Consider the following 144,179-nt stretch of genomic DNA (forward strand, 5'->3'; position numbering starts at 1 on the left):
GTTAATTCTTTTGCATAGTGCATTAGCATACTACAATAGTACCTGAGCATAAAGCAAAGTTGCATAGAAGTAGTAAAGGCACATAAAATGTTCTGGTTCATTAAATTCACTTCTATTAGTTCCAATGGGGTTTATTCCCACTACTTTATCATGGACAAAAGATGGGGTTCTTGCCCCATCTTAGATCTCCATTTTTTAACAAATTTATTAGTCCAAAAAAGTTCAGAATGTTGTTGTTAAAGGATATTTTACCCCTTCTAGAGAACCACTGTTGGTTCATTACCATCTATTTGAAGGATACTTACTTTCATGTACCAAAAAATTTTCATTGCAGAAAATATCTCTGTTTTCAATACGGTTCCAAAAGTTTCCAGTACAAGGTCCTTCCTTTTGAACTTTCCTCTGCCTCTCGGGTGTTCACCAAGGTGATGGCAGTAGTGGTTGGTCACCTCAGGGGGAAAGGTTGCACCATATTTCCCTATCTGGATGACTGGCTTATCATGCGCCAGTCCAGGGAGTCCATTTCCCATCACATTTCCTTAGTCCTGTTAACCCCCCCCCCAACTAGGGCTACAGGTCAACTTGGAGAAGTCTTCCCTGGTTCCACAACAAAGGGTAACATTCATAGGAGCAGTGTTGGACTCCACACTATCTTGGGTTCTTCCCACCAGAGAATGAATAACCTGGTTTCTAGCCACTCTACACAGGGTGCATTCTTGCAGGCACCAAAGCACAAGGCAAATCCAAAAACTGTTAGACTTCATGGCCTCTCTGACACTTATAGTACTGTTTACCAGGCTCTGGCTCCAGCCGTTACAAAATTGGTTTGTCAAGGTATTCTATCCACACTATTAGAACCTGTACAAGTGGTTCTCAGTTCTGAGGATTACATACAGATTCCTGACGTGGTGGAACAACAAACAGAACTTAATGGTAGGGAGCCTGTTTGGTTCCAAATCCATTCACCTTTCCATCTATACAGATGCCTCTCTGACGGGTTGGGGGGCTTATTCCAGAATCAAACAGATGAAGGGTCTTTGGTCTCAGCACGAGTCCAAGCTGCATAACCTTCTGGAACTAACGGCTATTTGGTTTGCTCTGAAAGTTTTCCTTCACCTTGTAGGGACAAGAATGTCCAGATATGCATGGACAACACAACTGCCATGCATTATCTGAGCAAGCAGGGGGGCACGGTCTCTCTCTCTCCCCCAAGAGTCCTCCCTAATTTGGGAATGGGCAATCCAACATCAGGTCTCCCTCTCAGCCATCCACACTGCTGGAGAGGACAGCAATCTGGCAGATACCTTGAGTTGGTCCAGGGACCAAACTTACGAATGGTCCATTCACATGGATTTCCTACAATCTATATTCCTACAGGGGTTTTCCCAGCATAGACCTCTTTGCTACTTCACTCAACAAGAGTTGTCCTCAATACTGCTCTTGAGAAGGGAAAGGAATGTCATCCCTGGGAGACACTTCTCAAATATCTTGGTCAGGCAATCTACTGTATGCCTTCCTTCCTCTCCCTCTCATGACCTTGACACTTAGCAAGATGATGAGGGAGAGGGTGTCAGCAATTGTAATCGCCCCTTATTGGCCAAGACAGGCTTGGTTCTCCATCCTGTCCAGAATGTCACAAGGCAGGACATATCAGTTCCCAATGTCACCAATGCTTCTCCAGGATGATGAGGTCCTTCACCACAATTTAGACACACTGAAGTTGACAGCTTAGCTTGTGTCCCCCTGGAGTAGAATTCTCTTCCCCAGTCAGAAACGTACTTTTGCAGGCTAGAAAGCCTTCTACCCAGAAGTCATATTCTGGCAAGTGGAAACATTTCTCTCTTTAGGCTAGCAAACATGGCTTGGTTCCTTCTTCAGCTTCCTTTTCATCTGTCCTAGACTATCTGGTCCTGTTAAAAAACCAAGGACTCTCTAATTCCTCTGTGAAGGTCCATCTGGTGGCCATTTCAGCCTATCATGAAGGGGTAAAGAATAAACTTTTTTCCCAACCTGAATGCAAATCCTTCCTTAAAGGGTTGGATAACATTTATCCTCCAGTAGCCAAACCCACTCCCCAGTGGAGCCTATCTTTGGTTTTGACAACCCTCATACATAGGCCTTTCGAGCCTCTAGCTACCTGCCCTCTCAAACTCCTGACAGCCAAAAAGGTCTTTTTAGTGGCCATAACATCAGCTAGAAGGGTGAGTGAATTACAAGCATTGAGGTACGATCCACCTTTCCTCAGGATGTTTGCAGACAAAGTGGTTCTCCGTCCAAGCTTCCAGTTTCTTCCCAAGGTAGTATCTACTTTTCACCTCAATCAAGACATTACATTGCCTGTGTTTTTTCTCTCACCCTCCACAGAGGCTGACAGACTGCTGCACACACTGGACGTCAAGCATGCACTATGTTTCTACCTGAATAGGACTATTGCCTTTAGAAAGGACCCTAACCTCTTTATCTCCTTCAGAGGACCTAAGAAGGGACAGAAGGTCACTGCTCAGACCATCTGGTTGGTATGCTCATCAAGGAGTGTTATAAATATTCCATAGATCCAGAGGAGTTAGCCGTTTTAGTCTGTAGTTGCAAAATAGTAAAGAGTCCAGTAGCACCTTTAAGACTAATTAACTTATTTGTAGCATATGCTTTTGAGAACCACAGCTCTCTTCGTCAGATGCATCTGATGAAGAGAGCTGTGGTTCTTGAAAGCTTATGCTACAAATAAGTTGGTTAGTCTTAAAGGTGCTACTGGACTCATAAATATTCCAAACAACCTTGCCCTCTGGATATCAGGGCACATCCTACAAGAGCCCAATCGACCTCGTTGGTATTTAACTTGAGCATTCCTCTGGTGGACTTATGCAAAGCAGTCACCTGGTCGATGCCATCCACCTTTATTTGGCATTATGCCATTGATGTAGACTTCAGAAGGGATGCTGCAGTCAGCAAAGCAGTTCTGAAGAGTCCTTTTCGATAAAGAACAACACGCCTACCTCCTGGATAAGTTAGCTCACTACTCTCCCATGTTGGACTGCACTGAAGACATGACAATGAAAACAGAGTTGCACCTACCTATAACTGTTGTTCATCGAGTGTTCTTCTTGTGGGCTCTGGTGTATCTTAGGAATGATCTTGAGTCTGATCAAGGAGTGAATGAAGATAGTTTATTCAGGAACAACAACTTTGACAGAAAGGAGAGAAACAGAATAGATACTAACTACCTCAGTAGGGACTTCCAGGAAGAAGCAGGAAGTAGCCTAAGAATACCAATCTGGAGACATGCAAGGAGGACAGAGGAGAGGGGGAAAGAAGGATCTCACTCTGCCGACTAACTGTCAGACCCACTGCCCCTTGCAGGTATTCTGTGTCTTCTGCCTTCTCTGTACACAGGACATTATATTTCCAACACTTCTGTGCAGGCACACATCCCTCTGTCTTTTCCCCGCTGTGTGCTCTTTAATATGCTATTTTTTCTTTCACTTGTGCTTAGTGAACCGAGGGAGGAATCCGCTCACCCCACCTTTTATAGCCATGCCCACTCAAAAATTGTGCGAAAAGGCCAGGTGAGCATCTTGCTCCTTTTGGAGTTTTGATACATCTGCGGCTGGCCTGTGCATGTGCAGTTCCCATGTGTGCCTGCACAGAAGAACACTCGATGAACAACACAGGTAGGTGCAACTCTGTTACAGGCTGAGAATGTGTAACTTACCCATGGCAGAATGTTGTTTTTGAACCTGATCTCCCAGATCCTAGTCTGAAACTTGTGGCAGATTACACTCAGGAGCCTGGTGTCATGTATGCCAGCATACTTGCCATTATTGAATTCTGCATTTTGTGCTGATCATTTCTGTTTTGCTAAAGTTGTATTCTGTTATAGCATCTGAGAGTGTGTAAACTGCTAACCTAAAATGCAGGAGAGCCAGTGGGGCCTCTCTGTTATCTGTTGAAAATATGTACTTTCACTTTTCCAGCAAGTGTCCTTGAAGGCGAGCTGCTAGCAGCAAATGTTGTATCTTTTCCCAGAGACTGGGATATTTTCACTTTGTACTTCATTTAGTTTAAACTAATCAGTTCCCATGTAACTTCTTTGGCGTTTTTCGCCAGAATGTCAACAGACCCCGAAGGGCAGGAAGTTTCCCTATAATTAGTAATGCCTTTGTTTGAATTGTCACTTCTGCCAATTGCCACTTTTGTGAACACCCTGAACTGAATGGATCTCTAATAAAGTTGCTTCAACTGGAACACCTGTGTGTTAACTGTGGAGAACTTAAAGGGACCTAACAACCAGGGACTGACACCTGGAGACAGCAATCTATGAAAAGACTTTATTCAGAGAAACAGAAGCATGTGCAAAGTAACAGGTCTATAAGATACACAGCTGCAGACCTTGCCTCTTAAGCCAGCATCTGGTTAGTAGAAAGATGCTAAAGTACTGAATGCATTCTCAGCACACAATATATACTTGTTGCACAAAAAGAAACTTGGAAAAACAACTTGAGCATGATGGAGATAACTTTTCTCAACTCTCTATCTCCTGTTCATGGATTACAAATACAAACTCCTTGTTCTGACCCCTGTTTATCTGACCAAAACTGTCCATTTTGCTTTAACACTGACATAACCTTCTGCACTTTAGGACTTCTGTGTCCTGTGTTTTGTAAGCTTTTCTTATCAAAATAGAACATGACTTGTAAGCTTTGTTGTCATCGTAAGGAGTCGTAACCAGCTATTTATAGATACAATTTAGCGAAGGACATTTTAGCAGAACAAAGAATATGATACAGAAATTTAAAGACAATATTATAAGGCTGGCCACATCAAACTCTATGTACTACACCACACTGGCTTTCATGAGGTGGCTGCTGTTGAACAGCAATAAGCAGCCAGGCCTGAGTTAGTCATGCAAGTTGTGGTATCAAGTGGCCCAGTGACTGCTGTTAGGTTTGGTTCTGATGAGTTCTCTCTCAGAGGCCAAAACAGCTGAAAAGAGCCCTGCTCCTTCTCCCTGCTTTTTATTGACAGAAAGGAGCACCAGAAGGCTGGCAATACTGTTGTGGTTGCCTAGCAATGGCTGCTGAGAGCATTTGTTTCTACAGGTGCTGCTTCTATTGTTTGGTGGGATTTAACCCTCCCCCCACCCAGATTTATTTTTAAATTTCAGATATTCCTGCAAACCTGGGCAATTTTCATGTTTGTGGAAAGATCTGTCTTGTCTGTTCATGGCTTCAGCCTCTGGATTTTAGTATCCACAGATTTGGCCATGTTAAGAATTAGATATTTTGATATTGAACCCACAGTTAGTATATCACATTACAGCTATCTGGTCTAAATCCTCATCTAAACCCATAGGTGTTAAAGTATTCAAAGTCTAAAAAGCTTCTTTGTTCCCCTTTGTCTTTGAAGTTCACTCCCAGATGCTCATACTTTCTCAATGACCCAGAATTGGAGATCATTCTCTGTTAAAAGTGAAGAAATGTTTGACCAACAGAGCCTGCATCTTTCTAGTCCTATCAGGACCAGTGCTACCATTTTGCCAACTACGCAGCCCCCTAGGGCAAAGACCTCTAAAGGGTGCAAAACTGACCAGAGGGGCTCAGCAACAGAACCAGCCGTGGCACAAGAAGAGCCCTCAATGGAAAGATAAGAAATGCAGCATGCCCACAACGTGCCCACAACGTCCAGCGTGCCCACAATTCTGGGTGGTGCCGGATGCTGAGGCTGAGGAGCCGGAATCAGATGAAAAGGCAACACCTGTGAGCTGGTTGGTTAACTGACCAATGGGATAAAACAACCTAGCTTGCCACTCCCTGCAACCTCCACTCCCATGCCTGAAAGCTCTTGACCCTCCCTTGCATCCTGCTCCCCACTGATGGAACTCTTGGCTAACAACCTCAGCTTGACTCCTGAACTTGCACCTGTTTGCCTTGCTTTGGACTACCTTGCCTGTGACCTGACCTGGACTGTTGGGCTTGCACTTGAATTGCCAACCAGCTAGTGAGCTACCTTACTTCCCAGTCACCCAGCCCAGGATGGGCGCTCTAGTCCCTGAGCGTGACAATGGCATACAAAAGAGTCCTAGACATCAATCCATGTTTCTTTTTCATGCACAGTCTTTAAACTTGATAGTCAATGATGCCACTAAGTACTATCTGGAAACAACAAGTTTCTTCAGTTTGGTTCAACATATCTATAATTATTTCTCTGCATCAACTCAGCATTGGCAAATTCTAACTAGCCATGTATCAGTCATAACTGTTAAGCTATTGAGTCAAATGGGAGAGTCAGATCAACGCTTTGAAACCATTGAGATATCATCATGGTAGTATATATAATAATAGAGATCTTTGATGACACAAGCCTAAATATTTATCTGGAAATACTTCTTGAATTGAAGCTAAGGTCCTTGCTGATGCAATTTGTAAGTTAAAGTTAGTGGTATCCCTTGTAGGGGTGTGTGCTTTGGGTTTCCAATTTGGGTAAAATACCCAAATCGGACCCATCTGTAAAGATTCAGGATTCCTGAATCAAATAATAATAATAATAACAACATTCGATTTATATACCGCCCTTCAGGACAACTTAATGCCCACTCAGAGCGGTTTACAAAGTGTTATTATTACCCCACAACAATCACCCTGTGAGGTGGGTGGGGCTGAGAGAGCTCCAGAGAACTGTGACTCGCCCAAGGTCACCCAGTGTCATGGGCTGGGCCAGCCCAAGCAGGGTGGTGTAGGTCCAAACCTCGGTACCAAGTCCAGAGGGAGTTTCAGGAGCCAAAAGCCAAGTCAAAGCAGTGGTCAGAGCACAAGCTAATGCCAGAAGTGAGTCCAGAGTCCAAGAGCAAGGTCAGGTACAGTCCAAGGTCAGTTACCAGTAGTGTCAGATCCAACAGTAGGCACGGGCAAGGTTCACGGAGCACGGAGTGGTTGCAGGCAGTAGACACGTTGCTTCCATGCCTGGCTGTTGCTCCTGACTGGCTTTTATAGCCAGGCATGGTTTTCAGCCAGCTGCTGGGGCTCCATCCTGAAGCTACTCATCATCACTCTCCAGCAGCTGGCGTCGGCTCAGGAGATGAGCACTGCGCCGTCTCTCCTGCAGCTCCAGTCTCTGGCGCTGTCTGCGGCGTTCTCTGGGTGTGGGTGAACCCGGGGGGGTGGAAGCCTCTGGCTGGGCTTCCCCTGTGGTGCTGGCAGTCCCTGACTGAGCTTCCCCTGTGGAAGTCCCTGGCTGCACTTCCCCTGTGGTGCTGGGGCTGGAGAGTACTGATGGCTCTGCTTCAGCTGCTGGCTGTAGGCTCCAATTAGCCAGCAGCTGTGGCTCCTGATTACCAGCCTCTGCTGAGTCAGGGCTGGCTGCATGGAGCTCCTCTTCTCCTGAGGAGTCCTGGCTGGCTACACGAAGCCCCTCTCCTCCTGAGGAGGAGTCCTCGCTCTCACTGAGCCCAGGCTGGGCCATGACACCCAGCTGGCTTCGTGGAGGAGTGGGGAATCAAACCTGGCTCTCCAGATTAGAGTCCCGTGCTCTTAACCACTATACCAAACTGGCTCTCGAGCATTCAAGTTGTCTTGGAAAGCTTCGGGGCCCAAGTTTAAAGGGCCCTTTTCTGCCTCTTGCAAGCAGCAGGGCCCTTTAAACATCCTACCCCAACCCCCAGCCCCAGCCCCCCACCCCAGCCCCCCACTTACCTTGGCCCTGCCACTTGCAAGGCAGCCAGCTGCCCAGCAGGCTGCTGCAGCTGCACTGGAGCGGCGCAGCAGCAGCAACTCCAACCTTCCCCGCCACCCTGCAGGATCATGCACCACCGTATCCAGCCTTCCCAGCCACCGTGCGGGGCCACATAGCGGTGCAGGAACTGGAAAAGGCCCTTCCTGCCCCTCAAATGGCCACCGCAGCAGCCATTTGAGGGGCAGGAAGGGCCAGAGGAGGCAGCGGCTCCTGTGTTCTCCACTGCCCTGTGGGCCCACGCGGTGGCAGAGAAGGCAGAAAAGGCCATGTCAGCCATTTGAGGGGCAGGAAGGGCTGGGGGTGGAGGCTCCAGTCTTCTCCACCACTTTGTGGGCCTGCGCTGTGACAGAGTAGTCAAAAAAGGCCCTTCCTGCCCCTCAAATGGCCACCATGGTGGCCATTTGAGGGGCAGGAAGGGCTGGAGGAGGCAGCTCCAGCCTTCTCCGCTGCACTGTAGGCCCACGCAGCAGTGGAGGAGGCCAGAAAAGCCCTTCCTGCCCCTCAAATGGCTGACATGGCAGCCATTTGAGGGGCAGGAAGGGCGGGAGGAGGTGACTCTGGCCTTTTTTGCTGCCCTTCGGGCCCGCACAACAGCAGAGGAACCTGTGGCCATTTGAGGGGCAGGAAGGGCCGGAGGAGGCAGCTCTGGCCTTCTTTGCCAACCTGCAGACCCACACTGCAGTGGAGGAGGCAGAAAAGGCCCTTCCTGCCCCCCAAATGGCCATCCGGTGGCCATTTAAGGGGCAGGAAAGGCTGGAGGAGATGGCTCCAGCCTTCTCCACTGCCCTGCGGGCCCACACAGCAGCAGAGGAGGCCCAAAAGGCCTTCCCCCGCCTTGTGTTGCTGTGCACCGCCGGATCTGGCCTTCTTAGCCACCCTGCGGGCTGCTGTGGGCCCAGAGGCAGCAGCACAGCAGCGGCGTCTCCAGCCCTGCCCGCAGCCCTGCAGGCCCAGAGGAGGAGGCGGTTCTGGCCTTCCCCGCCTGGCCAAGTAAGTGGGTTGGAGGGGATGGGGGGGCTAAGTGGGGGGGTGGATGGTGGTGCTGGGAGAAAGCTGAGCCCCTTGAATCACTTTGGAATGCGCCAAATCTTTACGGAGCATTTGGAAGCGATTCAAATACCCGAATCCGAAGTGGCTTGCTGCTTCAGGTTTGGGGTTTGTCTGAATGTTTTTCCTGCTTCGGGTAAACCTGAAGCGGGAAACCCAAATATTTTCAGGGTGCACCCCCCTAATCCCTTGTTACATGGTACAATGTTCTTTTTGAAAGGAATCTTACAAGGAAGCTACTACAAAGTAAGGAAGCTGATTTAATTTCAGCTGCAACCCAACTGCAAGTAACCAAGAATTGCCTTGTGGGCTGTAGGTGTGATGAGGATTTTCAATAAATTTTGATAGATACTACTGACATTTCAAAGGAGCTAGAAATACTTCCAAACTTTAAGACAGAACAAGTTTAAAAAAGGAGTAACAGTGGTTTGAGTATGAGGCCCAAGAAAAGGCACCACAAGATCCTAAGCCAAAATTCAAAGTAGGTTTCTATTATGCTGTTTTAGACATAGCCATACAACCTGTTGAAGAGAGATCCCAACAGCTACAACAATGTAATTCCCTATTTGGCTTCCAGTACAATATATACAGTATCGAATCAAATCAAATACCTTTATTGGCATAATAGGACATACATACGCACAGTCAGCAAGGAGACAAAAAAAATCCCTTGCCCCATCACTTAAACCATCCCTCTCCACTTCGATGCACAACAAAATAATTTAGCCACAGACTCCATGATCCCAGGGTTATGCGTGGATAGTAAAAGGCATCTCTTACTGTCATCCGATTGACCTTCATGATATTGAAGCAAAAGTTCTAGATAAACGGCACAAATATCACAATACAATAAGCAGTACAGGAGAACATATTCAGTACTTTCTATATCCCTCAAGCCACAGGCACAATACCTTGTCGAGTAAGGAATTTTCTTAAACCTCCCATGGAGTACCGCAGAAGGAAGGACATTAAAGCGCGCTAACATAAAATGCTCTCCTAAGGTGAGGGGAAGTCAAACCAGAAAAATACTCTGCCATTAGAGGAAATCCCCCATCTCATAGGGGAGCATCTACCAGAGGCGAGGCTCCTAAGTTCCTGCATCTCAATATCTACAAGTTTTTGTTGAATCAAAACAAATGCAGACCTCTCGGAAAGAAAAACTAATTCATCAAGGCAAAGCCCAATTACAGAGATTTTTCCCCCTATATCAGCTAACCATGCAGAAAACTGGGATTCAGTTAGCATGTATGCAATAAGATTATTGGGGCTGTTCCTGAAGTGCAAACGTAGCCAGAATTTAATTGTTAGAATCCAGGCTTTTGTCTCTAGGCATTTTTGGTTGGTCTCCAAACAAATAGCTGCATAGAGCACACATGATGGCAGCCCTAAAATTTTCCTTAGAAAATTAGATTGTATTAGTTCGACTTCTTTATTAAAGGCTGTGATCCATACTGGAATGCCATCGAGCAGTTTAGCACTGATTTTATGATTAAACAATTTAAGGGCTGCTGGGATATATTCATTTCCCTTAGTGTAGAAAAAGTGAATAATCGCTAATACGTTGTTGTTCACAGATTTTATCAGTTCTTTTTTGTGAGTTACCCAACTTGCTTTATGGTATATACAGTATCAACAAAAATTTACTGAAGATATACTTAAGGCTTGCAAGAATTTGGAAAAATCATTGATGCACAATGGAAACAAAGATATTGATGCTGAAGATCTGTGCTGTGAACTTACAGCAATAGCTCGAAGACTTCCAAAATCTATGCCACCACAAAGAATACTTGTCTTCATACTGCAACAAAAAATCCTGGATAGTTTGCCTAATGTTTCTGTTGCTCTAAGGATCCTTCTCACACTTCCAGTGTCAGTGGCAAGTGGTGAACACAGCTTCTCAAAGTTCAAACTTATTAAAACATACATATGCTTAACAATGCTGTAAAAGAGTCTAGTTGGTTTGGCAACTATATCAATTGAATATGTCCAAGAATCAGCACTTGACCTAAAGGAATCGGTGACAAAATTTGCAAAGGAAAAAGCATACAAAATTGAGATTTTGATGTGCCTGAAATAGAAACATTCATCGAATTATTCAAAATGATTTGTATGCTAAAACTGCTTTGTATTTGAGAAAAAAATCAAAGATTACTGTATTACTTATTTTTGTAATTTTTTTAAAAAAATTAGCAATTTCAAGTTTTGTGCTTTCATTTTTCCTACAATTCATCTGTTTTTGAAAATTTGTTAGTGGGAGGGGGGCGCTTGGGGAATAGTTAGCCTTGTCTAGGGTGTAAAAATGTCTGGCACCGGCCCTGGTCCTGATATAGCTTTTATGTAAACAGATCCTGGTATTCATTACTCTTGTAGTCATACTGATATATGATAGTTTAAAGGGACATTGAATAGCATAAGTTACTCCTTTAGTACTGCAGTTAACCAGAGTCCTGATAAGGTATCTTTTTGTGCTTGTAAAATTTTCAAATAACTGTGTCTTCAAACAGTTAGGAGCCTCTCCGCCAACTCTGACTTTATTCAGGAGAGATTGTCCTAACTTTGCTGTGAACCAGCATGGCCTTAAGATTTTTTTGAGATTTAAAAGGCAATTATAAATTCTGACTTGCATCTAGGAATGTTGGATAGGAAATACCACTGTTGATAAATAATCTCTCTTATCCTTGACTATTCTACTCATACCTGTTGTAATTCATTTTGGAGTGTGTAAGTCCATTTAAGACTAAGATCAGCTGTAATTTCAAAATGAGGTATTGTTGTCCCATGAAGCTTCAGAAATACAAATACAGAATATACGTGGTTGGTGGTCACTTTCCAGAAGTGACCTTACTTCAAAATATATATTATCACAGAGACAATATATATTAATATATAATTGATCAACTTGTGTCCTCCAGATAATAAGTGAATTCCTCATATTTACCTCCCTCTATATTATCATTTAATATTACAAAACTGAGAGTATTTGGTCTTGTTTTAGTCTTTGAACTCTATTTTAGTAATCTTTGTAGCACATAGTCATATATTTGTCTTGACTTTCCTCCCCTTCTTACCCTTTTTTCTTTTGTACTCCCTTTTGTTTAATAAAAATTAAATTAAAACAAATGCTCATAATAAAAAAGTGAAGAGTGAGGAGGGATTATATACATTTACAGCCAAAATTACCTGATAATAAAAAATAGGCCATTGCTAAGGATCTTCAGGGAGCGAGCAATGCTACAACACACTTCACTAATGTAGAAATCAAATAAGCCCCACCCCCACTAGGACATCATAGCATTGAACATGTAAGTGAGGAATCCATTTAATATCAAGTCTGATGTTAAAAAAGTCTCTTGGATAAAAATTATATCATAACATCTTTGTATCATAACATTTGGTGTAGTGGTTAAGAGCGCAGGACTCTAATCTGGAGAACCAGATTTGATGCCCCACTCCTCCACTTTAAGCCAGCTGGGTGACCTTGGGTCAGTCACAGCTTCTAGGAGCTCTCTCAGCCACACCCACCTCACAGGGTGATATTGTGAGGATAATAATAGCATACTTTGTAAACCGCTCTGATTGGGCATTAACTTGTCCTGAAGGGCGGTATATAAATCGAATGTTGTTGTTGTTATAAACTGTAGAAAAGTGGGGTTCTGAGTTTTATTTAACCATTCTGTCACATTCCATGGAATACATTTAGATAATGCTCACGGTTCCCTGGATGTCAGTTTAGTTTCCCTATATTGTCCAAGTTCCCATTAGAATCCACTAGAATGGATCCATTTTTAGATATGGGCACTGAGGCCTAATTAGAAGACTCACCTGTAGGACCTACTGGATAAGGCCACACTGTACCAAATTCAAATGACAAACTGGACAAATTCTTTCCTTACCATCTCTGATATGTAGTGCAGGTCAAAAGCCAGAGACAGATACTATCTCCTGCTATTAGCTCCCATTCAGAAGATATAATCCAGAACAGCTGGCAAACTCTTGGGCTAACAAAGAATGACATCCTTATTTTACTCTATGTACATTCTGATAAAGTACATGTAAATAGGGTTGCCAGCAACTGGGGGAGGGGGCTTTAATAAAGGTTTAATGGGATGTTGTTTACCAGATGATATTTACCTCTACCTACCCATGCCAAAACATTAAATCTCTATTAAAGGGGCAGGACATTTTGTTTGTGAGTTTATGCCACAACCTTATATTTTAGTAATAATATTGCATCAAAAGTCACCTTAGTAACAAACTACCAGTACTCCGGGGACCTCTTTTTTAAGCAGACTAATGGTTTGCTTTTGAAGTCTATTTCCAGGATTCTGCAACACCTGATTTCTGGAATTTTTTGCAATTCTGTTCCTGCAGCTCATTACTTAATTGGAAATTGTGTAGTGCAAGGGACACTGTGATCACCTATCGTTGGTGGCTTTGCAGAATGAGCTGACAGCCAAGTCAAACGCTTCCAGGTTGCTGTCTCTAAGAACCAAAGCCTTGATTGGTTTAAAAATGAAAAGGGTGCTCACTGCCTGAAGGGAATTCTGTGCACTGTGATTTAAAAGAGCGCTTGCTCCAGAAACAGGTGCCTTGGGTGAATACATTTCAACTTGGCTTGGCATTATATGCTTATTGTTGGCTTCCAGAAGCAAATTAGGCCCAGTATAACTCATCTTGTGTTTAGAATTGCATCTCCATGTTGTTAACAGACATTTAAAAAGTTGGAAAAATATTTCTAGGCCAGTTTGTTTTTTAAAATAAACTGTGCATCACATAACAAAGGGCCTTTCCTGAGAATTTCAGTCACAACAAAAGAAAATTGGACTTGGTTACTGCATTTGGGTTTTGTGAAAGGGATCGATGCTGTTTCTTGGATTGTATGGCTGGATTTTACTCATATGAGTTACAGTCTTGTCCTCTGCTAGGTTTTCAGTTTGTTTTTCACTTTATTTTTTAACTGTTTAAAATTGTATTTTACAGTTTTATATTTGATACTGGCATAAGTCATTTTGTGAATGCCTTGAAAAACAAGAAATACATGTTTCAATAAATAATAGTACTTACATTAAGGTAAAGGTAGTCCCCTGTGCAAGCACCACGTCATTACTGACCCATGGGAGGACATCGCATCACGACATTTTCTTGGCAGACTTTTTGTTACCAGGTGGTTTGCCATTGCCTTCCCCAGTCATCTACACTTTACCCCCAGGGAACTGGGTACTCATTTTACCGACCTCAGAAGGATGGAAGGGTGAGTCAACCTTGAGCCGGCTACCTGAGAGGCAGTTTGGTGTAGTGGTTAAGAGTGTGGGGGACTAATCTGGAGAACCAGGTTTGATTCCCTATTCCTCCACTTGAAGCCAGCTGGGTGACCTTGGGTTAGTCACAGCTTCTAGGAGCTCTTTCAGCCCCACCCACCTCACAGGGTGTTTCTTATGGGGATAATAATAACATACTTTGTAAACCATTCTGAGTGAGTGTTAAGTTGTCCTGAAAAGCAGTATATAAATCGAATGTTGTTATTATAATTATTGTTATATTACCTGAACCCAGCTTCTGCCAGGATCGAACTCAGGTCGTGAGCAGAGCTTGGGCTGCAGTACTGCAGCTTACCACTCTGCACCATGGGGCTCATCATTACTTTACTTACATTACTTTACATCTTTCTCTAAAATAGGTGCAGGGAGTAAGTTAAGTGCGTTGCATTTGTGGCACTGAATGTGCATGCCATCTGGCATCTGCATGTTTCAGTGTTCAAGGGGAAATTATATTTTTCATTGGATTTACATTTCTTGGCCATCTAAAATGTAGGTATGTGTGGTGGGACTGTTAGGGGGTCTAATGGATATTCAGGCTTGAAATATAGAATTATATATTGAATATGTGAACCAGATTTCATTCAGATATCTCAATGTTTAATGAAGCCATCATATTACAAATAATCAAACATAAAATGCCAATTAGGTAAGTTAAACCTAGAGACGTCTTTTGACTGGCCAGGAAGAAGTGACTTCTTGACAATCATGGTTTCTCAAACTTTAGAACACCATTTGCCCTCTAGAGTCACCAAATAGGATAATTTTAATTCAGTGTAGTTTTTTCTCTCTCTTAGTGTCTGTTACATTTTATTGTTCTGACTTCCAGTGCTGTTGCAGAAGGACATTAGCTAAAGATCACTATGAAAGACTCTCATGTCCTCTTCCTTGCTCTTTGGCCTTGCATAACCTCCCCCAATTCTCAATAGATGTTTTTACTGTAGGGAGCATCTGGCCATTGCTGGCACAACATATTTTCATTATATGAGAGGAAACAATCTAGGTGCTGGCTGTTACTCCTCAGCTGAGAGTGGGAACAAACTAGGGTCTGCAACCTATAGTTCTAAAGTCAAATATGGCTCAAAATGGGACCAAATATGGCTTTTGAAAAAGGATAATGGAATTTTTGTACTGGAGGGGTAGGTGGAATGCTGGACTAACTAGTTCAAGAAGGGAATGTCAGGCAAAAAAATTTATGGGACTAAAGGGCTTCTTCGAAATATTTTACACAAAGGGAAATGATAGAGTGGAACAGCCACTAATAATCCAAGTGAAGACCAACTGTAGGATTTATGTAAGTGTAAAACAACAGAGCAGGGTTCTGCCATGTATATTATACTGGGCTGTTGAGTGGGCATCAGTAAAAATCATACCCCCTCTTTGTCCCCACAAATTCTAGTTGGGGCCAAGCCTGTGATTCCAGATCCCATCCCTAACTGATTGCCAAGTACAAATAGCCTAAAGCTGAAGCTCAGTCATACAAACACAAGAAGTTGCCCTATACTAAGTCAGACTACTGGCATATCACAGTCAGTATTGTCTACTTGGACTAGCAGAGACTGTCTAAGGTTTCAGGCAGAGGTCTTTCACATCACCTGCTACTAGATCCTTTTAACTGGAGATGCCTGGGATTGGATCTGGGACCTTCTGCATGCCAAACAGAAACTCTACCAAATGGCCACAGCTCTTCCCAACTATGCTTGCAACTTCATCATATCCATCACTAGTTACCTGGGCATTGAAAATAATGTTTAATACTTGTAGAGAACTCTTCAGTCCATTTCCTATGTGTTTAAGCAAGGGTTGGCCCTAGAATGAGTAAAATGAGAGCACATACATTTGTCATTGTACTTCTTTTACTTCCCACATTTAGCATGGGTATATGAAGAACCCAGAATACATTCAGTCAACACTCATTAAAAATAAAGACCCAATGATGACTAAAAAGTTAAAATACATGCCCTGTGTGTTTAAACATAATATTCTGTCTTTTCTATCTGGAGTTTGTACTATGGCCCCAGAAGCTCCTGCCTCACTCCCACATGAAAACATTGATGCTGGACAAAGTATACACTAAATGTGTAATGTATACAAAAAATTGAATGGTGGTTGTTGAGGTTTTTTGCCCTTCAGAACCACAATCACCCTTCATCCTCCAATAAAAAGTCATGCTGCAAGTAAATATCCTGAAAGTTCAGCTCCCCTCCCCCTTCAAGCAGAATTCTAGGTGAACGGCACCGTTGAGGACCTGGCTGATCTCACTGGTGATTTATTTCTGATAGGAAGACTTCAGACTTGCACACGTGAAATACAAATATGTCCTGCCAATAAAACTACAGAACCTTTCTGTGCCTGATGAACACAGGGAAATTTTCATCAGCTCTTCCTTTCATATGCACAAGACGCGAGTCTTTCATAACAAAGGCCATTTCCACACGGCTTACCTGCTTGCATTATGTCCTGGCAGATTGCGCAAAAAACATGGAAGATCACGTTTTTTCGCGCAAGAGTTGCGCAACGTCACATGACGTCGCGCAAATCTCACGTGAAAAAAAGCGATCTTCTGCGTTTTTTGCGCAGTCTGCCGGGACATAACGCAAGCAGGTAAGCCGTGTGGAAACGGCCCATAATACAGTGTACATGAAGGTGTAGTTATTTCTTTAAATATACAGAAAACAATCCCTCCTGTTATTTCAACTGCCTATTTGGGGACATTTCTTGAACAATTGTTAAGGAACTTTATAGGTCAGGCAAAGAGTTTTATCTATTGGAGGCAACCCCTCCTCCTGGAAACAGATCCTCAGTATAAAAACCTTATTAAAGTGTCCTTTTAAGACCTCACAAAATCAGCCTGTAGGTTGTGGAATGGCTCTTGAATGTTTTCTGTAAGATATCTGACAGCTTTTCAATGTTGATTAAAGCAGCATGAGTTTTCACACACTATAAAACTTGCTCAGAGTCACTGTATAATTAACTAGCTTGATGTAAAATTTGTTATTTCTGACAAATAATTCAGACATTAAGAATTTGTAATGGCTCTCCATCTTTAAAGGCTCCCCTTCATTCTGGGCTTAGAGAAGACGGGTAAATTTGGGTTGCCTTTGTGATTTTGAGGAACATGGTCACCCTTAAGTTCACCCTCTGAACCTTCATGTTCAGAGTCCTTTAAAAGAACTCAGCAGACACCATGATGAGCTTTTTAAAAACCCCATTTAGTTATATATACACAAAAATAAAGGTGGGTCTGAAGAGCGGCACCTCTAATTGTATTAAGGATTCCTATACCCTGTACTTATGTACATATTCAGTTGAAACATATTCAGGTACAAACCTGCAACTATTTGTCATATTTGCTAATGACTGGCTTTACAAAATAGACCTACAACAATGTATCTTGTATAGGAAAGGCACACCATATCAACAGGCAATTCATAGGAGAAGAGTTTGGAAGCCCAAGCCCATATATATTTCCAATATTGAGGTGCATAAAGAGAGAGACATGAATTTTACAGTTATCACAGTTAAGAGGCATTCTCTGTGTTTGATTTTTTTTAAAAAAAGTAGGATGGCATTAGCTTTAATATTTAATAAAATATTTTAATTTAAGTTGAGCATTTGTTCTGATTCCATATCTATTGTAGTTTGTTCTCCCTGACTTATGGACCCGTTATTCAGGTAAGCCAGTCTGTCTAATATAGAGGTGGGTTCTATGATGAGGATGGGATAGACCAGTCAGTTGCTTATTCCAGGCACTAGAAGATGAAACTTCCAGAAAATGTTTATGAGTCCTTTGTAGAAGATATGGTGCTTAAAATCATCAGTGACTTGGATACTTAACAAATAGCTCTAACGCTAGCCCCCTGCTCTCCACTGCTTTTTTGTTTGTTTGCTATTTGTAGCATCTTTATATGTGGAAGAGCTAGTTTATTAATCTCTGGGTCAGGCTAACACAGCCAAGTCAGACACAGTCCACTCCATGTGGTCTGTCAGGTGTCTAACAAATCCCATGCATTTGCATCCAGAATAGGCAGCAAAACCAAGACATTTATGGAATCTCTTGTGGGACCCTATCAATAGCTGTGGTGCTGCATTTGCTTCATAGATCATATTGTACAGGCTTGGTTTAGGCTGCAAATTATTCATTTCAGAAGGCAAGGAACTTGGAAGGCTTGTGGAATATGCTTCAGACACAGTCAAATCAGTCAATAACAGCTACTCTTTGTGGAATGATGAAGAAGGGCTTTGAGGGAACTTCTGTTCCAGGTAACTGGCCTAAAGAGATGGTGGCTTGAATACATTAAAAAAGAGCCACCCTGATGCCTCATTGGACATATTGTGAAAAGCCCTCAATGCCCATTGATCTCCACACATTTACATTACTTTACAAGGTGAGCTTCTGATGTTTGGCTTTGGCATTTCATAGCTAGATGTGTAGACCCCAGTGACACAAGCTGCAACAACTGCAAAAGGGAACCCAAGCTGGGTCTATGCAATGAATATACAGTTTCTTCAGTGTACTTATGTACTGCATAAGTGTATGTATAGAACATATGACATGGGCATGCTTTTGTAGTATGAAAAACATTTTTAAAACGTTCTATTGGTTTTATACTATACAGGATGGAAAACCATAGTGGGGCATATAGTGCACTGTTAATTTTATTCTTAAAATATGTTCCCATCCAGAAAGAAATCTAATGGAATTCAAATTCTAAAGTAATGGTTTGCATCCAGGGGATTATTCATGGATTCATGTATTTTCAAAGATTAGCCCATGAAGCTGTCTCTGGTTGGCTCAAAGAATGTCCAAATAATGGGTGCAGATGATCTATTTTTGCATTTCTTCTTTAAATAAATATGCATCTGTGGAAATAATTTTAAAAAGCCAACTTGTGGATATGAAACCTTATAATAGAAATAGCCTAGACCTTGGATATTGTGTGGATAAAAATAAAGGGTCTGATCCCCATTGTAAGAAACAGTAATTAGGATACTGCTCTCTGGCCATACAGCTTTTCAAGCAAAACCAAAGGAAACTCTGACCAAAAAAGTTAGTTTCTGAGGCACAAGCAAAACATAAAAAGAATTGACCGAACAAATTGCATTTACATTAAAGGAACTTTGCCATATACAAAAGCCTGCTCAACAAGCAACATTCAACAAACTCAGTCAGATCCAAAGAGTGTCCACTGTGGAAGATAGAGAGTTCAGTTTCATTTGCATGGTTTTATTTTGGGGTTTCTTGCTTTCCTTTGCTTGCAATGAGGGAGCTTTTTGCTGCTTCCATGTAATAGTTCTCATTTGATCTGAAAAGGTCCAGTTTGTAGCAGTTATGCAATTGAGTTCAAATGTAGTTACATCTGGTCTAGCAAAGGGATTGTCACTTAATTCTATGCACCAGCTTGCTTCCTCTCAAACAGTGTACAATTCTCTTTTATGCAAGACTCCACATAACTCTTCAGCAGCTTTAGCAGCAAACAACTGGAACAACACAATACATTTCTCAGAATTGTTGGTAAAGAACTCAGATATTTTGCATATTCTTTTAATCGTTCACTGCTGGTCCAGCAAACCACACCCACCCCCTTCTGTAAGTACCTGTGCTGTAGCTGAGATCTTCAGTGCCCATGTGGTACCCCCTTCCCATTTCAGAAATACCCAGTGCATTGCTTTTCTTGTTTCACCCACTTTACTTCTAGATTAGAGGGCCATTTTTGTATTTTGAGTCTCTTCTTTTTTCTTTTTTACTTTTCATCCTCATCTCCCTCACTCATGCTGCTAATGGATGCTGAGGCAGCTTTTGGAGATGAAGGAGGTGATGCTTTCCTGAAGAGCCAGGGAGAAGGGGGAGATGGAGACCGTGATGGGGATCGTCCTCGCGTTGGACTGCTTGTAGGACTTTGCCTTGGAGACAAAGCTTGGAGCATGCGGCCACTTCTCTCTTGAAACATCTGCTTCTGGAAAATGAAACAAGTGAGCAAAACAGTCAACTTGGAAGAGCAGTGATTCAGAATGGATCTATATGTTGCAAAAGTCATCAGTGGAAATCGCAGATTGAGATACCAAGATACCATACTTAAACATGTGATGTTAGTTTCAGGTAAGGCTGCTGTGTCGGTCAGCTGCAGAACAGCAGGCTTTGAGCCCAGTGGCACTTTACAAATGAACAAAATTTTCAGCATATAAGCTTTAAAGAGTCAAAGTTATCTGCAGAAGGGAGCTTCAAATCTCGAAAACTTATATATGATGATGTGACTGCTGTTTATAAGAAATAGAAGAAAGCCATTTTTTTCAATCAACTTCAACTTTTACATTTGCGTTACTGATATCATAAGAACTAAACACTATTTAATCGGGGGGCCCAACTCTTTTGAGTTTGCAGGAAAATTTGGAATTCTGAAACAGTGTGGCGGGCGCAGCAACAAAATGGCTGCCACAAAATGGCTGCTGCAAGAGGTGGAGCCAGCCACATAGTGAATATCCTTGTGCTATGGAAGTAGGCTTTCCAGTTGCCCGTCAGTGGCAGGCAATCTCCTGGGGATGTGCCCCATTGTCTGCAGATTGCAAGCATTTGGCAGGAGGTGGCAAGCCCCCTGGAGATCACCTGCCACTAGGGTTCCCAGGTGTCTGCCTGTGGAGGGCAAACTCCCTGGGATTTGCCCCCTCATCTGCCAATCAACCAATGATCAGCAGGAGGGGGTGAGCTCCCAGAGCTTGCCCACCACGAGCAAGCACCTTAGGGACGTGCACCAAGTGCACACTCCCAATAGGTGAGGTAACGTCACTTCCAGAATTGACATTGTTGTGCTGGCCTTGGGAGTGTCCCCGCACTTCATTTGGGGCTGATTTGGGTCCAAAACATGCCAAATCATCTCTGTGTGGTCCACGGGAGCACTCATGTGGCCGGCACAGTGACATCACTTCCAGAAATGATGTCATCGCATCAGTTCCATGGCATGCACAGCCATGCCCAGCACAAGGTAAGTGCCAGGGACTGTACCCTCCTGGCGGGAGAATAAAGGGACCTGGCAACCCTACCTGCCACTAGCAGGCTATCTCTGAAAGCGCACACCACATGCACTTCCAGTGGGGTGCAACAATGTCACTTCCTGAAGTGACATCACACCAGCTGCAGGCATGCTCCCATGCTGCGCTGGGGCCAATTTTGGCACCAACTGGGCCAGAATTATCCCCACATGAAGCATGGGAGTACAACCATGGCTGGCATGATGACATTACTTCCTGGCAGTGACATCATCACACAAATGCTGGGAATGTGCACGCCAAGCATGTGTGTAAAAACAAATACACAGAAGGCACAAGGTAAGTGTCATGCCCCCCCCGAGGTTATAGGGACCTGGCAATCCTACGTGGAAGCAGCTTCTGCCAAAGCAATGTTTTTAAAAATCTGCATCGCCAATCAAATCTCCAATGGGCAATCAGAATCTATGCTTGGCAAAAGTCTCACCTAATCCAACCCACTTTCTAAAAACATTTGGCAGGCACCAGAAAAGGTGTTGGCAGGCACAATGCTGTCCAAAGGTACCATGTTGGGGATGGGTCAAGACTGGAATGACATGATCTCTACAGCCCACTCCAGTCTACATCCTGGTTGCAGAATTCTGCATCAAATGAATTTTCTGAACTCTTTTCAAGGGCAGCCCCATGTAGAGTGCATTGCAGAAATCTAATCTAGATGTAACTAGGAGCCAAGCTACAAGAGACGAATTAAACGAGGAGGAGCATGTGAAGGGAGTCACAATGTTAGCCGGGAAGCTGAGTTTTAAAAGAGTTCAGAAGGCTTTGTCAATTTCCCCTCTCTACAGAGCCAGAGAGATCCCTGCTCAGAGGGTTTGTTAACTTCCTCTTTGCCTCTGGAAGACTCTGTCAGTTTCACTCCCCCTTCTAAGAGGCAAAGAGGAAATTAACAAACCCTCTGAGTAGCATCTCCCTGCCTCTGTAGAGAGGGGAAATTGACAAAGCCTTCTGATCTCTTTTAAAACTCAGCTTCCCAGCTAACATTGTGACTCCCTTCACGCTCCTCCTCGTGTAATTCATCTCTTGTAGATGTATTGTCGAAGGCTTTCACAACCGGAGAACGATGGTTGTTGTGGGTTTTCCGGGCTGTATTGCCGTGGTCTTGGCATTGTAGTTCCTGACTTTTCGCCAGCAGCTGTGGCTGGCATCTTCAGAGGTGTAGCACCAAAAGACAGAGATCTCTCAGTGTCTGAGAGATCTCTGTCCTTTGGTGCTACACCTCTGAAGATGCCAGCCACAGCTGCTGGCGAAACGTCAGGAACTACAATGCCAAGACCACGGCAATACAGCCCGGAAAACCCACAACAACCATCTCTTGTAGCTTAGCTCTAGGACATGAACCACAGAGGTGAGTTTCCATTTGTAAATAGCAGCTTTAGGAGGGCCCAATTTGAATTAGGACTATAGGGCATGGGAAGGTTAGGTCTCCCACACACCCATGCAGTCTTCTTGACTTCAAAAGACACCCTGAAACTGTGATTTGCCCCATGAAGACAGTGCCTATATGTTTCCACAGTGTAGGAAATACAAGTTCTAGGAGGGTAATTTGTGAATACATAATGGAAGGGGTGTTATCCCTGCATGCCACAATCTCCATCCAAATTGGAGCTTTCCACCAATGAACACTGAGAAATTTTTAGCCTTGTTTTTAATGGGCAATGCAGCCCTTACCCCACCTGTTAGAAATTACATATGGGCTTCAAATCTATTAGTTCACAAATAGTTAATAGTATATTAATGGATACACATTTCTGACTTGAGAAGTGAACATTCCCTGTACATCTAATGTCAACATTGAAAGCAACTTTTGATATGAAAAATCAGTGTTAATAATTTTGACACTAATAGCAAGTTATCATAAAAAACTCACTTTTTGCAGTTATTGACATTTTTCTCCCAGAACACCTGAGCTTTACTATAATTAATTTTTTCTTCAAAACAATACCAGCTTTGATTTCACTTTTCACCAGATAATTTTATGTGGCTTGGCTCTGTAAAGGCCTTCATATAAAATTGTTTCCAGTTTCCTGCTCTGTTACTCTCAGGCTCAGAAGAAAGAAAAATTCTTCTCACTTTACACTTACATATGGCCAAATATGTAAAATTGAACTTGCCCATCATTATTACTTGTTTGAAATAGTGTTGCTTTAGCATACAATTTTTTTTGTAGTTTTGACCAGTTCCTTAAGATAAAGAGGCTCTGCTCTATTCCCCACTACCATAACAAAAACTTTTAAAAGGATGTAGCACCCTGGGGGCAGGGGGCGGGGAGAGCAGGGGAACAGCAGGATTTGAATCCAGTGGCACCTTAGAGACCAACAATAGAGTCTTGACAGCACCAGCCCAGTCAATTACTTTCTTACACAGGTTGTTTTATTTACTAATCCATGCACCTGAAAGTGTAGTTAACTTCACTCCCCTCAGAGTTACACTGCATTTCATGGAAGAAATGCTACGATGCTGTAATCAGCCTCTTCCCTTCCCCTTCTTTTCCTGCCTTGGATTGTCTTTTTAAATTCTGCTCCTATGCCCTCTTCCTCCAGCCAGTCTCCTCCCATTTCCCCTCCCTCCCTTTTTATCAACCCAGTTCTACAACTGGTCCTTGAGCTAGCTCAATCCTCCTCTGTTCCCTCCCCTTAGAGCCAAGCTACAAGTGACGCCTGACACAGGTTGGACACTTGTCAGCTTCCCTCAAGTTTTGACGGGAAATGTAGGCATCCTGGCTTTACAGCTTGGCTCTCCATTATAGCTGCAAGACCAGGATGCATACATTTCCCATCAAAACTTGAGGGAAGCTGACAAGTGTCCAACCTGTGTCAGGCGTCACTTGTAGCTTGGCTCTTAGTCAGCCCTGCTCTCCTTAGCCATATCCCGCCTTAAACCACCTGGGCCCAGACAGCCACTGTTCTCCCATCCAGGCTTATTCACTGCCTCAGTGCCTTCTGAGCATCCCTGTGGCTGACTCCCAAAGCTGCTGAGGTTACCTTGGCCACACCCTCCTGCTCCTGGTCACACCCTGCCCCACTCACATAAGCCTTGCTGCCGGGCCCAAGGGTTTGTCGTGCCCTGCCAGGCAAGTCATTGCTGGGTAGTCTGCCACAAGGAGATTAGACAAATTCATGGAGTACAGCATCATCAAAGGCTATTAGCCATTATGAATATATGAAAACACCATGTTCAGAAGCAGAAATCCTCTGAATACCAGTGCTAGGAGTCAAAAGCAGAGAGAGGTTTTGGACTCCATACCCTGCATTGTAAGCTTTCCATGGGCATCTGGTTGGCCACTGTATGAAATAGGATGCTAGACCAGATGGACTACTGCTCCAACCCAGCAGGACTCTTCTTTTGGATAAGGGATTGGAAGGAGACATGGCTCAGTGATATGCAGAATGCCATAGATTTCATCCCTGGTATTCATTTCAGTAACAAACATGTTTTATCCTGTCATCAGGGTAGATGGGACATGATGCCATTTGCCCTAGTATGACAGCTTATCTTTTACCATGTGTATTCTTTTCTAAGGCTACTTAGATGTTTTTATCCACTTTAGCTTCCTAACTGGAGTACCTTTTTTGGGAGCATCCATACTACGTTGTGTTATAGTCATGCTCCAATCACATTTTCCCCATCCTTGGTACGCTCTTACTGTATGAATAGTACGGTCGACATGCATTATCTACATGGGAAGATGAGCTATTATCTCTCTGTCAGCCCCTTGCAAATGCCATTTTCTCCACTGTACTACTGGAGAGATTTTAAATGCTTTTAAAAAATGGTGCAGCAGGGGGGAGAAATGGAGGAACAGTGGAGGAAGGTGAACAGAAAACTCCCATGTGGAAGGTCCCTTGCCAATGTGAAAGCCTCTGCGTGCAGTAAATGCAAAATGAGAAACCTCACTGTGTGGATACAGCCAGGTATAGGGCCTCCAGGGGGCTCAGTACTGGGAAAAGAGCACAGGGTTTAAACTTCACCCAATGCTAGTTCTTATCCAAAGTCCTGTTTAAGAAAGTTTAAAGAAATGGGAGATCTGAGTGTGGATTTCCAACATCTCATTTATTTGGACCCCAATATTCATAGTCATAATGCATGTAATATAAATCACCATGCAACTGTAATTATAATACTTCTAGTGCAAAGAAGTACTTGGTGTACCATGACTCTAGGCTCTGCTGCTGCCAACAGAGATGGAGTAAATTACAAGTATATCAAACATTTCATAGAATAGTGACGTTTTACCCAAGCTCCATCTGGTCCAAACAACTCTAAGAAGTTGCCAATAAATTCTCTGGATTTTTCTTCCCATTTCTGAATGAGATCATGACTTTTTTCTTCCACTCGATTCACAAATTCTTTAGATTTTTCTTCAACATTCTTCACTTTTTCCTTCATTTTATCTACCTGATTCTGAAAACGGTATTTCTTCTCCTGGTAAAATAGTAAAAACAAAAAAGTCACAAAACATGAAAAAGATCTTGATTGTGCTAAAATGATTACCTAGTCAGGAAGTAATCTGAATAGCACTAAAATTAGTTCTAAATATTCAGTATGCAATCTGAAAACACCACGGGACTGCTGACTACTGCCAAGAATAATATATAATATTTAAAAATTATATTTATTTATCCATGGTTTTCTCTATTGTTCTAAGGGAGAAGTAGAACTGTTTTATTAGATAGTGTTGCTTCATCTTATTACAACAAATAGATACGTGGTAGCAATCCTATTTTATGCATTATGCAGATTGAAGTAGGAAACTGAGAGGATAGAATACTAGACGGTGTCACCTCAAACTACAAAAACATGTAGCATATCAAGAAAAAAAGATTTAGTTTAGCTCTACTCCTGTAATATTGATTTACCACATACAAGGAAGGGTTGGGGTTTTATGTTTTTTTTGGGGGGTGGGGGTTGCATGAGTGAGAATTCAAAAATTTGAGAGTCCAAAGTGGTACAGCCCACAGTTCTTCTCAGTCTACCATCTCATTCTACAAAATGAGTAGAAAGTCTTGGTCTTTGGGGGAAAATGTCTGTCAACTGCCTTTTTTTGCCTTTAAGATAGCAATACAGTGAGCCATTTTTGTTTTGTTTGTTAACTTCTTGTGCAACCCCCGGCAGAAGGGTTTACTAAGTTCTCTCAATGGAAAATCAAACTGCTGCTTCCCTGATTGTTCAGTGGAAGAGCCAGGAGGGATGGCATATTGAAGGCAGGCTGGGTTGGCTGGCATATTGGCACGCCCCCCAACTTAGAGTGGCATCACTGGCATCAACCTGAGTCTGGGCCTTTTTCATTTGGGGTTCCCACTCTGTGGAATGGCTTCCTGAAGAGGTGAGGGCTGCTCCCTTGCTGGAAGTCTTTAGGAGACTTCCTTGTTTGCAAGGGCTTTTGATGGGCTTTGTGTAAAGAAACAGACCTGCTTGACCATTGTTTGTGTGAGTATGAGTAAGTGTTGCCAGTGTGAGAATGTCTCCACAGTGTTGCAGCATGGGCATTGTTATTGAGGCCTCCAAGGTGAATAGGGCTGGACATTCCAACTAATTAGACTTATCTAACCCAGCTATGCTTCTCAGAGGAAGATGCTCATGGCACTACAATGTGGACCTGGCATAGCTTTGGAATGTCAACACGTCATTCCTGCACACTGACTTGTTAATGAGATCTCCTTAGGTTGTAGGCAGTTGGGGAAAGTAACTTCTTGCCTGTGCCACCTTCAGCCCTTGGTCTGCCTCTGTTTTGGGGTTCTCTTTGAGGCCCTTACAGAATACAGCTTTGACTTCATCCCTTGGGCTTTGAAACTTCATGCTCATCAAGAATGCTGTTACCCTACAAGTTGCCAACATGGTTTAGAATGGCAAATGACTATACCAAGGCTGATTCCAGATGGCTCTCTGCATTCTGAAACGTCGCGCGTCGTCGCACGGAAAACGCGAAATATCGCGTTTTCTCGCGTGAGTTTTGCGTGACCTCGCACAAAACTCGCGCAAGAAAATGCGATATTTCGTGTTTTCCGCACGACGACACGCGACGTTTCGGAATGCAGAGGGCCGTCTAGAATCAGCCCAAGTATAGGGTTAAATTTTTATTGTCTTATCTATCGTTTTACCCCACCTGCCATAATATAAGCTTTTGATGCACATTATTAACAAACAAAATGTTCTTCATAACTGTGTGGTGTTTCTTCGATCCTTGGCTTCAATTTAAATCAATGCTCAGGCTACCTTTGTAATTTTTTTGTTCGATGCTCAGCCCATCTGACTTTCAGGTAACACTGGTAAAGTCAGAGGCTTGTTTTCCCCAGTCTCTGGACTACAGCCACTTGGGGAAAATGGTGGCAGGCAGTATTACCATTGCTCTGCTCAGGGGGTGTTCTGTTACGATTGAGACTTTAATTCCCGATTCTACTGACTCTCCTGGACTAGTGGGTTTTGTTGTCTTTACGCTATGAAAAGCAGGGCATCTTTTCAGTGGTGAGGAAGGGATTGGGAGTTACTTTATTCTGGTTTTAACTTGTAATATTTCAATCATTATTGTAAGTTGCCTTGAACCAAGAAAGGTAGGTAAACATATTTTAATAATTAATAAAATTTTGTGCTTGCTTTGTTCTCCTATCCATGTAAGATGGAGGGCATAGAATTGAAGAACAGGCCACTATTGTACAGACTGGGAGTCTCTCTACACAAGACTTCTGACACATGTTCCTCACATGCTAAGAAACACAATGTTTGCTGGGAAATGTAGTTTTAAAAGGCAGTGCCGGCAGAGATTGCTCTGGAGGGGATGGATTCTCTCACACTCTCCACCACCTCTGGCATGCCAGACTGTCTTCCCTTCTGGCGCCTTTGCCCTGCTGAGGCTCAGTTAATTCAAAGTTTTAAGCAGCGAGGGCAGCAGGGCAAAGGCTCTAGAAGGAGAGATATTCCGGCACACCAGAGACGGCAGAGGACTGTGAGAGAATCCGTCCCCTCTGGAGCAATCTCCACAGGCTCTGTCTTTTAAAACTATGCTTCCTGGCTAACATTGCATCTCCCAGCACTTGACGAACACATGCCAAGGTGTCTCGTGTAGAGAAACTCTGAGTGAAGGACAGCTCTTGGGAAGCATGAGTGAGAAGAGGGGGAAATGAAGATTTGGGGGGGGGTGGAAGGGATGCAGAACAAAATGAGAGTCTGGAAAGGATTAATGAACTGAAGAGGGAAATTTGGGTTGGAAATGCATTTGTCAGGATACATTAAGTACAGCTAAACATTCAGGGAGATTAGGTTAGGAAATTAATTTAGAAGGATTAACAAAAAGGGAAATTAATTGGGAAGCACAGTGATGCTTGGGGCACACATACCACCTCTGCATTGTGCGAAGTCTGTGGTCAGGGAAAATTAGTTGTTCCCTTTGACCCAGTACTCTAACAGTGCCAGGCCAAAGATTTGTTGGAAACATCCCACCAAGGCATGACAGCAACAATATTTTTTCCATTATTTGACACCAAGCATGTTCAGAAGGGTTTTCCCCCCCCAGGTTTGACTCTGTTAGAAAGCACACAGGTTTTTTGGACCTTGCATCCAGTATTTTCAAACAGGGCTTCTAGCAGGGGAGCTGAGCTTGGGAGTTCAGCAAGAGAAGCCGAGAAGCAGGAGAGAATCTCTCTAGTTTGAATTTCCTGAAAAAGGACATACACGTTCTACATCAGTAAGGGAAACAGTGTACTGCATTATCTTTCCTGCTACAGAAATCTGCACAGATGCAGGTAAACACCCTCTTTCAACCCTAAAACACCATTATAAAACCAAACCAGTTGAGAAGGTAGAAATCTGAGTGGGGGTTATCCACAGTATTTTGCAAGGACTCTCAGATGCATTGTTATTGTGAATGTGTGCCCAGTGTATGGTGCTTTTGGTTTGCAGGAAACACATTGTTCCTTTGAGACTAGGGTTGCTGATCTGGAGAAGCTGCGGGAGAGAGAGAGGTTTGTGGATGAGACCTTTGGAGACCCACTTGAGCAGTCCCACTCCTGTGCTGACAGCTGTTCTGCTATCAAAGAAATCGAGAGTTTCAAGGTTGGACAGCATCTGGCTGGAGAGGGACATGAATTTGGATTCCTTCCTTTGATGAGGGATCAATTTTGTCTGATATGGAGGATACCTCTGTGGGGTTGGGGGGAGGTGGGCTTTTGGTAGTGCATGTTAGGAATATAGAGAGCATGGGTATGTGACAGGCATTTTGACCACATGGTGACTTGTCTGCTTGGAGTGAAGGTTGTGGCCATCACATGCTGTCTAGATAGATTAATAGTGCTGGGGGAGGAGTCAACCACTGTGGTGCATGCTGGCACCAATGAAATTAGGAAATGTAGCTGTGTGGTCCAGGAGGAAAAATTTAGGTTATTAGGCAGAAAGTTAAAGGCCAGGACCTCAGAGGCAGCATTTTCACAATTGCTATTGGTTCCATAAGCAGGGCCAGCTAGATAGGCACAGATTAGGGGGTCTCAATGTGTAAATGAGAACGTGGTGGGGAGAAGACGGTTTTAGATTTGTTAGGCTCTGGGGAATTTTCTGGGACATGTCAAACCTGTACAAAAGAGACATGCTTTGCTTGAACAAAAAGGGAATGACACTGCTGATACTGAATATCAAAAAAGTGGTACAGCAGCTTTTAAACTAATCCTGGGAGAAAGCTAACAGGAACTGGGGAGCTTCATTTTGGAACAACTCAGACTAATAAGATGATAGTGAAAACACTCAGGGTAATATTGGTAGGAGCACAATAAAACTTTGGAGTGAAAGTTGAATGGCAAAGGAGGGCCATGCAGAGACAAACGGACCAAGGGAGGTGAAGGGTGTTGGAGAGGGAATGCTTTAAAGGTGTCTATATGCCAACACTAGACGCCTCTGAGCCAAGTTGAAGGAGCTGGAGTGCTAGGTGTTAAATGACAATTTAGATAGACTGGGTGTTTTAGAGATCTGGGGAATGGGAAAATCAATGGGGTACAGTCATCCCTTGGTACAATAAGCTCTACAGGCATGACAGAGAGGGATGTGTCGAGGGAAGTGTTGTGTCGTATATCAAAGAGAACCAAATAAGATAGAAAACATTAGGGGAATGAAATCCCCAACAGAAGCAATATGGGTGGAATTACTGGATCTGAAGGGTTACTGAGAAGTGAGGGTGTGCTATCACCCACCTGATCAATCCCTTGGGGCTGACCTCGATAATATTCCTAGACATCATAAATGCCTGTGCACTGGAACAGTTGGTTACAGAGCCAACCAGAGGGATAGTGACTTGGTTCTGAGCAGGGCTCAAGACCTGGTGAAAGATGTAGAAGCTGTTGCACCAGTTGGGAGCATTGACCACAATTCTATTAAGTTCAGCATTCTTTTCAATGGAAAGTTACCCCAAAGTCCAAAACAGTAACATTTTTTTCAAAACAGGGAACTTTACAAAATGAGAGAAATGGTTAAAAGGAAGCTGAAAGGGAAACACAAGACAGTCAAATCCCTAAAGGACATGTGAAAGCTACCACACTAACTGAACCCAGATACAATGTATTCCCCAGGTTAGGAATGGTGCTGCCAAGTCTAAGAGAATGCCTGCAGTAAGAACAGTTTGGGATGGAAGAAGCTAAAAAAGATATAGTAGCTGTGGCTTGGATGCTGTAGACATTGCAGGTAATAAACAATTGAGAGGGTGCCCCCGTAATGGGGCTCAGTGATATTGAGGACTCCTCAGGAGGCGAGGAGCCTCGTGTAGCCAGCCCTGACTCCTCAGGAGGAGAGAAGCTTTGTATAGCTAGCCTTGACTCAGCAGATGCTAGTGATCAGGAAGAACAGCTGCTGGCAGATCAGCATCCACAGCCAGCAGCTGAGGCAGAGGCACTGACACCCTCCAGCTCCAACACTGCAGGTGAAGCACAGCCAAGGACTTTCAAACCTCCAGCTTCATCCAGAGAGCACCACAGACAAAGGCAATGTATAGGACTACAGGAGAGATGGTGAAGCGCAGGTGTCCTGGGTCGATGCCAGCTGCTTGTGGATAGTAATGAGGAGTAACCACAGCATAGCTCCCAAGCAGCTGGCAGCAAGCCCAGCCTCACGATAAAATCCAGCCACAGAAGACCAGGAGGTGTGGAAGCAATGTGTTGGAGTTCTGCTCCTGCTGCAACTACTCCCTTGAACCTTGTCTTGCTCCTGTAGCTTTCAGATTGTGCCCTGTTTCTGCCTGTATCTTGTCCTGACCTTACCGGTAACTGACCTACGGACCTCCTGACTTGGACTTTGGACTCACCCCTGACTTTGGACTCGTGCTCTGACTTTGGACTGAACTTTGACTACTCTGCTTGGGCTGGCCCAGCCCACAACAGTTCCAATGTGGGCATTGTATGCTTTCTCCCAACCCTACACCCCACTTCTAAGCAGGTGGCATTTAGGAAAGAAAATATGCACTGTCTGTGTAACCCCCTCCCCCAATCTGTCCTGATATCTATTGCTTGGAAGTTGGAGTGTTCAGAGGAAAGGGTGGGGTGCCTACAGAGCAGAGGGCATTCTTCTGTTGATCTTTAGGGCCAAACTATATGTGATACTGTAGTTCTGTGATCTGAACCCCAGATGCATTATTCTGGTCCTAAAATTTAGGCCTCCAGTATGGATTGTGGTCATTGTGCTGGGGAAGGAGGAAGTTAACAGTTTCACCTACGGTTGCAAGGTCCCCTTACCCTTCCAGCAGGAGAGGGGACCTCGGGCTTGCTTTCATGTTGTTCTTGGAACACTCCTCATGCATGTGAGGTCCTGCACCAGTGCGATGACATCACTTCCAGGAAGTGACATCATTGTGCAAGGTGCGGAGCGCTCATGCTTCAGAGAGGGCTGATTTGGGCCCCAAATGGGCCCATTTGAGGCCCAATTCAGTCTGCCGTGAAGCGCAGGAGTGCTCTTGGGATGGCGCGATGACATCAGTGATGTTCTTGTGCCAGCCCCCAGGAGTATGCCTGGGAGGCCCTTTCTCCGCCTTTCTCCCCACCAGCCAAGGAAGTGATGGTGGGAGTGGAGGAATGGGATCCCTAGTTTCACCTGTGTTGTTTCCTCAATTTAAAATGCCCTCTGATAGGGAAAAATAGAGACACAATACATGAGAGCCAGTTTAGTGTAGTGGTTAAGAGAGGCAGGATTCTAATCTGGAGAACTGGGTTCGATTCCCCACTCCTCCGCTTGTAGCCAGCTGGGTAACCTTGAGTCAGTCACAGCTTCTCGGAGCTCTCTCAACCCCATCCACCTCACAGGGTGATTGTCGTGAAGATAATAATAATACACTTTGTAAACCACTCTGAATAGGCATTGTTGTCTTGAATGGTGGTATATAAATCAAATGTTATTATTATTATTATATATCAGTCTCTTTTCCTTATTGGGGCTTAAAACAACACAGGGCAAATATTTTCCATTGGGGAAACTGTGTGTTGAGGAATGGGTAAGAAAGGAGAACTAAATCTCCAGTGTCATGATTCTGATCGATAGCCACCCAACAGTTACTTTTCATGGCCAAATAAAACATTTGGAATTTAAACAATGGTGCTCCAGTGTCATACAGTTTGGCCCTCAGAGGCTAAAGGAAAAGGAATGCCTTCAGTTATTGTGTGTCCCAAAGCAGAAAGATGATTGGAAACCTACTGCAGAGAGGTTCAATATGAAGGCAATTGTTGGCTTAATAGAAACCAGGGAATGTTTACCGAACCTAAAAACTGTTCCACACACAATATTTTTCCTACATAGATGTATAGTGGTACATATTTGGATTTTTCCACATGCTGGGAAATTGCAGCAGCCATGGGTGGGTTACAAACAGGTATGTGCCTAGTAAAATAGTCACAAATGTGATCTTAATATATGATGGTGTTTCCCTCCTCTTTGTGTGTTCATACAAACAAAAATATCACCTTTGAAGCAGGTGAAATGTAGAAATGACACAAGATTGTGTGACACTGATTTCTTTTGAAGAGCTCTAAAATTAATAATGTCAAATAGAATGTGAAGCTTGTTCCCATCTGGTTCACTCCCTCAGTTCTTCTAATCCAGGCTAGGCTTTGAATCTAAAGAAGAGGGGACTGATGCACTTACATTTATAAAGCTAACATTCAGCTCCTTGGCAGTATATCCTCTCTGAAGGTTACGACGAGCATACACATCATAATCACGTACGATTCTGGTGATAATGTCTGAAGTTGAGATGCCTTCCGTTCTCTGAGTTGGTACAAACATTCCTGATTAAAACGGAGAGGGAAAAGTGAGCTCTGAGAAAGTCTCCAACTTTCATACACACTTCATTGTTCCAGAATGATCTGGTTCTTGTGGCTGATTTTTAATTCAAATCTTTTATTATTATGGCTCTCTCACAGTTCACAGGCCGTAGGACTCAGAATAAACTGCTCAGCACAGTTCAGGGCCTTATTTTACAAGCCAATGACAGAAAAGCATGATGTTTGTCTCTGTCAATTTAGGTAGCCTTGGTAACCACACATATGCCCATGTGCACACACGAGCATGCACACACACAGACTGTGTGAAGCAACTTTGAATAAATATATGGATTATTATGAACAATAACAACATTCGATTTATATACCGCCCTTCAGGACAACTTAATGCCCACTCAGAGTGGTTTACAAAGTATGTCATTATTATCCCCACAACAAAACATCCTGTGAGGTGGGTGGGGCTGAGAGAGCTCCAGAGAACCTTGACTAGCCCAAGGTCACCCAGCTGGATTCAAGTGGAGGAGTGGGGAATCAAACCCGACTCTCCGCAGGACTCTACTGCGGTCTTAACCACTATACCAAACTGAATGTATTAAGTTTTCTTAACTTTGAACAAGATATATTACTGATAAAATGAGGGGCTTACCTATGGTGAAGGAGCTTCAGCATATTACTAAATGATCAGTTATGTTCTTACTTTTTGTCTGAATAATACATATTGAAACCAGTTGGTAATTCAATACATAGTTATGACATATTCTGAAGCTATGGCCACATTCACTCTAAAGCAGTACCTTACATTTTTGGACTGTGTCTTCAAGTTCTACTTTCCACAGTATCATGAATTCTGTTTCCTTCAGGGCTGGAGTAAGTCATGCTAACACTCTAAATCTGAGGCCCTTACAGAATGACCAAAATTTGTATTGTTAACCAATTACATAGAAATTTAGTATTTTTTAATGTAGAGGCTGCTCATAATCTGAGGCTGTAACAATAGCTTACTTAGTTTATGTGTAAATTCAACTCTGAATTCTCCTTTTAAACTATGCAGTAAACACTGTGGGATTCCATTACACCTCTGAGAGACTGAAGAAAACTCCTGCAGTTTTTCGTACATTTAACAAAACTACTACCCAGTGACTCCTAGTGTTGCTATGATATTAGGATTGACAAATATAGGTAAGGGACGGAAAAGATGATGAACAGTTATACTGAATCATCAATCAAAATCTCGTCTTTGGACTTCCTGTTTGGGATCCATGGAGGTCTAATGCAGCTCCACTTGCGGAGCTGACCGGACTGCCGTTTTAACCGGCCGGCGGGGTGAAAATAGCCCGCGGCCGACTGCTCTCAGGCGGGGAGCAGGCAAAGAACGCTCAAGACCCTAGGGTGAGCTAGATCTCGGACGAGGGGGGGCTCTACACAACGAGTCTCCCCCCGATCCTTGAGGTCCCACCTTGCGACGGGTCGGCTATAATCTCTGCGGCAGTTTTGGGGCCAATTCGGCTGGCATAAGACCTACATACCCAAGCATCGATTGGGGGAAGAAGCTGAGAGGAGAACTTAAAATCGAAACAGCGATTACAACCCGAGAAAAGTGAAGAGAAGGTAAAGATCATTATCTTCTGAGACGGGACAGATTGATAAAAACAGAGAGGAAAAAAAGTAGATTTTTAAACTGCAACAGACTAGTGAAAAGGAGGGGAAGACTCGGCAGGAATTGAATTTAAAAAGAGACTAAGTTTAAAGAAGTTATTAAAGAAATGGGACTATTGTTTTGAATACCTGTGGCTTTGGAGCTGTGAGAAAAAGACACCATCGCGAGATCTGCTGTGGGAAGACGGGAGACAGGAAGTGCGTAATAACAATAGAGTGGCTGGAGAGAAGCGGCCCTTGCTGGAGGGCAGGAAGTAGGGAATCGCCATTTTTGAAAGGGGAAGGGTCGCGGCTTCAGCGGAAGAGGAAGTAGGCCATCTTGGATTACAAAATCATAGAGAAACCATAGAGAAAAGACGCCCGACATTTTGGACTCTTTAAAATTTAATTTCTATAAGAAGACCGGGACATTTAAAATAGAAAAACGTTAAATTTTACGCCACGGAGTTAAGGAAGAGAGCGGATTCGTGGGAGCGAGCTAAAGCAAGCCCCACGATGTCAAAAAAAGAGTGGCAATCGGCAATAGAAAACCTGGATAAAAACCTGGACAAAAAACTTTTAGATATGATTAAAGAACTTAAGGACACGAAATTGGAGCTGATAAAAGAGGTTAAAGAGGTTACACAGACAGTAAAATCGGAGCTGTCAGAAGTGAAAAAAGGTATGGAAACAATACGAAGTGAATTACAAGGAACGCAGCAGAGAGTTAAAACAGTAGAAGACGCGATGGAGAATTTAGCAGACACGCAACAAACAGAGATGAGATTGGTGAAGGGGAGAATGTCAGTTGCAGAAACTAAACATATGGAGAAGCAGCTACGTTTTCGTGGCTTGCCAGAAGTGGAAGGAAAGTCAGCGCAAGAACAGATGACTGAGGTGTTGGCTGAGTACCTGGGGAAGGAGGAGGAGGAAGTTGTGGCTATCCTAGATGTGGCATACCGTGTGAATTCGAGAATAGCAACCCAGAGGAAACTACCAAGAGATGTGATTGTGCAGTTTACAACACGAAATATGAAAGAGAGGATTGTGACAAAACAGTTTCAAGATCCATTGGAGATTGATGGCAAGACGATTATTATAATGAAGGAACTGCCCAGATCAGTGTTACTGGACCGGAAAAAATATAAAGTGCTAATTCAGATTTTGAAGCACATGAAAATCAGGTACAGATGGGAGTTACCGGAAGGAGTGTCCTTTGAGTTTGGAGGGGCCAAAAAACGCATCAGATCTGAGCGAGAGATGGAGCGATTTATTAAGGACAATGAAAAAGACTTACCAACAAGATCATGAGTATGGAGTGTAAAGTATTATCTTGGAATGTAAATGGACTAAACTCACCGAATAAGAGGAAAAATACTTTTCACTGGCTACTAAAACAAAAATGTGACATTGTTTGTTTGCAAGAGACCCATATCAGAAAGCAGGATGTAAAATATTTAAAATCTGGAAAATTGGGCAAAGAATATGTAGCGGCCTCCAACAAGAAAAAAAGAGGAGTGGTGTTGTACATAAAAGAGGAGCTACAGCCAAAATTTGTTATGAGAGATGTGGAAGCTAGATTTGTAGCAGTGGAATGTATTTGGAATTTAAAGAGAGTGTTGGTAGTCGGACTTTATGCACCTAACGGTGCAAAAGAAAGCTTCTTTGAGGATTTAAGGAAGCATTTAGACGATCTTGCATACGACCAGATAATTCTTGCTGGAGACTTCAATGGAGTGACAGACTTGGAACTAGACAAAAAGACTACAACAGCACAAAAGAAAAGAGGACTATTACCAAAGCTTTTTTTTGAGTTGATTCAACAAGAGACTCTTGAAGATGTATGGAGGAGAGAATATCCTAAAAGCAGACAATTTACTTTTTATTCTGCAAGGCATTCTACATTATCAAGAATTGATATGATCTGGGCCTCAAAAGACTTAGCATTATGGACTAAGGAGGTAGAAATAATGCCTATGGTAGGCTCAGATCACAACCCAATTATGTGGAAATTTGGAAAAAAGAGAAAAAGGAAAGCATGGAGAATAAATGAGGACTTGTTACAGGAAAGAGAGAATATGGAAATACTGAGAAGAGAGACAAAGTTTTTTATACAATACAACGTGAATAAAGAAGTACCAACCAATAAAGTTTGGGATGCTTACAAGGCGGTTGTAAGGGGCATACTAATGGACTTAAATGGTAGAGCAAGAAAGAAGAAAGAGGAGAAAAGACAAGAGATTGAGGAGAAAATAAAAGCCAAAGAAATACAGCTAAAAAAGAAACCAGGGAAAAAGAAGGTATACCAGGAAATTAAAATACTTCAAGAACAGCTAACAGCAATGAGCAATAAAGAAAATTTGCGAAGATAACAAAACGTATTTGGAGCAGGCTACCATTAGTAGAGCCTTTTATAAATTTTACGCTAAGCTGTATAATAAAAAAGAAGTAAACAAAGAATCAATAGCGTCATATTTGGAGAAAACCAAACTTCCAGAAATCTCGGAAGCTTGGAGAAATAAGTTGAATAGTGAAGTAACTGACGAGGAAATAAGTAAGGCAATACAATCTGCAAATCTAGGAAAGGCGCCAGGGCCAGATGGACTTACGGCTAAATTCTATAAGACAATGGCTAATGAACTGGCACCATTCCTAAAAGAGGTGATGAATGGGGTTTTAAGGGATCAAAGGATTCCAGAAACTTGGAGTGAAGCGAATATATCATTGATCCCAAAAGAGGGCCAAGACCTGACTAATGTGAAAAATTATAGACCTATATCGCTACTCAACAATGACTATAAAATTTTTGCGAAGATATTGGCGGAGAGATTGAAGGGGTGGCTCTCGGAAGTCATAGAGGAGGAACAAGCAGGCTTTTTGCCAGACAGACAAATAAGAGACAACTTAAGGACAGTGATCAATGCTATTGAATATTATGACAAGCGTTGTGACAAAGAGGTTGGTTTCTTCTTTGTTGACGCTGAAAAAGCGTTTGACAATTTAAACTGGGACTTTATGTTTGCCACTATGGAAAAGCTACAATTGGGAGAAAGATTCATCAGAGCAATTAAGGAAATTTATAGAGACCAGACTGCAGCAATTGTGGTGAATGATGAATTGACCAAGAAATTGACGATAAGTAAAGGAACAAGACAAGGTTGCCCGTTATCTCCATTGTTGTTCATTTTAGTATTGGAGATTCTGATGATACAAATACGTCAAGATGATGAAATTCGTGGAATAAAAATAAAGGACTATTCATATAAGGTCAGAGCATTTGCGGATGACATAATGTTAATTGTAGAGGACCCATTGGAGAACATGCCAAGAGTGATAGATAAGATCAAGGAGTTTGGAGACTTGGCAGGTTTCTTCATTAACAAAAAGAAGTCAAAGATATTATGCAAAAATATGACTAAGCAGAAACAACAATTGTTAATGGAAACAACGGATTGTGAAGTAACAAGCAAAGTGAAATATTTGGGAGTCGAATTAACTGCAAAGAACATAGATCTATTCAAAAACAATTATGAAAAACTATGGACTCAGATAGAGAGAGACTTGATTAAATGGAATAGATTGAATTTGTCATGGTTGGGCAGGATTGCAGCAGTTAAGATGAATGTGTTACCAAGAGTAATGTTTTTGCTACAGACAATACCAATCATCAGAGACTCCAAACAATTTGAAAAATGGCAGAGGAAAATATCAGATTTTGTTTGGGCAGGCAAGAAGCCTCGAGTGAAAGTGAAAGTTTTACAAGATGCAAAGGAAAGAGGCGGAATGCAACTGCCCAATCTGAGACTTTATCATGATGCAATCTGCCTAGTTTGGTTGAAAGAATGGATGACATTAAAGAACAAGAAACTATTAGCCCTAGAGGGATATAAAAAAATATTTGGATGGCATGCATATTTATGGCATGACAAAGTAAAGGTCAACTCGATGTTCCTGCATCACTTTGTTCGGAGAAGTCTATACATAATCTGGAAGAAGTACAGAATTTATCTACAAGAAGGAACCCCTTTGTGGGTGGTTCCATATGAGGTGATAGACCCGAGAGCTGTTGATAATGAACAACAATGTTTAACGTATAAAGAAATAACTAAAACTGAAGCATCCAAACTTAGAATAAAGACACAAGAGGAACTATCACCTAACTACGATTGGTTCCAGTATAGACAGATCAGAGACTTATATAATTCGGACTCTGTAAAGGGAGGTATACGAATAGAGAATTCGGAACTAGAGCAGACCCTTCTTAAAGAAGATAAGAAAAGAATATCCAAGGTATACCAAGTACTGTTGAAGTGGTATACCGAGGATGAGATAGTTAAAACACAAATGGTGAAATGGGCTATAAACTTTAATAAAGAAATAACAATGGAGGCATGGGAATACTTGTGGAAAACTACAATGAAGACAACGACATGTATTAATATCAAAGAGAACATTTATAAAATGATCTATCGTTGGTACATGACACCAAAGAAGATTGCGCTAGGGAATTTGAATACTTCTAATAAATGCTGGAAATGTAAGAAGCATGAGGGCTCCCTCTATCATATGTGGTGGTCGTGTGAGGTAGCCAGGCAGTACTGGGGGGAAATAATAAGAGAAATGAGTGAAATTTTACAATTTCAAATTAATAAGAACCCAGAACTCCTGCTACTGAACTTGGGAATGGAGGGAATTCCAGCCCAACACAGGACGTTGATATTTTATATGACAGCAGCAGCTAGACTTTTGTATGCGCAAAAATAGAAAGTACAAGAAGTGCCAACTATTGAAGATTGGACTTACAAATTGCTGTATATGGCTGAAATGGACAAGATGACAAGAAAATTGAGAGATCTGGACTCAGGGCAGTTCAACACAGACTGGGAGAAGCTGAAACAATACCTGGAGAAGAAATGGGAGGTGGGAGGAAAACTGTGGCAGTTTGAGAACTACTGAAGTATTGAAGTAGAGGGGGGAGACTTTACCGGGGGGAGAAGAGATAAATGTGAATTAATAAGCAGTCAGATTAATAGATTGACATATATATAGATATATATAGGTTAACAAACAGAACATAGAGAAAATAATTAATTATAAGGACTAAATATAAGGAGCGATTAACTAACAATATTTTCTTTTTTTTCTGACAAGTTTTGTACCAAACTGAATGTCTGAAGATATAGATGGGTCAAATTGATTGACTACGTGAGGAGAGATATATAGAACTATTATAAAAAGATAGAATGAGTAATATATATAGAGAATAAGTCAAATTGTTTGATATAAACGAACGTATGATCTATATGGTTTATGATATATAGAAATACCTGAAATTGAAAAATTGGGATAAATTGTTTATCTAAGATGGAAACAAAGGCTTACAGTTTGGGCATATAATGTTAAAAATAGTTAAGGATGTACTGCTTAGAATAATGGAGAATATATATTTGTTTTAGATAGAGGAAGCTAATAAAAGTAAGGGAAAGGGGACAAAGGGTTGGAAAGCTGTTGGAGGTCAACAAAAAGGGGGGGAAAGGGAGGGGGTTAGAGATGAAAAAATTGGGGAAAATTGAATGTAAATGTGGAAATAATGGATTCTAACCCAATAAAAATTTTTCAAAAAAAAAAAAATCTCGTCTTTGAAGGTGATTCAAAGGTGATTTGAAGGTGATTGCACACAGATTGTGTGCAACAAAGGCAATAGCAATCAAAAGGGCAAATGATATTTTGCTTCTTTTTAATCTTCAGTTCCCTAACAAGGCAAACTTCAGCTCAATAGCTTGAATGGTATTCTCTGCGAGGCCAGGGGGAGGAAGGTTTAATTACTTCCTTTTTCAACACAGTTAATTGTGTTGGTAACAGGTTAAGTTAAAGAGGTTTCTGCAGGAGGCTTAATTTGTTCTCTTGGGTTCAATTTTGAACCCAATAAAGACAACAGAAAGGCTTTCTTTCTCCCTAGGAGGAAATAGAGTTCACTACCTTACAATTCAGAGGACCATAGCATGTTGGGACTAAAATGCACAGAAGAGAAACTAACAAAGGCTTAGTATTAGTATGAAATCAAGGAGATAGTCATATGCTGTTATAGTGAAGACTGAAACATCAGAAGAAACAAATTTGGAGTTCAACCAAATAGAGCTTCAACCATTCTATGGGCCAAGCTACACATGACGAATGACACTTGAACGGCAAGTGGATTGAGTGGAGGGCAAGTGAACAGGGAGAAATACACTTGCTGTTCAAGTGTCATTCGTCATGTGTAGCTTGGCCCTATATCTCTTTCTTCCACTATGTGACATGGTGTCATCAAACTATGCATTTCCCGAAGCGGCAGTTGCCTCGTGAGATTGTTATTGAGTTTTCATCTAGGAGGGTCCGGGACAGTATCCTATATAATTCATACAATGCGGAGTTAGACTTTCTGGGAAATAAAGTCAAGATATTGAAGGACGTTCCATTTTTAGTTCGGAAGAGAAGATTTAAGTACAAGAAGTTGGCAGCTCTTTTGAGGGAACGGGACATAAAGTACAAATGGCTACTCCCGGAAGGAATCGGGTTTAGTTATAAAGATCAAGCTTACAAGATTAATTCGGAAGATCAGCTAAGGGATTTTGTGGATAAAAATCCAGAATTTGGGCCAGACACCAAGCAAAAAGAAGAGGATCCGAAGCCTGAAGGGAGGGGGGAGGCAACGAGCGCTACGGCTGTAGCTGCTCAGAGAGAATTGCGCCCGAGGCCCAGGGGAGGGAAAAAGATTTAATTTGAATTGTAATTTGTATTTTGTATGATCAACCACTCCATCACTACTTTATAAAGCTATTTTTTTATTATGGCAGTATGAAGGGAAAGCATTGAAGTGTAGTGTTTAGTGTTTGTAGGTTACCTTCCCCTTTTTTCCACCCCTCCTTTCCCTTCTCTTTTTTCTCCCTTCTTTCCCTTCCCTTGTGCTATTGTAGTCTTTTGTAGTTACTGTTATTGTAGTTTTGTATGTTAGACATTGAAAAATAAAAAAACTTTCAAAAAAAAACTATGCATTTCCCTGGGGTTGCTTGTAGGCTTGACCCCAATGAGTCCTCCCTCAAAGGCTCCAGAAAGGGCCCCGCCACACCTTTTACTGACAGAAACCAAGGCTTCAACTGATAATACTATTGCAGTTGCCTAGCAACAGCTACAGTGGAAAATTATTTCTTAAACCTACAAGCACAACTTCTATTATTCGGGGTGTGTGTGATAACCTCCCCTTGTATTTTTTTAAAAAAAGATCTTTCTGCAAAACTGGGTTTTGTTTTGTTTTCTGAAGGACATAGAAGGATCTGTTAAGTCAGTTCATGAAATTAATCTCCAGATTTTTAAGGATCCACAGATTCGGCCACACTGAGAGTTAGATATATTGATTTTTTAAAATGGTTTTAAAATGGTTCATGAAGTCAACATCATGAATAGGAGTCGTTTTTTCCCATAATCACATCTTCATGAAGAGAAGAGTATCACCTTTTATCTTTCTGTCATTCAACTTTAGTCACAGAAAGAAAAGTAACCAACCCTATACAGGATCATATCCTTAGATTTGAAGGTACAGTTTTTGCCTCATATTACTAGTTTAGATGATGAGCCTGAATGTAGGGCTTTTTTATTTTTTTCATGTTTGTACAGCATCTGGTTACTTTAGGCAAACATATATACACACAAGCATGCATGCAAACATATATTATGAACTGGATCCAAGGATTCCCTTCAGCTGAGTGAAAAAGGGAGCAGCTTAGCAGAAAAGAGCCCAGTCCAGTATACTGAAACTTTTTTGTACCACATGGATACATATTTTAAAACCAAATTCTTAAAGCTGAAAGTCCAGGAGCTAATAAATGAAAACCACATTATAAACAATCTGACCTAATAGCTCCACTATCTTAAGAAGTATTTTTATGTCAAAACTGTGTGTCACCTATTTGTTAAATAGTTTATGCAATGATATTGGCCTTAGGGTAGTAAATATAGACCCTAAGAGGGTTCCGATACTTTGAAGAGTTTCAGAGAAGGAAAAATTCTGCAAAATGTTATTTCTCCTGAGTCCTGACTCCTGACATAGCTGGATTTAGATGGGAATTGTTGAATCTTGTGATATTCACCTTCTTATGCAAACCTCATAGGAACCTTGTCGGGGACTGGGCTTTCTAATGCTACTTGGGCTACAGGTCCTGTCCTCCTCCTCCAATTCAGTAAGTATGTATGAAGAAGTAATAACAACTCAAGCAGTATGCTTAATTCTGAACACACAGAAGAAGGCCATTAAAATTACAAATTTAAAAATCTCCCAGGACCATAACATGGCTTCAAGAAGAAAAATTTTCTACCAACATTGGTATAAATCTGTAAACTGTTTGTTGCCAGAAAGTTTTTATCACCTCTACCAGCAGTGATGGCAATGTGCAAATACTTAGGTCAATCCTTAAGGAAAGGCTAAAAAGACAAAGTGAAAACAAAAATAGCCCTCACCTGCTTCCTTTATGTGTTTATACACATCATCCGACCCAGCAGAAGAATATGGAATATCATCATGAGCTACAAAATCAATCTGAAAGGCACAGAAGAAAGGAAATAAAGTTGGATCTTCTTGAATTCTTGGTTATTATTATTTTGAAGGCATAATTTGCTAAATTGCCAGTATCAATGCACTTAAAAGAATAACTATTCAAGTATTAAATAATGGTACTTTAAACTGTTGGGATCAAATTGCAACACATGAACTTTTGGTTAAATTCAAGACCTTTGGTTCACTTATTCTATTCTGAAACTGTGCATGTGGTACTAGAAAAATACCCAAAATTGGCTATGATCATTTTCACATATCCCAGGGATCTTGTGAAGATAATTGTGTGTTATCCAAAAGTACTTGCTTATAAATATAATGCAGCTGCTCAACTGGAGATAGTCCAAAAATGTTCAGTGTCCACCAACAGTAACATTTCTGTGTTAGTGAAGGGACAGCTAATTATGGTTGATCTCATAAGTTCAATGAAATAACAGAAAGTTTATCAAACAAGTGCAAGAAAAGGAATAACACTTTGTGTTTACCTGCCCATCCAACTTGATGTGTCACTCTTATATTGAAGAAAGCACAATTTTCTGCAGGTGTTTCAGATCACAGATATTACAGCTCAAGAGAGTGAACTTATTGTAAACACTCTCTTATGTTAAAGATAACCAGGAGGTGTGTATGTTTGCATGTATAGATTTGTGCAAAATACTGTTTTTCTTACCAAAAAAAAAGAAAGAAAGAAAAAGAAAAGAAAAGAAGGTACCTTATGCTTTTCCAGAAACTCAGGTGTAAGTGTCCATGGAGCATCTCTAATTACTTCATCTATGTAGCGGCAGTGTCTGAGGGCCTCATACCTCTCAGCTTCATTCATTACAGTGAATCCTTTAAACTTATGCGTTAGATCATCACTGCAAACTGACAAAAAATTAAAATTGCTCTATAAACTTGCAAATCTGTATGGTTAGAAATTTTTTCAAAGCTAGGCCATTTTCACACGACTTACCAGCCTCCGGAGCGTTGCACAAAACACGCGGAAGATAGCATCTTCTCACGTGAAATTGCGCCAGGAAGATGCGATGTCGCGGAAAACTCCTGGATGATAGCATCTTCCTGGCGCAATTCTGTGCAAGAAGACACTATCTTCCGCGTGTTTTGCGCAACGCTCTGGAGGCTGGTAAGTCATGTGGAAACGGCCCTAGTTGGTGAGTCATTAAATGTACTCTTTTCAAAGCAAATCACAAAGCCATTTGTGACTATAAAATTAAACTGAACTGTCCCCAAAATAGAAGTTGCTAACAAAATGTTGCCCTCATCTGGATAGCCCAGGCTATCCAGATCTTATCTGATCTTGGAAGCTAAACAGGGTCGACATTGGTTAGTAATAGGACGGGAGGCCTCCAAAAAGATCAGGGTCACGATTCAGAGGCAGGCAATAGCAAATTGCATCTGTTATTCTCTTGGCTTGAAAATCCCAACAGGGGTTGCCAAAAATCAGCTGTGACTTGAAGGCACTTTCCACCATCACTACCAAGATGTGACAGGAAACAGCTGGCTCATCTCTGAGGCTACAGTCATTTCCTCAAGGATGTTTTGCTCTTTTTTGGGTCTCAAGTGCAAGTTTGGATTTATTTAGAGCATCCACATAACATCATCTCTCAATCATTCTTCAACTGTTCACTTCCATGATCTCCCCTGCTTTGTACAAAAATCTGTTTTTAAAGACAGCCCTTCCAAAAAGATCATAGTCAAAATAGATTTGCTCCCTGTGAGGATGAGAAGGTTTGGCTTTTTGAACCTCCCTCCTCACTGGTGCCATTTCCACTTATGCCCTCCATTCCCTCCTGTTCCACTGGTGAGCTTTTTGCTGGCTCTTTGAAATATGGTGCGCTAGCTATACCACTACGGCACCATTAAACTATAGCAATATAGCGCCACTACTGATTTTTTTTAAGGTAGCAAAAAGCCTATGGAGCCAAGAGGCAGGTAAAATGGTGGGTGCAAAGGAGGGAAAACACATGGTATATCCCCATATGGATACTCATCAGAGAATTATTGCCATGTGGAAGCATATAGGCTAGTTTAAAGTAAAGGAAGCATTGTTAGTTCAAATGGCCTGGAAACACAATTTTAAAAAATCTGATTACAATTCAGCACCGACAAGAACGGCATCTGTCACACTGCAAACTAGACTTTCTTAAAACCCACTCAGAAATCTCATGCTGTATTTGATATTTATTTATTTGTGTTTCTTTAGTCATTTTCCTACTGTAAGTACCTAAAAAAAGCCTACTTAGGATATTCCCATTAATTATTTATGCAATATATTTATATTATCTTTCTCCCCAATGGGGACCTAAAGAGGCTTACAACATTTTTCTTTCCCTCCTCCATTTTATCCTCATGATAACAACCCTGTGAGGTAGGCTAGACAGAGAGAGTAAATGGCCCTAGATCACCCGGCAAGCTTCCATTGCAGAGTAGAAATTCAAACCCAGATCTTCCAGATCATAGTCCAATACGCTACCTCTGCACCATATTGGCTTAATAATTAACAAGCCCAAATACATAAATTCTACTATAATTACACCCTTGACTTCAATTGACTTAATAAGGTATAACTCTTCTTAGGTTTACACTGCATATCTCACAAAAACAATGCACAAAATAAACATTAAAATGCAAACATAGCTGAAAGTCATAAATGTAGACAGCAGCAATAGGCAATTCCAGGCTCACATTCAGCACAAAGAAGGACTATACTTGCTGGACCATCAGTCAGAGTTATTGCCAGTCAATTTTCTCAAGAACAAGTTCCACATATGGGTGGTACAACAAAAAAGTCCCTTAATATCAATAACTGATAGAGCAATAGCACAGAAGGCCTCCACAGTTCTCAGGTGTGGGGAGCAGTGAAGGCAATCCCTCAAGTATACTGGGCATTTAGGTTTTGAAAAGCAACTATCAACACTTAAATTGGAATTCAAATATTTTTGGAAGCCAATTAAGTTGACCTAAAATTAATATAATAAGATCTCTGAATCTCATGACCATGAACTACAGAGTCCTGAAATCTCTGGGCCATTTTAAAAGATAGCACTAAGTAGAACACACTGCAGTAGTCTTAACAATAAACAATTGTGGAAGCATAAAAGGAACAAAAAATGGATTTCTGGAGCTTGCCGTTATTTCAATTTGCTCTTTTAACTGTGGGATCTGTTATTGCTTTGAGTTTGCTTTTTCCTGGCTCCTTACTGACTCAGTTTATCTCTGCAACTTTCTGTGGAACAGGTAGCAATATCAGCCCAAAAGACTACCTATCTGTGATGGTTGAGAAATAACACACATTCCAAGGAAAATGGAATAATACCCGAGCTCAGAGGCTTGGATAAGATCGTCCTCACAGCTTCCCTGTGCTGCATTTCTATTTTGTGTGTGTGTGTGTGTGTGTGTGTGTGTCGTCAAGTCACCTCTGACCTATGGTGACCCTATGAATGAAAGACGTCCTATCATTAACAGATTTGCTCAGATCTTGCAAACTGGAGGATGTGGCTTCTTTTATTGAGTCAAGCCATCTTGTTTTTGGTCTTCCTCTTTTCCTACTGCCTTCAACTTTCTTTAACATTATTGACTTTTCCAGAGAGTCTTGTGTTCTCATGATGAGACCAAAGTATGATAGCCTCAGTTTTGTCATTTTAGCTTATAAGGAGAATTCAGCCTTGATGTGATTTATACATACACATAAACTGCCATATCAGACCACTGGTTTATCTCCTCAGACTAGTAGTGACTCTACACGTTCTCAAGCATCACCTACTCCTTGACTCTTTTAACTGGATGTGCCAGGGATTGAACCTGGGACCTTCTGAAAATGTTCTGCCACTGAGTGACAGTCCCCTCCCTATTCCAAATCTAAGATGAAAGGATCAGAAACTCAAGTCCCTGGTTAAACCTAGACTTAAATTTCTTTCTGGTCTATAAGTCTGAGGAAAAACTTCCACAAACCCTTTGCTAAAAATGATCTTATTTAAAGCAAAAAGAAAACTTCAGTGCAAATTGCATGGAAATAATGATCATCCAAACATTCAAATGTTGGCCTTACCTCCTACTAACAAGTAGCTATTAGGGAAGAGAGTTTTAGCTTGCATAAGAGCTCTAGCATGACCAGCATGGAAGAGATCAAATATCCCATCTGCATACACTCTGACAGGTCTGTCAACTGTGGAAGGAAGGAAACAATTCAGAGGTCACACCATCACTGTAACTTTACATCTCTGTCAGCTACATTAACATTGACTGTGTACATTCAAAATCATATTCAAAATCACAGTGAGTAAATTCAAGAGCTTCCCCCCCCTTCAAATCTGATACGTTCATCCATACTTTTTTTAAAAAAATCACTATAAATTAAGAGGAAGTAATGCAGAAATAATCTATCAACATGCATCAAGTTACATAACTCATGTATGCATCATTGGGGTAGGAGAGCTAAGCTGCAAAAACTGTAGAGCATTATTCCTAAAATGTGGATCATATGCAGATTTTTTTTAAAAACCTAACATGTTTATGATTGGATCCAACAATCCTTTGGTGCAAGGATCAGAAATCTTTGCCATGTTCTGTTCCATACCTTCTGGCCTTAGAAAAGTTGATACTCAGGATTCTAGGAGGACCCATGTGGACTAACAGTTACTGTATTCTGCACTGAGAAGAGGAAAGAGGCTCTTCTCCCTCTTGTGCAAGCACAGCTCTGGTCACACAAGAGGCAGGAGGGTGATTTCATCCCTTCCCCTTCCTCAATGCAGTGTGTGTGTGTGTTTAACCATGTGGCTATGTGGGTCCCATGGCCCTGGGAATCAGCTTCCTGCAGAGAGGGAAGTGTTTCCAGGATCTATGACTGCTAGATGATTCTGCTGACAAATCAGTGGATCCAACTCATACTTTCTTGAATATCAAATATTTTCTTGTTTGCTTGGGAATCTTCGATATCAACATCCTGCTTCCATACTGGCTCATCATTTCACCCCATGATATTATTTTGTTTAAATGTTAAGCATCTATATTTGCAGTCTCTCTCCCATGATACTAGAAATGTATGTGATGGGTGAATGCCTGAAATTTGCTGAATGTAAACTTTCACATGTTGACAATTCCACACAAATTCTGTGGCTGTTAGCTTTCACTTGTATATATCTAAACATTGGGGATATCTATCTATCTAAGTATCCATCCATCTATCAACATCCACACAATGAAATTAAAATAAACATTTAAACAACATCAGATAGCTTAGCTCAGTTCTGAAAGATCCCCTGAAACGAAAGAACGATGAAGATAGATAAACCTCTAGAAGAAGGACATTCTACAAGATACAGGCAACAATTCAAAAAACCCTGCTCCTAATGGATGCCAATCTTGCATTGGCAAAACGACTATACATTCAACAGAGCCTCATCAACAGATCTCAATAGTTTGGGGAAGGGGGTCATCTAAGAGAAAAAGATCTGTTATGCAATTCACATATGAAATGTGAATATTCACCAAATTTGGAACATTTTAGGTATTGTAATACATAACAAATAAAAACTACTGAAGGACTAGATATTTGGATACCTTTCACAAACAGGGAATTTGAATAAGTAGTTGTAGGGGAACAGGTAGACTTTTATCCATTGTACTTGCCAGTAATATATTCTGTCTCTCCTATAAAGCACTAACTGCATGGGCATATGTGAATGCATTCTGTTAAATGTATCTGTATCATAGATCAAGACTCACCTGGTGTTCCCAGGCGGGCCTGAGCAATGGTTAGCTTCTCATGAGGAGCTTTGCACTGACAGCTTGTTTCACCTGCAAATGGAGCAGGTGCAGACAAAGTCTAGAAAGAGGGTAAGAGCAGAATTGGGAAAGGGGGGTGGGGAGACCATTAGGTTTCAGTCAACAGGAGCTATGCAGAGTGAGACTTTTTTTTTGCTCCTTCCCCTTGCATAAAAGGACTCTGTATAGAAACAACAGTATGTCCGTTCGCTCTTAAAGAGAACAATGCATTTTAATATTGTTGTTAAAGCTTGGTTTTAGTACAGCTCTGATGCTTTGGAAGTGGATGTAGGCACATAAACAATCCATCTTGCACATTGATCTATAGTCTCTGTCTCTGGCTTTAAGCCTAGAGTATAAGAAGCTTCATTTCTGAGTTGCTGATTACATTTAATCTTTACCTTCTTTTTTTCCCTTGTGTACCAGTGACACAAGTGAGATTGAAAGATGATCTGATGACACTTTTCTTTGCATTTTGTCCCTAAACTGCAGCATACTTCTGAATATGCCTTTAAAAATAACTTAGAGGTCCAATATGTCATTGAGATAGTATATTTAGTTTTATTTCCATTCTAAAATTAAACCTTTTTTATTCTAGGAGAGATGAAACAATTTCTCTCTAGTTTTTTCTATAGATTGTTGATGCCTTGCCAACTCCAGTGAAAACTTTAGATAACTCTTCTGTCAAAGAAGTGACATTAATACTTCCCTGTATTCATATATAAAATCATATTTCTAAGGAGTTGTTAATAATATTTTGAGAAATTTTAATTTGCAATATAGAATCCTTTCTAGAACTCTTAAGTATTTGGAAGAACCTGGTCTTCTCCTCCTTCCATTTTGCTGTGTGATACTTAACCACAGAACAGAAGGCAATGATGCAAGGAAATGTTATACATATTCTATATCATATTCACTATCACAGCTTTCCTAAGTATTGAGAATTCTACTACAGATCCTTAGCCCTTCTTATCCCAAAGCTACAGTTTCTCAGGGGTCCCAAGGAAGACAAGAGTAGTAAGAATATAGCGTACAGTAAATGCATAATGAAAATGTACTAAAATCCATAGTTAGCAAACAAAATTTGTGTTTAGAATTTAACGACAATGCTGCAAATGTATCTGGGTGGCACAGTTCTCTACTAGCTCAGACATGTTCTACAGTGCAGATCTTAGGAACTGTCGACAGTTGGCTTACAGGGTACCAGAAGGTTCCATCTTGTCCCCCAATGCTATTCATTTTCTTCATAAAGACATTGGGAGAGATCATTTGGAGATTTAGGGCAAAGTGTCATACGTGTACACACAGCTCTCTCTCTCTCTCTCTCCTTACCAGCTAATTCCAGGAAATGTTTAACTAGTGTGTTGGAGGCAATAAAGGTCTGGATAAGGGTGAATAAATTAAAACTTGATCTGGACATTCTGGAAGAACTGTGTATTGGGAATAAGACAGATAAATGAACAGACACTTAATCTATTCTGGATGAGGCTACACTCCTCTTGGAATAGCAGATGTGTAGCTTGGGAGTATTCTTGGATACCTCATTGTCCGTGAAGGGACAGGTGGCTAAAGTTGTCAAAAGGGCCTATTTTAGGGTTGCCAGCTTACATGCCTGGTGGGAGGGAGAGGACCAGACAATCGTCTTCGTCTTCCTCTTTGCTCACGTGTTTCTAGGCCTGCGCAATGATGTCATTTCTGGTTTGGCCCATTTGGGGCCCAAATCGGCCCGCTGTAAAGCACAGGAGCTTGCCTGGGAGGTTGCGATGATGTCACTCCTTGGATGTCACTCCCTACCTTCCCCCGCACTGGCCAGGTGAGTGGTGGCGGGTGGCAGAGGGTGGGAGCAGCAATCCTGGCCTATTTCCAACTTAGGAAGGTACACCAGGCATAGAAAGCTGACTGATCACTGTCCCATGTAACTTAGTAACATCCACAATAGATTACCGTAATACTTTATGCCAATAAAGGTACTGATTGACTGACCTTAACACATTTTACATGTGGCTGCCCTGGAAAATGGTTTAGAAACTTTAGCTGGTACAAAATGCAGCATGTAGAGTTCTAACTGTAAATTAATGTATAAAAACAATGCTTTGCCAATCACAGTGGCTTTCAACTTGGTTTTGATCCCAATTCAAGATTCTGGTTTTAATCTTTAAAGAGTTCCAAAAGGACCACTTCCACTCATAACATTCTGAGTCTTGAGAGATCAATAAATGGAGCTTTTTGGAGGAACTTGTCGCGTGAAAAGTTCAGGCAGCAGGGAAGGGCCTTTTGCCCTTTTCAGCAGCCATTCCCAAACTATAGAATTCCCTCCCTCAGTAAGTGAGGTTGGCATCTCAACTTCAGTTCTTCTGGATGATATTATTTTTTTAAATTATCCTGGAAGGTCTTTGAGGATATTTTATGATTGATACTGCCCATTTAGTTCTTACTAAACTTGGTTTCTGTAGTTTTACTTCACAGATTGGTTTAACTGTATTGTGTACTACTTTTTATTGGTTTCGTACTTGTACTGCATCATTTATAGAATCTTGTTGCTTTGGTGGTTTATAGGGTTGCCAGGTCCAGGTTTGGAAATTCCTGGAAATTTGGGAGGGTGGAGCCTGGAAAGGGTGAGGTTTGGGGAGGGGAGGAGCCTCAGAATGGTATAATGCCATAGAGTCCACCCTCCAAAGCAGCCATTTTCTCCAGGGGAACTGATCTCTGCCACCTGGAGATCAGTTGTAATTCCGGAAGATCTCCAGCCACCACCTGGAGACTGGCAACCCTAGTGGTTTAAAGTATATTAAAAATGTATATTATTTAATGTACTTAATGTATTTCATGAATGTATTGCATGTGATTTTATTATTCTTTTATAAAACTAGTTTGTGTGCCTTTATCTTTACACAAAGGTAATAATAATCTAATACAATTTGCATTTGTTTCTTGCTAAGGACTACTAAGAATATAGATATGAGTCCATCATGAGTGAAGGTGATATAGACCCAAGGGAACAATACCAGCTGACTTTTCTGAATATATAGTTAGTCCCACAGAAAGTCATGGCATTTAGGTACATTTAACTGTTAACAATGATAAAAAGACAATGATAAAAGGTTTGGTACAGGGGAAATCTTTCTGTATGATAACCTAATCTACTACAGAAGCACATGCAAGTTACATATAAAATATGCTAGAAGTGCATTTAACGTGCACTGTACAATGTATGGCAAAATCAAACTTACAACTTAGGTTTGGTAAAAATTAGTCCTTTTCAAGTGACTGGCTGCATACCACAGTATTTCCTTCCTATTATACATGATCGTATAGTTTTGGTTCCTTGCTTTTTACTTTCTAATCACTGTCTTTTCCCTTCTGTCTTTGTGGTAATTGAGCGCTAAACTGCCTTTCTTTTCTATGCAAGGCCAACTTACACAACATCAGCACAATGTGGTTCATGCTGAGATAAAGAGGAAGGGAGACATGTTAAAACAATAATGGCTATGGTCTGAGGCCTACAATTGATAACCATGACCTAGCTAGGAAAATGCTGTTTCCTGGGAGATAACACAAAAAATAGGCCTGTATTGTGGTCTTTTCTTTTCTTCTACCTGCTGACAGAATAGTAAAAGCCTTTTGATTGTATATACTTGGAATTCTGAAAGGCCTTTCTGCTTTCTTCTTGGTGAAGAGTCTATCAGTATTTCTGCTGACCAAAGGCAATATCTTTAAATCTTGTACTCAGAAGTTACGTCTGCTGCCCAACAGTTGAAGTACTGTTTAGCAAGTGGAAATAAGGTATTGTATGTTTCTCAATATACAGCTACATTTTCCCTTGTAACCAATGCTACAAAGTATTCTCATTTTCTATCTACACACACTAGGATTTGAGGAATCAAAAGGAAACTATTATTTATTTTCAGTCAGCAAACCATTGGACATCATCTAGCAGAAATGTGAGATGAACCAAGGAAACGCAATTTGTATTATTTATCTATTTATACCAATGGCCTTCTTTGTCCCCAAGGCTTAGGCATATTCATTTATTTAGCTAATTAAAAATTTAAAACCGCAAGAGGCTCTCAAAGCAGCCTACAAAATCCTCATTTGAAGATTACTATCAGGAAGAGAAAACCCGACTATAAGAAATTTACAAGCTTTCCAAATAATATTTTGAAGAATGTGGGCATAATTATCAATCTTAACAAGAATGTTTTCATATTCACTGATTTGTGTAATAGAAACAATATAGTTTAACAAAATACATATTTTGGGTCAAAAGCTGGAAAAGTGAATGAAACAGGCTACTCTATAATTCTGGTTAAACTGAGCATTCATTCTGGAAATTGTTTAATGCATTTGTAGTTACATAATTCTTTGCAAAGCTGAGCACCTCTTTACAGAAGTTTCAGCATCCTACTGGTTCCATATGATTATCTGTTCTGTAAGATAGTTGAAATTTCAGAGATTCAAAGCTGATTATTCAAAACCTGAAATTGTAAGGATTTGTGCACTAACTTGATCAATAGATCTAATAAAGTAGCTCTAAATAATATACATCTATATGTTCATGGAATAAGCTAAAATGCTTTTATTTTCAATGGGAAATAAAAGCACAAAAAGTTATTATAGAAATTACCCTGAAAGTATTCATTAGGTAAAAACTCTGATCCACAGATTTTTTTCCTGTTTCTGTGTTAACACCATATTTAAACAATAGTATTTAACTTTTCCAAGCCTGATAACTACTGAGCATGTGACAGGAAATCACATAACGTCAAAGTCACATTGCTCAGGAGGATGACAGAAAAAGGAGGAGTTCTAGCCTCACCAATATCAAGGCTAGGACTGTGGGCAGCCGACAAAATAGAGATGGTACAGGAAACACAAGCTAAGCACTGGAAACCATAGAGAGAAACAAATCAAGATCCAGAGCCTCTGAGGTATCTTCCCAGTGCCGGATTTATGTATAGGCTAAGTAGGCTGAAGCCTAGGGCCTCTAAATCTAAGGGGGCTCCACAGCCCTGCCCCCCCCAGCGGGCAGTCTCCCCTCTCCCAAAATTGCAAGCCCAAGACTTCATGCGAGGGCAGGGGCCAACAACTTGGGCCCAGCAACTGTGAGACTCAGGGCCAGCCAGTGGGGCCCAATTTGAAACTTTGGGGCCCAACTTGAAATTTTTTTGTGGGGCCCAGTTCACAGCCAAAGTCTGCAGAATCTTAGAGATATAAATAAAATCCATCTATGGTTGTTGTGGGTTTTCCAGGCTGTATTGCCGTGGTCTTGGCATTGTAGTTCCTGACGTTTCGCCAGCAGCTGTGGCTGGCATCTTCAGAGGTGTAGCACCAAAAGACAGAGATCTCTCAGCGTCTCTCAGAGATCTCTCTCTGTCTTTTGGTGCTACATCTCTGAAGATGCCAGCCACAGCTGCTGGCGAAACGTCAGGAACTACAATGCCAAGACCACGGCAATACAGCCCGGAAAACCCACAACAACCATCGTTCTCCGGCCGTGAAAGCCTTCGACAAAATCCATCTAGATTGCCCTGGTGCAGGGGCCCCCTTAGGAGCGGCCCGCAGGGCCCAATTTGGCCAAATTGCTCCAATTGCCTTAAGGCCAGCCCTGATGAGACTGTGCAGGGGTTGGACTGACAAGCGCTGCCCCTTCTAGGTCCCTGGTGCCACTATTCAGAGTACAGACTCCAGGACTCCAGAGCCAGCAGCCCAGAGTCAACAACCAGCTGCACAGCCTTCCGCTCAAGGGTCAGGTCAGTAGTGGTACGTGCTGCGCTTTAATCAGTGGGAGAGTGCGAGTGGGGGGCCGGCTGGGGCAGATAGACCAGGCAAGCAAGCTCTCCCAAGTCCCTTCCATTCCTTCCCTCCTCCTTGGCTTGAACAGAGCAAGGCAAACACATGTGACTGGCACTGGCCTCACGCCTCCCAGGCAGGGAAGTCTATCTTTCACACTGTATGTGCCCGCAGCACGCACTTGCAATCCTTTTCTCAGAACTTCTTGGATATGAAAAGAAATATTGATGGTGTCAGTTGTCATGCCAATAAATCCAAACAATACTGCTTCATACATTAATAGTAGATAAATTGTTCTAAAGCCATTGCAGAATCTTATCAAAGTTTTACATATTTATTTTATATAACATTTTTTGGCAGTTGGCTCTTTTAAATGGCTAGTATTGATAGTTGGATGGGAGAGCCTGGTGTTTGCTGCTGCTGGAATTATTAGATGAGAAATTCTAGTTAATTATTAACCTATGTTTTTGCATCATTTTCAAGCCTTCTAAATGCATATGTCTTAGAGAAAATTATTTTGAATCCTTTTGGCAATTTTGGGAGTTTATAAACGTTTGGAAATGTTTAGAATGGAAAATGATGTTGTGCTATAGGGTTGGCTTGTTGGATGTGACGCAAGACTCCATCTTGTGTTTGCTTTAATTTAGGTTGTTTAGTTAAGTTAAAATGGCCGGCCACCCTGGGAAGTTTGGCAAAACTCCAGGGTAGGCCCACAAATCCCAGATGCCTCTATGGCCAAAAAGTGCGGGAAAGCCAGGGGGCGGAGTTAGAAGATATTACTGCTCCAGCCAGCCTGGGAGGGGGGAGTCATCCTGCAACCCTCAGAGAGGCCAGGAGGCTCTTGCTGCAGACTGCCCACAGGCAGAGAGAGGCCTTGGGGATCAGGGAAGGCAGCAGTGGGAAGGGATCCTCGGAGGGATCCAGAACTACCTGTAATACGCAGGAGGCCAGGCTGCAGGTTGGTAACTGAACCTCATCCCGAGGGAAAATAAGTATAGGGATCAGTTCAGGGACAGAGGAACTGCATTTTGTCTGATTTTATTTGTTCCAGGTGGTGTTTTCCTTTCTGTTTGATTTAAAGTGCCTTTTGTGTTTAAAATCCTGTTACTTGTAAATAGTCAATAAAATCTTTGTTCTTTGTTTAAAACCCCAGTCTGGTGCTCTGACCACAGAGTCTCTCCCGCTCTGCCCACTACCCATGCCTTAAGAAGGGTCCTGGGAGTGAAAAAGCCCAAAAATGTGCAGGTGCCAAACTGAATTCTGTAAACCTTCAGCAGCAACCATCTATACCTTGTGCCAATAGCCACTGATGGACCTCTGATCCATGTGTTTATCCAGTTGAAGATTAATTTTAATTTTTAGATTCTAATCTGAGCATGAGTAAAAGATTTGAAAGTGGTGCTAGCAAGTGCAAGAGACAGAGACTTGAAAATGCTATGGTAATGAAGTTAAGACCAATCACTGCTGTTGTGCATCAACCACTCATTGAAGCAACAAGAGCCAGCAGTGAAGCTATCCAGCCTGAGCCAACTACTAGCATGCAACCAGACAAAAACCTTCCTGAAAGAGAAACAGCTGGCTCAAACTGAAAATATAGAACAAATTCAAGAGTCACTTACTGGACAGGGAAAAGCTAAAGAGCCACAAGAAAATGTCAGATTTTGCAGTTCACACCTGGCCCATTTCCACACAGCTTACCTGTGCGCTTAACGTCCTGGCAGATCACACAAAAAACGCGGAAGATCGCGTTTCCTCGCGCGAGATTTGTGCGACGTCATGTGACATCGCACAAATCTCATGCAAGGAAACGCAATCTTCCGCGTTTTTTGTGCGATCTGCTGGGACGTTACACGCACAGGTAGGGAGAGTATTCTCCCTCAAAAGGTCAGATTTATTGCTTTGTTTGTAAACTCTTTCTGAACCTTGCATCTTCTTCCACAGCTTTAGCTACTGAAGGGTTTGATGACTGGCAAAACCCCTTTCTTATCAAAACTCATGAAAACTCAGAGAAGCATAGGAATGCCATGTTGGCCTACCTAACAAGGAAGTGAGGGAAAATGTTAACTTCCAAGCTAGAGGAACAAATAAAAGCAGAACAGCAGTACTGGTGGCATGTCATGGAGAGAATTATTGCTGTAATATGCACTCTTGTAGAACGAGGCTTACCATTCAGAGGAGACAATTAACACTTTGGATCTCCAAATAATGTTAATTATCTTGGTTTTTTATAACTAGTGGCAACATTTGATCCATTTTTACTTGCTCATATCAATTGGTATGGACATTCTGGATCAGGCAATCTCTATTTGTCAAAAACTATATGTGAGGAAATTATTCAACTCATGGCAAAAAAAGTTAAGGATGCAATTCTGGCTGATGTGAGACAGGCTGGATATTTCAGCTTTTCAGTAGATTCCACTCCTGACATTTCACATACTGGTCAGTTGTCTATAATTATCAGATATGTATAACCTGAAGATGGTTTGCCAACTGAGAGATTTTTAACTTTCCTTGAGCTAAAAGACCACTCAGGAGAAAGCATGGCTGATTTATTGTTCAACTATTTCACTACTGAGCTTGAAATTGACTTCAGAAAATGCCATGGGCAGTCTTATGACAACACTGCCAACATGGCTGGTAAGTACAATGGTATGCAGCAAAAAATCATTTAAAAAAAAACAATTTGCAAGATTTATTCCATGCACAGGTCACTCTTTAAATCTGGGTCGAATCCACATTCACCCATTACCCGCATGTTTATCGGATATCTTCCGTTTGCCTCCAATCCGTGATTTTTTTCTCTTCGTTCACATCCCTGCTTCCAATTCGCCTTTCTCGCGCGTCCCTCCGGTTACACGGCCGCTCGAAAACTGCTTTTTTGGGCGGGACCTTTTTTCCCCGCCCATTTTTTAAAAAAATTTTTGAGCTCACTTTTCCGTTATTTCGATCTTGTGTTATAAAGAAACATCATTGAAGATAATGATGCCTCTCTTTCCCCCACTGACAGCACTGATGGCTCTTCCGTTTCTTTTTTGGACATTTTGAAGCATGCGGGAAGCTTTCGTGGGCATTTCCTATGCAGGACAGTTCAGTGCTCGAATTTTACTGAAGTTTCACAAAGCCAAGCTTTGGGCGGGTTCAGGCCGGTCAGTCACTTTGGATGAAGAGGCTGGTTTGAAAGGTGGTTTGAAAGGTGCAGTTTGAAAGGCTGGTTTGAAAGGTGCGGGTTGCATGTCTGTGCGAGTGGAGCGTGCCGAGACGCCACCCAGCCGTCCGCTCCCCCTTCCCCCCTCTCCAAGACTGGAGCGGCAGCGCCTGCGGGGTCAAGCCGGCTTGGTGGCCAGAGGGCCGTTTACCCCAAGGGGGGAAGGCTGCGCCCCCTCCCCTCCCGCGGACCGCCGCGCTGATGGGCGACCTCGCAGGGGCAGGCGCCCCGCGAGCTGGGCCTCTGCGTGGCGAGCGCCTGAGCCGGAGTGCCCACAGTGGAGAGGGCGCCTCACAGCGCAGCGCATCCTCGCCCCCCGGCAGCGCAGCACTGGCTCACTGCAGAGAGAGGCTTGGAGGGACGCGGCTGTCTCCTCGGCCGGCATCCCCGGCCCGCCGCCGCCGCTTCTCTCGGCAGCAGTTTTTAAAATCCCTGTTCGTCTTCAGCCCCCCTCCGCGGATGTGCCAGCCCCCGGGCCAAGCCACCTTTGCTGTCCCGGCAGCCCCCGCAAGCCCTGCCGTTCGGCTCAGCCGGGGATGCCTCGGCCAGTCCCTTCTCCGCTCTGAGCTGGGAGCCTCCAGCTGCGCCCGGGCTTCGACTCGGTCTGCCGGGCACCTTTTTGACCCCGGCGGGAGAGGAGGCGAGCGATGAGCCCGCCGGCTTCCCAGCGCCTCCAGCCCCGCCGCTGGGGCGGCCCTCGGCAGCGACTGTTTTCTTTATTTTGAATGATTGATTCACTGTAATTTCGATATTACAGTAATATAAAATAAAAAAAATAAAAAACAGTTAAAAAGGAAGTTTTGCGAGTCCGTTCTGATGATGGATTCACCCCAAAATGATTTTTCAAACTACCAGATTTGATTCAGAAACAGCATAATCAATAAATCCAATGCTATGAAGTCAAAAACAGTCTTTTGCAGACTACGGAGCACTTGCAAGTTGAATCAGCCAATAGGAACTCTCGGAACGGCCGGAGAGACAGAAAGGGGGGGGGTGGTTTTTAAAAAAACCGCGTAAATTGCGCATTGGACTGTTCACGGCCACCGTGAAACTCCCGTTGAAAAACTGTGACCACATATTCTGGAGAAATGCGAATGAAATGCGTCTGTTTAATGAGGTAATGTGACTGGCACTCAAGATTGCGGGGAGAATGCGGGGAAAACGCGGGAAAAAAGAAGTAATGTGGATTTGGCCCTGGTGGGCCGTTCAGCTGTGGATTGCTGCCTTGATGCAGTGAACTGTTTTGGCATTATCAATGAAATTTATACCTTCTTTTCATCCTCCACAAAGAGATGGGCAGATCTAAAATCATTTTTGCCACCTCAGTCTAAAGTGCCTAAATATTTGTCATACACTAGGTGGGACACACACACAAAAGCCACAGAAGCTGTTTTGGAAAGTTACAGTGCTATCACTGATGCCCTCAGTCATTTGTACTCTGACGTTAATGGAAAGGGGGAGATCAGGCTTCAAGCTAACAATCTTTTGCAGAAAATGGAAGAACTGGAATTTGTGTTTATGCTGCATTTTTGGACCCGTGTGCTAGGTCATTTTCACAAGGTCAGCAAAGCCCTTCAGAAATCAGACCTGTTATTGAGTTCTTGTGCAAGTTTGCACAGTTCACTTCTGGATTTTTAAAGGAAAATTAGAGAAGATTTTGATGAGAAACAAGCAAAAGCCACCTTGCCAAATGTTAACTACAAAACAAGGAGACAAAGAGTAAGGGAATGGCAAAGAAATGACAGAAGTGCACCTGATGCCTTAGATGCACTTTCTTCAAGAGATATGTTTAGGATAAAATCCTTTATTCCTATATTAGATGCACTTGACGCCAATTTAAAGAGAAGAAGTACTGTGTACAGTGATGTTGCACAATGGTTTTCCATTCTTGCTAATCTGACAGCATCTAAGCAAGAAATTCAGCAAGGTGTTGAACTGTTGATGGAAGCATACCCAGAAGATATTGACCTGAAACTTATTGATGAACTTTTGCACTTTCACCTGTACATGAGACAAAGCCATAGGCTTACAGAAGAGCACTCTCTGTCTCATACAGACCTTTATCAAATTATATACAAGGAAAAAATTCAGATGGCCTTTCCTAATGTGGAAGCAATCTTGCGGCTATTTCTTAGCTTTATGGTCACTAACTGCTCCGGAGAGAGGAGTTTTTCAAGACTCAAAAGAATTAAAAATGAATTAAGGGCCACGATGTCTCAAGAGAGGTTGTCTGCACTGAGCATTCTGTACATTGAAAGTGACAAACTTAGACAAACAAATTTTGATGAAGTTTTGGATGATTTTGCTATGAGGAAGGCTAGGAAAAAATTTTTTAGTCTTACTGTAGTTGATGGTTGTAGTTTACTTCTTAATATGTATTTTAAAACTGTTTAATGACAACATAAAGTTGATTCTAAAAGTGCCACACTGTCAGGTAATCATGATCATATTATTTACATTTCCCAGGCAATATAATTTGTAAACTCAAGGTTTTTTTTTTAAGAATAACATTACAACTTCATTTTCCTAAAAATTAATGCTTATTCCACAAAAGGTTTACAAAGTTCAGTTATTGCAAAAGTTTTTCAGTGTTAATTTTAACATTTATGCATTTTTTTACAATCACTATGGTATTTAACAATAACATCTTATGTCCTTTAGAGGAGAAATTGTGAATTGCAGATTTTTAAATACCCGTCATCATCCTTGGCTTCACTCAATTTTGTTTATAACACTCTTCCATTTTCTTCTAGTCGTGAGGGTGGGGGATTGGGAGGGGCCTCACAAGTGGAGTAGCCTAGGGCCTCTCTTCATCTAAATCCGGCTCTGTATCTTCCCCACCACTGAATGAACTCACCTTGCCATTCTGCTGTTCCTCTCAGTGTGCCTGTAGAGAGGCAGGAGGCATGGCAACTTTATTCTCTTCACATGTACAGTAGCAACAGGTCTTTTCAAAAGGCAGGGGGAAAATAGTAGTTCTACAGGGGTTCATGGACCAGAAGGTAGGCCTCTGTGACCTACCTGTGAGTCCCAACTCATGAACTGAAGATGACTACATTAGAGTCAAGACTCAGAAATATATATATATGTATGTTTAGATTTCTTCTTAGTCAAAGACCTGGTAGAAAACTTATTCTGAATTTTCTTATTTTCTTGTTGGGTTCAAAGGAAAGGTTTATTGTTGTCCATAACAGCAAGTACTAGATTTTTATAAATCAGCTCTGCTCAAGCAAAATAATGTCAATCAATCCATTAAACATAACAGGATATTATTTAAGAAAAACGGTAATTCAAAAACCTGAAGGTTTCTTTGTTAGGAAGTAACACAGTTTAGCTAAAGCATGCATCACTTTAATTTTCAGGGAAAGGCAAAACCAAAGTTATTTCAGTGTGTATTCATTTTCAAATCTGTAGCACTCTAGATATTGCCATTGCTTTTTCAGTGTGGGTATCAATAACTGAAATTATCACTAGCAAGCAAGTAGTAAGTAGCAAGTATTGAGGAATACCATGTGGGTGCGTGTATTTCAATGTGATAGAAACTTCAATTCAAAAATTAAAATATGAGCAGTTACACTGAATCTCAGACCAAAGGAATATGACGGCCATAATGCAATACAGGGGCATGTCTTTTAGTAGGCATAACTATGACAATTCTGTATGGATTGTGAACAATAAGTTTAAAACCTATTTACGTATTTCAGAACTACTCCATCCTCCAAAGTATAACTCTCAGTAAGATTACCCTATTAAATAAAGGGATGATTGCACAGGAAAACACTAAGTAAATCAGCTGATTAAATTAGTGATCTGATTAGTGAATAAATCAGTTGAGGTAAACCTCAAGGTAAGCATTATGAGTGAATGGAAGCTATAATTTCAGTTTCGTTCTGACTTTCAATAATGGCTGTCAGACTGTGGCTAAATAAGGCACTCACTACAGGGTTCCCTTTAGAAGCAAACACAAGTCCATTGTTTGGCAAAGGAAACTTTACTGCAGAAAAGGTCCATTATAGTCCACTGTCCTGAATAGGAGACTCAGGATGGTACATGATCATTGTTACCAATGAAGAGCAAGCATAAGGTACAGAGTAACAATACCCATTTGGATCAGCCTCCCCCCACAGTTCTCAAAACAACATCTCTCAGTCCTGGGAAGCTGCTCTTCTTCAAGGCCAATGCTTGGTGGAACGGTGTTAGACAAAACAGTCTCCTCCGGTGGGAATGCTGCCTGGGAACTGGTGCACCTGGAAGAAAACACTCAAACACTAGAAGCATTAGAAAATGGAGTCAGTACAGTTTAGATATACACTGGACCTGACATTCTGCCCCCCTTAAAACAGATCCCCCCCTGGTTTATATGGGTAGCGAGTATGAAAAGCTTTGGTTAATCTAGGAGCATGAACATGTGCAGAGTTCACCCATTCATCGTAACCAGAATCAAAGTCCTTCCATCGAATGAGGTAAAAAAGCTGATTTCGTTTGAGTTTAGAGTCCAAGATTTGTTGTACCTCATAGTGTATTTGGTCGTCAATTAAAGTTGGAATGGGTGGAGCTTTGACGTGCCATTTGTTGTCGGTGGGAGCTCTCTTTAGAAGACTGACATGGAACGTATCATGCACATGGCGCAGGAAAAGGTCCTAGGAATTTCAGAGCGAGTTTGCGGCTTGTCTGAGCTAGTTTCAGATTTTTTGTGGAAATATACACATGATCTCCGGGTTGTAATTCCCATTCGGCCACACGATGGCGGTCTGCGTATTTTTTGTAATCCAGTTTGGCTTTTTCAAGGTGTTTCTTAATAAGAGTCCATTGCTGCGCCGCCTCCCCCCACCACGAAGATACATCTGGCAATTTAGAGGAATGGAGAGGGGGTGCGTCCAACGGGAAGGGATTGAAGTGAGTTCCGTAGACAATTTTGAAGGGGGCCTCCCCCGTTGAAGCGTGTACACTGTTGTTATATGAGAACTCGGCCAGAGGGAGAAGGTCCACCCAATTATCTTGTTGAAAATTGATGTAGCAACGAAGGAACTGTTCTAATATTTGGTTTGTTTTTTCGGATTGCCCGTCGGTTTGTGGGTGGTGGCTTGAACTGATGCCTTGTTCAATATTCAACATTTTCAAAAGCTCCCGCCAGAAGTTGGCAACGAACTGTCCGCCGCGATCCGAAATCACCTTGGACGGAAAAGAATGTAATTTTACGATGTGTTTTAGAAACAAATCCGCTAGTTTTCGAGCGGAGGGTATAGCAGTACAGGGGATAAAATGAGCTTGTTTGGAGAACAGATCTACCACAACTAAAATACAATTATGTCCTTTTGAGATAGGTAGATCAGTGATAAAGTCCATGGATATTACTTCCCAGGGTCTGTTTGGCGTTTCCAATGGTTGCAGGAGACCCGGAGGCTTCCCTTTCCTGGTTTTGGCGCTGAGGCAAATAGGGCAGGAACTAACGTATTGGGAAATGTCTTTGCGCATGCCCGGCCACCAGAATTGTCTTTGGATTAGGTGCAAAGTTTTCAGATATCCATAATGTCCAGCAGTGGGAGCATCATGACAGCGCTGCAAGACCTCCAGCCTGAGGCTGTCTGGGACATAAAACTTGCTCCCAGCTAGCCAATCCCCGTGTGGGGATTGGGTCAGTTTGTTTCGCGGAGCTCTATCCCCCTCCTTCTCCACTTCAGTTTTAAGTTTCGATTTCCACTCTTGGTTGGCCGGGAGGGGCTGCTTGGCACGACTGCGAGTAGTCACCACGCCCCCAAGTTGCGTAGGCGAGAAGACAGTGTCGACAGTCTCCTCCCGTTTGCTCTTATGTTGGGGCATGCGCGATAGGGCGTCCGCCAAAAAGTTAGTTTTGCCCGGGAGATAATTTAGAGTGAAGTTGAATTTGGAAAAGAATTCCGCCCATCGCAATTGCTTGGCATTCAGTCTGCGTGGGCTTCGGAGGGCTTCCAGATTTTTATGATCCGTCCAGACCTCGAAAGGGTATCGCGCCCCCTCCAGCCAATGTCTCCAGTTAGTAAGGGCTGCTTTTACTGCAAAGGCCTCCTTCTCCCACACATTCCAATTCCTTTCCGCCTCCGAAAATTTTCTAGACAAGAAAGCACAAGGCCGCAATCTCCCATCCTCCCCCTTCTGTAGTAAAACCCCCCCTATCGCCGTATCGCTGGCGTCGACCTGTACTATGAAAGGGGATTGTTCATTGGGGTGGGAGAGGATGGGTTCCGTTACAAATTGCTTTTTTAGACATTCGAAGGCCGTTTGGCAATCGGGGGTCCATTGCAGTTTGGAAGAGGGTTTTTTAGCTTGGTCCCCTTTATCTTTGGTTTTCAGCAAGTCTGTTAAGGGGAGCGTGATTTGGGCGAAATTTGCTATGAAGTCTCTATAGAAGTTGGCAAAACCCAGGAAGGATTGTAGTTCTTTACGGGTGGTGGGTGTCTGCCAGTCTTGGATCGCCTGTATTTTGGCTGGATCCATTTTCAGACCTTCTTGGGAGATACAATACCCGAGGTAAGTGAGTTCGGTTTTATGGAATTCACATTTGGACAATTTGATGGGCAGCTTATTCTTCATCAGGGTGGCTAAGACTTTTCGTACCGTTTGAATATGTTCTTCCTCGGTGTCCGAGTAAATTAACACATCATCAAGGTACACCACCACCCCTTTGTACAGAAATTCGTGTAGAACTTCGTTTATCATGGACATGAATACAGACGGGGCTCCCGTCAAACCAAAAGGCATAACTAAGTATTCATATTGTCCGAAGGGCGTATTGAAAGCGGTTTTCCACTCATCCCCTGCCTTGATACGAACGTGGAAGTAAGCATCTTTTAGATCTAATTTCGTAAAGATCTTACCTTGGGCCACAACGTTGAGAAGGTCTCGGATGAGCGGTATAGGATAGGCGTTGTTGGTGGACACTGCATTCAATCCTCGGAAATCTGTGCACAGTCGAAGTCCCCCATCCTTCTTTTTCACGAAGAGGACTGGAGCGGCGTGGGGGCTAGTGGCTGGGCGGATGAACCCTCGTTGGAGGTTGGTGTCAATGAATTTCCGGAGCTCTTCGCGTTCATGGAGACTCATGGGATAGAGCCGTCCTTTGGGCAGTGAGGCTCCGGGTAAAATTTCTACCGCACAGTCCGTTCGTCGGTGCGGGGGTAGAGTATCAGCTTCCTCCTCAGAGAAAGCATTTAGAAAAGGCCAGTACGGTTCGGGTATTTGGTTGACTTCTTCTTGGGTGAGAAGGGCCTTTTCTTTATGAGTTGGATCTTCGCCCCAGTTTTGATTCCAACGGTGATTTTTACAGTTGGTATGACTGAAGGTAATACATCCTTGTGCCCAGTCTATGTAGGGATTGTGATCACATAGCCATTTACTGCCTAGAATTAACGGGTACTTGGCAGTAGAGCTGATGACAAAGGACCTCTTCTCCCAATGTTGTCCCATGCCTGTGATCACTGGGAGGGTTTCAGTTGTTACAGGATTCATGTTGGTACCATCCATTTGCTCAAAGATTACTGGATTTTGTAGATCCCGAGTTGGTAGGACTAGTCCATTGACTAGAGCAGGGGCGATGATGTCTCTTGAGCAGCCCGAGTCAATAAGAGCTTGCACCCGAATGTGCATCTTCCTCTCTGGGTTGATTAGAGTCACTGGCATGAATAAGATGGACCCAGGCGGCCGGTTCCGTGCAGGGACGGGCTTAGGGCGGATCTGTCGTTTGGGTCCTTTTACGACAGATCCATTTCGTTTCCCGACTGGGGACTTTCTGGATTGACTTCTGCGGTTGGGGAAGCGGGATCGTATTCCATAACTTCTTCCGCTTCCAGCCCTCTCTCTGAGGCAGGCCTTTGGGAAGCGCCGCGGCCTCTATTCGCTCGTGGTGCTGGAGTCGGGCGTTGGAGCGTAGGAAACGGAGCAAGGGTTGGACGCCGTAATTGGAGCGGAGGTCTTTGCACAGGCCGGTAAGGGCATTGTGCTGCAAAGTGACCAGCCTGTCCGCATTGCAAACACAGCCCTTGTTGCCATCTAGCATCTCTCGCTCCACGGGTGGCGTAGCTAGCTCCCCGTGCTCCCCTCTGTAAGGTCAATGGTCTTCTTTGTCCCGTTTGTTGTTGTTGTTCAACCAAACGGACTTCCAAAATGCGATTCTCCACTTCGCAAACAAGTTGGATCCACCCTAACAGCGTGGGGGGATTGTCTTGCATGAGGGCTCTGTCCAAAAGTCTCGGGTTAAGGCCTTGTTTGAACAGAATAATCTTGGTGGACTCCTCACACCTAGGGCATTTGGCTGCTAATTGCCGGAATTTTGTGACATAGTCTCTTGCTGACATGCTGCCTTGTTTGATGGCTTGCAATTCTGTTCGGGCCCTGGTTTCTTCTAAGGGGTCTTCATATTGCGCTCGGATAGCATCCACTAACCCCTGGAGAGTATCGAGTTCTGGGGCCCCGACATTGTATAGTCCTACATACCAATCTGCTGCCTTGCCCTGTAAACGAGATCCAAGATGTTCGATTTGACTGGCCTCACTGCCGAAAAGGTGCCCCCATCGGTTGAAAAACTGTACCACTTGTACTAAGAAAAATCCCAGTTTGGAGGGATCCATATCGAAGGTGGCTTCCAGCTTCACCCAGCCCATCGGGAGTTCTTGTCTCGGAGCAGGCGCTGGGTAGAAGTCCATCGGCAGTCTTAGTTGCGCCTGAGGCGCGGGAGGAGGTAACTGGAGTCTCGGTCGGGGCAACGGTGCCGGCTGTACTGGCGGCGGTTGAACCGGCGGTGCCGGCTGGGGTTGGGCTGGCTGTGCGGGCCGAGGTTGGACCGGCGGTGCTGGCGGAGGTTGCCGTGGTTGAGCTGCCGGGGTTGGTCTCGGTTGGGCCGGAGGCTGCAGTGGCTGGCGCGCAGGTGGCGGCAGTCTTGGTCTGGCTGGTAACACGGGAGGCGTTGGCGGTAGCTGTTGAGGTGGAGGAGGCTGGTGTGGTTGAATGGAGATCGGCCGCTGAGGAGGGGGTTGGAGGTGTCGTAGTGGTGCAGGCCGTCCCGGTTGGTTCGGGGGTGGTAAGACGGGCTGGTCCTGGGGCTGCTGCAACGGTATGAGCTGCGGACGAGGTGAGAGGGGCCGCAGCGGCGAGAGTTGGACAGGTGGAAGGCCGCGCGGGCTTGCCCCTCCGGGCGTTGTTAATCTGGGAAGCAACGGCTGGCCTCGTGGCGCTGTTAGACCGTCTCCCGTAGGTTGCCCGACGGGGACAGTGTCTCGCGGTTGACGAGGGGCTCCCTCCTCGGATGGAGCAGCGTGTGCTCCCGCTTGGTCTGGCCGGACCGTTATAGGAGAAGTATGAGGGGGTATCACCGGTGTATCACTTGGCTTTTCTTCCCCTTCCGTAGGCCTCTCGACGGGAGTCTCGTCTGGCGGCACATCCCCTCCCTGGTTAGGAGGTTCGGTGGGGGTCTCTCCGGGTGGCTCAACCGGGTTATCCCTTCTCGGTGGAATTTCCTGCTGTGCGGGAAGTTCCTTGGGTTGTTCTCCCGATTCGCCAGGGTAGGTGCCCCCCTCGCCGGTAGGTGACGACCGCTGCTGAACTTCCTCCACCGGATAGGAGATGACACTTTGGAGGGTAGCTATCTGTATCGCCATCTCTTCAGGAGACAGTCTTTCTCCTGCTCCCATTGCCGAAATTAAATGGATGGCATGAGCCAAACTTTCTTCCATATCCATCAGTTTAGCTTCTAACTGTTGCATTCGACTTGGCCCCGGTTGCTCGCTTATGGAACCTTCATTCGTTGCACTCACCGGGGAAAAGGGGCCCCAAGGAGGAGGGTCCCCTTGGACGACTCGCGATCTCGCGGCTAGAATTCCCTTGGCCATACCCGTCACGGCCGAGATGCTGGTATCTACCGCATAGGTGCGACCTTGTATCTGCTCCCAACTTTGTTCAGGGACCTCCGTTGGCTCTTTCCACGGAGCAAGTTCAGAGTAATCCCAACTCAGGGCGCCGCGGCGAGACGTGTCCCCCTCCGTCTGCTCGAACGTCCTGTTCCAATATCGCCATGGTTGGCTGCTGTCTAGCTCAGGGACGGTTTCTAGGCTTCGGCGCCCGTCCATTGAAACTCGTGGATGGAGTCCACCTGCCCGACGCTCTCTGGTTTCTCGGGGTCTGGCTCCCCACTCCGACGGGGTGGGTACCGAAATCAAGGGGAGAGCGGTCGCTTTCGGCCTTGCCCCGAGGTCGACTTCGGTCTCGTCCCGAGTACTGAGTTCGATGAGAGGCGGGGTGGAAGTGGAGGCTCCGGTTCCGTTCCCGGCTGCTCCCAGCTCCTGGGAGTCTTGGGCTTGCACAGGTTGATTGTCGGGAGACGCATACGGATCAAACAAAGGATCCCTGTCCGGGACAACCTTGGATTCCGCTGGGCCCGACTCAGACATGATTGGTAACAAAATGTCAGACTGTGGCTAAATAAGGCACTCACTACAGGGTTCCCTTTAGAAGCAAACACAAGTCCATTGTTTGGCAAAGGAAACTTTACTGCAGAAAAGGTCCATTATAGTCCACTGTCCTGAATAGGAGACTCAGGATGGTACATGATCATTGTTACCAATGAAGAGCAAGCATAAGGTACAGAGTAACAATACCCATTTGGATCAGCCTCCCCCCACAGTTCTCAAAACAACATCTCTCAGTCCTGGGAAGCTGCTCTTCTTCAAGGCCAATGCTTGGTGGAACGGTGTTAGACAAAACAGTCTCCTCCGGTGGGAATGCTGCCTGGGAACTGGTGCACCTGGAAGAAAACACTCAAACACTAGAAGCATTAGAAAATGGAGTCAGTACAGTTTAGATATACACTGGACCTGACAATGGCAACCTCACAATTCAGAAAAATTTCCATACTGATCTATACATTCAGAGGATTCTGATGCACGTGAAGCTTTGTGAAAACAGAGGTGGCTCTCAAGTGCATGATTCAAAGTGGAGGGAAGAGGAAAAGGAGCAGGGGAAAGTCCCACAAGGCTCAAAGAACTACTTTTAAACACAGTAATTTACTTTAAAACAATAATTGTTGTTCTGTTTTAATGATTTTATCTTAAAGGTTTGTTGACCATATAATAAACTTTATTTTTGCGCTGAGACAAAACTCAAGTCTATTGAAGAGCCTTTGATACTATTTTCCATCTTGTTTTATACTTCATAATATACTTCTAAAGGGATGTGTGCATATTTAGTTTGTATATTTACAAATAAAAATAGCACTAGCCATTTGTGGTCAGACCTGTCTTGTCAGTCCATGGCTCCAGTCTCTGGAATTAAGTATCCACAGATTAAGCCATGTTGAGAATTGGATATATTGAGATCCTGAAGCTGGAGCTGTGGCTAATTATCCACAGATTTAGCCATAATGAGAATTAGATATATTGATGACAAGTGGAGGACATACAAGAACTTGTGAGAGGCGTCTCATTTTCTCCTCCCTGAGTATTTCCTCTTTCCCTTCCCATAGCCTCTTTCCTTTCCATTTCCTTATCTCTTTCCCAGCCTACCTTTATCTTCCTCCCATCTTCAGTTTTCTCTCTTTTCCTACCACTGGAAGTCTCTCCCATGAAAAAGTCTGGCCAAGTTGTGCAGGGGGCCTGCTGTACAGTTGTGTTGTAGGGCATTCTCCTGGAAGCACCCATAGCCTTACTTTTCCCTGCTTCTTTTTCTTCCCACTCATGAACCAACCTATCTTTTATCTGCTCCCCATCCTTAGCCATCATAATTGTTTATTTACTTCATCTTTGCTCTACATTTCTCTGCAATGGGGACCCCCAAGCAGCTTACATTATTCTCCTCTCCTACAATTTTATCCTCATAACAACCCTGTGAGGTAGGTTAGACTGAGTTGTGTGACTGGTCCAAAGCCACCCAATTAGTTTCCATGACAGAGTTGTGAGTTGAAATGGGATCCCCCAGATCCCAGTCTGGAAAACTTTACCACTACATCATATGGGCTTTCATGGCGTGACTGCTAATGAACAGTAGCAAGTAACTCAAAGAGACCAAAACTGGAATTTTCTTGTGGCACTTCACGATAACCAAACAACAGATGTTGAAGTCACTGATCCCAGTTGTTAGGATATTTCTCATTGTAGGTCTTCAGCATGTACTTCAAGGTACCATTGAACCTTTCATTTAGGCCATTTGCTTGTGAGTGGTAAGCTGTGGCAGTGAGGTGTTTGATTCCAAATGCCTGCAACAGTTCCTTCATCACTTGGGACCTGAACATGGTTCCCAAATCCATGACCATCTCCTGTGGAAAACCTAGCTTGAACACTGTCAGTAACGCTTCTGCTATGGTATTTGATTTGATGTCCCTTAAAGGTATTGCTTTTCAGAACTTCATAACATAGTCCAGTATGGTCAAAGTGTATTTATTCCCCTACTGGGTTGCTCTGGCTATTGGCCTGACAATGTCCACTCCAATCTTAGAGAACAGAGACATGTGATGTAGGAATCATTTCGTTTTGTCTTGTGCCCTGCCTGCTTGTTAACGTGCCTGACAAGACTTACAAAATGCCCTGATGTCTTTTCCCATATTGGGCCAATAGAATCTGGCTTGCAACCTATCTCTGGTCTCGTTGCTCCCTAGATGTCCTGCCATAGGAGTCTCATGGGCCAGCTGTAAAAGTTGCACCCCGTATTTTCTGAGAATCATTAGCTGTTTGAGCATCTCCCAGATAGCACATTTATGCCTCATAGACCCTCTATATAATCTCTGTTCTAGGATCTTGAATAGACAAGGACTCTCAATTGTCACTTCCTGAGAAGTTTCCGTCCTTTGTCAGAAATCTTACAGTTTCATCTTACCATTGCTACTTAAGGAATTCTGCAGCATGGATTCTCTGAAACAAGCTTCCTGTATCTATCAGTCTAAGCTCAGTTTGTAAATGTTCTACTAGGTGGCTGGTATCTGTAGCAATAGGTCCCCCTACCCTTCCCTCAGGTCCCCTTAACCTCCTGGCAGGAGGTGGGAAATCTGGCACTCACTTTTCTGGTGGTGTTTGTGCTCATGCAAAGTGCACACTCCTGGGATGCGTGGTGATGTCACTTTCAGGAAGTGATGTTATTGCGCAGGGCATTGCACTCTGCTGCGGGCTGATTTTGGTTCATTTGGGGCCTAAATTGGCCCATTAAGATGCTCAGGATCTCTCCAGGGCCCTCCTGGCAGCACTCCCGTGCTCCACAGCAGGGGGCAGAGGGTCGGAGCAGGGAATCCCCCACCCCAGTGGAGGACTGGTAACCCTGTGTAGCAAGTAGACATGGGCATGAATGAACCATGAAAAAACTGAACTGTGCGGTTCATGGTTTGTGGCGTTTTCACAAACTAGGAACCACGAGCTCCCACAAACTGCGGCAAGTTCATGAACCAGTTTGTGGGTTTTAAATGCCCCTTTCCAAACCCCCGGATCAGCTGCTTGTCGGGGAGATCAAACCCGGTTCTCCAGATTAGAGTCCTGCGCTCTTAACCACTACACTAAACTGGCTCTTTTATTATTTTTTATTATTTCAGTTTGTGTGTGTGGAGGGACAAACTAATTGTGAGTTTTATTTTCATATCATGATGCTGCCCAAATTATGATGCCCCCCTTTTAAACAACTTAAAAGGCACAAGAGGCATTTTTAAATTCAAAAATAATAAAAATATTTTATTTAACATAGAGGGGAAAGATCAGGTAAAATCAGGGGGTGAAAATTTCTGAGGTAACTCAATATAGATAACTCTGAGGTAAAATCAGTATATGCACAGATGTTAATTCTTATGTTTCAGACTAATGAGAGTTTCTTAAGCTCTTCACAGTTACTTAAATCTTTATGTTGAGAGGCTTTTGTTCCAGTGTTTCCCCATTACTATAGTACACTTACTTTAAGTATTCTCTTACTCTTTTGGTTTCAAGAAGGCTGGTGCTCTCATTGCAGTTACTAAACCCCTTCTTTTGAAGCACTAGTACTCGTCTTCAGTTTTTAACTGACTCTTAAGGTCTCCAAAGGCAGTTTTCTAACAACACCAGACCAGGGATCTCCTCACTCTTCTGAGCTAACTCCCTGTTTGACTGGGTAGGGAAATTCTCCTCTCACTAGAGGAGATCTATCTCCTTTCTTTGGCCCAACTCTTCACCTACTTCCCAAACTTCATTGCCAACTGTCCCGCAGTTCTCTTGTCTGTGTTAAACGGCTCTCAGTCAGGGCTGAAATCATACTCTCCACTCCCCAATGTCCAGTTCAGAAGTCTTTTTTGTTGTTGTTCAGCTCGTGCTACCCAATCAGATTCCTGGGAGTAGCCTTTCACTCAAAGCTCTCTGTTTCTGTGAAGAATTAACCTTAACAGTCCTTTAGCTGTTCTTACAGCACTTCTAAGTTTTTAACAACAACAACAATAACAACATTCAATTTATATACTGCCCTTCAGGACAACTTAACACCCTCTTAGAGCAGTTTACAAAGTCTGTTATATTATTATCCTCACAACAATCATCCTGTGAGGTGGGTGGGGCTGAGAGAGTCCTGAAAAGCTGTGACTGATCAAAGGCACCCAGTTGGCTTCAAGTGGAGGAGTAGGGAATCAAAGCCAGCTCTCCATATTACAGTCCTGCCACTCTTAACCATCCATCACAGTTTACATTTTATTTCATCTCATCTCATTGTAAATTACAAGTTGCCCAGTCTGGACAATGGAGAATCCTTCTGTTCTAAGAGGTGGTTCTGATAACCTTTGATTTTTCATCCCAGTAGGAAGCAGAAATGTGATTATAATGTGATATCACTACTTGCCATTTATAGGCCCATTTAGACTTGCATTTATTTCTTACCCCAGGCAATTCTCGTCTTCAGATTTATGGCAGCAAAAACAGTGCCAATACCTGGATATCTTCTGGATATTTAAAGACATCCTATGGACTCACTTTAATGCCAAAGTCAATGCTCAGAGAAGCCACATACATACACAAGTTCTGTAATCAATGTAGTGAATAAGCTATGTGATTTATGGGGTCCAAATCTGTGAATGTCATAACCCCCTCCGACCAGCCCTCTGACCAGGCAAGGTACTCAGATCTGGAGGGCTCAGAGGAAGAGCCTGAGGACCAGCAGAGCCAGGATGGGCCTGGTACTGCAGAGGCCCTGGCTGTCGAGGCACTACACTGCCAGAAACTGCAAGTGAATCCCTGGCTGTCCATGCCCCTGAAACCTTCCAACCAATACCTGCAAGACCAGCCCAGCCACTTGCCTCAGATACTTGCCCCACCACTGGAGCCCCGCCAGGCGGACATGAACCAGGATCCATGACCCCTCTAGGTTGGGGAAGGCCCAGGCAGATGTAGCACAGAGAAGGGGAAGCACACCATCTCCTTGCAGACTCAGGCCAGGACACTGATTGGGATACTTCCTTGCAGGACCATGGCCAGAACAAAGCAGAGCCTCAACACCTGCTGACAGACACAGCTGAGCCAGATCACCTCTCAGAGGTTTGGCAGAGCTTCAGTGTAGGATGAACTGGTTCAGGTTGCCCAAGCCTTGTGGGCCAGTTCCCTTGCAGACCAGCTAAACAGCCAACTCCTAAGGAGACCATCTAACCAGGTGCAGGACAGTGGATGTACATTAGATATGAATCATCAGAAGCAGGAGAGAAGGAAAACGTCAGGTAATGTGTAAATGTTTGTATCTTGCACTGCCTGGCCCTCAAGTCAGTCCTGCTTCTACTGTGAGCTGAATGTATGGCTCTGCATGACGGTAATGTTGGCAGGAGGTCTTAGGTTCAATCCCTAGTATCTCCAGTTAAAAAGCATCAGGTTGCAGGTGATATGAAAGATCTCAGCCTGAGACCCTGGAGAGCTGCTGCCCATCTAAGTAGACAATACTGACCCTGATGGATTGTCAGACTCATTATGACAGCTCCATGTGTGTAAACCAGGTTAATGAACATAATTAAAATTGGTGGTTTGCTTAGAGACTTCCTAGCCATCATAAGCAGAATAAGGTATTCAGGAATTGACAGGATACAATCATCTCACAGGATTGTAGATTTCATATTGCAAGTTGCTTTGCCAAAAGCATTTCCATGTGATATTTACACCCTACAACTGTACTATTTCCCTGACAAAGATTTAAGCTTCTACTTACTCTTATATACATTGTTGGCGCTACTAGTGCTGAAATAAAGAGTATTCACAAAATACTATCCACAAGTTCAACTGATTCCAAATATTATGATCCCTTAATGGAACACATGCCATGCTGAAGAGATTTTAGCTACCTTCACATATGATCCTAAGAATAATTGAGTCCCCCCCTCCATTTCCCCAAACTCACAGTATATATAGTTTGTCCGTTTTCAAGTCCTCCATTTATCTGTTTGCCCTCATAGAAGAGGAGTATTTTACCAAATAATAATTATGTGGTACTTTTTGTGATGGAATTTGGGAAATGAAAGCTGGTCTTGAGATTGTTCCTATATATCTCCAATCCGCTATTTTGCTCCTACTCTGTTGAATTAAATGTTAACATGGGGAACTATTTTCATGTGGGGTACTTTCAAACAAAATATGATGTAGCCCATTTGTGCAAAATCGCATCACTTCCTGTACTGGCCATTGATAATTTCTTCTGTACCACATGAATCATTGTTTCTTCCTGAATCCTGACCTGATTATCTTTTTACCACCAGCATATTTCAGGCAGACAGGACTGAGATGTTGCAGAGGAAAGATATACCGTTCCACCATAATCTCATTTTAGCAGCATTAGAATTCTGTAAATTTTGATTCTAAATTCTCTCTTGTCATCAAATTAGAATGCTTGTTAAAATCTAAAACAAGATTAATATGAATTCTTGTAATATTTATATACTTGTAAAAGTCATTAACAGTGGCATTCTTAGAAGAGTTATACCTTCTAAGTCCATTTAAATTAATAAGCATAGAAGAATGTAACTCTGATTAGGATAGCAGAGTAAATTTCCAGAGGAATATTATCAAATGATGTAATGTGAATAGAAAAATATTAGTACAGTTCTTCCTCTATTTTTACTTGTCAGATTGTGTGATTTTAATATATTTCAAAAGACTTGGTTGGACCTGAGCTTACAATAGGAGTGGCACATAACTAATAAGCACAATGCAGTGCAAAGATCTATTAGCATCTCCTATACCTCCTACATGGTCGCCTTTTAAAAATAAAAAGCTAACTCATTCTAGAGAGAAGCTAGACTACTGCCTACGTCACAGAGTGACAACCCGATAAACTGTCTGCCCTTTGGCTTTTGCTTTCTCAGGAATCACTTGCACTAGGACAAGGGAGAAACGAAAATGCTCTTTAGGAATAAAAAAAGAACAGCATTTCGGGATCAAGGCTATTGTGGCAAATGCATACAACCCCAGCAGGGTGCTTTTTGTTAGGAAGACCACACTAGCACTGGGGAGTGATCAAGATTTCTAGGGTGGGAGTAGATTCCTTTTTAATCTGCCCATCAAAGAATATCAGCCTTGCAGTCAAAATGTAACTGTGTATAAATTTACATGTCTCATAGAAACCAATGGGACTTACTTCCAACAAAATGTGCTTAATAGTGCACCCTTACTGTTAAAACTGTCCATCCCATACAAGAAAGCCAGAGGCCATTTCTTTACCCTACTCTTCCAAATCATGATCAACTAGGATGCTCATGTTTTGAAATGCAAACAATCAGGTGTGGTTCTCACAGTGGCTCAAATACAACTTTCAGAATATACTACTTAAGAGCATCAGCAAACTGAACTGTTATTATTTCTACATAAATAGTGAGAGCAAATCCTAACTAATGCAAAATGCATGTAAAGATTAGGGAAATTAAAATATTCATGGTGGGACCCAATCTAATTCAGAGAGCAGTCATGCAGTGACAAAGGCATTCATTATTATTTGTATATAGTAATTATTGAAGAAATGCAGGTTTTCTCTTAATGTAGCTCTCCCAATTCATATACCCCCAGTTGCTTAGAAATAACATACTATCTTTTAAACACGGTTTAACAGGAACCCTGAAAAAAATCAGGGAGTCATCACATTCCCCATTTTTTTCTTAAAGGCAGATTTAGATTTTGACAGAGAAATTCTTCTCTATCGTTTCATTTTTAAAGTCATCAGAAAGGCAGAGAGCAGGCAAGAAGCAACTGCAGTTGTAAATCTGAATCTAACAAAGGATAGAAGAAAGTGACATTTTTAAATAGCTTGACACTCTTTGTTGGAAAAGATCAGCCAGAAAATAAGGATGTGTGATCCTAAATTACATATCTTAATGCAGTAGGCACAATCAATGCTTTGCAATGCAAAATTTCCCAATATAGACAAGAATCAAATGACTAAAATGGATCAGGCTGTTGTTAAATTCCTAATAAGACCACAAATCATTGATTCCATCACATCGGCAGAGCCCTATGGTGACAAATAAATGTATCCTTTGTCTTTTTACTTACCAACCGAGGCTGAGGGCATGTGTGTTCTATCTCCTCCATGGTTTCTGATGGAAGATCATTAGAAAGGGATTTTGGGATACCTGTTTCTGACTCAGCATTAATAGCGAGCACTGGCATGGCCAGTGAATGCTTCTTGCAGAGATGCCCTCTCTTCTGTTCTCTCCTCAGTAAGATAATGTTTTCCTTTCTCATGTAATTCTCTCCCCCGCCTTCTCCCCCTTCTCTTCTTTTCCTTCCCTTGAGAAATTAAAGGTTTTTCTTTCAAGGAGAAGCCAAGAGGCAAGGCCTCAGTTTATCACTATAACAACCGGCTAGCAACAGAGCAGTTGTTACAGGATACAGTATTCTGATTTGCATGATGGCTTCTGGTTGGTTACTGTCATCATAGTACCACTTTAACTGTGCTGTGTGTTATATACTGAGAGGCGGGATGATATGAATGCCACCAGAACATACTTTTTTTCTTATCCGGTGCTGTATAGTTTTGTGCTCAGATGCATTAATACACAAAATAAATCTGCTTCCCAAAATCACAATTAAGATTTCTAAAAGTATTTAACATTGCATTGAATTTTCTGATCTCATAAAACACGTTCATACTCATTTCTTTGCAGCTGAAATTAACCCATTAACATTTTTCCTTGAAATACTGTATATATTAGCCTTTATTGCTTTTAATAAAAGATATATATATTCTGCCCATATGTATTTCACTTTTAGAAATAAATGCCTATACAAAAAAACTCTAGGGACTTTACACCTACCAACTTCTGATATGAGTCAGCACAATATGAGTTACCATAGATTACTGCCTCTTATCTATTGCAAGAACTGCTAATTTATTCCTCCTCTTGGCTGAACAACAGGAATAAATGGACAGTTCTCACATTGGGGGGAAGTGGAGTGGGCCCCATAAGGATTGGTACTGAGGTTCGTGCTATTTAATTTGTTCATAAATGATCTGGAGCTGGAGATAAGCAGTGAGCAGGGACAAGTTTGCAAACGACACACAATTATTCACAATGGTAAAAACCAAGGCTGACAGTGAAGAGCTTTAGCAGGATCTCCACAAACTGGATGAGTGGGCAACAATGTGGCAAATGAAGTTCATTGTAGGGATGTGTACAGTGATGCCCACTGGAACAAAAATCTCAACTTCAAGAATATGCTAATAGGGTCTGAATTTGCTGAGACTGAGAGGGAAAGAGACCTTGGGGTCATAGTGGATAGTTCAAGTGTCAACCCAGTATGCCTCAGCACTGAAGAAGGCAAATGCTATGATGGGGATTAAGAAAGAGATTGAAAATAAAATGGTCAATATTATAATGCCCCTGTATAGATCTATGGCATGGCCTCTTTAGACTACTGTGTGCAGTTCTGCAGTTCTGATCAGTGTATCTCAAAAAGGGCATGGAGAGCTAGAAAAAAGTGCAGAAGATGACAACCTAGATCATTCGGAGTTTGAAGCTCCATTCCTATGGGGAAAGGCCAGAGTCTGGGACTTTTCAGTTCAAAAAAGAGATAACTAAGGGTGGACATGATAGAGGTTTATAAAATTATGTGTGAGGTAGAGCAAGGAATTATAGAATTTTAAGGCTGACAAGAAATTGAAAGGCTGACAACGAAGAAATTGAAATTTTTAAAGATTATCTATTCCTCGGCTCAATCATTAACCAACAGGGAGATTGCAATCAAGAAATCAGAAGGAGTTTGAGACTTGGAAGGGCAGCCATGAAGGACTTAGAAAAGATCCTTAAGGATAATGATGTGTTGCTGGGGTCCAAGATCAAGACAATTCATACTATGGTTTTCCCCATTACCATATTTAGATGTGAAAGTTGGACCATGAAGAAAGCTGACCATTGATTCATTTGAAATATGTTGCTGGATGGATTTTTTACAGATACCATAGATGGCCAAATAGATAAGTGGGTTCTAGCTCGAATCAAGCCTGCATTCTCCCTTGAAGCTAAAATGATGAAACTGAGGCTATAGTACTTTGGTCACATCATGAGAAGACAAGACTCACTGTAGAAAACAATAATTCTAGAAAAAGATGAAGGCTGTAGGAAAAGAGGAGGATCCAACATGAGATGGATTGACTCAATAAAGGAAGTCATGGCCTTCAGTTTGTAAGATCTGAGCAAGGCTGTAATGATAGAATGTTTGTTAATTCATTGGGCTGCAATAAGTTTAAAACTAACTTGGGCTGCAATAAGTTTAAAACTAACAGAGAGTGCACAGAAAGAATGTTTTTTCCCTCCCAAACTTTGGGATATCCAATTAAGTTAATGAGCAGTAGATTCAGGAAGGGGGGCACGACAGAAGTTTATAAAATTTGTGCAGGGGAATGAGAATGATGCCCTGACTTGGATGGCCCAGGCTAGCCAATCTTATTGGATCTCAGGGTCAGCCCTAATTAGTATTTGGATGGGAGACCACCAAGGAAGACTAGGGCTATTACGCAGAGGAAGGCAATGATAAACCACCTCTGAACATCTCTTGTGTTGGAAACTCCATGGCTGCAACTTGATGATGATGATGATGAGAGATTTTTTCTCCCTACCTAAACTTGGGTGCATCCAATGAAGTTGATGGGCAATAGATTAAGGATAGACAAAAAACTTTTATTCAAGGAGTGATTAAAATGTTGAATTCTCTGCCAGAGGGTGTAGTGATGGATGGTGATCAGAATAGACAGCTTTAAAAGGAATTTAGACAGTCACAGAGGATAGGTTTATCACTGGTTACTTGCTGTGGTGACTAAAGGAAAACTCCCCATTCAAAGGGAGAAAATCTCTGAATACCAATGCCAGGGGGCAACATCAGGGAGAGGCCTTGGCCTCTTATGTCTTCTTGTTGGCCCTCCAGAGTAACTGGTTGGCCACTGGGTGAGACAAGATGCTGCACTAGATGAATCCCTGGTCTGATCCAGGGACTCTTATTATACTGGACTAGATGAATCCGTGGTCTGATCCAGGGACTCTTATTAAGTTCCTATCAATAATTTTCTCAGATTAATTCACACGTTCTCATATGGTAAAATCAACATGTGGAATTTTCCTTTGAATACCGACATGTTAAACTGGTCTCATTAATGCATCAGAATACATAACTTCCTTATTCAATGTTATTTTCAAAGGCTTTTAGATATTTGATGGGTTACAAAGTGGACACAAGTCAAACCCTTTCAAAATTCAGTTTAAAATATCAAAACAGTATTATCTGGTCTTTCAAATATGCATACATGTGTTGCATACACAATGGCTTTTGTATTCTGGTATTTAAAGGACAGCTTCTCTCATCAGTAACATTTATGTGATTAGGTAGGAACAAGCAGGGCCCCCCACAGTAACCTATGGCGGAGGGGAAAATCCTACTGTTCCTTCCCATTGGCTCATTCTCTGCACTGGCCCCATTTGGAAACTCCTGGTTTTCATACCCCAACTGGCTCCAGCTCCTTTCACACTCGCCAGCCACAGTTTCTCCCCCCCCGCAACTGCTTTCAGCTTTACTTGCCTTTTCTCCTTTACCCCAGCTCTGTTTCTTTCCCCTCCCCTCTCCCTGATTCCACTTTCCTGTCTCTCTGACTCCTGCTTCCCACCTTCCCAACTCACCTGGCTCTGACTATGGTTGCTACTGTAACACTGGGTGCAATTTTGGGCTGCTATGACAAGGAAAAACATTTTTTGGTGGTTAACGAACGCTATTGGGGGTGGGGTGAAAACACATCTTTTCCTGCAAACCTACAATTTCTCTTAAGTCTGTGTGGAGGCAAATCATTGGTTGTTAGATATAAGAATATTTTAGAACAGTGGCCCCCATTATTAGTGAGCCTATGAGCAGGGTTGAAATTTTGAGAAAATGACTGTCATGGAGGTGAGGGCCATACAACTCACGAGTCAGGACTCAAAACAATCTTCCTTTCCTTCTCATTCCTTATTCTCATTTGGGACTAAACAGGCCACTTTCCAGATAATGAGTCCTATTACCATCTTCTGTGTTTTGTAGATGACTGGCACCCAGTTTGTTTTGTTACACAAAATTGTCCCAAGCTAAATCTCCCAAATATCAACTCCTCTCCCCAGGTTAAGAAACAACAAAGCACACCAGACAGAAAAGGAGGTAGCTGAAGAATGTGGGACTAAGGGAGGCAGGCACCGTGTGATAACCATAATAATGCCCCATTCGCAAGCAGGGCACATTGGGGGTGGTGATCCCACAACAGCCAGAATGGAATTCAGGCTGTTTATAGGAATGAATGACTGTAGCTGTACCAGTGGTGTAAGTGGTCATACTTGCCCTCACGATATTAAGGCTTATGAATATGGCAATATCATAAGCCCCTCTGCTCATGTGTTTAAAACACAGACAAGCTACCTGGCTAGGCAGGAGATGGGAAAGTACTGGAATGTGAGAAGTGAAGTAAGACTAACTTAGCCCCACACCCTGCAGTTTGTGTATAACCATAGAATGGAAGTCTCCAGAGGTACTTGAATGAATCCATTCACACACCCTGCCAATTCTACCTTTTACCCACTCTCCTATTATAGCCTCGCCCATCCAGCCATCGTGGGTCATCAAATAGTCTTTTTACATCTATAGGTTCTCTCAGGAAGACCTAATCAAACCTTCCTTGTTCATTGTCCCACCTTGGAGACAGTTCACCAGCCTTATTGTCTCATCCTGGAGACAGTTTCCCCGTCCTTTCTCCCACCCTGGGTAGAACCATTAAGGCATTGTTTTAGGGCAGAGACTCTCAGTCCTGCCTCAGGGCATGTTACACAGTATATATAACTGTCCTGCCATGTGCTCAGTGTGTGTGTATTCTGGACCCTCCACACGCCCTCAGATGGCATGTCTGAGCCCTTCTTCCTTTTGCCACGAAGTACTGGTCAATGAAGCTGCTCTCCCTTGGATACTCTCAGTCTTCTGGACCTGGTAACTATAAAACCAACTCTGCAACTCTCTCCAACTTTCCTCCCTGTTTTTTGCTAGTTAGCTGTGTGCGTGTGCTGTGTGTTTTGTGTGCAATTGATCTGTAATATTTTAAATAAAAAAACCTTTTTGATTGAATATCTGCTGGCTTATTAAAAGCGTTCTCTAGAGGAATGGATGCTCGTAGACGTTGGCGCACAAGATCCCATAGTTACCGGCCTCTCGCCTGTCTTCCTTGCTTGCTAATTCCCCCACAAATTCTCTCACTCACAAGGAGACCAATTCCGGTAACAGTGGCTGGGAGTTTGCAGGTACTCACAGCTGGACCTTGTCCAGCATCCTGGAAAGCCTTTTGGTGGGTCCAGATCTCCAGATGCCTTGTGGTCAGCAAAGAGGCCTCAGGCAACTATTCTCACACTCCATCATCTGGGTTGTGCTTCTGCCTAGGCCTTCTGTCTTTCTGCTCTCAGGGTCCTGCTGGGTGGAGTGACAGTGGAGTCCTTGGAAACTGACCAGCCTTTTTCATGGGCCCCTCAGCAATCCCAGTTTCTGGTGGGTAGTTCCTGTACTTCCTGGGATTCTGGTCCAGTAGCCATAGCCGGCCACAAGGTCCCTGGAAGCTCTGAGGGTCAGAGGGCCCAACCACTTCAGGGTCTGTCATGGTTTTGTCTTCCATGGAATCTACCACTATGGTGTCTTCCTTTGATGAGGAATTGTCAGGCCTAATCCTGATAGCTTGGCAACCTGCAAACAGCATCTGGGAAATTACTTTCTGCTACTACATGTCCCTCCCTCAAGAGCTCTCTCTGACCCCTGGCTGGCTCCCAAAGCTGTCCTTGTGGTAGTGCACGCCACTGTGTGATGAAACTGATTAAACATTACAGTGCTGCACCTCAGAACTGTCAGACTGATGGTGTCACATAGCCATTACCTCCCATTAATATCAGTTATTTGTGCACCCCAAAAGGAGCCCTTGGCTTAAACAAACCGAGAGTCATGGGGCAGCATTCTCCAGAGATATCCTGGCTTTAAAATATCAGGAGTTAGCGATTAATACCATCCCATGAATATCTGGCCAACATGACACTAGATATGGGGGAAAATGCATCTCTTTTCCATCAAAAGATCTACTGATCAAAGGAAAGATATTCTCTACATGTGTTTTGGCTGTACATGTTTAGGGGATACTCTAATATGACACATCTTGCACAGGGAGTGATTGGAGCAACCATGGTGAGGAGACAGAAAAACAAGCCGGACTGGAAAACACACTGGTAGTCACAAGGGCATCCCCAGTTGCCATGTCAGGGATCACTGCATTAGAAGGTGGCCATTCCTTAGCTTTTATTCCTGAAACCACTAACTCAGTAACTTTGCAGGAGTTTTAAAATTCAGTCTTATGATTGTTTGTGCCACTTTCTCTATGTTTACAAGTGTCAATGAATCAAATACTGTGGGATTTAGTGTCATGAGCATAAAGCAGGACTGTGTCCAGATTGCAAAAAAGTGGGAGTAGTTCTTCAATACACAGTATAAAAGTAAGACAAAGGAAAATAGCAAGCATGCAACAGAAGTGAAATGCATGTCTGTTGGGTAAATACTTCACATGGAAAGTTTATACACAAACACACAATCTAATAAATGATTACCATATATATTAAAACATAATGAGACAGTGGGTTGTAAGAAATTTTTTTGCAGGATATGAATTGCTATTCTGCACAACAGAGGCCTCTCCTGAAGACTCCATCTTTGGACCTCACCAACCTGGTCAATTACTGCCCAGTTTCATACCTCCCATTTCTGGGTAAGGTGACTGAGTGGATGGTGGCAGAACAGCTGCAGGTTTTCCTGAAGGATTCCTCTGTCCTTGACCTATTACAGGCTGGTTTTCACCCAAGCTATGGGTTGGAGACAGTTCTGGTTGCCCTCACAGACAATCTTTGTAGACACCTGGATTGGGGCAGGTCAGTGCTGCTGGTGTTATTAGATCTTACAGCAGCGTTCAACCTGGTTGACTTACTGCCTCACTGATGCAGGGATACTACCTTGCAGTGGCTTGTCTCTTTTCTCCACTGATGGGGACACAGGGTGGCGCTGGGGGAGAAGTTGTCACTGTGCCACCCACTGGTGTGTGGAGTCCCACCGGGGGTGATACTCTCTCTGATGTTATTCAACATTTACATGCATCCCCTTGCCCAGCTGGTATGTTTTGGACTGGAGTGCCATCAGTATGCAGATGAAACCCAGTTGTATCTGCTGATGAACAGCTGGCCTGACTCTACCCCAGATACCTTGGCTGGAGATTTGGAGGCCATGACTTGATGGTTGAAAAAGAGTTGGCTGAAACGGAACCCCACGAAGCCGGAGATTCTGTACTTGGGTCGTGAGCAGTTGGGATTGGGAATCTGGCTCCCAGCCCTCAAAGGGGTGCTGCTTGCACATGCTCAGGAGTCTGGGGGTTATCCTGGACGCCTCCTTATCAATGGAGGCTTAGGTCACAGTGGTTGTCAGTGATGTTCAGGTCACAGCAGTTGTCAGATCTGCCTTTTTACGTCTGTACTAGGCCAGACTTGTCCCTTACCTCTCGACCCATGACCTAACTACAGTGATCCAAGTAGTTTTACAGTGATCTGTAACTCACTCTGTGCAGGGCTTCCCTTGGGTCTGGATCGGAAATTACAACTGGTCCAGAATGCAACTACGCGTGTCCTTACAGGGACACCATATAGGTTCTGTGCCAGCTGCAGTGGCTCCTAGTGGAGCTCTGGATCAGGTTCAAGGTTTTGGTATTAACCTATAAAGCCCTTAGTGGACTGGGACCAGCATATTGTGGGACCGCCTTTCACCATATGTTCCCTGGAAGTGCTCCAAACTGCCAAAAAAACAGCTGCTGGTGATCCCTGGCCACAAGAATGCTCAACTGGCCTTGACCAGGGCTAGGGCCTTTTTGGTTCTGGCACCAAGCTGGTGGAATTTTCTGTCTATTCAAGTTAGGGCTCAGTGAGATTTGTTATCCTTCACTGGGCCTGTAAGTGATGTTCCGCCAGGCATATGGCTGAGGTTGGGGCAGCAGCGGGCTCTCTTGCTGGTCTCCTGCTGAGAGGGGATTGAAATACCTCACCCCGGTTCCCACTGATACATTTTAATGCTGTCTACCAGTTCCCAGCTCATGGGATAATTGGCCAGGTTAATGCAATATGGGCTGCTGCATAGAGTCTATGTTTACTGAATTTTATACGTTCCTTTAATGTGATTTTATTGTGATCCTAAGATATGTTATCTGCTCTGAATCTGCTTGCGATCATGAATTGCTGTAGGAGACAGCTGAATCCCAGTTAGGTCCAAAACATGTATCAGATGTATAGCAATGAGAAATTAAGTCCCAGTAATCAGGTCATCAAGGCTGGACTGAAATTTCAAAATGGTACATTCAGCACCTCCAGTTGTGGGCTTTTCCACATGCTCACTTATAGCATGTTTTCAACCTATGAGGATTGGATCCAGTTTGGTCTTCTGTAATTCTGCACTTGAGGGAGTTGACACAAAATGATGCTTGTTTTTTTCAGTACTTAGAAAAATGCCCATTTTCTGCTGCAGGCTTTCTTTGGGAAGATGACCCCAGCGGTTTTGTCAGTGTGGGGTTTTTTTTTGCACGAGTTACAGTGGTGTAAGGTTTGTATGTTAGAGGGGGTTGTGGTTAACCACTACCTTATTCTGTACTTTTCCGTAAATATTTAGATGGTGTTATTTGAATTTCAAATTTATCAAAATTTCTTTATGTTGATTTGCTGAGGCCTTCTGGATGGAAACTTTAAAATATTAAGCAGGGTTTTAATTTTTCTAAAACAATGTTGCAACATTAAAAAAAAAATTAAAAATTTGAGGGAAAAAACTGGACTAAAAAAATTCCTGCCTTGTAAATAGCTTGTGTTAGAGAGAAGACAATTTACTTCATACTGCTGAAATAAGCGTGCACATGCAACACATAACAAATAATGGTGACATTTAATTTTTTTTAAAGGATGAGGGTCGAGAATGGTGGAGAGAGAAAGGGAGTGGTTACACAATGTTGTTCAACCAATCAGGATGCAGGGAATGGCAAAGCCAGTGCTTATACCAAAGAAAATATTCTGTACTTCGAAAAAGACATTTTTTAACTTCATTACAAAAAATTGGGGTTTCTGCACAGGGAGAAACCCCCAAAAAACTTGGAGATCAATTCAGCAGCAGATGCAGCCTTTCACTGTGCAGAACTCAAATGAGTACGGGAAGACTGACCCGAGGTATTTTGACCATGCGTGCAGAACGTATGGGGTACATCAAAGCTGTATGGGGCCAGAACCAGTGAAAAAACCCTGTGATGAAAAGTCATGTATCAGACTAGGTATGTATCAGGTCAGAATATGTAGAATACCAGAATCATAATCCCATTCCAGACCCGGGTGTGGAGACAAGGCAAGTCCACTTATGCTAAAATCTCAAGCAACAGCCTTTGTGGAGTGATATTCTAGAAATTCCAGATGATTATGTCAGATTGTCATGGATCGCTCTGAGATCACGTTGGCTTGGCAGACCCTTCCTGAGAAGCAGGTTCCTCAGGTTCTTGAGCCAGCACTGGCACTGCCCCATGAGCCAACAGGTCCAAACATTGACCTGCCCACCACCAGACTTGCCATGGAAAGATCCCAGGAGTAGAGAAGGTGAAGGGCAGATACGGGGATCAGGTGCGGAAGTGTGTGCTTGGTGGCCTAAGGTCTTCCGCCTGCTGAGGAAGTGCCAAGAGGTAAGTCTGCATTGGATCTGGGCACTTCTACTCCTCATAAGAGCTGACTCAGCTTGCGGAAAGGAGCCTAATGTGGAACCCAGTAGGGAAGACTCCTTATCTAAAGCTACTGTGAGGCTAAGCCAGCATGGGAACAGTTTGTATGCAAGCTTGCCAATTGACTGACTTGCCTGTTGCTAAGCTCTTGGACTTTTGTGGCCTCAACCTTGGACTGCTTCTGGATCTTGATTTTGGAATACGTTATCTGATCACGGAATGTGGATTAACTGATCTTGGACTGTGATTTTAGACGGCTTTTGGACTGTGATTCTGGATTATGTTACCTGACTTTGGGCTTTAGACTGTAACCTTAGAACCCCTCCTGTGGAACCAATAGTTGCATAGGACTAGCTTCCAAACTGGTACCTACAACATAGATGCAGTTCTTCCATCATGGGTAAATAGGCAAAAAAGCAGATAAGGTCATGAGACACACAAAGGTTTCAGAGAGAAGGCAAAAACGGACAAGAAAGCATGCAAGATCAGCCTGGAGAGCTAAACTACCAACCCCATCTCCCATTTTCTAGGAGGCTTGCTATAGTCCCAGCACTAAATCAGGCTGCAACTGGTCAACCTGCAAAAAACTTGGGAGGAGACTATAACTATAAGCCAGAGTGGAAAGACTTTACTGAAGGAGTTGATTTTGACACTTGCGACTATGTGTATAGATTCTGAACTTTGATTTGGTAGAAAATTCTGTGTGAGATTGGTTGGTTATGTGACAAATATATACTATGAACAATGTTAAAAAAAAAACTATCTAGGAATGCTTTTGCAACAGCAAAGGCCATGAACTTTTTACTTAGGGCCCTTACATAAAGAGAGGTCACCAAATCTCAGGCATACCATAGTTAGCACAAACAAATGCTTATAGCACTATGTGTAGTTTATCAGATGAACAAAAGTGTCACAGCAATGACTACTCAAACACATTTCTAATAGCACCAGTTATCCATGCTAGGATATTTTTATCTTCTTTCATTTCTTCTTAGAATTTATTTATCAGGTCATTTTATACCCTTTTTCCCCTATCCAATGGGAACCGAAAATGGATTCATACAACTTCATTCTCCTTTCCTCTGATAACCCTGTGAGGAAGGTTGGACCAAGAGTAACTCAGTCACCCAGAGAGCAAGAAGCTGCTACCACTGAAGAAAGCAGTTATGAAAGTTGTTTTAACTTCAGAAGAGTAATTAGTATAACTCCCTCAGTGAAAACAGATGCTAAAATCAGCTGAGGCAGAAACATGACTCATAATTGCTCTTTACAAATAAGCAGTTTTATTGAAATGTTACTTCAGACAAAGAACAGGCCACAGTGATAGAGGGATTAGTTTTTGCAAAAGAGGAGGTGGGTGAGAGAAGAGCATGGTCACGTAAAGTGCAGAGGAATATGAGAAAAGTTAAGTGTTTGTGCAGACTAGGAACTAACAAACAGCATTTGGAAAAATTCAACAAATGAAAAATTACTGTAATGTCTGTATCATTTCTGTCTTTATTAAGACTGCAGTCCTATGCAAACTTACTTCAAAATAAGTCCCATTAAAACAATGACTTTTAATTGTGAGAAAATGTTTACACAAGTTTGAGCTGCCCATGGCCTTTAATGGCTGTTCCTGCATTCAAAGGCTATGCCAACAATGCTTTTGCATGCAGCCATTGTTCAGTTGTTATTTAAGTTGTTGCATGGTATCAAGCTGCTGCTTCTGCTGCAAGGAGATTACATTTCCCTGGTAATGAAACTAATATTTTGTTGCGGATAAAATTGCTGCCCCCCTTTCCTGGGGACTACCCCAATTGTAACATCATTGTTGTTAGGGGGAAAAAATAACATAGTAGGAGAAGAATGGCTAAAAGTATTCAAACCACTTTATATGAATATCCTCTGGACTGAAGAAGTGAAGAAGATAGCAGTCAGAATCTGTGGCCTTTGCATCAGCCAGAGATCGAAGTTCTACTGGTAAGCTGCCCCCCTTAGGGTTAGAACACTAGGGTTAGGGTAAGACCAGAACGACCCTGAGCTACTGGCCACGGAGTCAGTCACTACAGTGGGCATGCTTCCCCTCCTTACCAGAAATATGTTGGCTCCAACTGCCAGTTATCCTAGGGGACTGGAGTAAGGGGAAAGACAAACTGGCCTGTGCCCCATTTAGAAGTCCAATAGTCAGTGGGCTTTTTTGTATATTATTTTAATCTGTTGTGAGCTACTGCGAAGACTATTTGATTGAAAAGTAGGCTATAAATCTTTAAAATAAACATTGGCCGATTCCGCATGGCTTACCTGAAGCTGGGACATTGCAGAACATGCTGGCAAAACCGCGAAAGAGCGCGTTTTCTCACGTGAGTTTTGCGTGACATCACGCAAAACTCTCGCGAGAAAACGGGCTCTTTCGCGGTTTTGCCAACATGTTCCGCAACATCCCGCAACGTTCCAGCTTCAGGTAAGCCGTGCGGAATCGGCCATTATCTGGATTTAATCATTACAACAGCTCTGTAAAACAAGTTACTATTATTCTAATAGTTGAGGGAATGTATTCCCATTTTGCAGCCTCCCCCACCTTTAGTAATTTCAACTCTGTTCTCTCCATCTAGCACACCTAATGAAACAAAACAGGAAGACCATACGCCATTATGTCGGGGTGGGTATTATGTTGCTAGTACTGCAGTGAGGTTACTCCAAATACCTTTGTAATGATAAAATGTGTGTGACTTTTTTGCTAGGTCTTAAGTCTTAGGTCACAGGCCCCTAATGAAATAATGCACTCTGGCAAACAAAGATTTGTGGCCCAATGTGTTATGTTAATCTAAGAATCTCTTATTTCTTGTGGGCTGAAGGAAACGTTAACTGAAACCACCAGCTTTGACTCATACTACATCACTTCCAGTGAAGCTTTAGAGCCAAGCTACAAGTGATGAATTACACTTGACTGGAGAGCAAGTGAATGGCAAGTGAACAGGGAGGAATACACGTGAATCTGTTCACTTGCCAGGCATGTGTAATTCATCACTTGTAGCTTGGCTCATAGTTACATTATGATAAGACAAAAATTGTGTTAGAGGCATCCCTTGCTTCCCCTAGGAAAAAAGCTGCCAGGTTGTGATTGACATGCCTCTACTGAAAGAAAGAGTGGCTCTCACAGTACAGAACAGCTTTTGGATGTTCATGATAAGCACCACTTTGGATCTGCTTAGCTTAAAGCATAAAATAGGAACCCTACAGTCAAAGAAATGGAAAGAAAATAATTTCAAGTTTAATTACTTCCAGGTACAATTCATCCTGACCTATGCGTCTGGGCTCAAAACTATTTGAAGGACTGCCTGCTCCCACAAAAACCTTCCACTTCATTAAGACCTATCTGAGTCTCTTTCTTTGGGTTTCCCCACCATGTGAAACAAGGTAGATAGTAGGATAGGGCCTTCTCATTGGGGCACACCTATGGAATACTCTACCTATGATCTGCCTGGTATGTTCACCACTGGCACACAGTTTCAGGTAGGTAGCCGTGTTAGTCTGTAGTAGAAGAGCAAGATTTGGGTACAGTAGCATCTTAAAGACCAACTAGATTTCCAGTGTATGAGCTTTTGAGAGTCAGAGCTTCCTTTGTCAGATACGAGGAGTGGAAAAAGGAAGGAGTCCTTATAATCCAGGCAGGAGGGGGGAGGAGTATTGTAAATTAGAGTGTCAGGAAACTAACTATAATACATGTTGTAGTTAACTTGATAGAACCCGGGTGCAAAGTGAGTAAAATTAGCATTTGTAATGTGAGAAAAATCTTATGTCCTGATTCAGCTCAGGGAGATCCATTGTTCCAAATTTGCAAATAAACTCAATTTCAGCAATCTCATGTTAGAATTTTTCTTTGAAGTTTCTCTGCTTGAGAACTGCTACTCTTAGGTCAGCAATGGACTGTCCTGGCTGACTGAAATGTTCTCCCATTGTTTTTTGCATGTTATGATTTTTGATACCAGATTTATGTCCATTCATTCTTTTACAAAAGGGCAGATCAGTTTGTCCAATATAGAGAGCTGAAGGGCATTGCTGACACTTGATGACATATATTACATTGGAAAATGAACAAGTGAATGAACCCGAGATGGTATAGCTGGTGTTGTTAACTCCAGTGATTGTGTTGTTGGAGTGAATATGGGGCAGAGTTGGCATCGGTTTATTGCAGGCCCTGGTTCCAGAGTTCATGTTGGGAAGTGTATTGTTCTGAGTTGTCTGTAGAGGTTTGCTTCTCAATGCCTGTGAGAGAGCAGTATTATTGTCCAGCACAGGTTGTGTGTCATTAATGATGTGCTGAACTGGTTTAAGTGGGAAGCTGTTTGTGACTACCGGTGGTTTTCTGTTTTGTTTCGGCTTATCTGATCTGCTACAAGATACATTTTATGGAGATCTTGTGGCCAATCAGCTATGGTTATACTGCAGCTGTCTACTACTGAGGCTGCGGCTATTCCTACTGATACAGCCAGCGGCACTTACAAACATTCTATGGAGATCTTGTGGCCTATCAGTTCTCTGCAGGAGCTGCAAGCATGAATGACAAACGGACCACTGACTTTTTAATGCTAGACAGGAAATCTGTATATCTTGTCGGTCACACAAACACAAGCAAAGTCATTCCTTGACCACTGTAACATTATCTTCTGTTTACCAAAATAATTATATTTATTATGTTCCAAATACTTTATAATTGACTCCAAAATAATGGAAGGTAATTTTTTTACTCATGTATGATTTGACAGTGTCCCCATGCAGTTCACTCACTTGCATAAGTTACTGCTTCTGTGAACCTGCATACTTCACACAATGTTGAGCCAACAACGTATGTAGAGTAGTATACAGTACTATACATACATACTCATGCCCACGCCTTTGTGGGCAAGTCGGTTAATAAATACTGCTTCTGCCATCCTTATCGCATAGATGAAGAACTTGTGCTAGTGACACTTTTGTATAAAAAAGCACTTTTCAAATAGGTATAGGTGGATTCTTGTTATTCTGATCATAAGAATACTAATTCTTCTACCAAGTTTTATATATTTACACTTTTTTTAAAAAATCAGCATTACTTATTGTGAATTATATTAATGAAGATACATAGAGAGACATTTTTACATCTCCTTTTTGGCAGAGAATGTGCCTTATAGATATGTAAATAGTAAAAATGTATCTTGTTTGGAAATAATTTTGCAGAGAAAAATGATGTATTTAGCAGAGCAAAAATTAAAACATCATCCCACCTTTCTCAGATATTTGCAGGAACGTGTATCTGGACATCGGTCTTCTATCTTGTGTTTTTGCCGGCCAACCATTCTTGCTAATGGGTTTTTCTCTCACTCTGCTCTCTGTAGTTTTCATTTATAAACTGAACACATTTAAAACTGCTGTGAGTCACTTGATTAAACTTTAGAGGTTTTTTTGCTCCCCCTCAAAGAAGGGGGCAAAGGTTGTTCCAAGCTGTTCTTTATGACTATTTCAACAAGGTTTAAAGATCATGTCAGCATAATCTTCTGATAAGAATATCTGCAATAGGATGACCCAAGTTTGCCTGCTACCTTTTCCATTCTCAAGTCCTATGTATGCCAACCAGGGGACGAGCAGCAACAACTAAAGGGAAACCCCCGGAAAAGGACACGTAAATTACAAACCGGAGAGCAATGCAAGTAATTGCATATGAAAAATTTTTATATATATACAAAAGTGCAAAAGTGCAAGAATGTGCAACACAGTTTACAATAGTTTCATGAATGAGGTAGAGTGGTCCGTCGCCAAGAGCAATTACAAAAATTCATATATATACAATGATAAGCTCAATCGAAAGTGGAGAGTGCAACTAAAGGAAAAGGCAGTCCATGTGTCCATAGATGGAATCAATAAGACAAAACTAGCCGACGGGCATCAGCTGTTATTCTCAATTCCCGTTACGGGTCTTCTTCTTCCAGGGCTAGTCTCCATGGGTTTCCGTTGCCATCTCTCTTCGCACCCCACAATCAATTATGCTGAGCACAAGTTAATCGACAGATAATTGATTGTGGGGTGCGAAGAGAGATGGCAACGGAAACCCATGGAGACTAGCCCTGGAAGAAGAAGACCCGAAACGGGAATTGAGAATAACAGCAGATGCCCGTCGGCTAGTTTTGTCTTATTGATTCCATCTATGGACACATGGACTGCCTTTTCCTTTGGTTGCACTCTCCACTTTCGATTGAGCTTATCATTGTATATATATGAATTTTTGTAATTGCTCTTGGCGACGGACCACTCTACCTCATTCATGAAACTATTGTAACCAGGGGACGAGGGCAATCATTACATCAAAAAGAACTAGCACTATGCTACAGTCGTAGTAATATTATTTGGAAATTAAATTATTTGGAAATTAAAGCCGTAAAAGAAACAATGATGATTTTTGAGCAAACAGTGTTTAGGATAAGGGTAAAAATGCTGTTTAAGCTACACTACTGCTATGAAAACAGCTCTAGCTTGAAGAAATAAATATACCAACTGGCTTATTAGCTAAAGTTCTGGTGTTGACTGAATTACTATTTGGAAGGAGGGTTTTTTTACTCAGCTAGGAGGGCTGTACTGTAAGGAAGTGGCTTCAAAGAGATGCCTTGGTAAATGATAGGGACTATAGACCATAATAGTATGTACTGTCTGTTCCTATAAGTATGAGCCTACTGAGTAGTTTCTGCATTGTCTAATGTATCAGGTTTAGACTCTCTCATGCTCTGTTTCAGCATTGTTTCAGTTCTGTATTGGATCTGTGCTTGTTTGCATTTGTGTACCCCATTACATTTTTATTGAATGAATCTGCTGTTGATTGTATTGACTTACACTATGTAATCTACATTGAGTCTCCATAAGAAAGATGGATTATAAATAACATAAATAAATAAAAATATCTGGTTCAGACTTCCAGTTTCTTATTTCTTACATTAAAATATTTGAAATGTTTGCACAGAGGCTGACCCTATGGAGCTGTGACAATTAGGATGTGATCAGAAACAGGTGCCATGACTTTTGCAGCAGTACAGTATTACAGATCATGTTTAAAGAGGCGGTCCTGGGCATAGTCACTAGGAACTAAGCTCCAGAAGTCAGTGAGCCTTCTTATTAAACATATATAGGAGGGGGGGCGTGGCTTTGCTCGCAGCAATGGCTGACACCTAATTTGGAGCTCCAACAGCCCAGCTCCCTCCCTGGGGAAACAACAATGCTTCTAAACACATTTTTGATGATCGAGCTATGGGAAAGGCTGGAGGGGGAAAAGGGAAGACTGTGGCTATTAAAAGCGCCAAGGTAGACTGCCCAACTGCTGAAAAAGACAATAAAGAGACCCAAAACGCAGGAATAAACAGCCTACCAAAAATGGCTGCTGTGACGGGAGCCCTCCTCAGTGAAGAGTTAGAAAGGCTTGATAAGGAGATAGACTCAAAAATAAATTGCCTGGAGGACAGAATTGCCATTAGAATTGAAGCTCTATTCAAAGCCCAAATGAAAGAGCCGAAAGAAACAGTGCACCAAGTTGCACAAACTGCTGACAAGGCCCTGGAATTGGGAATGAACTTGCAGCAGAATATACAAGCAATGCAGGCAGAAAAGGGCTGGAACAGAACAAAAATCATGGAATTGGATGATAGAATGAGAGAAAACCAGTTAAAAATCCGTGGCTTTTCAGAATCTGATGAAGATGCAACTGACCTATCAACATTTTTCGCAAGGTGGCTAACAGAACAACTTAATCTTGAAGAAGGAGTTATGCCTTCAATAGAAAAAGCTTACAGAATTGGTTCAGCTAACAACCCCAAGAAGAATTCAGGCAGAGATATAATTGTTAAATTCCTGGACTATGGAACAAAAACACTACAAGAAGGACAAGAAAAAGGTCATTTTGCCTTTAAAGATAAAAAAACCCAAATATATCAAGATCTTTCAAGAGAAACACTGGAGGCTAGAGGAGAACTCAAGCCGATTACTACAAGAGGCAAACATCAGATATCAATGGGCTTCCTCCACCAGACTGATCATAAGAACCCAAGGAAAAGTTTATCAAGTGACTGACATCACAAGCGGACAACAACTTCTTCAAGATTTGAACACTGACCCACACCATAAGCAGCAAGAGCTTCCTCGCAGAGAAAGAAACATGAAGCAAGCAACTCTTGGAAGATGGAGTAGAATTCCTATGAAGCAAAACACTTAGAACATTATAAGCTGACATGGAGTTCTTCCCTTTCAAAGTTGAAGCGTTTTACAAGCTACAAGAAACTAACTGGGGGGAGGGGAGGTGAAGGAACATCCGACTCTCTTAGCCCCTTATAAGTGTATTTCCCCAGACATAGGGTTTATTTAACCCTATGTTGCCAACTAGGGCTGTGCGCTTCGGATTTTGCTTCGGGTAAAGTTACCCGAAGCAACCCGATTCAGAATGCTTCAGTATACCGAAGCAAAGCTTTCCGAAGCATTTAGAAGAGAGCGAATTAAATCTTAATGAAAACTGTGGTGTTGTTACTGGAAAAGGTCTCCTTGCAAAAATATGATTTATGGGGGAATTAGCTGGCAAGGAAGAGAGCTATATGAGAGGCGGTAACTGGAATCTATCACCTTTGTATACCAGGTCCCTTCCTACAATAGAACAAGCGAGTCTGGTGCTTAATATAAAACAATAATTTTTATAGAACACAGGAACTTCATGCACATACACACCAATTACTGGGGAAAATAATTACACACACACACACACAGAGTCCTAGGGAATGTAGCCATAAATTGGGGATAGCGAGAGGGAGTAAATATATCTACCTATCCTGGAGAAGGGGGTCCAGTCCACGGTGAGGAGAGAGAGAGAGCTTCAAACGTCCAGCATCCTTGGCAAGGCAAGAGGCTTAGAGCAAACCTCAAGGGAACAGTGCTTGTGGATCCAGAAATGTGTTTGAAGTAAGAGAGGCTTAGGGAAGAGACCCTAAGGGAGCAGCATCCTGGAAGCTAGCACGATTTGAATGAGGCCAGGGCTCTACCTTTATAGGTAAAATGTGCCCTGAGGTGTAGGAGAGTCCTCCCAGCAGTTAAGACAAAGATTCCAATGGTCAGTTCCTGGGTTAGACAAAAGGCTTGAGTACCCTGATTGATAGCTGACAGGGTGTGTGAATGCAGATGCAAAACTAGTTCTAGTGCTGCACAAATAGGACAGTTTTTCTGATGAAGTACACCGGAGCTAGGTAAAGTGTTTTAAGGGAGGGGATACATTGTGCCAGGAATGACTGTACATGCTTATGAATGTCTTTGATTAGCTCCTCAATCACGGACAGGAGATCTCTTCACGGAAGGAGGGAGAGGAATGTGCTAAGTGGGCTTGACTCTGCAAGTCTTTTGTTGCTCTGGGCACTGGTGGGGCTGGAGATGGCAGATCTGTTGGGTTAAATTTAGTTTTAGCAGAGAAGAGTATTGCACAGCAGATAAAGAATCACAAAGACATGTGTCTAAAACAATGTTTACTACATATAAGGTAAAATAATAAAGGTTACATTGGTGATAAAATAAAGAAGAGCTAACTTAGTTCCTACATCCTTACATGCTGGAGGTAACGGTCTAACTGACTAGGAAGCAATGGCGTCCTGTGTAAAGGAAAAGAATGTTAATTGCCCCCAAGAAACCTGGTCAGCCAATAATCAATCTTAGATCTGTTCATTAAGCATGCAACTCTCCTTTTCCCTGGCGGGAAGGACAACTCGACATCTAACTGGCTTCATGCTAAACTAGCTGTGCCTAACTAAACACAAGCAGATTACCTCTTTCATGACAGAAGAGAATGACACTTGTAAAATCCCAACAAGATCCAATCAAGCTGCGGTCACTCCGCATTCCAGGGCAGCATTCCTTGTATGCCTGGTTCTCCCAGGCGGGACGTAGCAACTGTTAGAGGTCCTACGGTGGCCATACAACAGCCATTTTAAACTCCAGAGGCTTGTACACTTTTAATATCACATGCAGCAATATGAAAATTGCTGTACAACTGGCGAAGGCTGGGCTGACTGCTTACAGTTGTCACCCCAGATTTTGTTTGGGATGCCATGAAGGCAGTCATTCGAGGCTCTATCATCTCCCTTGGCTCTGCCTAAGAAGGAAAAAGTGAGGAAGGAAATATTACAAAAAATTGATAACCTGGAAATTAAGCACAAACAATAGGGTGACAAACGGGTATATCAACAACTCAATTTAGAAAGAAAAAAATTGGAGGTCACCAAAATCCAATTTTTTTTTTATTCCTTAGGCAAAAATACTGGACCAACTCACCAAAAACGACTAGATTTTTGGCCTGGAAAGTCAGTCAAAGAAAAGCAACTAAATTTGTTAACCTAATTAAAGACTCAAAAGGAACTGCCCATTCAAAAACTAGGAAAATACTTGAGGTGTTTGAAAAATTTTATGGGAAGCTTTACAGTACAGGTAATCCCAAACCAGGAGAAATAGATACATATTTGTTTAAAAATAGCATGCCTAAAATTGCTGACCTTCATAAAGATCTGATGGAACAAGAAATCCAAAAAGTAATCAAATCACTAAAATCAAACAAAACACCAGGGAGGGATGGCTTTTCAGCAGACTTTTATAAAAAATACTCAGAAATCCTAGCACCCCATCTAGCTAAAACTTGTAACTTTGTAACAGATGCAGGTAAATTACCCCCATCCTGGACCACCTCAGATGTTGTCCTTCTTCCAAAACAAGATAAAGACCTAACAAATCCTGCCTCTTATAGGCCAATAGCCTTATTAAATCAGGATGCTAAGTTCTTTACTGCTGTGCTTACAAATAGATTGAAAACTTTTATAACTAAATATATACATAAAGATAAGACAGACTTTATGCCACATAGACAGATGATAGACAACATATATAAGACTTTAAACGTTATAAATTTCTGCAGAAAATCTCATGGTGAAGCTATAATATTGGCCCTAGACATAGAAAAGGCGTTTGATAGCTTGGAACCAAAATACCTTCGTACTCTGCTAAGTGTAATGGGATTTGGAGACAAATTTTTGAGAACCGTACAAACAATATATGCTGAGCCTACTTTACAGCTGAAAATTAATGAGCAGAGATCAAAAGATATTTCAATGTCCCGTGGAACAAGGCAAGGGTGTCCAATCTCATCTTTGCTATTTGCAATAGCCATTGAACCCCTAGCACGCGGGATCAGGCAGAATCAATTTGTTAAAGGAACACAAATAGGTGGCTTGGAATGTAAGATAAGTCTGTTCGCAGACGACATGGTTTTGTATTTAACCACTTACCTCACTACAAAATCTAACAGGGATGGTTGTTGGGGGTTTTCCGGGCTGTCTTGCCGTGGTCTTGGCATTGTAGTTCCTGACGTTTCGCCAGCAGCTGTGGCTGGCATCTTCAGAGGTGTAGCACCAAAAGACAGAGATCTCTCAGTGTCACAGTGTGGAAAAGATGTAGGTCATTTGTATCTACTCAGGAGGGGTGGGGTTGAGCTGAGTCATTCTATAAGAGTTTCCCAGGGAAACTCTTATAGAATGACTCAGCTCAACCCCACCCCTCCTGAGTAGATACAAATGACCTACATCTTTTCCACACTGTGACACTGAGAGATCTCTGTCTTTTGGTGCTACACCTCTGAAGATGCCAGCCACAGCTGCTGGCGAAACGTCAGGAACTACAATGCCAAGACCACGGCAAGACAGCCCGGAAAACCCCCAACAACCATCGTTCTCCGGCCGTGAAAGCCTTCGACAATACATCTAACAGGGATATTACAAAAATTTAGCCAAGTTTCTGGTTTGAAAGTTAATCTTTCAAAAAGCGAACTTTATCCGATTGGAGTCACTGAAAGTACAACAAACACTATCAGTAACCAGTTCTCCGACAAGTGGGTTAAAAAAAGCTGGAAACATCTAGGAGTTAATATCCCACTGAAAATAAGTGAAATTATGAAGTATAACCACCTAGAACTGGAGAAATCACTCAGCAATTTAAGCAATGGAATGAAAAAAGTCTAACATTCCTGGACAGGATTAATATAGTTAAATCGATTTTACTTCCAAAATTCCCATTCTATTTTACAGCCATACCAATAAGGATATCACCACATATACTTCAAAACTGGCAAAAAAGTTACTGAAATTTGTCTGGAATAATAAGAAAGCAAGAAGAAATTAAAAAATCCTGACTAGGCCATCCAGGCAGGGAGGTCTGGGAATGCCAGATCTCCAGAAATATTATGAAGCAACCCATTTACAAAATATTTTAATATTGCTTGACCCTGATAGCAAAAAGGATTGGAAAAGATATAATACAAGCGTATACTTACCCCAAAAGCAGCCAGGAAGTCTTATGGAATTTGCCATCTGAAAGGGGTGAGAGCAGTATAAAAGCCCTGCTATATACATGGGACAAAAAGAAATCAACCTTAATAAATACTTTCTCCCTTGTGACTATCTTTACTGGTCAGAGTTGGTTCAAACCAACAGAAAGCAAAGAGGCATATAACGTTTGGAGAAAGGGAAATCTAGTACGGATCATAGATATTGTTAGTAATAAAAAGCTATTAGATAAGGCCAAATTGGAAGACAAAATTAAAGATACCCTGGTTTGAATATTTTCAAATTAAACACTTGCTAGAGAAGCCATTAAAAAGGCTGTAGCCAATCCATTAGATTTTGAAATATTAATCAAAAGAGGTGGCAGTAATGCAAAGGGTCTCTTGTCTTTGTTATATAAATTACTGTTAGCAACCACAAAATATGAAGTACTTCCCTACCAGGCAGCGTGGAATAAAGAATGCAATATTGACACCTGTGAGGACAAATGGCAAGAAATCTGGAGGGCTTATATATTTAACTCTAATATAGTGAACATCAAAATACAATCAATAAAGATCATGATACGCTGGTACTTGACCCCTTTGAGGTTACAGCACATAGATCATTCCATATCACCCATGTGCTGGAAAGGCTGTGGGGAAAGGGGTACTTACCTACATTGTTGGTGGGATTGCACTCACATCAATCAATTTTGGCAAGAAGTGATTGAATATATTAAAGTAATGACATCTTATCAACTCCCACTCCAACCAGAAATAATTTTGTTAAACGACTGGCAAGATACTCTGATCCAAACATAAGAAAAATCTTGATAGCCCATTTGCTAGTTGCAGCTAAATCAGCAATCGCTGCAGCATGGAAAAACAAAAAGAGTCCTACCATTTCAAATTGTTTATTGAGAGTTTGGGACCAGTTTATTTTAGCTAAGCTTACTGACTATATTAAACAATCTGAAACACCTGACTATAGATCGAAATTTATTGAGCTTTGGTACCCAATCCTAGAATTTTTAACTAAAGATGAATGTAAAAAACAGCTAGTTAGACCTAAAGACTATTTTCATGTACTGCGCACCATCTAGAATAAAGCTACAAACTCAGCTACTTACCTTATCGTTATAACGACATAACTGATGTTGATGTATAAAAAGGTACAAAAGAATGTTGGAAACCAAATGTTATTGTTAATGACTTGTTAACATTTCTCCGGCAAGACTTGTTAACATTTCGCCAGGCCTGTAGGACGGAGTTGTTCCGCCAGGCATATGGTTGATGCTAGGCGGTGCCCCCCCCTAGACGGGGGTGGGTGGGTTTAAACCATATGCCCTCCCATGCAATAATGTTGTCCATCTTTTTATATTTTTGTTCTGGGAAGAACTGCAGTATGGAACATCCAAATCAAATTATGTGCTGCCTTGTTTCTTTGCTCTGCGTGTGTGTATAATATTTATATAAATGTAATTTTAATGATAAGATGTAGTATTTTTATAATTTTAATGATAGTTAAATATGTTTTAAATTGTGTTGTTATCCGTCCTGAGCCCGCTGATGTGGGGAGGGTGGAGTATAAATCCAATAAATTAAATTAAATTAAAGTTTTGTTTGTTACTGTTATATTTGAAAAACTAAATAAATATTTTTTTAAAAAACATATATAGGAGGATTGGATTTTCAGACAGTCAGTGCAGTTCAGTAGAAAAGTCAGTCAGAGGTGGGCTTGAAATAATCTAGTTTGGCCTTATATGCCACACTCTCCTCACCCTCCTGCCTCAGTTGCCACCTGCAAAATGGGATCTAAGATGATGATAACAACAACAACTGGCAACAACATTCAATTTATATACCTCCCTTCAGGACAACTTAACATCCACTTAGAGTGGTTTACAAAGTATGTTATTATTATCCCCACAATAACAATCACCCTGTGATGTGGGTGGGGCTGAGAGAGCTCTGGAGAGCTGTGACCGACCCAAGGTCACACAGCTGGCTTCAAGAGAAGTGGGGAATCAAACCTAGTTCTCCAGATTAGAGTCCCGTTGCTCTTAACCACTACACCGAACTGGCTCCCACTATTATATCTAATAGTAAAGTGGGGTGGCTTACACCTGTCAAGAAAGAGCTAATAGCAGGCCACCCTGAAACAAAGCAGGGGTTCTATATATTTGCAGAGCTCCTTAGATATACAAGAAATGACTTGGTGAATTACCCAAAAGAAAATGATTCCTCCAAAGCTGTCTGATGACACCTGAGCATGCTTCAAGGGGCACAGAATGCCAGGAAGGGAAAAAAGGGATGGAAAACTAGCCTGTCCAAGCCCCTGACAGTATACAAAATCCTGAAGGGAGATCTGCGGGCAGTGGATTTCAAAATTGTAGTCCTCTTTTCTGGTATTTCATGACTCTGTCCCAGCTTGTTCCCATTAACAAAATATGATGGTTGAGTGACTGTCACTAGGGCAAATGAAACAGAGCCACTTACAAATAAGCATGTATTCCTGCATACTGAAGGGGGCTCTCCAGGCAGAATAATACAATTTTATAAACTGAAAGAGAAGCACCCCTACAAAGCACCTTGATGAGGAGGACTGAGTATTTAAACAAACCTCTAGGAAGCTCAGAATAAGAGGCAGCTGAACATGGGGGGCGGGGGGGGGGGCGGAGAGAGAAGGGAGGGAAAACTGAGACAGAAAGTGAAATTTGTGATCCCTTGAGAGGGCCCCAACTTGTAAAACTTATAATTGTGACTATATGAAGTATTATGGAAATGAATGAAGTATTATGGAAATGAATGACAGCCAAAACCAGTTTAGTTGTGACAAAGGTTACAATCCTATACAACCAAATTTCTTTGAGCATAGAGAGATTTACTTTTGAGTAAACACCGAGAATGTGTCTTGGGAATAATGGAACACTTCGTTGTGACTAAATAAAGTCCTATTGCTTTCAATACGCCATTCCCTCCTATTCAAATTTACTAAGAGGTAATTCCACGGAGTTCAAAGGAACTGGCTACATGTTAATAGTGCGTAAAACTGCAGTCATACAGTATAATCTAGGAATATTTACTGAGAAGTTTGATTATGTTCAACGTGGCTTCCCAGTTACACGTCCATAGCCTTAACTCATGACCAACTTTAGCTGCACTGGGGCCTTGAACTGTAAAACCCATCGCACAGAGGTCACTAGAAAGGGTTAGAAATAACCATAAGCCAATGAGCTTTTGTGTTTTCACTGCAATAAAACACTTGAGATTGACAGTAATATATGTGAGTGACAGACATATCTACAAGCTTAACAGCCTGCTTTTAATACAGGGACAAAAGATAGAGGAGCTCAGTCCTGATACGACGCTGGCAATTCTTCTGTGCGCAAAGGGCCTCTGTATGTGTGTGGGGGGGGGGGGTAGGAGGCGGGAGAATAAAGGGTGGAGGCAAAACCTTCTCGACATAAATCAGACTAACATTTCAGATACCCAAATCCCCGTTTCTTTCATAAAGAACTGTCTACTAAATTAAATCTGTTACAACCTATAACTGGCCGTTATACTCCGTTGTCGATTTCCTAGGCCTCAGCAAAGAGACATGTGCAAAAATCCCACAGTCGCCCCCGACCGCGCCATTTGCGTGGTTCTCCGAATCCAGGAAAATAAACGCAAGAAGCGTTGTGTGGGTTGCCGTCCTGGCCGCGCGCACGCTTTGCCTTCTCCCCTCCCAGGAACAGCCTCGCTCGGCGACCCAGCTGCTCTTACGCTTTCCTCCGCGACCCCGAAGCGGAATAGGAAGGACGGGGAACGCCGCCGTGGCTTTTGATTGGCTGCTCGTCCAGCCGGGGCACTTGGATCTCATTTCTCGCGCCACTTTCAGACGGTTTGGCGCGAGTGTGGAGGAAGAGTGAAGCTGCGGTCCGACTGAGAGGAGGCAGAAACAGGAACATGAACCTGAATGGTCACCCGCGCGAAGGGGCCGGCGAGGGATGCCCTGGAGGTTGGAGCGGGCGATCGAAGGGGCGCAGTGCCGTGCGAGGGTGGATGGGTTGGGGCTTCGGAGGCAAGCAAGCAAACGTTAGTTACCCTCGGAAGCCAGAGGCGAATCGAGGAGAGTGGGCGGCTTTCCCGAGGGAAGCGTGCTGTGTTCCACCTTGGGGTCAGCTCGCTTCCGAACTGGGAAGCCGTAAGTCGTTCGCCGGGGGAAAGAGAATAATGGGCCGAGCCTTCCGCGTGCGCGTGTGTGTGAAATGTCTTCAAGATATGGCATCCCCTATTGAGGTTTTCAAGGCAAGAGACGGACAGAGGTGGTTTGCTATTGACCACCCTTGGCGGTCTCTCACCCATGTACTAAGCAGGGCCGGCCCTGCTTAGCTTCCGAGATTGACGAGGTCGGGCTAGGCTGGACTATCTTTTATAGCAGCGGAGAGATAAAACGGGGAAGTGTTGCTGTTCTTGCTGGTTTCCAGGGCTGAAGAGACTGCCCTGGCTGAGGCTGGGGTGTTTTTCGGGGGGTGGCTGGAAGTGGGTCGTTGGATGGCTTGGTATGTGTTGAACTTTAGTGGCTAGGCTTGGGGAGGGGGGGAGATGAGGGTAGAGTGTAGTTTAAAGTCATCTTTTCTGTCCAGTGTAGTCACCAAAGTGTGAAAGGAAGCTTCTCTGGCTTGTGGAAATACTACAGTCTTGTAAATAAGTCTATGGAAGTTATTTACCCACAAAACCTCTTACTACCATGTCTACCCGTATGTTTGAAAGAAAGGAAGATCCTTCTGTCTTCCAGTGTCTAAAAGCATCTCAAGAGGGTCACTAGAAAGTGATTGTTTCTTTGCATCAGGCAATTAGGCAAATTAATATTAGGCAATTAGGCAAATTAATATTTACAAGTTTGTAGTAGTGTGTGTGAGCCAGAATTACTCTAGATAATTTGTATTATGGTAACTAGGCTGCTTAAAGCATCCCCCCACATTTAGCTTTTTTAACAGAAGAAAAAATCGTTGAGGCTGCAATGTCAATCTCAGGTTGTTTTGTGGGGTTTGCCCTTTAGTAATGGAACTAAGGTAATTTGAATACTATTTGGGAGCTTTTAGTAATAGAACTAAAGTAATTTGAATAATATTTGGGAACTTTTTATTTAATTGTCATAAATGGGTCTTGTAACTTGTTTGGTTGAATAGGTGTCATGTCTGAGCCCCATCCATACCAATTTTACTGACCTTTTTGTTCTGAACCAATGTATCCTGCTGTAACTCAATGTCATTTTTCCAATGCCATAGCTATTGCTTTCACAGGCTTTCACTGGTGTTTATCTAACGAACTGCACCAGTTTCCACTGTTTCTGACCTTATATGCTACTCTCTCTCAGACTTTGCTATGTCTTGTTTTCTAGTGACTCAACTGATATTACAAATATGTGGAACGTTCTCACACAAGAAGAGCACCAAAATCTTGTTTATGATTGGGAGGGGGGAAAGGAGCAAACTTGAATGTTAAAAGAGAAGTCTCTCTCACATGATGTCATTCCTGTCAACTTTTACTCTTGCTGCTTAGATGCTTACCTTGCTTCTGAGTAGTCCTATGGACATATATATGGAAATGATCTGATTTCTGAATAAAAACCATTTAACCAAGAACCTGTGTCTTGCTGCAATGGTCCAGGGATCTGTCTACCATATCCTGTCATCCATAGCCTGACAATAGGTAACATAGCTTTGATTTGAGGCAGAAATTGAAATCAATGTCCACTACTTAAAAAAGCATATCTAGACAAAACTGATGTGCAATTATCGCCCAGTCTCTAATCTGCCCTTTCTGGGCAAAGTGATTGAGAGAGCAGTAGCTGACCAATTCCAGACCTTCTTGGATAACTCTAGCGCTCTGGACCCCTTCTAGTCAGGATTCAGACCAGGGCATGGAACAGAAACAGCACTAGTAGCATTAGTGGATGATCTTCGTCTGAATATAGACAAAGGCCATGCCTCCTTATTGCTCCTCCTGGATCTACCTGCAGCCTTTGACACAGTAGACCATGCCATCCTGTTGAGGCGTTTAGAAACAAGTGGGCATCAGAGGATGTGCTCTGGACTGGTTTAAACCGTTTCTCATGGCTCAAAGGGTGGCTGTTGGAGATCAGCTATCTCCAGGATGGGAGCTATCTTGTGGGGTTCCACAGGCTGCAATCTTATCTCCTATGTTATTCAACCTCTGTGTAAAGCCTTTAGGAGAACTCGTTCGCAGCTATGGAGTTGTATGTCACTAATATGCAGATGACACCCAACTCTATATCTCACTATCTAGGTCCCCACAGGATACAGTAGAAATCTTAGATTGCTGCCTGACAGCCGTAGTGAAATGGCTGAAAAACAACAAATTGAACCCAGACGAGACTGAAGTGATGCTTGTTGGGAAGGCAGAGATCTTGAAGGATATTGTACTCTCCAATTGTTTGACCCTTGCTGTCCCGGTTAAGAGCCTAGGATTTATACTGGATCCAGCACTATTACTAGAAAAACAAGTTAAGGTAGAGGCAAAAAATACTTTTTACAACCTCACTCTTGCCTGGAAGATGGCTTCTTATTTTGCCACAGCTGACCTGGTCACCTGGATCCGTGCTAAGGTAACATCAAGGCTTGACTATGGTAATGCATTATACATAGGTCTCCCATCTAAGCGAACTAAGAGGCTCCAATTAGTGCAAAATGCTGCTGCTCGACTGTATCAGAAGCAAGCAGGAGCATGAGCATCACTCCCATCCTACAGTCACTCCATTGGCTACCTATCAGTTACCATGCTCAGTTCAAGGTATTAGTTATTACATACGAAGCTCTTCATGGCCTTGGTCCGGCATACCTGCGGGACCGCCTCCCTCCCTATGTTCCTCTACGGCAGTTTCGCTTATCTGAACAGGGTCTCCTACAGGTGCCATGCTGCTCATGGGTGAAATCAACAGCAGCCTGTGCATGGACTTTCTCTGTGGCGGCCCCTACTCTGTGGAATGACCTGCCTGAGGAGGTCAGGAGAGCCCCCACTCTCCTGGCTTTCCACAAATGATGCAAAACTGAATTATTCAAAAACGCTTTTTACTCAAATGGGAGGGCTGTATTGTAGGGATGGGGTCTCAGATGCTCTGCTAATGAGTTAGGGACCATAGACTTCACCACTATGTTGTCTTACGTATTATCTGTTGCTTCAAATATGTACTCCTATGTGCTACCTGTGTTTTATGTTTAATGTCAATCCTAGAAGTGATTATGTTCTGTTTCAGTATTTTCTTCTACTTTGCATTGGACTTTTGCTAACGCTATGTCTTTTAAACATATCTAGTTACCCTATGGCATTGTTTATGGAAATGTCCTTGATATTGTATGGAAATGTACTTGATAAGGATTGTACTAATCTCATACTGTGTAATCCGCCTCGAGTCTCAGTGAGAAAGGCAGACTATAAATGACGTAAATAAATAAAAAAAACAGAGGAATGGGGAAAGAGTCAAAGTTAGGAGGTCTTAAGTTTCAGCTTACTTAGGTGTCTGAACTGTTAGGTACTTATAATTCTTTGAGGCCTAGCAATGCTATTACTTGATTAGACATTGATTAGACATTCCTGATGCCTTTGGAGCAGTGGTATTTTCAGTTGTGACTCTGATTTATCCATGACTTTGTAAACTTGAGTACATGTCATATTCATGTTTTATGTTTTGTAATAGTTGTTGTCTTTTTTTTCTTCGAATCCTGTTCAGTTAGGAAAAGAAAGATTAGCTGTTAAAGTATGGCACTACATTATAATTATACAATTTAGTTTCAAATTATCTTATAATGGGTGGCTAGATAGTTATATTGTTTCAGGGATTTATTTTTACACATTTTGAAAATCACCTGTTGGTGAGATGGCCATACCAAAAAAGGATACGGCTGTTCTCATTCATTTGGATGGCTTTATTGCAGGAAAAATTACTGGTAGATTCTACCGTAAACCAGTTATTTGTTTAAAATCCTTATGCTTTACAGAGTTACACTGTTCTAACTCCATTAAATTTAATGCTCTTAGAAATGTATAACTCTGCTGAGGGTTACACTGTTATTAACTGATAATCATAATATACAAATGTTAATATACAATTATATTTCTAAAATTTATTTAAACCTTTGTTAATGTATATTCTTTTCAGAAACTACTCATTCTCAGAATTTTGCAGCTACCCGTTCTCGGCGTGAGAAAAAATGTAAAACAGGGAGACAGGAAGCATTGGAACGCTTGAAAAAGGCAAAGGCTGGTGAAAAAATAAAGTATGAGGTAACTAATAGAATGTTTTGATTTGTTTTTAACTTTTTGTGTGCATAATGTTGTGGGATTGCAAATATGGATAAGTAGTTATTTCATTGCTTGCTGTCTACACTGAGGGAGCCAAAATATTCTGATTTACCAAATGTGCTGGTCAGTGTACCTTTGTTTAAACAGAAACCCTGATCATAATGTTTGGATGTCTGCACATTTGAGATACTCTTTGGTCCACTTGGGGGAAAAAGGCAGCAGCATGGCAATTGTTATTCTCCAACTTGTTGTAGATTGAAGAGTTCACAAGCGTTTATGAAGAAGTTGATGAAGAACAATACTCCAAGATGGTCAAGGAGCGCCAGGATGATGACTGGATTGTGGATGATGGTTTGTAAAATGGATTTAATTTGTTATACTAATTTGAAATATCACTAAGAGATGTGTTCTTCCTTTAGTTTGCTTGTGATGTGGTTGAAGGAAATTCTGCTGTTTGATGAAGTTAAACAAAACGTCTGTAGAGTATGTACAGTTCCTTGTCTGAATTTAAAGGAGTTGTGAGAATTGCTTTGTGACCTGAAGGGACTTACTTAGTGTGTGGCATGGGATGTTTTTTCTGGCTTTCTTCAGAATCAGTGTTTCCGTTCATTAATGCAACATGAAGCCTATTATAGGAATATTTTCAGGACAGATTTTGGCAGTGAAAGATGTAGATGGGATGGATGGGAGAGAACACCCTCCATACAAAGTGCAGAGGCTTTGAGAAAACGACTTAAAAGGGCAACAGGAAAAACTGCAGTGTGTGCTCATAGCAAACGGTGGCTGGATTTCTAGAACTGCAGTGTAACTTATAGGTCCCTAGAATGAACAAGAAGCTGACAGAATGCTGTAAATAGTTTTTCTGAAAGTAAATTCTGAGAGATGGGTGTTGATGAGAATAAGCAATCCCCAGCCCTTTCTAGGTATGGGTTTGCTTGCAGTGATGTAGTTAAAGCAGGTATATACAATTGGCTCCTTTGGGAACGTTTCCATTTAAACTGGCTAAACACTGTAAGCCAGTGCAGCAGTAAGAGTGCTGGACAAGAGTGCTGGAGAATAGGTTTCAAACTGGCACTCAGTTACAAAGTTTACAGGGTCACAGTAGGCCAGTTTTTCCCTCTGTCAGCCTAATGCACTGCCCTGAGCTCTTTAGGGGAATGGCATGACCAAAATGAAACTAACTTATTAGTTCTTAGTAAAATGTAATGTGATCATAGTGTTAAAAAATGTCAGCAATGCATTCAGAACTGAGCTCAGATTATCACATTTTAGAAATATCTCTTGCACATTGTTAAGTAGTTGTATTCAATTTGAACAGGATCACTGAAATAATAGGGAATCAAGTAGATTTTCTGAATCCAGGTAAATTTTGCTAAATTACAGTTTTCTGGCTGTAGAATGATATTTTTGTCCCTTTGCACAGATGGTATTGGTTATGTAGAGGATGGCAGGGAGATTTTTGATGAAGATTTAGATGATGATGCTCTTGATTCCAACAACAAAAGTAAGTAAACTTTTAAAAGCAAAAACTTAACTTGCTTAAGTTCTGAAAAGAAAAGAAGTGCACCATGATTACATGTAATGATTCTTTAGAAAGTGATATTTGTATATTTTTTCATGGGGTGACATAGATATTTCTGAGGGCATGGGATAGTTTTGTAGAGTTTCTGTATTTTTTTCTTGGACAAAATAGGATAGGGCCTTCTGGTATTAACAGAGTGATTCTCAGGTTGATTATAATGTGCCTGGAATGATCTCTTCATGGTTTTGTATAGTTGAAGTTGTTTCATTTTTGCCAGTTTAATAAGCTTCTGTGAAAAATTCTGTGAAAAATTTCCAATCTGCAGTAAGTTTAGGTGGTGTTGGGGGCAATGTGGTACCATAACTATTAGTCTTGATGATCCAGAATTATAAATGCATTTGTTTTCCCTTTTGAGTAGGAAAGCTTTACTTATAAAGAGTGCATAGTTTTAATATTTATGAATTCAGTTATTAGTTATGTATGAATTCAGTATTTGATGTTAACTTGTAATAATTTCTTAAATATTTTTGTAATGCTTTAATGTAAATGGAAGATCTTAAGCAGATTTAAAGACATTTTTGGATTGTATATTTGAAGAGGGAATCTGATGGCTAGCACAGCTGTGACAAAGGTTATTATTTTTAATAAGTTGTATTATATTTGTGGCAATTTAATAGCCATTTTTATAACCTTAATATGTTAATCCATACTGTTGTAAGTAAACCAGTGAATGGACAATTCCTTCAATCTACTTAAAAACCCCCAAGTCTGTTTATTATTATTGAATAACATATTTCTAATAGTATGTACTTTGGATTTTCTTTCCATAATTTTAGAAATTGAACACATTTGAGTATAATTTTACTGGAGCTAAGCAGAATTTTCAAGGGCAGATATTTTTGCTGTACTTCTGGGGCACCTGAAATATTTCCGTAAAGACATTGTTTCATGCCTGTTTGTTGTATTTGGTTGCCCTATTCATTTGTAGCTTTTGTTTAAAATTGGCCACTGCGTTCCAAGTAACAATTGGATATAGCTAAGTTGTAAGATCACTGTTACTACAAAGGAAGCTAGGTTTTTTTTGAAAAAAACAAGCCAGCGCTGGAAACAATTGTGGCTGTGAAGAGCTCATGCTGAAAGGCCACTGCAACAGCACAATTGCCAGGTGCTACAAGGACAGGGATACTTCTGTTGCATGGACATTTTTATTTCTTGTTAACTCCCCCCCCCCACACACACACAGAAAAAGAGGCCAAGGTAATTTTTTTTCCCATTGGCAACCCCCCTCCCCTAATTCAGCTTCTGCTCAGCTTCATTATTTAATTTCCTTATTTTTGGGTAACTTTCAAGACAAAACTGTTGCTGCCATTCTAAGAACACTGATGTAAAAATAAATGTTTGAAATCAGTCAGACTTAATGTATAACAATTTGAACCAATAATTCCTTATTTCTTTAGGGAGTTCCTGTTTGTGAGGTCTGTGATGTTAAGCTCCCATTAACTTAGGTTTGGGGAGTTACTCATTCACATGTCTGCACTGGAGGTCTGAGTGCAAGTTTTGATTTATTAGTAATAGTAATGCATGTATAGCAAAACGTTGGCAAATAGAGTTTTGTTACATTTGAGATATGCATTGAAAGGAAGAAAATACCTCCAAGGTCCTGTAACATGGAATGTAAACTGATAGAAGTGAAAGAAGGAAGTTACTATTCCACAGTAAGAGCTACTGGGTAGATAACAAACATGATTGTGGTGACTGTCTTGGTGACTTTGGTGTAGTGGTTACAAGTGTGGGACTCTAATCTGGAGAACCAGGTTTGATTCACCACTCCTCCACTTGAAGCCAGCTGGGTGACCTTGGGTCAGTCACAGCTTCTAGGAGATCTCTCAGCTCTACCCCCTCACAGGGTGATTGTTGTAGGGATAATTATAGCATACTTTGTAAACCGCTTTGAGTGGGTGTTAAGTCATCCTGAAGGGCAGTATATAAATCAAATGTTATTATTACTATTTTTCAGTGCTCCATGAGTAGTGATTCACTACACAATTTTCAGACTTCAGTGTGCCATTGAAAGCTGCCTTATAGGAGAATAGTCATTGCATGTGGAGATCTGTTACATAAAAGTGGCTCCATATGTGCTATTTTAAAGTCACTATGTAGGTGCTATTTTGTTTTAATCTATTGTGGGACTGACTTAAAATATCGACCTCTGATTGTAATTGTTTGTAGGCTGCATGATGTAATAGACTGCCTCAAATAAAAGATGCCATTAATCATTATTTTGATAGGAAGAGAGAGAACTTCTACAAACGATAAAAAAAATGTGAAGAAGGCCATGGTATCAAAACCAAACACAATTAAATCTATGTTTATTGCTAGTACTGGGAAGAAGAATTCTGATGTAAGTTATCTCCTGAATTTTGAGAAAATCAATATAGGCCTAAATACAACATGCTTTTTGGTTCATTATCATCTGTTGCTTGTATTTTTTGAAAAATGACTTGTTGTAGAAGTAAAATGCAAAATTGTTTAGCTTCCATTGGGAAAATTGATTTCACTTGATCTAAAATCTTTTTTCAGAAGTTTACTGAACACAGGTATTTCCTTTTACAGAAAGCTATTGACTTGTCTAAGGATGATTTGCTAGGAGATATCTTACAGGATCTGAATGCAGAGGTAGGAATTCATGTGTGTTCTGGGGAGTCTTAACATCATGAATTTGTAAGCCTACTTGCTTTTCTCAAGATACTTTAAAGCAGGGTTTTTTTCTGGGAAAAGAGGTGGCGGAACTCTCAAGAGGGAAATGAGGAAGAAACGCATGGGATTCTTTGAAATAATATTCTTTTCAAGCACTATTGCCGAGTATTTTCAAGAGGTGCTGGAACTCTGTTCCACCGCGTCCCCCCTGAAAAAAAGCCCTGTTTTAAAGAATGTCTTAGATGAAAACTGGATTTCTGAAATAAAAATTCACCATAAACACTTAGCCCCAAAGATGAATTGCATTTGCCAGTTGCAGCTTTACTATGGCAAAGCAGTTTCAGTATAGGAATATTTATTTATTGCTTTAGTATCCTTCTATGGAGCTGATGGTGGGGTATATGAGGTGAAATTCTCCTTTAATTAAAAAGTAAATCTCAAAATGCCTCCAGTTTTTATGTTGAAAAGCAGTCTTGTCCAAAAAATGATCACTGTTGGATCAGCTTTTTCCTGTTGTAATATGATGGATGGGAAATGTTCATTAATTGTCTATTTTCTTTGTTTAGTGTTTCTATAATGGTTAATAAAATGATGTAATCATAGCCTGTGTTCAACCATCATTTGTAGTTAGCATTATCTAGGTTGTGTGCCACCAGTCCTACACAAAGAATCTGAGCAAAATGTAATTCTGGTTACCCATGAGTTTGTCATCCACCCAATCCTCCCGGTTTTTTGAGGCAGGGGGTAGCAGCGCACATTAATTTCTGTTAATGAGCATACTTGGCTTGTATGTCATGAGTAACCAGAGTTATTCTCTAACTGGAATTGTGCATGAGAGGAGGGAGGCATGCATGCTTAGAAACAAGTTGAATGTGTGCACATCTTGCCCTAATGCTGTCTCAAATTGATGTTGCTAATGTTAGTGTATGATTAAGTGGAGTTAAGAAATCAGGAATAGGCTACATGATGACACTCTTGCTGTCCTCTCCACACTTCTTTTCATGTTCAAATTCTTCCTGCCTTCTCTCCTTTGCCCTCCTTTGGTATTAGTTTGACAGTAATCATAGCAGACATACCTTAATTAGCTTTTAGAGCACTGATATTGTCATAGTAAATGGAAAGCTAACATTGTATTTTCAGAACCTCTAAAGGGGAAACGCTGACTCTGATTTTGAAATACATGAAAACATGAAGCTGCCGTATACTGAGTCAAACCACTGGCCTGCCAAGATCAGAATTGTCTAGTCAGATTGGCAGTGGCTCTCCAGGGTCTCAGGAGTGGAATTTCACATCATCTGCTACGTGATCTTTTTAGCTGGAGATGCTGGGAATTGAACTTGAGACCTTCTGCATAAAAAGCAGATCCTCTGCCACTGAACCATATTCTCTCACTTTTTTTCTCTTTGCATAACTACTTTTGTAGTTTTATAAACAGGAGGCTTGTTTATTGGCTGTTCAAAGTCACATAATTTTCAAATGTTGGGGTGTTTAGGTGGGGGATAGACCTCTGCTATACTCCTATTGATAGAAAGTACAGAATTTTTTTTCTTTGGCAGATTCTTCTAAAGTGGCAACTGTCTTATTTTATTTTTCTTTGTAGACAGTTCATATAGCACCACCACCAGTTATAATGCCAAAAAAGAAAAGACTTTCTGGAGCAAAACTAAATCCATTCTCTGTGCAATCTCAAGTCCCCAAGGTAATATTTCCAAACCAAAACACTAGCCTTCTGTGATTTTAATATCATTAGTTTAAAAACTTTCTTTTGTCTTTTGATATTTAACATAAACTGGTGTGTTTCTGTGCAAACAAGCAGAAAACAGCATTAGTGATGTTAATATAGTATTTTCTAATCTAAGATGGATTGGACAAAAAAATCTCTCATCAGTGAAACAGCATTTGTACCGACTGAAATAAGCATATTGCTTCTACTTAGCCTTTGCTTTTGGAGAGGAATGGATCCAGCTAGCTTTTCTGTTGGTGAGCACCAATAGGGTCATGGGACCCTATTTCTGTTTGAGTACCAGTAGGGTCATGGGACTTGCAAGGACAAAAACTGTATAGGAAGGGGGCTGTAGCAAGTAAGGGGATTGGGTGACATTGAATGGACTAACTGGCTGGACCTACTCCATAGTGTTGTAGTATAGAGTTCTGTACTCTTTGCACAGTATAATGAATTATAGATGGGAGCACAACATTAATTTCTTATTGGAGAAGTATATAGTTTTGTATGCAAATATTAGCAGATAAGTGGTTTAAAGAATTAATTTTTGTTACTACAGTACTCTAGTTTAAGATCATTGATTGCATAGGATTACATTTTAAATTGTTGTAATGTGTACTAAGTATAAACACTACCAGTAATGATCAGGTTTAATTAATTTATGCTTATAGAGAACTTCTGTAGCAAAAACTGCTACTCTTGTCAAAAAAGAAATTTCTTCGTTAAATTCATCTCAGTCCAACCATTCAGTCTATACATCAAGGCCACAGTCAGTTAAAGAAGCAATTGGTGATCCTGAAAATAGAATTCAAATTGTGGAAAATGGAGAACAAGTAAAGACAAAACAAGAGGAAGTTACTAAAGGTATTCTTGATATTTTGACATATATGAAGAAAGTAGCTCTAGGGGTCTGCTATTGTGGCATGAACTTTTGTGAGTCAGAGCCTATGATGTCAAGTGCTTGGTAGCCCCCAGAAGACGAGGCAGTGATTTATGACAAACTCGGAGGCTCATTTTTTCCAGGATATAGTTGTTTTCTATGACACGGAGTGCAGATGAAAGCAAGATTAAATCAAAAAAGTAAAAAGTAAAAAATGTTCAATTAGTTAACAGACTTTATTGTTTACTATTTGATACTTAGGTTCACTGTTCAGCAGCATTTCTGTGATTTGGTATGTTAAACCCCTTTCATAAGTCTCTCTACATAATAATTACAGAAGATGAACAGGCTGTTATGGATTTTAATGATGAAGACTTCAATGAGTCTATGGAGGAAGTAGGAATTGCAGCAGAAAAAGTCACATTGCTGAAAGAAGAGCAAATGATGGAAGACAGAGAAACAAGGTAAGTGTACTCTGGAAACAGGCTCATATTTAATTGTAGTAAACTCTTTGAGTTTCTTGTTTGGCTGTATTCCTGACTTTTTACTAAGACCTGTGTGGAAAACTTTGCAGCAATGAAAGGCCTTGTACTGAAACTTCTCAGAATATGTTAATTAACTTACATTAAACTCACATATAAAGAACCTTCATTGTTCTTACTTATGAAAAAAGAAGGGCCTGTGAATCAGTGGCCATTGCAAATAGCCTTAGTTTTTAAAAATCATCCATGGATTTTTTTTCAGAAGCTCTTTCCTCTCTGATTTTTCCTGTTGGGACAAAATGACTGAAAATGATGGTGGGCAATTAGTTTCAGAAATAAAAGTAGATTCCAGTGAACTTCCACTGGTAACTGGAGAAGATGGGCAGCAGGTCTTCAGGTTCTACTGGCTAGATGCTTATGAAGATCAGTATAATCAACCAGGTATGTATACCTATGAAAACTGTTTTCTCTTTTTCCCTCTGTCTCATATGTTTGTATGAAATTACAAATGACCATTTGCTTAAGGAAACCTTATGTCCTTTAATTTTTCTTTGTTTTTGATTGTCAGTCTCCTTTGTAATTGGATAGGCATAGACCAGAACTTTCATGGTGCAAGGCAGCTTTAAGAGAGGATTTATTGCTGGTGAGGAATGGCATGAAGTCAGAGCTGTGCTGCTCTTGTAATGCAACTGGGGCGGGGGCATTTAATATTTAAATGCTGAGTAGTATTTGCAATAATAATCATTCAGTGAAAGTTCCCTGTTAAAGAATTTTATTTCTAGATTGTTGCTGTCATGTAGCTTTATCAAACTCAGGCTAACGGATAATCTTTCCATTCTGTAGCCTAAGTGATTTTTTGCAATTATTGTTCATTTTTGACTTGGGAGGTGATTTAAATATAATACTATCTTTTGGTGTGCTGACTATACCCTACTGTTCTATGATAGTAAGTAATGATCTCTGAAGCTCTGGTGAAATCAGTAGGTAATATGAGGGGGAAAACTTCATCCCTTAACGTCCCTTGCATAGTGTTTCACTTTTATCTTGGATTGTATATGGTGGTTTCTGAATGGTGCATAATTATGAAAAGACTTCTGTTCCTTGATTACGAGAAGAGATCCTGTCATCATAACTTTTCAAGGATGAATAATAAAGACTGCACCTGGTTTCAATTAGTAATGTAGAGAAAAAATAAATTTTGGCATTACTTTTTTGTTTAAGAGAATCATGATCGTTATAGCAAATGAGGCATTAACGGTATTAACTGTATTACTCATAGAGGATTCATGTAACTGGGAAGAGTAAAATTTTAGCTATCTGTATGCTGACAATGACTATAGGTTAAGGCTGTAAATAATTTAATTCCTTGACTTCATATATTGGGTAACAGTTAAACTGCAAAATTCTGGTACAGATGCTGCAGTCATCAGCTAGTATAGACATGTCTTTATATTTCCTTGCTTGTTTTCACTGCTTACTTACTTTTTACCCCTGTGTGGCAGGAAAGGATACTATTCTGTGGGGAAACCTGAGGGTCTCTGAAGAATCATGGAACAGATGAACGATTACTAAAAAAACCCACCCCTCCCCTTGGTGCAATAGCATGATTCTGCTGATCTCATGCAATCTCATGCACTAGCAAAAGTGCCCTGACTACTGAAGCTACCTCCTTATCTGAGCATGGTACAAGTGCAAGAAGGAGGTGGATTTATCCACTTTTCCTGTATTGTATATGTCAATTGTGGAAGGACTGAGGATGAGGAATATATTCCTTTTATCTTAGTTTACAAACGTTTGATAGAGTCCTTTAAGAGTGCAGAAACCCATATTGTGTCTGAGCATAGTCCGTACTGATATTAACCATTGGAAGTGATGAATTTGTGTTGATGATCTAGAAGTTCTTTTGAAGCCTTGAATTGTCAAAAGGAATAGATGTATTTAATTGTGTATGATAGTATTAAATATCACTACCTGCAAGATCATAGAATTCCCGTGTTTAAGTGACTGCTTCTCTCCATTGAAATAAGCACACATTAGCTTCTTAATCTTGGTATAGATAACACAACTATGTTTGCTATTACACATTTCTGTGTGTTATCCTATGGTGGCCAAGGCTGATGGTGCAAGAAAAAGAAAAATTATTTTATTATTCAGCTAAAGAATTCCCTATATGTTTTGCTCAATAGGCTTCTTTAGGGGGATCTGATATTTGTATATTATATATAAATATATTTACTGAGTTTTTATAATTATATAACAGAAGAGTGGTGTGGCCCTTTATTTTTTCCAAACTGATAGGAAGATCAAGAAAATTTATGGTGGCATCTTCAGTTTACCTGATGAAGCGAAGAAGGGGAATAAGAAACAGCTTGGGGGGGGGGAATATATAAAAAAGTGGCATTTAATGCTTCGGTGCCATTGTGATGCATGTCTGTGTGGTACAAGATTTTAAAAGCAATCACTTGACTGTGGAGTACTGACTTTCAGCAGATGGAGCTGTCAATTAGAGCCTACAAATTGGAAATCATTTTGCTCCCATGGGTGAATTAGTGTGTTTATCCAGTAATTCTTAGTATTGCAGCTTCTCCATTAGCAGCTGTGCTAAGCTGTCTTGATTAATGCATATTGTCTCTGTCTTCACCTTTTCTCCTATCTTAGGGGTGGTATTTCTCTTTGGCAAAGTTTGGATTGAATCTGCGAAGTCCTATGTTAGCTGCTGTGTGTCAATAAAAAATATTGAAAGAACTATTTATCTCCTGCCACGAGAGTTGGTATGGCTTTTTATATTGAGACATTTGTTGGTCATAAATGGTGTAATAAAAGCTATTTTGGTAACAGGAATTATGGCAAACAATTCATGACCACAGCTTCCATGATGTACTTATAAAATCATGCATAGCTAATATTTGTTTAATATAGATTGAAGTAATGAATTGAAAGTACTCAGTTAATGACACAAATGAGGCTTGAAGAAGCAGTGGAATTCATATTACATCAAAAAGAGAGTTGGGAGTAATGAGACTTCTTTCTAATCTCTGGTTTTCACACTCATAAAATGAGGTTGGAGTATAATATCTACAAAAATTTAGACATAGGTTCACAGAATATCTATTGTTGCATGCTTTCTTGTTTCAAAGCCTACCTCTTTGGACTAGATGACCCTAGAGGTCCTTTCCAAACGTATGATTCTGTGATTCTTCAAGCTCAGTAAAGATTTTGTGGCTTAACCTCTTAGGTCTCATCCTCAACTAAAATCAACCATGAATATATGAAACTTCATTTGCTTGTGTTCATCTATTGTTGTCTCACTCTTTCCTTAACACTCACCTTTTAAAATGTGGATTGCAAGCTTATTAGGCAGTCACCTGTCTTTGACTTATTAAGCTGCTTTGTAACTGCTGTATAAACAGTAGATCAACATACAACAAATGTTTTTTCCTAACTTCACAAAACCCAACTAAATAGATAACACTAAACTCCTTTGCTATTTAAAGTGGATCGATTTATCTTCTGGTAAAGAGACAAACAAGTCTGTGACCATGATGGATGTATATCAAGAGTTTAATGACAAGATTGCAGAAAAATACAAGATCATGAAGTTCAAGTCCAAGGTTTGTTGGTTAACATTTTCCTTCTTAAATGTGGAGGCTTGAGGGGGGAGGGGGTATATACTATGCTGAAGTTGTTTGATTTTGTGCTTGCTTACCAGTAAATTTTAGTAATTAAATATGGGTGTCATACTAGGATACCTAGTGGCTATAGTAGACAGCTTGCTGTCCAGTGTACAGTGTGTTGCTAACAATATATATAGAGTCATTTAGCATCATCTCCTGAACATTAAAGCTTTCATAGAGTGGACATTGGCTGTCAGATTCAGAAAATGATAATGAGAAAAGAGCTCCCAGTGTTCCATGTTAAAACATATAAAGTGGTAAAAACATGGCTGCACAGTACCAGTATGCCATAGATTGAAAGGGCAGAATCAGTACATCTAATTTTGAACATCGCCCTGCCAGTGAATACTTAAATTTGGAGATTGGGGTAGGGGTGTGCAGTTTGGTTTAGAATTTGGATTAAAATACTGAATTTTGGCTGATTCAGTAAAATCTGGGTATTCCGAATCAAAAATCAAGTATCCCAAGTTATTACTGAGTTTTTGGCCATTGTTTCCTATAGAAAAATCACTGTGGGAGCTTATCCAGTGAGCAGGAGGGCTCATTTTTCAACCAAACTTCACCAAATTTGATGGGAACCTACTCCTGACTATTCTCTAAAGATCCCCCAGGTTCATGAAGATTGGACCTTGGGGGCCAATTTTATAGGCCCCCAAAGAATATGCCTCCATCTATTCTCCGTTATATCCTATGGGGAAAACAGAACCAGTGTCATTCACAGCAGCCAGTGGGTTTAGCCAGTGAAGAAGTACCATAGAACAGACCAAGCAGTACCAAACCACAAGCACAAGGCATTCCTTTGCTTCAGTTTGGTTCATTGTGCTTTCTGTGGGATGACTCAGCTTGCATTTGGGAGTGTGCCTTGGCCATGGTAGTCTTGCCCCAGTGTGCTTCTGCAATGGGAACCAGCTTTGACTTTTTCTTTTAGAAAACAATGGAGTGGCCGGGGGCACCTTGTTCAGGGGCTCATAGAATTGGTTGCTGGGGTCCAATTTTCTTGAAACTTGGGGGATCATTAGAAGACAATCAGGAGTAGGTCCCACAGCCTACTAGATAGCTCCCAGATATTTTCCCCATAGGGAATATTGGAAAGTAGGTGGGGGCACCTTATTTGGGGGCACATAAAATTGGCCCCCGGGGTCCAATCTTCATAAAACTTGGGGAATCTTTAGAGGACAGTCAGGTGTAGGTTCCTTCCAAATTTGGTGAAGTTTGTTTGAAAGATGACAACTCCAGCTCATTGGATATCTGCCAGAGAAATTTTCCCATGGAAAACTATGGCTGAATTTTTCAAAACTATCCAAATAAATTAGATAATTTGGAATTTTTGGAATTCTGAATTTTTTCTCAGATTCAGTAAAAAAAAATTCAGATTTACTGAATTTTTGGCACACATTGCTAAATTGGAGCCCTAGGGAAAAGACAGATAATTCTACAAATCTGAGAAAACCCCAGGTTTCCAGGAAAATCTGAAACAAACAAAAGATAGAACAAGGGCCTGTAGCTTTAAGAAACAGATGCCCTCAGTGGCTGTTATTAGACAACCACAATGGTATTCGCAGTGGGGCCGAGTCAGGGTCTTTTCCAGGGTCGTCTTGGCCTTTAAGGGAGGATAACTTGCTACCACCTGACTTGCATGACTCCCCCAGCACTGGCTACTGTTCAGCAGCAGCTGCACCATGAAAGCCAGTGTGGTGTAGTGGTTAGAATTTCAGACTAGGATATGGGAAACCCAGGTTTGAATCTCCATTCTCCTGTGGAAGCTCACTGGGTGATCTTGGGCCAGCCACTTTCGTTCAGGGTGCCAAACCTTAGAATGCCCTAGAGCTGTGGCAGAGTGCTCACTCTGCATGCTTCACTCCTTAAATATTGATTTTGGAGGCGTTTTGCTAAAAAGTCAAGATAGACTGCTACAGATAGAAAATACAGGTGCCATCATTAACTTTTTTTCAGCAATCTCCTTGACTCTCCCTTTTCCATTTTGAGACTGAGTGGAGATCACTAAGACAATGTGGATATCCTGATGAAGGCTACATTGCTGTGCTAGTTTATTGAAATGTCCTTTTCATCAGTGTAGGTGCAAACACACCACTCGTTAATCAGAAGGACTTAGCAGTACTGGCATTCCTGTAATCAGTTTGCATCCAGGGATTTCATCCAAGCACTGTAAAAGGCCTGGTTCATAGTCAGTCTGCTGCTGTTCATTCCAAAGGCACATCTCTCTTCTAAGCTACATATATTCTACTTCTACAGTACAGTTTTTATACTGCATCTGTTGCTTGCTTATATGTATCCATCTTCAGGATCACCTCAAGGTCTCCAGTGACTTATGTAAGGTTCTGTTGGAATCACTATGTACCGTCATTCTGTGTAACCTGTTTAAAATCTCCTTAGCAGCCATTATGCCAGAATGTGTTACCTTATTCATTCAAATAGAGCTTTGCTCGTTTATCCAGGATTGAGTGACTGTAAGGATAGACCCAAAAGTCAACTGTTTCAACATTTCTTCACCTCTGTATTTGACGTCTGCTAGTTTTTAAATCTTGGCAAATGTGTGTGTGTAACCATTACATGTTTATTGAAAAGTCTTTGATATTGACTGTGCTGGCTCACACTGTGTAATGGAAGACAATGTTTATTTATTTATGTCATTTATAGTCCGCCTTTCTCACTGAGACTCAAGGCAGATTACACAGTATGAGGTTAATACAATCAGTATCAAGTACATTTCAATACAATACCATAAGGTAAAGAGATACAAGTTTAGAAGACATAGCATTAGCAAGGATCCAAGACAGAGTAGAAAAAATACCGGAGCAAAACATAATCAGTTCTAGGATTAACATTAGACAACATGGAGTGCTGGCTGTACAAAGGAGTACATATTTAAAGCAGCAGATAATAGATAAGGCAAAAATAGCGATGAAGTCTATGATTCTCAACTCGTTAGTGAAGCATCTGAGACCCCATCCCTATAATACAGCCCTCCCATTTGAGTAAAAAGCCTTTTTGAATAGTTCGGTTTTGCATTGTTTATGGAAAGCCAGGAGAGTGAGGGCTCTTCTGACTTCCTCAGGCAGGATAGGGGAAAAGCCCTTGTATGGGCTGCTGCTGACTTTACCTGTGTGCAGCCTGGCACCTGCAGGAGACCCTGTTCAGATGAGCGAAGCTGCCATGGAGAACTTTGTATGTAATAACTAATACCTTGAACTGAGCATGGTAAATGATGAGTAGCCAGTAGGGGTGTGCATCCCGAAAAGATTCGGAAATACCATAATTCCGAAGTGGCAAGCTGCTTCGGAATTATGGTATTTACTCGTTTTGGTATGCTCTGTAAATATTCGGAGCATACTGAAGTGAGGGGGAGCAACTCCCCCACCCCCCCTGGGGCAACCCCTCCACCCCCCACCCACTTACCTGGCCAGAGGGAGAGGGAGGGGTTGATCAGCTGGGTGGCAGACCATGGTGGTGTTGGTGGGAGCAGCATGCACGGCAGCACGAGGCTGCAGCGGCCTGGAGCCAGGTGGCTCCTCTGCTGCCACACCGCCTCCTGAGCCTGCAGGGCGGTAGCGAAGGCCAGAGCCACCTCCTCCAGCCCTTCCTGCCCCTCAAATGGCCGCGGCACCACGGTGGCCATTTGAGGGGCAGGAAGGGCTTTCTCCGCCCGCTCCACCACTCCACGGCCCCGCGGGCGGCGGGGAGGGCCGGAGCCACCACTGCTTCTGATGCTTCAAAGGTAGGTGGAGGTGGGGTGTGTGGGGGTCTGGGTCTGGGGTGATGTTTAAAGGGCCCCGCCACTGCTTGCCCTTTAAAGGGTCCCGTCCTTTAAACTCAGCCCTGAAACTTTCCGAAGCATTACGAATACTTCAGAAAGCTTTGATTCAGGATTTCCGAATCGGGGCCAGCATGCTTGCCCCGACTTGGAAATCCCGAATCTTTACGGATCGGGTCCGATTCGGTCATTTTTCCCGAATCGGATTCCTGAACTGCACATGCCTAGTAGCCAGTGGAGTGACTGTAGGATGGGAATGATGTTCATGCTTCTGCTCGCTCCTGATAACAGTTGAGCTGCAGCATTTTGCACTAATTGGAGCCTCCTAGTTAATTTAGATGGGAGGCCAATGTATAGAGCATTACAATAGTCAAGCCTTGATGTTACCATAGCATGGATCCAAGTGGCTAGGTCAGGAGTGTCAAGATGATAAGCCATCTTCCAGGCTATAGTGAGGTTGTAGAAAGCATTTTTTGCCGCTGGATCCAGTATAATCCCATGGCTCTTAACTGAGTCTGCAAGGGTCAGACAAACTCCATCGAAAGTGGGGAGTACAATGTCCTTCAAGATCTCTGCCTTCCCAACCAGCATCACTTCAGTCTTGTCTGTGTTCATACAGCCTACAGGTTTTGTTTGTATCTTTTCACCTGATCATACTGGGGGAAAAGATTTGGAAAATCATTCTAGCCAGAAGTATGAAGGCATGCTTTATCCTATACTATGATTTCCAGTGGCTCCTGTTGCTTCCAGACTGATGGTGTCATGGCACATCAGCTGCCACTTCTACTTTAGCATTTAGCACTCATTTGTATGCCCCCTTCCACCCAGTTTAGGGATTCCATGCAGTGAACAATCGAAAACAATGTTAAAATACAAATAAATAGATTTAAAATATTAAACAAATAAAACATGTAAACACACAATCCTCTTGTACCCTTTTTCCTGCTCACTACCACCTGTGAACTGCATACCAAATATCGAATCCTCAACTAGACCAGCAGGTCTTCACTACTGGTTATTCTTACATCTTTGAAGAAGTAGAGTAAATTAAGTTCAACATTCAATGAGAATTTATATTTATATAAGGAGCAGGTGAAGATGATGGTGTTTCAAGATGGACTTCATGGTTTTAGGTTATGATGATCAAAGTAAAAAAGAACTGGTGAATTTGTTTTTTTGTTTAAAGAAAGATGTAGTGCCACTTATTTTTCAGTATCAGTAACTTTTGCATATCTCAAATTATGTATTGTCTAGAAAGTGGAAAAGAATTATGCTTTTGAAATACCAGATGTTCCTGCAAAATCTGATTACCTAGAAGTTAGATATTCGGTAAGTAAATGGTTTTTAAATAGAGGGAAATACTCATTTGCAGCTGTTTCCTAACTCATTTGTAAATGATGTGCAGCTAGATTTGTCAGTAGATCACTTCTGTGGGATGTGATCCGCCCTGAGCCTACAGGCTGTGGGAAGGGCGGAATACAAATTGAATAAAATAAATAAATAAAATGTTGGGATGTGGTTAGAAAACTTGTTGTTTTAATTGCTGTGTCTGCTGAAAAAATGAAACAATTGGCAAAGCCATTAGTCAAATCTAAATTCCTTTCAAAGTACTGTTATGTATTTTTAAACTCTGCATATTTTGAAATGATTAGAAAACTGGGAGAAAGTACCACTGACTTTGATCCACTGGAGTGTTTTCATGGATGGGAGGGTTTCCACCCATACTCACCCACTTGTTTCCCCCACTCCTGCTGCAGCCTAAAATGGCTACTGAAAAGTTGTTCCAGGAGTAGAATATTTTGGAGATTGTGCCACTATTGTGCTACAGTGGAAAGGTGGGGGAGAGAGATGAGAAAGTTGTGCTCTGTGGCTGGAAATCCTTCAATCTGTTAGAAACTGGTGGTTCCAAGCCCTTGTGTGTGCTGAGGTGATGACCATTGGTATAATATTTCTGAATAAGCACCCATCAAACAAATGGGCAGTGTGTGGGGAGCTGTTTCCCTACTACTGCTGCCTTACAAGTAGCTCGTTTGTTGATGGAGACTACATTTTTTGAGATTTGACTTTCTGGGATACTCCTAAACTTGCAGTACACTCCATATGTATTTAAGCCCATCACATGCTTGACAAATTGACTGTTTGTGCTTCCACATCAGCTTATTGATCATTTGCAGGAGAATATAAACTGGGCTGCAGTTTTCAGTTGGAGAAACACATTTGGCTTATATATTCTGAATTTGATTAGGGTGGCTGAAAAATGCATATACTGTCTTCCTGCATAGTCCAGAGATCCTCAGTGTGGTGCCTGTGGACAGCTTAGCACCTGCTGACACCTTTCTTGGTGCTCATCAAGTCTTTTTAGGAAGCGAGCAGGGCTTTTGCCCAGCAGGGCTTCTGATTGGCCACTGATTTCATTGGCTGTGCAGATTTTAAAAAAAAGTTACTGCAGCAGCAGCTGCCATCACAGCATGAGGATCTTCATTGTGTGACTGAAAGTAAACTGTGTATGCAATAAAATATTTGTAAATACTTTTACTATTAAGTGTCTTTCATTTTAAAAGGCATCCTGTTAAACAAAGCTTGTGCTTGAAATGCTGAAGAGTTTCCGTTAGAGTTATTCATAACCTCTCTCTGATGTTTTGTGGTTGGTTCCACCTCCCATGGCAGCTACTTTGTAGTTGTGCTCTATGTCAGAACTCCAACAGTGAAATCCTAGGCAGAATTACTTCAATTTAAGCCTATTGAAACAGTGGGTTTAGACTGGAGCAAGTCTTCTTAGGATTTCACTTCAAAGGTGCCCATGGACTCAAAAAGATTGAGGACCCTGACATAGTCAGTTTGCCTCTTGGTCTTGCGTGAAGAGCAGAAGTAAAATTTCTTTTTACAATTTAAGAAAATTCTGGTATAATAAAATTGTTCACCGCTCTGTTTCCATTCCCAGGCTGACTTATCTCGGCTTCCTCCAGACCTGAAAGGAGAGACATTTTCTCATGTGTTTGGAACTAACAGTTCTTGTCTAGAACTGTTTTTGATGAGCAGGAAGATCAAAGGACCAAGCTGGCTAGAAATAAAAAATCCACGTATGTTGCACAGAATACCTAATAAAGGGATGAGCCAGTGGCATGGTGCTGTTCAAGATAAAATTGAGGGAATACTTGAAAATAAAGTGTTAAGAGTTTGTATGTTTGCCGATCAAAGTGAATGCATCTGCAGTTTGAAAAACATTTGAAATTCACTGGATAATGCTGGGTTTCTTTGGTTTCAAAAAGAAATATAATTTATTAGGGTCAAAGACCAGTTCTAAAGTACATACAATTAATACATTAAAAGTAAATATATAGACTTGTGAGACAAATTTACACTTCTTGCGTGTATTCTGCTGCAGATACTAATGGGGGCTGTATTTTTATGGCAGCTGTACTTTTGTAGCAGCTGTATAAATTGTGGGCATAGTAGGGGAGGTTGGCAGATGAAGAAAGCTGCAGAAATACCACATGGTCATACTAGAATCTAAAGTAGATTGACCATTAGTTTACTAAACTGAGAAGGGGTCTGTTTGGGGAGGTCTGGCCAGAGTGCTGTTGGGAATGATGTCTTATCCACTAGTCAGTATCAGTTTCAGTTTATTCCACTTAACAGCCCATAGGGCATACACTCTAACAAAGTTTAAGAATTAAAAATAATAGCCAGTATGCCTGATGAGCAGGTGTTCTTTTACACAGGTAACATTTTAAATTCACATTGCTTATACCTGGAATATGAATTGGTAAAAAAAAACACCCTGGTTTCCTTTAAGGTCAACCTTCTACCATTGCAGCAAACAGCACACTTCAGTCCTCACTCATAGGGCAGGGCATAACACACTTGGACTTGCTGCCTCCTCCTGCTGCCCTTTATTCCAACTGCCACTCCAGGACTGCACACTCCCCTGTACTCTGCTCATGTTGTTGAGGGTAATTGCCCATCTTTTCACCATCAGCTGTTCCAGTTGTTCCATGCTGACCTCAGAATATTTTCCTGCCTGCACCACCAGCTGTTTGGTACTTCATTGTGTCATTTCCAATGCTACCCCGGTAACATTTTAGGGTTCTCAGTGCTGAATGTGCACTCATTGGTCAGTGTCTGGGCTTTGCTGCTTGGCAGTTTTATTGCTGTACGCAATGCTGAACGTGCACTCATTGGTCAGGGTCTGGGCTTTGCTGCTTGGCATTTGTATTGCTCTACGCACTTGCCACATCTCAGCTCTTTGTGGTTGGCACAGGCACTGGGAAAAGGTTGGGGGCTTCATGGAACTTTTAAAGAAGCAATTTTCCGTTTTTGTTTTACTTTTTATTTTTGAATATTTTTTGTTTTTATAACAGTAGTAATCATAACATTTCAAACAACATTTCAACACGAGGAACAAATTATCAGGTATATACAAAGTCAAAGGTGCATGTGATAATTACATTGATGATTGTCCACTGATAGACCAAAGATTTTTGATGGTTATTCTCTATATTGATTTTAGTTTTCAAATACTAAAAGGATCTGTTGGATATGGTTTGCAGGGTTTTATGTCATAGCTGGTCATATAGTCCAAGACAGGTAGCCAGTCCTCCAAGAAATTTGATGAGAGATTCTCTGAATCCACTTGTTTGAGTTGGTAGGTGATCTTCTCCATGAAGAAACAGTCCCAGATTTTATTATGCCATAATGTGATTGATTGAGGTTTGGGATTCTTCCATAAGGTGGCTATAGTAGCCTTAGCCACGGCTACCTATAAGGTCCCTTGGTCCTTCTGGTAGATCATGTTCCTAGCAGAGTTCAGGTTTTAAAGGAACGTCACAACCTGTAATTTGCTTAATACGTGTTAGTACATTTAACAAAAAGTTTTTTATGAACTTGCATGTCTACCAGCAATGAGAAAAGGAATTCGTTTCCCCACATAATTTCCAGCATTTAGGGGAAGTTGATTTGCTAATGTAATGGAGTTTGGGGGGGAATACCAACTTGTCAGTATCTTAACTGAATATGTTTTAATATTTATTGACCTGGTTTTGAAGATAGTTTAATTCTAAATTTTAGAACACTTGGAATCAGAGATAGCTTGGGATATACAGTGTAACCAGTCTATCTGGTAGGGGAGAGGTTTAGATTTTACATTAGAAAGCAATATTTTGTATATTTTTTAAACAAAACCTTAGCTATTATTGTTTTCAAGTTTAAATAAATTCTCAAAATCAGTTGTTGCATGGGTCAATGCACTTTTCATGATAGGTTGATTAAATAGGTGGTTAACTTGCGGGTATTGAAAGCATGGTATCTTGCTGTCTATCATTGTTTCTATTCTTTGTTTTGATAAGAGAAGTCCATGTTTAGTTATGTCAATCTAATTCCCCCTGTTTTTAGTGGGAAATGACTGCTTCTGATTCACTCTAATGGAATTCTTCATATTAGGAAATTCCAAATTTTTAAAATTCAAAATCTGCTTAGTCACTGTTCCAAATATGACTTTTGGTGTTGGTGCACATTCCTACCCAAAACAAAAGGCATACAATTTTTTTTAATACCAATCAAAATCACACAGAGCAACATTCATGTTTTTCAAGTTCCATATCTCCTCATTTGATTGGCTATTAAGGAGTTGGGGATGGCATTGTCTGAAGATGGCTATCAGGTTGCACCTCTGGTCTTCTGAGAAGAATAAGGGGCAGTGATAGAAGAAGAATAAGGGGCTATGTATGGTAGCTTCCATATATTGAAGCTACCATAGCTGCAATATATGGAAATATAAAATACAAAATGGTAGTTTCCAATGGAAAATATAAAAACAAGTGAATGTCAGGCATCAGATATAACACACATGTCCTGTACAAGACTGAGCAGAGCAAAAATGTGGAAGTGGTTATATTAACAATCCTGGAGACTAATTTTATGATTCATTAGGTAAAGAGGTAAATGGAAGCCAAATTAAGAAATATTACATATGTTGGGAAACTACCCATAAGCACAGTCACTTCTGAGGTTATTTCCCCTCCCCCTTTGTTTGTCCAAAGCGAAATCCAAAAACAGGGTTTTATCCTATGGATTTTGTTTTCAAATAGTAGCACCTTACTATGGTACAAAGTATCTTCTTGCAATGCAAGCTCTTCTGTTAGCAGCAAAGTGTCTTGCTTCCAAAGAAGGCACAAATCCATGGAATCCAACCCAGTCTTTTTTCTTAAAACCGAAACAACACGTAACACTATCTAAGCTTTGAAGCTCTCTTGAATCTTCATCAGGCTGAATGCTGGAAAGGAATGTTAAAAATGCATTGGTTCAGTTAATACAACCAAAACTTAGAAAAAGAGTATAATTAGTTTACTTAAAAAGTGCTAGAATTGTGCTAGGCTGCTGTTCATTTTTAGCTGAGCATTATTACAGTAAGCTTTGTTTAAAGTATTGGTATTTTATTCTAAAGACAGCATTCTTGTAATTGGCATCTGTATTTCCACAGAGCTCTTGAATCAGGCTGTCAGTTGGTGTAAGGTAGATGTAGTAGCGCTGAAGCCTGATTTGGTGAATGTGGTGAAAGATCTTCCGCCCCCTCCTCTTGTGATTATGTCTCTTAGCATGAAGACAGTTCAGAACACAAAGACTCATCAGAATGAGGTAAGCCATAAGCTCCAAGGTAATGCAGAAAAACAATCCTTTGTAAGTACTTCATCAACCAAGTAATCAAATAGCTGCACGTGCTGTGTATTTTGAATCCTAGATCTGGTTGCATATGTTTGCTGGTAGACCTCAATGTGACACTTAGAAAACTGAGTCAGCCTAGGAACATTAACTATTTCTGGAGATACTGATTATTTCTGTTGCAATAAATGTAGTAGTGAATATAGTGAATACATTTTTCCAACATGAATTTAAGTACTGTAGGAGAATGCAGCATGGTCTGTTGGGATAGTAGCCATGATTTTTAATATCTTCATCAAGACAACTGTTTAGATAATTTCCTTCCCCTATCCTGAATAGGGGTGTGCAAGAAAAGAATATTTGGTTTTCGTGCATCGGAATTTCCGAAGCAGGAAAAAAAGTCAGAAATAAGCAACTTCCGAAGTGGCAAGCTTCTTCGGAAATTGCTTATTGACCAGCTTTCAGAGCACACCGAGAAGTTTTTAAACTTCCAGCCCCACTACTTATTTTACCCGATGGGATGGGGAGGAGGGGGGTTCCCCCCTCCCATCTGGTGAGGGGGAGCAGGGGATTCCCTCCACTCCCTCCCATCGGGTGAAATAAGCGGAGAGGCAATAAGTTTAAACCTACACTTTTCTAGCCACTTGCAAGTGGCTAGAAAAGTGTAGGTTTAAAGCGACGCCTGCTCACTTGGCCCACTACTAGAACGGCCAGGGAATCCCCCGGGCGCTTCCACAGCAGGCGAAGGGAAGCAGCAGGGTGGTAGGCTTAAGCCTGCAGCCCCGCCCACCAGGTGCTCATTTGGCCTACTGCGCAAAGGGCCAGGGAGTTCCCCTGACCCCTTCCGCAGTGGGCAAAGGAAGCAACGGGGCTTAAGCCTGCAGCCCCGCCGCCAATCGCTCAATTCGCCCGCTGCAATGGGCCAGGGAATCCCCTGGCCCCTGTCGCAGCGGACGAAGGAAGCAGTGAGGCGGTAGGCTTACGCTTAAGCCTACCACCCCATTGCTTCCTTTGCCCACAGCGGAAGGGATCTGGGAATCCCCTGGGCCCTGTCATAGCTGGCGAAGGAAGCGATGGGGTAGTAGATTTAAACCTACACTTTTCTAGCCGCTTGCGAGTGGCAAGAAAAGTGTAGGTTTAAATTTCCCGCCCCACCACTTATTTCACCCAATGGGAGGGGGAGGAGGGAATCCCCTCCTCCCCCTTCCATCGGGTGAAAAAAGCAGTGGGACAGGAACTTTTCTTGCTCTTTGAAAATGCAAATAGCTAGAAAAATGCTACGCCCGAAGCGATATGAATAGCTTTGGGAAGCTTTGCTTTGGTATTTCTGAATCGGCCCAGCAATGCTAGGGCTGTTTTGGAAATCCTGAAATCTTCCGAATTGGGTCCAATTCAGGTAAAATACCCAGATCGGAAACCTGAAGCACACACCCGTAGTCCTGAATGCCCAGGATATGATGCTGGTAAAATGAACTTTTAGGGCTTTTAATTGTGTTTTCTACTCTCCTCCTTTCAAAATAAATAATTCTGTTAATGATACATTTATTTAATTTTAAAAATGCTTATAATCTGTTTCCTCTGTTTAATGACCAAGGTGTTTCACTTCAGTCTTTAAAACTGTATGTTTAACATCTAAAGATTGATGTGAATGTGCACTGGCAGATTGGATAAAAAACCATGTAAAAGATCAATTAGTAGCATGTTGCATAGTTTCTTGTTAAATGCCATTAGATAATAAAATGGCATCTCTAATAATAAAAGCAATTTGGAGATTGATAGATAATTAAAACAGGCCAAGTAGTAATAAAATTGAAGCATTTATTTAAAAACAATTGTATGTTCTATCTAAAGTAGGCTTTTCCAACTTTATAAATCTTAGACAGTTGGGAATGGAATGTGTTCTTATTTACTTACTGTTATCAGGCAACACATTTGCAGTTTGGTCCATGGGTGAGATATGAAGAAGTAAAATTCCAACAAACTGCTGAAGCAAATGTTTGTACAAATTCAGAATGATTAATTTTGAATTTTAAATTTAGAGTACAAAAACGGCAATGCAGAAGTTTCTGTCATGTAGTGGCTGTAAATTCATATATGTAATGTAAATAAAATAAATAAAAAATGTACCAAATAGAAGTATATGGCTTGGTTTATTGAATAAATCTATACTTCAATAAGGGTTGTTGAAAGGGATTATCTGTTGAGAGAGAACTAGTTTAACTACCATTTTTCTTTACTGATTTTCTTTTGTGTAGATTATGGCTATTGCAGCTTTAGTACATCATAAATTTTGTTTGGACAAAGCGCCACCTGAGCCTCCATTTCAGACCCATTTCTGTGGTAGGTATAACTAGAGCGCCATTGTTTTTGCTTTTGACATTGGGTTTGAATATTAATTGACGAACACATTTACTTTATTCTTCTGGTTTAGTAATGCTGGCTAGTGAAGAGAATGAGTCATGCAATAGCATTTCTTCACCTTTTCCTCAAGTGATAAAAATACGTGAAGAATATATTGTAATCTAGTTAGTTCTCTAGATTTTGAAAACATTTCCATCTCTCAAAACTTTGTTGTAATTTCTTCGTTCAGTGTTAAGCATCTCTATTGTATATTATTACTATTTTTAAGATTTTTGCAAGATCCTTTCATGGCTGAGAGTGCTAGACTTGGAGGTACAGGTCTATCAGGGCTTAGTGGAGAGGTATTTTTGACTGGGAAGCATGGAGGAAGATAGGCTTCTCAGTATATATCTTGTGTCCTCCCACCCATGGCTGCTTTTTAGGGCCAGATTATGCATCTGAATTCCACTCATAGAACTCCAGTATCCCTGGGGTTTGGCCTTGTGTACCTAAGCATAAGTGCTATTGGACTGTATAGATTACTTCTGAGTAAACACTTACGCAACTTATTTTTGTTGATTTAAGCTCCCATGGTGAAAGTCAAGAAGCAAAAGGAAACTAACCAGTATTTTTGAACTGAATGGAATTTGTGGTATTTGTTTCATTCAGTTTGAGAAATACAAATATAAAATCATTGGCAGTCTTGTAATCACTGGACTGTGATAGTTTGGAAAGTGAATAAGGAGATTCTCTTTTTAACCTCCTGTGGCCTTCAGGATCCATTTTTGTTTTAAATTCTTTTGATTAGTGTGAGTCTGGTTGGATCCTATCCAGTTTGTATAAAACAGAATGCTTTAACCCTTAATTGCTTAATGCTCCTGTCAGAGTCGCAGTCTGGGATCTATCAGAAGGGATGTGTGTCAACTGAACACAATTTTCTTGCCTCCATCCCCACTCCAACTGGAGTCTGGGAGATAGTGACCCCCCCCCCTCCAGACCAGCTCGAGGGGAGAGTCAGAGCTCTAGCAGAAGGGGGAATTCACCATAACTCCCCTCACTCTGTCTGTGGAGATCTTTTGGTGGATGAAAAAGATTAAGAATAGTGCTTAACGTTTGTTATGGTTTGTTCCAGTTATTTTGGTTTTGGAGCCCCAAGTCAAATCGCTTTTTCTGTTTCCCATTAAGGCTTCATTTTAAATTGTGTGTGTGCAATGATTACACAATTCAAACAACGGAAACTACTAAGGATACAGTTTTCTTAGTAGTCAAAATATTAAAAATACGTGCTATAGCCAGATTCCAAATGCTGTATTTTCAGTTGATTCTTAATTTCGGTTGCAGTGATTTCGAAACCAAATGATTGCATTTTTCCATATGACTTCAAAGAAGTTGCTAAGACCAAGGTATTTTTTTTCTTTATGCATTACTTTGCCTACTTCAGTTTTCATCCTTTCCTGAAAGCGGCCCTTTTTGTACTAGGTGTTAATGGGGAAAAGATCAGTTTTTTTAAAAAAATTGTATTTTCAGGTCTGTGCTGTATGTACTATTATTACCAATGATACTGCATATTCTCCTATAACATGGGTCTTTCAGCAAGTGGTTAGAATGGGTTTGGAGGTATATAGAGAGTTTTCCTGCAGTGATTCTTCTTGTATTTTTAACTGTATATAGCTGGTCTTTTACAAGGGGGGAGGGATCTTGTGGCTCAGTGATAAATCCTGTGTCTTGGTACAGAAAACCCCAGAGTCATTCATTAGTTCAGAGGTTCTGAGGTAGCAGTTACTGAGAGACTCTTGTTTTGGGATCCTGGAAAGCTGCTTCTAGTCAGACTAGACAACACAGCAAGATGGTCCTAGGGTACAGAACAATGGTGTAAGACTATATGTTCAAGACTAGCAAGTCTGATTAGGAACACTGAATAGCTTTCAGTGGAATGCTCTCAGACACAGTCTTTTTGGATCAAAATATGAATATACAAATACCTTTGATATACCTTATGAAATAACTAGATAATATTGTTGTGATTAAACAAAAACATGGAACAAAAAACAAGCATTATCTGTTCTTTAAGTATATGCATTCTGTACTATTGTACTATTGTATGAACACTTCTGCTGAAATGAGTTACAGTGTTTCTGATGGCTGCTAATGGGCACCGAGTTACTTCTTATTTCTACAGGACTTAGTTGTGCATGCTTTGTAGTCCAAGTTTTTAATCTTGATTAACTGAAACTTTGTATTGTTTTGCTTTAGAATGCTAAAATAGAGATTGCTGGAACAGAGAGGATGCTTCTGGGATTTTTTCTGGCAAAAGTTCATAAAATTGATCCTGATGTTATTGTGGTAAGTATCTATTTGTCCAGAAGTAGGAAGCCTAGATAGCACAGCAGGCAGTGGCCAAGTAGCAGAGACTTAAAGTTTAGGAAAGAAAGATGCCAGTGAATGGAGGACAGATACATGTGCTGTTGATGTGAAAGTGGAAAAAAAAGGCAGGTTGCAAAAATCATTGGGCTGAGGGTTGTGAGGATGGCTGAGAGAAAGAGTAAGCAGTGGACTGAGAAGCACTGACCTGAGGGTTTGCTGGATAGAAGACAGAAGTCTGAGAGGGCAGCTTGGGTGAAGGATGGAGTTGGGGGACGGGAAAGAGAAAGTGAATAGCTGTGGTGAAACGGTAATAAAATAATGGGAATGATGAAAATCACAAAGGGCCCATTGACAAAGGAAGTTGGCAGCCAAAACAAATTTTGGAGGCTGTGCGCTTTGATTAGTGGCAGTTGAGTGTAGTTTATTTTGGGTTAATTAAACAGAGTTTACACAGTCTAAAGGCCTGTGTAAATGTAATTGTTCTAGCGATCTCTGGACAAATTTTAACATTCACTGTTGTTATAATCCTAAAACCAGTTTTTATTGTTCTCCCAACTAGAATAAAATCAGGAATGGAGGAGCGACTAGTGGTAAACAGTATTAGAATGAATTCAGTGGAATTTACTGTCCTAGAAGCCTCAATTTCCTAGGTTTTCCTCAGTATCAAATACTGCATTCGGGGTGTGTGTAGTAATTTGTGATACAATTTCATTCATAGAAATTCTTCTGACAATTACAGTTTTAGGACTGGAAATAGAACAATTTCAAAATTTTCTTCTTAATGTATATTAGGAAAGCTTCTAACTAGAGAAAAAGTTGCTGTCAAAGTTGTATTTATATACTATGCTTGCATTTTGTTGAAACATAATTGCATTATTCATGTGAGCCTTAATATAATTCTTCTGATAGATGAAACTTCACTGAGATGAATGTTCAGTATGCCTTGGTGTCATGTATTATGTACCCTTCAGAATTACTGCTTTTTATATTTATTTTGTTTAACTCTTCTAAAATTTCTGTTTCTCTATAAAGGGACATAATATTTATGGCTTTGATATGGAAGTCCTTCTCCAGAGAATTAACCTATGCAAGGTTCCACATTGGTCCAAGATAGGTCGACTAAGGAGATCAGTCATGCCAAAGCTTGGGGTAAAATGTTGCTCAAGTCTTACTGCTTTTCTGTATGTGATTAATAATGAATTATTTTAGTTGCTGTATTTTGAATGCCTTGCTCATCTGTTTTGACTAGTCACGTAGCATGGTTTGCGTTATCAATTTAGATTTCAGTACTGTTGTTAAGAGCCTTATTTCAACAATGAGACAAAGCTAAGCAAATTTAGTTTACTTGTCTCAACTAGATGGAGATATTGACAGATTAATGACTAATAGAGGTGCTTTTGTGTATAGTAAATTATGGGGAAAATGTATGTTGGCTTGACTGGCAAATCATTCCTTAGAGAATAGTTGGGTTTTTCTAGTTCTCTTCTACGTTGCTCACTGCATCCAGCATATTTAATTTTCTTCTCTACTCTTTTTTTTTTAGTGAATTTTATCCAGGCTGCTTTGATTTTTGTGATTTTACCCAGTTATTATAATAAAATGCTTTAATCCCTTACAGTAATGGTAAGGAGTGGCAGTTGGAGATATGGGAGGTTCCAACTGGATGTTTGTGTCCTGCAGTGGAGTACCTGCAAGGATTCTGAGCGGAGCAGTCTTAGCAATATGCTATAATAATAATGTGTTATAACTATTTATACAATAAGAAAGTAAGTTACTTGCTGATAAACAAATACAGCAGAGAGAACAGGTTACGTGTATTTTGTTAAGTAATCAGAATAGAAACCTTGCATGGGAAGAGGTCCTGAAGATGTTTCTCCTTTTTTTGACTATGAAGGGTCGTAGTGGATTTGCTGAACGAAATGCAGCTTGTGGTCGAATGATTTGTGATGTAGAAATTTCAGCAAAGGAATTGATTCGTTGCAAGAGTTATCATTTGTCTGAACTGGTCAATCAGATTCTGAAAATAGAAAGAGTGACAATTCCATCTGAAGAGATAAGAAATATGTACAGGTATGCTGCTAGATACATTCATTATGAAAATTTAATCCCTGCAGCAATGATAAAGAAAAAGCATAGATATGTCTGTGTGGATCTTTAAAAAGTATATGCATAGAAAATGTATCCACATTTGACAAGATAGACTCTGGCATGTTAACCAAGTGATTCATAAGCAAGACAATATGGACAGCTTCGCTACAAGTCCAACATTCAAGTTGGAGATAAGGAGGCTTTGACATTCCTCAGGGATACATTTTGGGTTATATTTTAGTTACTGTATTTGTGGGGAGAGAAGTTAAGCATATGAAGCTGCCTTGAACCAAGTCAGATCATGATCCATCTAGCTCAGTATTGTCATCTGTAATTGGTGTCAGGCCTTCCAGGATGGTCTTCCCAGCACCCATTACTTGAGATCTTTTAAATGCTGATACCTAGGATTGAAGCTGGGACCATCTGTGTGCAAAGCATGCATGTTTCATTTCTCAACAGCCCCTCCAGAAAGTATTGCTGAAGATGGTTTCAAGTTAAGCTATTAATGGAATAACAGTTGTAACAAGTTCATGATAAATCTGATTTGAAGTTAAAGTGAAAACCATATATGTGTTCTTTTGGAGTCAAACACTTTCTGAAGGCTCATCTGAAGGGAAAATGCAAGCAAATAACTTAGGATACTGATTGATTATAAGAGCAGTGAACTGTCAGTGTCATGTGAATGTAAAGTGTACATTTAAGTTTTGAATGTGAAGTTGAGGCTTTTCTAGTAGAGATGAGGGGAAGGCAGTGGTGAAGCCATCTCTGAATAGTCCCTATTCAGAATTGAAGACACAAGGAAGAACAACTTTGATTATTAATATAAAGGGATGAGTTATTTCAGGATAAGAGAAGGTACTCTGCATATGTTTGAAGTCATTGACTTGATTTCTTTGTGCTGAAAACAGATTTTAATGAACAGAGTTAGTGAATCCTAACTCAACTAACTTGCAGGTAAATCAGTAAATGGAGAACCATTTTGGTTAATTGAAGGTTGTATTACAAAGATTTAGGGATACAAAGTCGACTTGTCTGTTCTCTCTGTGGCCTTGAGTTGTTGGTTCTATGCTCCAGTAAAATGTATTTAGGCACTTGTTAGTTATGTATGTGATGATGACAGTGGCAATGGTTTAGTCCAAGCCCTGACCTAAGGCTCGGTCATCTACTTGCTTTTTACATAATCAGTACCAAGATGTGCCACAGTTAAGCTGCAGATGAACTGTAGAAGGCATCTTCCATAGCAGGATAAACTTTTTTGCCAGGACCAAATATGGCTGTCAGGATCACTAATAAAATTTATTCAGATTATTGGATTACAATAATAAAATTGAACAAGTCCTTGCCTGCAGGCTCACAATTAGTGCTGGAGGTGGCCAGAAAGTTGTCTTGGTTTTAATCATAGCTGCTGGCTTGCAATGTAAACTTCGTTGCGTATAATTAACTTACTACAGTTTTTTAGCATGCTATACATGCTAAATGTCTTGATACCTGTTTTAATCCACATGGGAGTAAAATTCTAGTAATTGTAATTGCTGTAAATGTTTGTGGTCAAACAGGACAATTACATCTTAAATTTGCTGCAGCAGTAATCACTAATGAGCTCTAAATCTGTGTAGCTTCAAAATCTAGGTAAATCTGTTAAAATGGTCTCTTCTTCTTCATAGTGATTCTCCTCACTTACTGTACATGCTGGAGAATACATGGACCGATGCCAAGTACATTTTACAAATAATGTGTGAACTTAATGTTCTTCCACTAGCCCTACAGATTACAAATATTGCCGGGAATATTATGGTAAATCTAAAATTTCTTACCAAGTTACTTCTCAATTATTGTATTGAATTTGCATGTGTAATTTTATTCATTGAAAACTGAAACTACCTTTTCAAAAGTCATACATGAATGCAGTTCATGTTAAAACATATTAGTGTAGTCTAGGTAGCCTAGCTCCTTGAAAATAGAGGTGATTTATAATCAAGGAGGCTGTGAAGGCAAAAAAATGCAATTGATACTCAAACTTACCTTGTTCAGAATGCCTGTATTGTGTTGAATCAAACACATCATATGATCATTTTGACAATTTGCTTGGAATTCAGAGCCAAAACTATCTGAGTAGTTTGCATCTTAGCAGTGATGGTGTTCAGTATGGTAGCTGGCAGAGTAGCTGCTGCTTGTGTATGTTCAGTTTGCTGGCTTGCTTGAATGGTGTGTGCCCCAGGATCACTGTGGATGGATTTAATCAACTATAAGTAGTAGCATAGTATCTGAAGAAGTGAACTGTAGTCCACAAAAGCTTGTGCTAGAATAGATTTTAGTCTTTGCGGTGCTGCAAGACTCCTGTCTGTTTTTGATGCAACAGACTAGTACATTGCATTCTTTGTAATGAGCTACATTCATTGATGGTGGGCTGGTTTTGTGCCTGCAGTCAGCTGGGTTTATCATGCTGGTGCATGGTCAGAATTGATTGGAGTGAGACTGCATAAATCCACTCAGTATAAAGCCTGGCTTTGGAAGTCGGATAGGGAGGCAGAATGGACATTATAGATAAGCAGTGCAGTTTCTCCTACCCAAGCAGGACTGAGAGTCCAAGGAAACCACCTCTACTTGAGATTTTATTTCCATCCTTGTGCGATATCTGGGTGGGGGGAGAAAGGAGTGGGACAGCCATGTATTTTTATACTCTTGGCGTGATGAACATTGAGTCAGACAGGCAACATAGTAAATAGAGACTCATGCCGTGTAGTTTCCTACCCCTCCCTCAGCAGGATTGAAACTCTTGTCTTTTTACATACAGCTCTTTACTTATAAAGCAGATGAGGAACGGGGATAGAAATGCTGTGAGAAAATGTCCTCATTTTAATCCTGCTTCAAATGTTTCAGTTGGAATCAAACATTTTTGAGAGGCATGGAGGTGCTATAAATGAACAAGTTGCAATCCAAACAGGTGGCTCTGAAGTGTTCTGGTTTACAGTGTGTGCTAGCCAATGAAGAAAGATCAATTGGTATAGGGTGGCTTCCTAAATTGACCAGCTCATGCTTTTAAGAATTTGGAAAATATGAAGTCATTGCTGTTGTTTTTATTATTTATGTTAGCCTTTTGACTTTTGTTAGTAACTGACTATGTAACTGTTCTCTTTCTTGCAGTCAAGGACACTGATGGGTGGGCGAGCTGAGCGTAATGAATTCTTGCTCCTTCATGCATTTTATGAAAAAAATTTCATTGTGCCTGATAAGCAACTTTTAAAAAAGGCTCAACAGAAACAGGTGAGGTTCTCCCCCCACCATCCCCACTCTCACTTAATATGTAAAAATCTAGCAAACACCACTGTCTTTCCATTCTTTGAAAAAGCATTTGTTCAAAAAAAAAAAGGGTTTTTTTTGTTACACAAGAATTTCAGCATAAGTTACTATCTTAAAAGCGAGGAAGATGGCGACCAACACAGACACCCACTGCTGAGCTCTGCGTTTTTATCTTTATTTTGACTTTTATTTTCCTAGTCCTGCTCAAAACTTTCTCCAAGCCTTTTCAATCTGCCTCGCATCGCAATCTTCTGCTGGGCTGCCTCTGGATAGCTGGGAACAGTTATAAATATTTACTCCTAACTGTTACAGCAACAGTTCACCGGAGCCAGCTGGGAGGCAGGCAGGGGCGAGGGAGTCAGACTACAGCAAGATTAACTGCAGCACCTGGAGGAATAAGGACAAGGTCTCCCACGAACTATATCCTAAAGCCCAGACAGCACTGTGAGAAGGAGGATAAAGGCAGATATAAAGGAAAGGAAAGAAGAGGGAAATCATTCAATCACTCAACTGCAGGAATCGTCCCCCAGGAACCTGCCGCCAGCCAGCTAAGCTAAGTTGCCAGCTGATAAGACCGAAAGAAGAAGTGGTAAAGCAGCATAACAGCCAGAGAAAGCCTTGGACAGATTACCTTCGTTTGGCGAACACCTAGGGGAGCGACTTGCCTTTGCAAATTGAGAACTATTAAGGAATTCCCCGACAAGCAGCCTCCCAAGGAACCAGGAAACCTCAAGGCTTCTTTCAACAGTTGCGGCAGGCTAGAAAAGAAAGACCACTGGGGGAAATTTAAACTACCTTCAGAATTAGCTTCCCTGTATCCTGTCCTTAAAATTCTGTATTGACATCTGTTTCTGTTTTCCTAACTTCTAACTTTTTAAACTTTTAACTCCAACCTGTAACTCAAATTAAGGGTCCTCAAGGGATAACATGCAGAGAAGGGGGCAGAAGCGTCAACGTGGGCTAGTAGATTCAATTCTCCCCCCTCCCACCAAGCAGAGCAGAATAGACTCTTTTTTGCTCCAGTTAGACATGTGGGGGATGATTATTCCCTGCAGGACGAGCTTCCTGGCCCACTTCATTCACAACCTAATAAGGCTCAGTCCAGCAGGAGTCCAGACAATCTAGGCCTACCAGAAGCAGAGAAAGTTAGCCATGAGGCTTCCAAAATGGCCGAAATTGTTACGTTGTGTTCCAGAACAGTAGAGCACATTTTCAGACAATTGGACCAAGTGCTGTCTAAACTAGACCATCTTATGGCAACTCTTAGGCTACCAAGCCCTCTCACAATCCCATTTTCCCAGGATTTACCTAGTTCCAAGAACAAGATTGTAAGGGGCCTTCAAGAGTTGCAGACAGAAAGATCGAACTCTGGGGGGTGTTTCCAACAGCTCATCCTCCAGCCCAACCAAGTCTGCATCTACGTTCACCCATCTTTTGTGCCCCTGGCAGCGTGGGGCACTAAGATCAGAGCAGGGAAGTATCTGAGGTCACTGCTAGGTCCTAAGTTTAATCCATTTGACCTTAAAGTAATTGTACCCCTGTTTAGCTCTTCTGTTTTGTGTAGGTTCTTGCTAACCTTCAAAAGTTCGTCTTCCTCCTCTCAGATCCTACAGAAGAAAAATCTTTTGCAGTCAAGAGGCATCCAACCAGTGCGTGTTTTCAACAATATCTTATTCACCCCTCTTCTCAAACCAAGAGTTCCCAGGGGCAATTACTCAACTAATGTTTTCATCAAAGGAAATGTAGCTAAGGGTCTCGCCAGGGACTCAGCCAGCTGGGATGATAGTCCAACTGTCTCTCCTCAATTTCAACCAGGATCTCCTGTATCCTTCCTTTCTGTTGAGGAAGGTCTAATTAATCCCTTTAAAGCTCTCCCTGATCCTGAGCAGCAAGCTATTACTGATAGATTGGCACAATTGAATATAGCACTCCTGGAGCTGAGTGCCAGGGAAATTCCCCCTACCTCTACATCTCCATCAATCTCAATAGACACTGAGTCTGGTCATCTTTCCAAGGTTCTCCATTCTGTCAGCACTAAGCCTGGCCCCAGTGAAGATGTGCCTTCTATACATGCCATCAAAGTCCTCAAGCCCTCAGACACACAGCACTTTAATAGATATCTTGAGGAACATGAACATGGCTTGCCTGACCCTCCAAAGGTGTATCTACCTCAGAATTGCTCTATGAACTCCCGCAGCATGGCTTCCAGAAATTGGGTGTATTTTCTCGGATACAAACAAGCTTTTGGACCAGGTCGAGCACCTAGACTGACAACTAAACATCCTCTCGTGGAATACCATGGGGTGGTGCAATAAACTTCATGATTCGGCCTTCTCCAAGTATTTACAGGACTTTGATGTACTGTGTCTGCAGGAAACTTGGGCCTTGGATCCCGACTCCATATTTCTCCGAGGTTATCGCCCGTTTGTAACTCCTGCAACCAAGTCAAATAGTAGGGGCTGTGGCTGCGGGGGTTTGGCAATCTTGGTGTCTACTGATTTGCCAGTTGAATTGCAGCTTTTGCAAAGCAACTCATGTGACCTAATTCAGGTTCTAAAGATAAGTGGGCCCCAGGTTGGTTTGCTTCTTTGCATCAATGTTTATTTCCCTCCAAAAATCTCCAATTCCCGAAGCATGGACAGTGTTTGGAACAATCTTTCTGGCATATTGGAAGCCTTGGATCTTCAATATCCCAATGCCCACATTCTCTTGTGTGGCGATTTCAATGCTAGAATAGGTGGTGGTTTGTGTGGTCCTCAAGATAGCCTGATTAATGGGGCTATCTTACAGGCAAGCCTCCTTGATAGATGGTTGAAGGATTTAACCACCAACTATGCTGGAACAAAACTCTCAGAATTGCTTTCAATCCATCACCTCCATAATCTACACGGCACCAGATTCGACTCCTCATGCGGAACATACACTTATATCTCTTCCTGTGGTACCAGTACAATTGACTACATCCTAGTTTCATCATCTCTCCTATCACTTATCCCCCGCTTTAATGTGGAGGATAGATCAGAGAGCAAGCACAGTCCATTAAGTTTAACTTTAAACTTCTTAGAAACTTTTCCATCTGGCAACCCGAAGAACCCAACTGATGGCATACGCCTAGGAGAAAGAAGAATCAGATGGTCCTTGCAGCTAAATTCCAACATAGCTGAGCTTATGGAAAGTGAAGCCTTCAGGTCTTTATGGCAACAAATATTGACAAATGTTTCCAGCCAGACTGAACTCTATGAAGAATTAATAAAACTTTTTAGGCCTCATCTAGTCCAGACCAAGCCCCCAACTCCCCATACAATGTTTTCAAGGGGATGATTCAATCAGGAATGTAGACAATTCAGAAATAAACTACATAGATGTCTTCGGTGGGCACACTCTAGATCAGGGGGACCACCTATCGAACAGTTAACTTCCATGCGTTCAGCCTACAAAGAGTTGCTAAAACAAAAGAAGCAAGCCTTCACCAGATCCTTGTGACATGAACTTGATCTTGAAGTTCAAAGTAAAAACGAATCAAGGTTCTGGAACCTGGTATCCTTGTATCTCTTGATCCTGGTATCTCTTGTATCCTGGTATCTCTTGATTGATGCCCAAATCAGCATCAAAGACTGGTTCTCTCACTTTAGTCAGATCTTCAGCAGCTACACTAGCGAATCTTATACTGACAAGTCATCTGTTTAACAATTCAGCTTTCTAGATGCTCCCCATTGGCCCCCAGTCACAACTGAGGAGGTCAGAAATCTTATAAATTCCCTTAAACATGGAAAGGCCCCAGGTGAAGATATGATTCCTCCGGAGCTCTTCATGCAATTTCCTGATTGGTGGGTGCCTGTACTGGCAAAGGTGTTCACCCAAATTAATTCAACTGGACTCCTTCCTGCCGGGTGGAAACAAAGCATAGTAGTGCCCATATTCAAAAAGGGCAACAAACTGGATCCCCACAACTACCGACCCATCAGCTTGTTGGACATTGCTTCTAAACTTTACAGCAAATTTTTATTGAGAAAACTGGAAGATTGGGAAGCGGACAATCAGGTCATTCTTCCAGAACAAGCCGGCTTCAGGAAAGGCCAAGGTACCATCAACCATTGCCGGGGCTTATACCAGTTAGCTACCATTTGTGTAAAGGGCCCTACCACCATCTATATGTGGCCTTTGTCGACTTAGCAGCAGCCTTTGACTCAACTGACAGAGCTAGGCTGTGGACTAAACTGGAAAGAACTAACATTGACGTCTCTTGCACCAGCACATCATCTACAATAAGAGTGGGTATCTCAGGCTCAGTGACTGATAGTATCCCTGTAACTAGAGAGGTGAAACAGGGCTGCATTCTTGCCCCTTTTCTCTTTAACTTTTATATCAATTACATCATCAGAAGGCTTTCAGTCCCCGAAGTTCTCCCCCCTCGCCTCGGTACGCGGAAGATTTCTGTTCTTCTTTATGCTTACGACATGGTCCTTCTGCCTATGACTAGTACTGACCTTAGAAGATCCCTGTCGAGACTCAGTGATTTTTGGAAAGAAGAGCGCCTAAAAATAAACTATTCCAAGACCAAGGTGATGGTCTTCGGAAATCGGAGGCTTACTTCCCGTTGGTCAATAGACGACGTTCCAGTTGCGCGAACCCAAACCTTCAAATACCTGGGACACACTCTCTTGGAAGGCGCATACAGAAATCATAAAATCATCAGCCCTCCGTTCAGTAGGGGCAATTCTAAAGTTCTATCGCTCTAAAGGGGGTTTTCAGATCGATCCAGCTTTAAAGCTTTATCAGAGCAAGACAATTGCCCAACTTCTCTGTGGTGTAGAGGTGTGGGGCTGGAACGATACTATCATTGCCAGTCTAGAGAGAATCCAAAATCTCTTCATGAAAAGGCTCCTTGCATTACCCATAAATACCCCAGCTGTACTGTTAAGAGCTGAATTGGACCTTCCTTCTCTCTGGGCACATGCACATAAAGCCTTCCTCAACTACTGGCACAAACTGAAGAGAGCCCTTGCAGATCATCTTTCAACCATCTGTTTCCTAGCCAGCCAGAAAGACCCCAAATGGCAGCTGACATATAACAGTATTCTGCAAACATATAACCTCCCAGATATAATCTTCGGGCCTTCTCAGTCGGACTTTAACAGCAGGGAGCAAATATAAAGGCAAGGTGCTGCCCTTGGTACGCGAGTTATACAAGAAAATAAATCCCCGCCTTGGTTCAAATTAATTAAGCTGGACCATACTAGGGCACAATACCTAATCAAGATCTCAGCAAACTACGTGTAGCCTTCACCTCAGTCCGCTTTCAGTCAATGAAAACAGCTATGCTTGAAGGCCATTGTTCCAAGATTCCAGCTGCTCAGCGCCTTTGCCTGTGTGGTGGCTCAGAGCCAGAAGACTTGTGTCACTATTTACTACACTGCCCCCACTCTACACATCCCCCAGAAAGAAATTTTTAAGTC

At 41.6% G+C, this 144,179-nt stretch overlaps 2 protein-coding genes across 2 annotated transcripts in view; one reads left to right on the top strand and one right to left on the bottom strand.

Moving 5' to 3' along the window:
* Positions 1-19,329: 19,329 nt before the first annotated feature.
* Positions 19,330-76,934, bottom strand: PCYT1B (phosphate cytidylyltransferase 1B, choline). Its single transcript, XM_054974044.1, has 8 exons — positions 76,818-76,934; positions 49,311-49,410; positions 47,635-47,751; positions 44,299-44,450; positions 43,493-43,571; positions 33,228-33,370; positions 25,362-25,550; positions 19,330-20,044 (listed from the first exon to the last, which is right to left on the bottom strand). Exons 1-8 carry the CDS (start codon positions 76,932-76,934, stop codon positions 19,832-19,834), a joined length of 1,110 nt encoding a protein of 369 aa, XP_054830019.1. The 3' UTR covers positions 19,330-19,831.
* Positions 76,935-102,783: 25,849 nt separating this feature from the next.
* Positions 102,784-144,179, top strand: part of POLA1 (DNA polymerase alpha 1, catalytic subunit) — a 399,534-nt gene continuing 358,138 nt past the window's right edge. The window contains exons 1-22 of the mRNA XM_054974131.1: positions 102,784-102,917; positions 107,082-107,206; positions 107,479-107,575; positions 108,648-108,728; positions 111,035-111,147; positions 111,360-111,422; positions 113,044-113,142; positions 113,838-114,030; positions 114,384-114,510; positions 114,791-114,969; positions 117,187-117,299; positions 118,023-118,139; positions 123,229-123,303; positions 124,916-125,054; positions 128,453-128,607; positions 130,887-130,971; positions 132,313-132,374; positions 133,225-133,314; positions 134,368-134,484; positions 135,230-135,405; positions 137,088-137,217; positions 138,568-138,687. Coding sequence (XP_054830106.1) covers positions 102,866-102,917; positions 107,082-107,206; positions 107,479-107,575; positions 108,648-108,728; positions 111,035-111,147; positions 111,360-111,422; positions 113,044-113,142; positions 113,838-114,030; positions 114,384-114,510; positions 114,791-114,969; positions 117,187-117,299; positions 118,023-118,139; positions 123,229-123,303; positions 124,916-125,054; positions 128,453-128,607; positions 130,887-130,971; positions 132,313-132,374; positions 133,225-133,314; positions 134,368-134,484; positions 135,230-135,405; positions 137,088-137,217; positions 138,568-138,687 — 2,508 coding nt within the window. The 5' untranslated portion in view covers positions 102,784-102,865. The remainder of the gene's footprint in view (positions 102,918-107,081; positions 107,207-107,478; positions 107,576-108,647; positions 108,729-111,034; positions 111,148-111,359; positions 111,423-113,043; positions 113,143-113,837; positions 114,031-114,383; positions 114,511-114,790; positions 114,970-117,186; positions 117,300-118,022; positions 118,140-123,228; positions 123,304-124,915; positions 125,055-128,452; positions 128,608-130,886; positions 130,972-132,312; positions 132,375-133,224; positions 133,315-134,367; positions 134,485-135,229; positions 135,406-137,087; positions 137,218-138,567; positions 138,688-144,179) is intronic.

The sequence above is a fragment of the Eublepharis macularius genome, chromosome 3 (assembly GCF_028583425.1).
Source record: "Eublepharis macularius isolate TG4126 chromosome 3, MPM_Emac_v1.0, whole genome shotgun sequence".
Classification (NCBI taxonomy): domain Eukaryota; kingdom Metazoa; phylum Chordata; class Lepidosauria; order Squamata; family Eublepharidae; genus Eublepharis; species Eublepharis macularius.

What these genes read in the sequence shown, in the direction of transcription:
- PCYT1B (XM_054974044.1), bottom strand. Translation starts at nt 76,934, where the DNA reads ATGCCAGTGCTCGCTATTAATGCTGAGTCAGAAACAGGTATCCCAAAA. An exon ending in TAAACACATAAAGGAAGCAG is followed by an intron (nt 33,371 to 43,492) that starts GTGAGGGCTATT and finishes CGTTTTAATCAG; the next exon opens with GAATGTTTGTACCAACTCAG. An exon ending in TGAATGTTAGCTTTATAAAT is followed by an intron (nt 25,551 to 33,227) that starts GTAAGTGCATCA and finishes CTATTTTACCAG; the next exon opens with GAGAAGAAATACCGTTTTCA.